Raw genomic sequence first — 144,179 nt, 5'->3', positions numbered from 1 at the left:
GTGCAGACATTGTGTTTGTCCAACCAACAGAGGCTGCACAGAAGCTGACACTTTTGATAGGAAGATCAAGAATCAGAATCAGAATCAGACCGCTGCTCAGTCTTGGGATTAAATCAGAGATGTGCGTTGATCTGGGTACCCAGTTTGTCTTACCGACTGAGAACACACAAACTACATAAAGACCAGACAGTGTGATGTGGTCCACAGCTGCCAAGGTTCTCATCATCCAGCTCACTGTTCACTAGGAGGAGGGAGTACCATTAGGCTCATGAATTCAAGCAGCTCAACTCTGATCCAGCAGCAGAGTGCAGAGAGGGAGACTGTGCTGCAATCATCCACTCCATAGAAGTTAGATGCAGGGGCTTTGTGTGGTCTGCAATCCAGCTTTTGGGTTGTCTGACTGGGAAAGCTGGAGAAGAGGCTTGAGGCTTGAAGAAGGCAATCAAAGAGCTGGTGGAGGAAGCAGAGATGGTGGTGGCCTCAGAGAGAGGATAGGAGTTGAGGTGTACCATCCCAATGAGAGCAGCTGCCGCTTGTTGGCTATGGCTGCCTTTTGCAGCAGCTCTCTTTTTTGTCCGTTTCCTGTAATTTTTTCGTCTCTTTTTCGTCATCTTTGTATTTGGAGTGGATCATTACTTTGTATGGTTCATTTGTTGGTCATGGACACCAAACTTTTTGTGTCTTCAGTGATATTTTTACTACTTTTTCTCCTGTGTTTGTCTGGAGATCCTACATGTAACCATGGCTGCATTGTTTACATGTGAACTCAGCTGTTTGCAGCCTGTAGCATGTCAATGCTAACTGGTGTAAGGCCTGATGTCTTCCCACAAGGTGAGGAGAAGAAGGTGAGGACGACGTGCTGGTTCTCAGGTGTGAGCTAAGAAGAGATGACATGGACCTGTCCTTCCATCCATCTTTATTGGGAACATAAGATCTCTCTCCAATGAGATGGACGAGCTAGCTGTGCTAACCCAGCAACAGATGGAATACCAGAGGGCAGAGTAGCATCATGCTATTCACAGACATGGCTAATGGAGCTAACATCAGACACCAACACCACATTGGAAGAGCTTCACCTGTTGAGAGCAGACAGGATCCAGGAGACAGAGACTGAACAGACTGCTGGAGAAGCTCAGTCCTGGACCCTGTGGAGGTGGAGGCTGGCTGAACTGGAGAATGATGGACAAGCTGTCATCATCTATTTTCTTATGGACCTTTTTGCACTTTCTATACACTTTCTTACTGTTGTTTTCTTGATTGCTGCTGTGACTTCAATTTTGTTGTACTTGTTACAATGACAATAAAGTTCTGTTCTGTTTTATCAGAATCTTTCTGATTTTGATTCTGATTCAGAATCGATTTGAGTATCCTTCACTTTTTGTACATTGTTTTTAATTTTATACAACCTACTGGTTTCAGAATTGATTTTGAGTCAATTCCACACATATCAGCAATAAAACTTCACAACACTGAACTTGAAGCTTGTAGTTCCATGTCCCTGACAAACCTTCAGGTTCTTTCAGAATTTGTCTGGTCGGACCTTGTGGGTTTTGTTTGAAATTCATGTTTCATGTTTGTGTTCCTCATCCAGGGCATCAGTGCTTTTTTGCACTAGATAAAGGAAAAATATTAGTTGTGATGTTCAATGTCTCCATAAGGTGAAACCCAACATGTGCTCCCTTTTCAATGGATTTGATGAGAGCACATGTCCACATTGGCAGAAATGAACCCAGGCCTGATCTCAGTTTTATAACAGAGAGCTGGGATTTTTTTTAGAAAAAGAGTCTGCCACTCTCTGTAATGACAGCACCAAACTCTACCACGTAGAGTGTTCAACCACATAACCTACAACAAAACCACAAAGGAAATGAGAAGCAGTTTGTAAAATTATTCAAAACAATGTTGGTCTAAAGCTTTTCTTCTTGTTCACAGCATACATGCACACACACACAAGCACACAAAATAACGCTTGCATCCTGTTCTCTACTTTTGCAGATTTTCCTGAAAACCAGTATCTAAAAAGTAACATCAGAAAGAGATGTTGATTGCTTCTGGGGGCTTTTCAATCATAATGTTTCTGTCAATGGCCACAAACAGATTACATGTTCACAGTCATTATGTCAACAGCTGTAAAGGCACCCCATGTACAGCAGCAGTAGCTGTCATCTCAGCCCTTTGCTGCACTTAGTTCCTCTCTTTCTCCTCTTTACACTTTCAAAGACAAAAAAGGTCTCCCAAAAATCTGTGAAAAGTTAATTAACATGAACATAGAACTTCTACAGTCTGTGTGCAACAGGCCAAACTGTACTCAACAATGCTTTTAAATGGCAGTTTATGAGTTAAAACAGGCCCCAGAGATCGTCCATCCCCCTTCTCAAGATGAGTTGCTGCAGGCAGATTTTCCATTACAGTCTAATACTGGTCTCTCTTCGCGTCTTTGCACAGATAATCTCATCTCCTTCAACTACCTTTAGCCCCTCAGGAAGCATCATCATCTTTGTGGTTTGTCAACCACGACCTTTCATTCTTGCTCTTTATTCCAATCTCTTCCTCCATTAAGCCAAATATATTCTCCACACTCTCACACCGTGGCCTCCTGCCTCCTCGCACTTAGTTGTTGCTAAAAGGTGCCTCTCTTGTGTTGAAATTACATCATACTCTCATTTGCTCACTGGCTGTTGTCATAGTTACGGCATATCAGGTATATAGTTGGGAAAATTTACAGAAGCCAGAGCTGTGAAGTCATACACAGCTAATCACAAGTATCCTGTTATTGGATAGAAAAAAAGTGCGTCCTGTTGCTGCACACGATAAATCAAGTTTCTCCCTAAGTGAGTCGTCACATCAGTGTTTCATGTTTCATAATCAACACTAATTTAACTGAGCTGAAACACTCACATCATTATTCTCTTGACTAGTTATTAATTATTATCATTCATAATGTTCTTATGAGTTGGGAGAAAAACACCAGTGTTTCTTGGACCACTCTGATCACTAACATCATAGAATACAAAATGAAAAACCAAAAATATTTCCCAAGATAGACATTTTTCATTCAATGTTGTCAAACACAGAAAAAGAGAACTCTTAAAAACTTTCAGAGAGACATTCAGCAACAACAGTCTCATTGTGTTAAAGGTGCTGTGAGGACTATTTATGGGCTTTTTCAAGTTAAAGACTCCATTTCCCAGGAGCACTTTCACCCAATGCCATCAGGACGTGATTCTCATAGATATGAATAAGTAGATCTGACAAGCCCTTTGAGCTGTGTGCATACAGCGAGGCTAAAGCTCAAGTATCAGAGCATTCCATGGTTGAGGGCATGTAAACTAAAACAAAAATGCCTGCACATTTTGCACCATGTACACCATGCTATGCAGTTGAAACAATGGGATTGGGAATGACCTTTGAGCAGTACTTGTTTTGAACAAATTATGTATTTTCTATGTACATGCAATGCCTCTAAATACCTGGAGTGTGACCGCTCCTCTTGACAGTCATTTAGAAAAAATAGCAGAGGTGTTTGAGGGCTGTGTTGGACCAAAACAACTAAACATAAGTCAAAATGTCCCTTAAGTTGAAGCAGTGATCTCTGTGTCTCATTGTGCTAGCCCTGATGAGATTGCCCTTCGTGTAAACAGACGCTTCACAATGACGTAGGTGGGCCATGAGTGTGTGTAATACCCGCTAAAGTCTCGTTCATATTGGAGTAATGTGACCGCTGGCCGTACTCTACAGCGGGGGAACAGCGCTGTGGGTGCAATCGGGCTTGGGCACAGCACAGTTTGGATTGCCGCATCCTGAATACTGGAAGCGGTGAGGTTGAGGTGCGGTTCTGCTCCTGAAACTCTGCTTTGAGCTCCACTTCACTTGCAAGAGCCACACATTAACCATAGACTGTATTAAACATGGACGTAGTCTCCCTGGCATCACCCATCTGTTTCTGAAATGAAAAATGAGGCACATCAGCTGAAGCGGCCGATACACTTCGTGTACAGCTATAGGCTGCCTGTCGGTCAAGTGACCTGAACTATACCTATGATTGGGTGAGCTCGAGATCTTAACATTCTCTGAACTGCCAAGTTAGAAAAAAATTCACCCCCCATTCACTGTGTGCCGATAGTAAAGTTAGTGATTCAGACAGGAGACGTTTTTTGAACCAGGCTGTAACTAGGTTAATTTATGCTTTGAAAAAGTCTTTTTTTGGCTTGGTGTGTATGTGACGTCCAGTGCTTCTGGAGCCAGTCTCAAGTGGACACTCGAGAAACAGCAGAATTTAGCACTTCCACATTGTCCCATATTCTTAGACCAGAGGTTGCGGCTTGGCATCAACATAGCATTTAAACAGTTTCTTAACGTAAACATGAATATGGTATCAAGAATTGTATGATGCAGGCATTGTGGGAGAGCTTAGGAAAGGAGTCCGTTGTTGCTCCCGGGCACTACAGACCCCCCAAAAACAGCGAGAGTGATTTTAAGCAATATGGTGCCTTTTTTTGATCTTTAAGATCAGAACGAATAATGTGGTGATACGCTTGGTAGGACCAACGACCCATAATTTGGGAAACGCATTCTGAAATACCACTACATGCGGCCTAAGGTTCCAGTTCTAAAGTACTACTAGTAGTCCTAGTCGAGGAGATACCTGAACTAGAAAGAACTTGATGGAGGTGTTGGTGTAACCAGAAGCGTGCTGCAACGTGACCAAATTCAGACAAGAAGAGAGGTTCCTCTGATGGGATCAGGGATTTCCTAGCTAGTTAGAAGTTTGAGAGTGTTGTGGAGGGATTTACAGGTTCTTGGATGCTAAAAGAAAAAATGAAGGCAGGGTAGTAGATTTGGTTTATTTTTGGTCTTTTAACAGAAAACAAGAGTATCTGAAGAGAAGAGAGACAAGTCTGAGATGCATGTTGGTGGGGGTTGAAGGAGAGGGCATAAATGAGTAATTCGGAGGAACTCAAAAGTGGATTCTATAGTTTGTGTGATGCAAAGACTGGTGTGACATGATCGAATGGTGTGGATACTGACGGCAAGAATAATGAATGTGAGAGGGAGGCATCAAGGCATTTGGACAGGCTTTTGGTGCAAGAGCCCCTTCGGTAGAGAGGTTATCCGATGGTGGTTGTGAGCTGGACCTAGGTTGCTGGTGAGGAGCTTGGAGACGATGCTAGAGCCGCTGGGATAAATGTTTAAGGTCTGGATTTTGGTATTCGGGTTGCGCATTGGTCATGAAACTGGTCATGGTAAAAAGGTCAAAGGGTGGGAAAGTAAGTTCTCTTGTAAGGTGGCCCGCACATCAGCCACTGTGCGACAGTGCAGTCCAACTACACTGACTTGATGCCAGAAAAACTCTACGCAAAGATTATCAAAGCTGCTTATTTTATTTTTAAAATACATTTACTTTTCAGATATACAGAGAAAATGATAAAACAAGATAGCTGCAGATAAATAATATGTTTTAATTTTGTGGCGCCTTAGATGAGGCTGAACATGCAGCTTTGGGGCCCCCTAGTGGCTTGGGGGCCTCGTGTTGAGAAATGGCTCTGCCGAGGAGACTGTAAGGCGACTCACTGGAGTAGGTCCCTTGATGTGTGGTCTTACTGTAGCTGCAAGAGGGGTCCCCAGCATGGATTGTTTGGCGTCTGACCTTGTATTTTCCCACAGTGTCCAAGCTACATTAATGTCCTCCTAGTCTCCGTAAGGATTTTCTGTGGACGTGGACAGAGCAAAGAAGTTCATGGAAACTGAGTGATTTCTTGTTTGTTTGGCATAGAGTTGCGTGTTATGGTGTACGAAGGGAGAGCAGAAAAATCAGAGAAATCTCATCTCAAAGGGAGTCTGATTGAATTGATTGTGTTAAAGTATATACTGTATTTCTAATAACAGTGAAACTTACTGCAGTTTATGAGGTAAATACATCTCACTTTCATATAAAATGATATGATTACTTTGGGGTTTCCTCCAGTTCACCTTCGCTTGACACTTTAATTTATACCAACTCCACCAATACTTTTTTTCTGGAAGAAGCTGAAAATTAAATTTCAACCTAGTATGGAAATAAGATGGTTTACCTTTTTCATCTGTTGCACGTTGTGCCCAGACCTTAGGTCTGTATAAACTCTTTTATTACAGTCTGAAGCCCTTAATGCAGTCACTCAGCCTCAGCTCTGTAGTCTCTTAAGTCACGTTTTATGACCCTGCGCACCCCTCCTGATGTTTTCGCTTCATTGCCTGTCTGATAAGAGTAAGGAAGAGTAAGAGTGATAGTCAAGGGGGGTGGAGGGGGTCGAGAGCTAGACAGGAAGACAAAGGTAGAAGGGAAGAAAGGGTAAAGGAAAAATAAGGAAGCAGGTGTGGGTGGACAGGCTTCGAAGAGGCGTGATGTGGAAGGAAGGAGAAATAACTCTCCAATTTTATTACCCGTATTATTCCTCCTGTGTGTCATAACTTTTTCAGTCTGTAAATTAAAGAGTGTGTATCATCACCTGGCTCCTCTGCTGCTGAGCTCTGATTTCTCTCTCGTGCTGTATAAGTTGATATCGCTCGGTTAGGTGCCTGAGTCAACAAAGGGTCACTATTAGCATGAATATGACTCTTTTGATTAGGGAGGATGGGCCCTGAGCTGCTCCCCTCTCCATTACCTGTCTAATTAAAGCTCTGATGATGAAGGAGAGCAGGGGAAATCTTATTATCTCTAAAAGCCTTAATGTCATTGTGGTGTGGAGCAGCAGCAGCAGCAGGCTGTGAGGATTAGAGCAGGATGATGTCCGCTTTAACCAAAATTATACCCCGAGTGATGAACAATAACAGAGCAGGAAAACTCAGGATAAAAATTAAGCTTTGAAACATACAACTGGTTGTACCTTTTTTTTTTGCACTTTATTTTTCTTTAGGGTCACTTAATCAAAATACGAATACCAAGTATCAGCCCTATCTTCAATTCCTTAATTTTCAATTCATCTCTAGGGTTTACAGAGAATGGACCCAAAAAGAGAAAATATCCAGTGAGCAGCAGTTCTGTGAGCCAAAATGTCTTGTTGATGCCAGAGGTCAGAGGAGAATGGACAGACTGGTTGGAGCTGATAGAAAGGCAACAGTAACTCAAATAATCACTGGTTACAGCCGAGGTCTGCAGAAGAGCATCTCTGAACACACAACACGTCCAACCTTGAGTCAGATGGGCTACAGCAGCAGAAGACCACACCGGGTGACCCTCCTGTCTGCTAAGAACAGGAAACTGAGGCGACAATTGACACAGCAACACCAAAACTGGACAATAGAAGATTGGAAAAACGTTACCTGATCTGATGAGTCTGGATTTCTGCTCCACATTCAGATGGTAGGGTCAGAATTTGGCGCCAACAACATGAAAGCATGGATCCATCCTGCCTTGTATCAATGGTTCAGGCTGCTGCTGCTGGTGTAATGGTGTGGGGGATATTTTCTTGGCTCACTTTGGGCCCCTTAGAACCAACTGAGCATGGTTTAAAGTCCACAGCCTACCTGAGTATTGTTGCTGACCATGTCCATCTCTTTATGAGCACAGTGTACCCATCTTCTGATGGCTACTTCCAGCAGGATAACGCTCCATGTCATAAAGCTGGAATCATCTCAGACTGCTTTCTTCAACATGACAATGAGTTCCCTGTACTCAAATGTCCTCCACAGTCCCCAGATCTCAATCCGATAGAGCACCTTTGGGATGTGGTGGAACGGGAGATTCTCATCATGGATGTTCAGCCGACAAATCTGCAGCAACTGTGTGATGCTATCATGTCGATATGGATCAAACTCTCTGAGGAATGTTTCCAGGACCTTGTTGAATCTATGCCACCAAGGATTAAGGGAGTTCTGAAGGCAAAAGGGGGTCCAACCCAAGCAGCAACCTCCGGTCTGAGAATATGAGACAGTGCTGAAGTGCTATAATCTGCAGTTTCTGGAGTGTTTGCTTGAGGCTGGCTCCGGAAGTAGCGGAAGTCACATCCAAAAAAAGCTGTTTTCAAAGCAGAAATTAACCTATTTACAGTCTGGTTCAAAAAACGTCTCCTGTCTTAGTCGCTAATTTTACTACCGGCTACTGTGCAGGGGATGATTTTTTTTCTAACACGGCCATTCAGATGATATTAAGATAGCGAGCTCCCCTAATAAGAGGCACAGCTGAGGGTCACGTGACAGCCGGTGCCCCATGGCTGTAGGCGAAGCCCTTGCCACTACCAATATGGCCGCTATATCTGGTGTGCTCCATTTTCCGTTTCAGAAACAGACGGATGACGTTGGCGAGACTACATCCATGTTAATACAGTCTATGGTTTAACCCTGTACTAGCAAGGTGTACCTAATAAAGTGGCCGGTGGGTGTACTCTCATGTTGAAAGAAAGGGGTAAGATAATACTTGAAAAAGCCATTTCATCTGGCATTATGTTGGCATTGATATTGGCTGATTGTGAAAGGCATGAAAATAAAGGGAAAGTAGCTTTACTGGACAAATATCCTATAAATATACAGTTTCTCAAAGTCTGCAAGAAAATCAAAAAGCAGCAAAAGCCTCTTCGTAGTGATAAATTTGTTTTTTATTCTTCATCTAACTTTTCAGACACTGACAGCTGCAGTGAAGCGGCTGTGCTCTGAGAGCAGTGGAGCTCATTAACGAGTGAAATCTGCTGCTCAGCTAAAACTGCAAATGAATTACCTGTTTCCACTGGATAATTCTGAACTCTTACTGCCCTCCAAAGAGAGGTTATTTCTTAGACTGGCACCACAAGAGATGAAGGGAGATGAAACAAATTTTGGAGAATTTTACAAAATAAAGCAAAAAGTAAGTAAGTGTAAAAACATTATAGTTCAAAAATACATTTTTTGTATGTATCTTGATTTGTTTTTCTTGACATCAGAGACTGGTGATCTATGATAGCTGCATTAATTTTCCCTCATAGGTTTGTAATGGTGCTGATAAGCAGCAGGACAGGAAACAGGGGCCTGTCTGATGCTCCTCTGCCAGGTAAACACAGTTAAGACCTCAGCCTCTGGCAAAGTTGGAGTGAGGATGATCTCTGGATTGATGTGGTACCTTTGTGGTCACTCTTGGATTACATTTCTCCCCACAGCGTCTCTGAGGTCTAGTTTTTAGCCTGTTTTGTCTCTAATGTCTGCCTCTGTAGACCTGGGCTCATTCGTACAGAGCTGTAGGCGTTTTTTATTGCAGCAGGGAGGTTCAGATGACAGCTGCAACCCTTTCTTAAACACTCGATGATTGTAAATGGCAAAAAGAGTTGCCTGAAGCTTAATAATTATTTAACATTTGTGAAACCAAGAGCACCTACTGTGTTGTACATTTATCACACATGAACTTGGTAACACTCTGTGCCGCCAGTCCAAACTAACAATGACACATTTTATTTGAGAACGGAGGACAATTAGATCACAGAGTATGCACAAAAAAGTAGCGTTAGCAGTTGTTAGTTGTTTCAGGAGTGCAGTAATGAAATGGAAAAGGAAATGTGTGCATTTCTGTAAAGACTCGCCATAAAGTCAAGTCACTACTACATATATCAATAAAAACTAAGTCTTTTCATTTGCTTCACACAAATTTTTGTCAGCAGCACTATACGTTAAGGTAGATAACACATTTTCAATGAAACTACAATGAAATTAAAAACTGTTGATGGTGCCTGTTACTGTAACATCTAGTTAGAAAATCGAGTTTAGGACAAACTAAGCTAATGCTCTTGCAGCTTTTTAGAGCATTAACATCTTTCTTGTTGTGATTTGGATGATGAGATTGATACACATTTCTCAACACTGAGCTCTTTTTTTATGTATGGAAGTCTCATTTTACCCTTCAGGTGATTAAAAAATATGGAGAATGAATGGTCCGTTAAAGCCAGATTATTTGCAGATGTGTGTCTAGAAGTGGAGTATGTATTGAACATACTCGATATCATGGGTGTGATGTATGAAATGACCATATCATAACCATCAAGTACAATTTTCATGTTTTAACATGTAATTCTCTCTAAAGTTTCCCTTCCTTTAATTTTTGCTGGTGCTCTTCTCACAGCAAGCAGCACAATCTCAGCACACTGAGATTGAAGCAACTTTTAAAATCAACTGAAGGGTCTGCTTGAACCGCTATACAGGGTTAAATTTAAAATTTACAAAGTGATTCAGAGGAGAAATCAGACAATCAAGATGTATATCATGTATCCTGACATAGCTTAAAAATATCAAGATTTTGGTTTTAGGCCATATTGTGCTGCCCTACTTAAGCCTGGGACAATAGTCAATAAATAAATTGACTGTACGATAAATGAAATATACTTAATAATTTTGCCAGCCTCACTACATATCTTGTGCGTGTGTGTTTGTTTTCCTTGACCTTGGCTTATAAAACAAGCTGGATGTCAAGAGTTACCTGGGCACATTTGTTCCTGGCAGAATGAACAGAGTGAACCTTCTTGTCAGTCATTAAAAATCTTTGTCTTGGGGGGGAGGGTGGGGCCCCTGGCATCAGGCTAACACAAACCAAGCGGCAACCTCCGGTCTGAGAATATGAGACAACGCTGAAGTGCTAAAATCTGCTGTTCGTCGAGTGTTCGCTTGAGGCTGTCTCTGGAAGTAGCGGAAGTCACATACACACCAAGCCAAAAAAAGCTGTTTTCAAAGCAGAAATTAACTTATTTACAGCCTGGTTCAAAAAACGTCTCCTGTCTGAGTCGCTAATTTTACTACCGGCACCCATTGTACGGGGGGTGAATTTTTTTCTAACTTGGCCGTTCAGAGGATATGAAGATCTCGAGCTCCCCCAGTAAGAAGCACAGCTGAGGGCGAAGCCCTTGCCACTACAATATGGCCGCTATAGCCGATGTGCTTCATTTTCCGCTTCAGAAACAGACGGGTGATGTCGGTGAGACTACATCCATGTTTTAGACAGTCTATGGCACAAACACACAGACGTGGTACAAATAAGGAGGGAAAAAGATGATTATAAAGTGAAACGCCACAGCCCCAGTGTAGAAATATTTCGGCTTCAAACCAAATGAGCACAGGGAAACCATCAACATGGATGAGCCAGTGTGCAGCAACAAAAAAAGGCAACACAACAAACTCACATGCCCACCTAAAATTCATCCACTCAACCCTATTACAATACAAGAATAAACATACAAATAAAAAATACTCATGAGAAATAAAAGTTAATTGCATTAGAAAGGGTGTACTGCATTATTATGATATTTTATTCTAGTGGTTGACTTGGTCTTAAAATAATGTCAATAACATTGTTTATTGTCAATAATTGTGGGACAATATATTATCAAGCAAAATTTGTTATTGACCCAGGCCTAGCCCTTCTATGAAGTCACTCACTGCAGGTGAAGGTGGGAGTAGGGGAGCTGGCGTTAGACTACAGTGCATGTTGGTCAATCATTATGTTTTAGATCAATGTTTCATATACTGACAGATCAAAATAGAGCTATGAAAACTTCTTCCTATATTTCTTTCTATCTTTACTTTTACAGAATATAGCACTGCTCTATTCAGGGCTCTAGATACAAAAATAAAGTTTGGGCTCATCCATCTCCCCCACTCATTACCGTACAATATGTAAATACCCCACCTGACACACTGATGTGAGCAGGTTACAGCCCTTCTGTTACGACCCTTTAATTCAGCACACACACACACACACACACACACACACACACACACACACACACACACACACACTTAAGTGGGGGCTCTTTTGCAGTGAACTGTCTCTCTGGGTAATTATACCCTAATATTCATCCATCTCTGTGATTATACCCTGAGCGGACACCCGGTGCCCTGCTGCTAAACACAGACACACTGAATAAGTGGATCAAATGTTTTCATTTCTCTGACAGAGTAGGGGTCATGAGTTCCTCGTCTTTTTATGCTTTTTATGAGGTGAGAAAGAAGAGATAGAACTGTTTTTCTTGTCTTGAAGTACTTGGGCCAAACAAGAAAACCTTTGTTCCACTTTTTTTTCGTCCAAGATTTAGAAACAGGAATTTTAGCAAAAGCTGTTGCATTTGAAACCAGTGTTTATAACAGAAATCTGCCTCTGGTTACATTAGTGCTTCACTGCACTGTGCACACATCACTCCTATTATCCTACTGTCTTTTTATTTTACTTTAACACATCAATACACTTATATCTCTGCACCTGTAACCTAGACACACATTAGAGGTACAGACTGTGTGATACAATTTTTGACTGATAGTTAAAGAGCTTTCAAAGGTGAATGTACAGGTTCACGCTTCCTTTATTTTTCCACTTTCAAAGTAAATATTGATTTATTTCAACACTGGTTTAAATGTGGAATGTGGGTAAACTTTTTTTTGTTCTTCATTCCCTGTGGCATACTTCTCTGTGGCACTCTGACATGGTTTCTGACTGATAATTTCACTGTAAGTTCTAGTAAGATGTATAATACTAATAGATATTTAATAACCATGCTCACTCTTATGATGCTCGAATGATTGGGAAACTCAGATGCTGATGGACAGGTAAAGAAACAATAAAACAAAAAATCATTTTACTGGTGAAGGCAGAGGGGCAGCAACAGACAGAGAGCACCATAAAAGACATGAGTGACATGAAATGTTTCTGCTGTGCCATCTGAGTCCAATTAGAAAACCATTATGGAATCTCTATTATGACACCACATCAAGCGTGAAGCTCTCTGGCTCTGACGGGGAAAAGTCACACCAGTCTGGAGCTCCTTCATTTCTTAATGCTCTCTATGATTTCCTCCTCCAGCTGTGGGCTCAAACAAAGGCCAAGAACAAAGGCTGTGTGTGGGCGCAACCTATTATCCTGAAGGATGACGTGCGGCCAAGAGTTGGCGTCCTACATGGAGGCTTTAAAGGCCGAGAAAAATAGCCCTGCTTCCCTTTCTTCTATTTATTTACACAGTAATCTTTACATTATTTCATATACTAACATTATATAAATAAACATGTTACAGTAATCAATACAACAGGTAAAAATACTCAGAGGAACACAAAGTACAGTGTTTTTGTCTGTGCTGTAACTTTTATCGACAGATACTGACCAAATGCCGATTACATTCATATATTTGTTGCTATTGTTCCATTGAGATCTTTGAAGTCTCATGGTCTATCGGTCCGAGGCTGGTGTTTGGGAGCCATTCGGATCCTGAGCACTCTACAAATACAAACCTTGACCCATGTACATATCTGTAGCTGTCCTGCTTTCTTTATCTTTTGTTGAAAAAAAAACACCTTAAACCACAGTTGATGAGACATAGAAAAATGATTTAAATTGGATATCTTTTTCAGTAATAATTTGTAAAGACTTTGGCTGAATATTTACAGTACACTCTGAAATGCAGTTTTATATGTTCAGTTATTGATTTATTTACTTTTAAGTTTTATCTCATTCACAGTATATTGCAGACAAAATTAATGTATAAACCAGTAATACATAATGGTCAGAAAACTAGAAGAGGATGGTGGGATTAAGTTTTAGTTGTTCAGGCCTGATGTCACAGTTATTGCTCACCACTTACCTAAACAGCTTATCTATGACAGTATGCTGTGGGTAGGAGTTTTGGTACTGATGAAAAATATTGTGTAAGGAAGGTTTCTGATGTCAAGGTGGAAAAAATATCTAAAAATACTACACATACTCAACAATGACCTTCATGACAGGCAGGGAAAAAAAACTATATGCCCAATACAAATTGGGCAATAGGTTATCAGCCCATTAAAGGGATTATTTTTCATCATGTTAAAGCACTTTTTTACCATTACTTTAAAAGCAACTAACAGAAGTTGTCCTTCATATATTACTAATTCAGAACTCAGTGGATGGTGGTGTTTGATCTGCTGTTACTAATAGAAAAGGCACAGCTGCATCAGACAAGAGTAAAATGGTATCATCTGTGTGGATTTGTATCAATGTTTCAACACAGCTGTAACTTCCAAATCACAAGCTGTGAGACTCGAGTTATCTTGTCATAACAAGGAAAAAACAACCTGGCGAGTCATCTGAAAAACTGCATCACTGGGGAAAAACTTGTAGCAGCAGCAGCAGCCATTTCAGCTTGCAGAAAACAGAGAGTGCCATACAACCAGTATTAAGAGAATACCAGAGACAAACCAGGTTTTGGGATTTGACATTAGTCACTTATTTTCTCAGTTTACCCACTTAAACTCACTTTACAGCTTTTCATTTACTTACCAGAAAACTACTTTCTGCTATGCACCTTTAACTGTGAAATACTTTTTTTCTCTCTTAACTCTCAAAAAAACAAGATGACCTCACACGAACACCCATCCTTTTAGGAACTTAAGTACACACCACACAAAACCAAAACCCAGACTCAGGCGCATAATCAAAAGCTGTGACTTTCCTTAGTTCAGGATCTCACTTGTTGCTAAATTGTTTGGAAGGACTGGATTGCTGTGATTTAGATAAATTTGCTTCACAAATGATCAGATCCTGCCAGATGATGCTGGTATATCTGCCAGCCTGTTGTTCAGTTTTCATTCACACCTTTTCTATAATGAGCACAATGTGAGCCACACGGTATCTGACGTTGGTGCTGATCTGAACACTTTCTGATCATTTACACCTGCATGAATGTCTTTTTTACTTTATCTGAATAACATGTCCTGAAACAGATGGCATGTCTTTGCAGCCAGACTAAAACCTATTAAAATAAAATTCAAACCCCCAAAGAATCAATTCTGCTTTTTGAGTCAATGAGAAACTTTAATACTAACCAGAGAACAGGAGAGATGTTACATAATCTGCTGGTGCAGGTTTCTCCAAATTGAGCTACTGCCCATGAACTTAAAAAACTGGTGCCTGTCGCTAAACTTTGTAGTAACAACAGAGAACCAGTACCAGCAGATCAGATGAGTCTGCAGTCTATATCGCTCACCAACCAGAGTCAACTGGATCTGAAAACCAGAAAAGCCAAACAGAAGTGTCCAAAGTGTTTTGAAGCTATTTTTTTCATTGCACTGTGACACAACCAGTGATCATTTACCATTCAAAACATTTTGTGTCAGCTGCAGAAGAAGACAAGGCTGAAATTTTTAACTCTACAGACATGACATTGAGTCACCCAGGTAATTTCAGGCATTTGGTGTGGTACTTAAAGAAAACTCAGATCTGAGGATGTCTAAATTCACATAATTCAACATATCTGTGACACATCCAAATAACTACTGATGGTGAAAAAACACCAGAGTGTTGTTCAGAACAAAATGGCATTTTCAAAGGTAAAGAAAAGTGCTGGCAATATTCTCAGGAGAGTGAACTCTTAACCCAAATGAGTGCTTGTAGTGAAGTCCCTGAAAACTGGCCGAATTTAACGGCAGACTCTACCCCAGTTAAAATATGGGATAAGTATTGGACGCATCAACTTTTTTCTCATTACATTTATTTCCAAAGCTGCAATTCAAACAAAATTTCTACTAGACATTGGTATTAACTTAAATAATCCACACATGAAAAGAAATCACAACGTTCAGGTCCATAAATAATGATTATGTGGAATTAAGTATGATAACACAGGAAAAAAGTATTGAACACACCATGGAAAGGCTGTATACTTTGGCAAGGAAATGCACCATACCATCTGAAATCTGTCAGTAATTATTACTTGAACTTCTAGTTAGTGCAAACCAACATCAGCTGGGCCAGAGCAAATTGATGGTCCTATGAAAAAGGTTGTTTTTTTTCCACCAAGCAGTTAAACACACCTTATGATGGGTAAAGGCAAAGAGCTCTCTGAAGATATTCTCAACCTGATTGTTGCTCAGCATCAGAATGGAACTGGTTACAGACTTATATCAAAGCACCTGAATATTCCAGTCAGCACCGTTGGGGCCATTATTCACAAGTGGAAGAAGCACCACCTTACCATCAACAGGCCACGCACAGGAGCTCCTTGCAAGATTTCTGACCAGGGAGTCAGGAAGACAGTCAGAAGAGTACTCAACGAGCCAAGGACCACCCTGAAAGTGCTCCAGAAAGACTTGGAGGCAGCAGGTACAGTTGTTACAGAGAAAACAAAAGGCAATGCACTCCACCGCCACAGCCTCTATGGACTCTCAGCCTGCAAGACTCCATTCCTCAAGAAAAGGCATGATGAAGCTGGTTTAAAATTTACTAAACAGCATCTTGACAAGCCTGTAGAATACTGGGAGAATGTTGTCTGGTCACATGAGACCAAAACTGAACTTTTCAGCTGTCATACTACATACAATGTTTGGAGGAGAAATGGCACTGCACATCACCCAAAAAACACTACACCAACAGTGAAGTTTGGAGGTGGAAGCATCATGGCATGGGGTTGTTTCTCATCTCATGGTATTGGCAAACTTCATATAATTGATGGAGCAATGAATGGAGCCATGCATGGGGAAATTCTTGATAAGAATCTGCTGCCATCCACCAGGATGATGAAGATGAGACGTGGCTGGACCTTCCAGCAGGACAACGATCCAAAGCACACGGCAAAGTTGACTCTCAAATGGTTTCAAAAAAAGAAAATCAATCTGTTAGAATGGCCTGGTCAATCACCTGACTTAATTACAATTGAACATTTTTGTTATCGTACTTAATTCCACATAATCATTCTTTGTGGACCTGAATGTTGTGATTTCTTTTCATGAGTGGATTATCTGAGTTGATACCAATGTCTGATAGAAATTTGGTTTGAATTGCATCTTTGGAAATAAATGTGATGAGAAAAAAGTTGATGCGTTCAATACTTATTTTACCCACCGTATAAAAAACCTAAAAGATTCCTTAACAATAGTTTCTTTCAGGAAACCTATATTTTTGACAATTTCTGGAAAATCCAAACCAATTCAGACAATCTCACTGACAATTAGACAATTAAACTTTACCATAATGATATGTCATAAAATCCTCCATTTGACCAGGTAGAAAGCCTCATTGAGATTAAAATCTATTTTACAAGAGTGACCTGGGCCAGACAGCACCATACAGTCAGTTACAGACTGTACATTTGCACACACTCACAATTTGCATTCGCCACAAACAAATAACAATAAAAATGCAACAAATCACACCAGCAGAGCATACAGCAGAACAATTAATACTATTCTAAAAAAAGGACATGTGTACAGAAACAAACATGTTGTTTCTAAAAAGCATATCAGCTTAGCTCCAAACTTTAATCTAACTAGCAAGTTCCCAAATTTCTAAGCAATAGGAATTTATGTGTCTAAGCACAACTCCACTGAAAAGAAAGCATTTAAGAATGAATAATAGTAAACCTTCCCAGGTTGAAACTTTTTGGGAAGATTACACTTTATTCAATCTTATTAAACATGATTGGAGAAAAGGTTGAAGGGATGTTAAATGTTTGGCCTACATGTGACAGTTGTCCCTGATAGAAAAATAGTAAGACTGCAGAAGAGAAAGGCTACAGAAATCATACTGCATACAGAAAGAACAAAATGTAAGCTGAACACTTGCACAACGATGAGCTCTCTGCTGCAGGCACAACGAGAGGAAACCCGATCTAATTAGGTAATCACACAAAACAAAACTCCCTGAGCATCAACACATGAAATATGTGTTGTGTGCTTTTGAGAGTTTAAGACTAATCAGCTGTTTTAAAAGAACATCAGCAACGTGGCACTAGTTTAATTGCAATAAATGCTCCAAATGAATGTGATGCAGTGTATCCAAAGAGGATACAAACTGCTTTTGTGAGAGCATAATTAAAAAGACTAGCAAAGGTCTGAGCACTAATTGGGATGGGAAAGTAAAACAATGAAGGGAAATTAAAATGTGAAAATGTCTCACAAATGGCTGCACAGTACACCTACATGTCAGTGTTCTCCTTTCACAATTTTATACACTCTTGAAAGAGAAGTATTAAGATTCAATATGCATCTTTGAAGACACAGAAATAGTAACCTGTGTCTAGGTGTTTCACAGAAGAGGTGTCATGTTCTCTCGAGCCTGTAATTGTGTAGACAGGCAGGCAAAGCAACTACTGAAGTGCTCTCATGGACAGCAAGTGTTATCTGCATTCTCCACATCCACCACTGAATGCCATAATTAACCCTATCACATATCAGGTGCCTGCGCTGTGTTCATTTGCGGAGATGTGTCACTTCTCCATACAGCTTTGCCAAATGCAGAGACACATCATGAAAAACTTCATAAATATTCTCAGTTTAATTTTAAAGGTCCCATATAATGCTCCTCTTCTGCAGTTTAATGTGGATCATTGATGTATTCATGAAATGGTAGTAACATGTTTTGGTCCAAAAAGCCAATAAATCAAGTACAGCAGCATTGTTTCCAGGCTCTCATAGCCCCTCTGTTCAGAACGCTCTGATTTAGTGGGCGTGACCTTTATATGTAAATGAGCCACCACTGATACCGCCCCGCTCTTCTGCTTCACTGAGAGCAGCGCCACGAGCTCCGAGTGCACAATGTTTAGAAAACAGCGAAGCTCGTTTACCGTAACATTACAGGCTAAGACAACAGGCTGACCGCAGCTAAAGTTAGCATCCTGAAGCTAACACAGAGACAGGGGGGACACTGAGGAAAAGTCTTACATCTGCTCCACAGCATTTAAAATACTCACATTTCCAGGGTCCAAGGTTTGTTGGTGGATGGTTGGTAATGCGCCTGGATTCAGGATCAGTCTATTTGCTGGCCCTCTGTTGTACTGTCCAAAGTTGGAAAAGCAGTCGGCCATGAAGTGACTAGCACACACATGCACAGTTTTACTGAGTGTAGCTGGCACATTTCCCTCATAAATGAACTCTAGCCACTTAGTCTTGTCTTCTTCCAAGATGGGAAGCTTATGCATGGAACTATGTGGCTGTTTACAGCCAAAAACAAAGCTGTGATGGCTCTTCAAATTTGGCATCCTCCTCCCCGGTGCTGAAGAGATTTCTCTCCAGCAGCAGTGAGGGGGTTCGGGGGTATGTGCTCCGGTGGATCAATCAGATCTTGCTCCTAATTGGTCAAAAAAGGGAATCCCTGACGTTGGCAAACCCCTAAAATCCGAAACAGCCCGCTTTAGGTCAGGATTTAACATTCACAAGCACTACTAAGTACAGGTTTTGTCATTAAACATCACATTTTGTAGGCTGGGTGGAAAGCCAAAGACCCACAAATTTCACTAAAAGACTTAAAAAAGTTTTTTTTTGCTTAATATTATCTGTCTCACAGAGGGAACAACCAAGACAGTCTGGATTCAAACCACATTTGAAAAAAGTCAGATACACTTTACTTGTTAAATTAATGAACACACCCGATTCAAGTTGTATCTCAGAAGCTCAGGCGAGTTGGGCCTGATCACTTCTTGGATGGGATACCACATGGGAATAACATGTGCTGTGAGCCTTTTTGGAGTGTTTTTTTATACTAGTGTATTATAAGCCTTAAAACAAATGGAGTCACACACTTTGTATAATGTTTGAACCAAACTTTATTTAACCTGATTAAATACAATTGGACCAAGTTACACTGCCAAATGAGACATTTACAGCATGAAGTGTGAAAATCAGTCAGTTCAGTGGATGTTAGCTTGATTCTGTACAATTGAGAGTCTGCATTGGTGTGAGAGCACTGCAAAGAACAGGTCCATTTGCCATCAGTCATTCATGAACAGGTTTACATTTTTCACCATTTCCAGCTCTTTCTGTTCAGAGCATCCACTTTATGTGTGATCACACCTGGAACATGACTCAAATGTCATTAAAAAAGTGGTGGAAACTGAAACTGACCCCAAAATCTTGAAAAGAGTGCTGACCCTAGACATAAATAGAAAAATTATATCATCATGATTCTGCAACTGAAACTAAAAATCATTACAACAGAGATTAACCTGAAGAAGAAACTTGTTGAAAAAGTAATGCCTTACTCAGAAATCACAAAAATGGTCCTGGAAAGACTGGAAAAGTGGTACTGTTGCAAAAAGTGTAGTTTAATGTTCTTTAAAAGCGCTACCTGCTGTGGTTTGTCCTCTTTGCTGTTAGAAAAATGTGGCGTGCTGAAGTGGGCAGTAAGGCAGCGACTAAATAAAGCAGCATTTTTCAGAAGAAGCTGTGTAAAATACACAAGAGTGCTTCAAAGGCACAGGGTAACCAGTTGTTTTGGATGGACTCGAACCAAGATGTTACCTGGATGCTTGTGTGTAGAATTAATCACTGACAGCAGTCAAACATTTTGTGTCATATCAAGTAGACAGCGTCAGGGTCGTACATATGATATTTAATCCATGACAGTTTGAATCTGCCTTTTTGTCTCGGTTAACATTTATTTTTGGAAGCTATGTGCCTTTAATGTTGTGACTCCTTCACTAGTGCAGATTCTTTCACCACAGGAAAAAAGTGGTCACTAAATAGTACAAAACCCCCAAACCTTCATATTGCTAAAACAGTGAAGTCTAAAAAAAAAACTGCAGAAGAAAACAAGATGACTAAAAGTTAAATTGTGGAAAGATTTGTAAACAACTATTACCCAAACTTAAGTCCAATGTGGAAGTATGCAAGATCTGTGTAATAAGACAAACTGTGGAGACTGTGAAAAGTGCCAAAGGAAAAAAAAAAACATACACAAGAAGAAGAAAGGAGAAGAACAATGCACCACCATAAGAGTGGCATATAACAACAGAATCCATGTTTGAGACAAATATATTTGACCTGTTTTAATTTTAGAGTTTGATCCATGCTCTATCTGGTTAAATGAAGGAGGCTGGGTTTGTGAGTGTAAGAGTAGCCTGTCAGTAGAGGGAGCTCTTAATCTTTTGTCCTCACAGTCCATGAACATGTATAGCCCCCTTTTAAATATTCAGCTAAATAAAACAGATTAATTTAACTACAGATAAATGATTTCCTTATATTATTTTATATGCCAAGGACAAAACTTGCAATGTAATAAAGTGAAACCTTTTTGTCCCATGGGGCACAGTTATGGACAGAAATAGAAAGTGACTAAAGGAGCTTTTTATCTTTCAGAGCTTCATGTACAGATGTGCGCTTTTAGGATTTAATTTTTTCTTGGGCCTTCATCCCATTCTGCAAATGATGATAACATAATGATTTGGGTTCACTCAGAACTGTTTATTGTATTCAAGCCTTCTCTTCTTCAGCTTTGTTTCCTGCTGTAAAGTATACAGAGCTCTCATGGAGGGGTGTGATGGGTTCAGGCTGCAACACCGCGGGACCACAGCCGCCTTCAGCGCTTAATGACCTGCCTGTGCGGCAGAGATTTAGAGACTAAAGTAGAGCCACAACAGGGAACCGGCTGTTGCAATTCATCTTCATTTTAATTGGGAACATTTTGTGTTGCTTCTCTTCTCCACATTAATAAACCAAAGCCCTGCAGCAGTTCCTCAAAAACTCATTAATGCACAAGATGCAGTCTGAAGCAGGTGCTGCTCAGTACAGAACACAACATAGAAGATACTTAATAATACTGTTTGTTCTTTTCTCTACTGTCATCATTTTCCCACTCATATCATTTTATACATTTACAGTGGGGAATATAAGTATTGAATGCGTCTATTTTTTTCTCATCACATTTATTTCCAAAGGTGCAATTCAAACAAAATTTCTACCAGACATTGGTATTAACTCAAATAATCCACACATGAAAAGAAATCACAACATTTAGGTCCATAAATAATGACTATGTGGAATTGAGTACGATAACACAGAAAAAAAGTATTGAACACACTAACTGAGACTCATCTAATACTTAGTGGAGAAGCCTTTGTTTGCAATGACAGCTTCCAGACACTTCTTGTATGTTTTAACTAATCGCCCACACTGCTCAGGTGTGACTTTCTGATTTTCTGTATTTTGAAACCATTTGAGAGTCAACTTTGCCCTGTGCTTTGGATCGTTGTCCTGCTGGAAGGTCCAGCCACGTCTCATCTTCATCATCCTGGTGGATGGCAGCAGATTCATATCAAGAATTTCCCCATACATGGCTCCATTCATTGCTCCGTCAATTATATGAAGTTTGCCAATACCATGAGATGAGAAACAACCCCATGCCATGATGCTTCCTCCTCCAAACCTCACTGTTGGTGTAGAGTTTTTTTGGGTGATGTGCAGTGCCATTTCTCCCCCAAACATGGTATGTAGTATGACAGCCGAAAAGTTCAATTTTGGTCTAATCTGACCAGACAACATTCTCCCAGTATTCTACAGGCTTGTCAAGATGCTGTTTAGCAAACTTTAAACCAGCTTCAACATGCCTTTTCTTGAGGAATGGCCATGGCGACGGAGTGCATTGCCTACTGTTTTCTCTTTAACAACTGTACCTGCTGCCTTCAAGTCTTTCTGGAGCACTTTCAGGGTGGTCCTTGGCTCGTTGAGTACTCTTCTGACTGTCTTTCTGACTCCCTGGTCAGAAATCTTGCAAGGAGCTCCTGTGTGTGGCCTGTTGATGGTAACGTGGTGCTTCTTCCACTTGTGAATAATGGCCCCATCGGTGCTGACTGGAATATTCAGGTGCTTTGATATAAGTCTGTAACCAGTTCCATTCTGATGCTGAGCAACAATCAGGTTGTGAATGTCTTCAGAGAGCTCTTTGTCTTCACCCATCATGAGGTGTGTCGTAATTAACTGCTTGGTGAAAAAACAACCTTTTTTATAGGACCATCAATTTGCTCTGGCCCAGCTGATGTTGGTTTGCACTAACTAGAAGTTCAAGTAATAATTACAGACAGATTTCAGATGGTATGGTGCATTTCCTTGCCAAAGTATACAGCCTTTCCATGGTGTGTTCAATACTTTTTTCCTGTGTTATTGTACTTAATTCCACATAATCATTATTTATGGACCTGAATGTTGTGATTTCTTTTCATGTGTGGATAATCTGAGTTAATACCAATGTCTGGTGGAAATTTTGTTTGAATTGCATCTTTGGAAATAAATTTAATGAGAAAAAAGTTCAATACTTATTTTTCCCACTGTAAGTTATTATCCCTCTAATAGTTCTAGTATTATTTTTTGAGTTGTGTTCATTGGGCTTGCTCTTAATTCGTTGTTTTGTTTTTTTTTTCATCTCTGCTCCAACACTCACAAACTTGGGAGAAAATTTGGAGGAGTTCTCGATGTAGACCTTTGCAGACGGCCTCTTGCCTCTTCAAACTTGAGAAATGTGAGTCAGAGAAGACACAGCGAGGAGAGAATCTGGCTACAAAGGGGCCAGCTGCCTCTACAAATGCTGTAGCTGTTTTTGGAAACCTAAGAGGTGATTCATGCTGGCGAATTGATTCATTTCTCTGGCTGATAAGCACCTTCTTTCTCTTCTTGCCAATATGCTGCAATAGCTTTAAAGAGACTCATAGAAAAAAAGATGTCCACAAAGTCAGAGTGGGTACATAATGACAGAAAATCTTACTGATGCAGTCCAATTCAACATCACAAAGTACGGCTTTGACAATCACCATGCAGTTAAATTTTCCCCTTTCTGGGCTTTGAAAGCCTCACTGTGCTGCATGACTCTGTATGGATTTTATTGATGTTCCATGGGTGTTTCTGTTGTTGCATCTATTTTTATCCTTTAATCTTGACAGGCTATTGTTGTGTTTGCAGCTGAGGTAGAATCTGCCTGTATATCTCTATACAGTAATTCTGATAAGTGCCCAGCAGGTGTGTTTTCTTGCTTTGAGGAACACTGGTGGAAATGGAAAAAAGCTTGGACCAGCTCTTATCAGCGTCAGACAGTCCATAGCAATAAACTGGGCTGCAAAACAGGTTTTGAAAATAGCCCAACGGCTAACCTCTGCTTCACATCTTGGCTCAGGAGATCACACGAACTGCTGGATCCCTTCACCCTCACTCTACACCTCAGGGAGCCCAACACATGTAAGACCTGCAGCAGCGGTGGAATCTGAGGGAGTCTCCGTGTGTGGGTTTGTCGTTTTAGACTTACATAAGCTAATCCCTCATTATCAACAAAGGCCACTGTGGTTTGTCTCCCCACCGGCTGTCAAATACTCTCATCTTCTTCCTCACAGACAATATTTTAGGAGGCACACACACAGAGTCACAGAGGAATCAATCATTCTAAATGCCAGCCATGCAATATTAGGTCCTTCTCTGGACGTCAGTCTGTTCTCTGGGCCTATTCAGAGGTTTCACGTCCATCATGGTGTCTCTTTTTATAAGCAGGGTCAAAACATATCCCTGCTTGTTTTGAGCATAAAACAAGACAAGATTGTGCAGAAACAGACAAACTTTCACACTCTCTTCAAAGCGGTTGCAGAGGTCTTCTTATCCTGGAAGCACTGCAACAACTAGAGGAGTTCATGTGTGTCCTGTGGATGGAAAACTGAGAAAGAGCTGAGCGTAGGATTTGTTTTTTCAACTGCATGAATCACAAAGTGAGAGACAATGATCCCAGAATGGAAACGTCGGTGTAAGCCCTGGGGATATTTGGCTATTAGAAACTGCCCAAATCTTAAATAAGTGTGGTCTTTTGTTCCATCCTTCCATCTTCTGCCACTTATCCGGGGGCAGCAGCCTAAGCAGGGAAGCCCAGACTGCCTTCCCCCTAGCTACTTCGTACAGCTCTTTACGGGGGATCCCGAGACGTTCCCGGGCCAGCCGAAAGATGTAGTCTCCCCAGCATGTCCTGGGTCTGCCCCGGGGTCTCCTCCTGGTGGGACGTGCCCTGAACACCTCACCAGGGAGGCGTCCGGGAGGCATCCTCATCAAATGCCCGAGCCACCTCATCTGGCTCCTCTCAACGCGGAGGAGCAGCAGCTCTACTCCGAGCTCCTCCCGGATAGCCAAGCTTCTCACCCTATCTCGAAGGGAGAGCCCGGCCACCCTACGGAGGAAGCTCATTTCGGCCACTTGTACCTGCAATCTTGTTCTTTTGGTCACTACCCAAAGCTCATGACCATAGGTGAGAGTGGGAACAAAGATCGACCGGTAAACAGAGAGCTTTGCATTTCGGCTCAGCTCCCTCTTCACCACGACAGACCTGTGCAGAGTCCGCATTACTGCAGACGCTGCACCGATCCGCCTGTCGATCTCTCGCTCCATCCTTCCCTCACCCATGAACAAGACCCCGAGATATTAAACTCCTCCACTTGGGGCAGGATCTCGTCCCCGACCCAGAGAGGGCACTTCACCCTTTTCCAGCTGAGGACCACAGACCCAGATTTGGAGGTGCTGATTCTCATCCCAGCTGCTTCACACTTGGCTGCAAACTGATCCAGAGAGAGTTGAAGGTCATGGCTTGATGAAGCCAACAGGACAACATCACCTGCAAAAAGCAGTGATCCAATCCTGAGGTCACCAAACCGGACCCCCTCGACACCCTGGCTGCACCTAGAAATTCTGTCCATAAAAGTTTTGACCAGAATCAGGGACAAAGGGCAGCCCTGGCGGAGTCCAACCTTCACTGGAAACGAGTCCGACTCACTGCCGGCAATGTGGACAAAGCTCTGGCACCGGTCGTACAGGGAACAGACGGCTCTTAACAAGCAGCCTGACACCCCATACTCCTGGAGAACCCCCCACATGACTCCCCGAGGGACACGGTCGAATGCGTTCTCCAAGTCCACAAAACACATGTGGACAGGTTGGGAAAACTCCCATGCACCTTGAAGACCCTGCTGAGGTTATAGAGCTGGTCCACAGTTCCACGGCCAGGATGGAAACTACATTGCGCCTCCTGAATTTTAAGGTTAAACTATCCTTTCGGACCCTCTTCTCCAGCACCCCCAAATAGACCTTACCAGGGAGGCTGAGGAGTGTGATCCCCCTGTAGTTGGAACACACCCTCCAGTCCCCCTTCTTAAAAAGAGGGACCACCATCCCGGTCTGCCAATCTAGAGGCACTGCCCCCCACCTGATGTTGCAAAGTCGTGTCAGACCCACAACACCCAGGGCCTTAAGGAACTCTGGGCAGATCTCATCCACCCCTGAGGCTGGTCTTTTTTTCTTTTTTTTTTAAAGGGGGGATTCAAAATTGCACGTTTTTGACAGGTAACTAACACTATTACTGTATGGTAATAGCTCTTCATAGTTTAAACAGATACAGACCTAAAGAGTGGAGAATGACATCAGGAAGAGACCATGGATAAGAACAAAATGTGGACTACAGTTTTAAGGACTAATGCCTCTTCTTCATCCTCTCAGTCTAACATAACGGTAGCACTGAATCCAGAGAATGTGTGAAAACAAATAGAGTGATGTTTATATAATATTATTAATTTCCAGAGAGAACAGACTGTGAGAGCTACTATTAAAGGAGAGATGCAAACCCTGAATATAACAGCTGAGTCGAATAAATTTTTTCCTCTGTGAGATGTTGAGTGTGTGGAACAATTAGGGTGATTTGTTTTCTTATGTCTGTTATTTGCTTGGTTTTTAATGTTGGTGTAAGTCAGATGTGGCATTGAGAGTACAAGGTGTTGATGCTGTCACACAAGACATCTACATGGCAGGCAGAGCCGTGAGACTGAAAGAGGGACTGTCGAGATGTTTTCATTGTCTGTCTGGGAGGCATACATACATAAACACACACACAGCACACAACACACACCACTTGAGAATGTCAAGTCATCTGGGAGAAGGATAGGATCACGCTCAACTTAATGCGCTGTGCTGCCTTCACAGGTTCTACCGACCAGTGTGTGTGTGTATGGGTATGTGTGTGTGTTGATTCACGTTATTTTTCTATCCAGACAGTATGTTATCTTTAAAAAAGTGTGTTATGTGGCATTAAGAGACTGTGCTGTAAGACCCTGAGCTGGATACTGAGGTGTCACTCCAGCCTTCTTTGATGTATAATAACAGACAGTTCAGAAATCAAAATTTCTGATTAGTTTTTGTGGCATAGTATCAAGCAGATTTTCCTCTTGTTCTGCAATGAAATGTTTGCTCAGATTTATGTAATCATTTGTTGCCAATGGGAGCTGAGAACTTAAAGGTGTAGTCAGTGATCGTCTAATCTGCACTGTTTGTCAAAATCGCCGTCTCTAACCTTGCAAAGCAGACAGACCTGCCTGATTCAGTTTCTGAACTCCTGCAGGTCCATCTTGTCGGGCTCCAAAGACCAACGATTTCACTCGGCTAAATTCTGACTGGCCCAATCAGGGAAGAGAGGCAGGAGCTGTGGGAGCAGATGTGACGTCAGCAGACTTTGGTACTTGTCAGCGTTCCTTTGATTCTTAAGTTAAATTTATAAAAACGGAAGCTGTCGTCTAACGCCTTTTTCACAGCTGTTTCTCGTGATTCAGTAGTTGTTCATCTATTGTTTCTTAAATGCATCACATAACAGTAACAGCCGTCGGGCATTCATCTTATTGTCTAATCTGCCAAAATGTCCTGTTGTTGTGATGTTATCAATTATGGCAGTTGAGTTGTGGCTACTGTTGTCTGACGAGTCAGGGTTATCAAAGAACCACAAAACCCAAACAATAGTAGCGAGGTAAAGATAGAAATACCTTTAAAACAGCTGGAGCCGGTGAGTGTTGCAGTGAAATCTCCTGAGGACAGTGTCCTCCCACTCCGTCGAACATCTGTGGGTCAAGTCTCTTTCAAAGGCAAGCTCAACAACCTGGGCCTTTCTATTGTGGAGCATCGCACGTCTTTGATCAGAAAATATTTATATATCTAAATATCATAATATCTTTTGCTATAATACTACTAAAACTCGCCACACTACTGCTACTTTCAAAACAATAAATACGGCTTCGCGTATTAAAGCGAACTGACCCTCGAGTGTTCGCTGGTCCGGCCTCTGCCATGTTGGTCAGCTACGGGGTTTCTATGGTTGTTTCCATGATGATGCACGTCCATCATCTTTCGGGCGTGGAGCCAGGGGTGGGGTTTGAAGGGAGAGGCGGGGCTTAATTCACTTGTTTTCTCCCAGACCGCTGACTACACCTTTAACAGCAGATGTCGTTCCTCCTGCTTTTGTTGTTCACATGGACTGTTTCTCCTGAATACACCAGAGACTGCTCAACTGCACTTGGTCAATACATCTTGTAGTGTGTCCCAAATCGCATACTTCCATACTGTGTACTCAAAATTTTCAAATTGAGTGTACTAAGCATACTACATACTCACTGGCTTAGTGCGCAAATTTTGAGGGTGTAGTGCTGTCCCAAATCGCATACTGCCGAGCGCCGTACTTACCGGGAATGATGACATGATGTCGACCTCTTCTTCTTCTACGTCTAATTGTGACCAGCTTCCAGCGCGTTTCCGCCAAACACCGCCACTATTTGCCAGCAAATTTTCAAAGCCTTTTCAGTAGTATATTAAACACAGCTAATAACACGATCAGGGGTGGAGAGTTTATCAATGGGGGTCGGTGCAGCTGACTGAAGCTACCAAGAGAGCTACGCTGGGCACTGCGGCAGTTAAAATACATCCACAAATTAAATGTCTGAGTGGTGCTTCTGGTCATGTATTCACTGTGCAGGGTCTAACCCGCTTGTTATTATATTTACCTGGTTCACCGGGTAATGCTAGGGCCCCGGTAACTGTTAGCCCAACGAGCTTTAGCATTTGAGATAGCTGTTAGCTCAACTAGCATTAGCATAGCCCAGTGTTTCTCAATCCTGGTCCTGGGGACCCCCTGCCCTGCATGTTTTAGATGTTACCTCACTCCAGCACACCTGGTTCAAATGAATGGCTCGTTATCAGGCTCGAGCAGAGCTTGATGATGAGCTGATCATTTGAATCAGGTGTGTTGGTGTCGGGTAACATCTAAAACATGCAGGGCAGGGGGTCCCCAGGACCAGATTTGAGAAACACTGGCATAGCCTATCATTCGCAGAACAAAACAAACAAAAACAAGTTACACCACATACACAACGTCAACAGCTGATGGTGCTTGGTGGAAACAACACGTGTAAAAAACAACATCAATAAGTTACATTTATACATTGCTGCCAGAGGATGAAATGAGTGCGTTAAGTGTCCACAGCTGCATACTCAAAATCCGGGCCGATTTGAGTACATCATCCTGGTACTTTTGCATACTCATTTCTCGCATACTATGCATACTGTTTTTCATTTTGACGCAGTATACTCAAAATTTTGAGTATTTGAGTATGGAAGTATGCGATTTGGGACGCACTATTGGACTTTTCTGACTAGTAGCTGTCACAGTGTTGTGGATTCCAGCACCAAGAAAACCATCTGACAGACGTACTGGCGTCTGCCATTAGGATGGAGGAGCAAGACAAATATTACACAGTAAACAATAACACAGACTTAGTGGTCTATGGAAATGAATGCGGAGTGAAGAAGTCCCACGTGTCGATCCTGGGCGCATCCTGCTCTGTTTTATTTACAAACCGGGAGTCGCAGTCGAGCGTGTGATTTCAGCCTGCGAGATTAAATTTGTCTTGGTGACAGTCTGACAGTGCCGTGAAAAGAAAACACGCACAGACACACAAAAAGACACTCTAGCCATTATGACAGGAAAGATAAACAAAATCAATCATGGGACTGAAAGTTTTTAACGTTTTTTAATTTTAACTAAAAAAAAACAAAAACAGAGCTATAAACCCACTTCCTCCACCAGAGTCTACACATAACCACTCACTGTCAACGAGAGAGAGGAGCATTCCCAGTGCAGAGAAGAAGCTCACAAACAAACTCACTCTCCAGACACAGGTATGTGCTGATGGTAAACAAACTTAAAAAAAACAAATACAGCAGTAAAAAAAACGCAATCAGTAGTATGTGAATGTACAGAAAAACAATCATTTAGTGTTAGATCATTAAATTCAACAATATAACAACCACAAGCTGGGAAGATATCACAAACACTTTATATACAGTTAACAAAACAGCAGCTGAAAAACTCATAACAATCACATTGTGAGCTAAAATAAGCTTCCTATTAAGGTCAGTTAATTTAATGAATTCATCATTTTCCACTTAACACACATTTAACACTCAATGACGCACAAGGGGGTCAACCTCACACGTCTAATCAATATGAAAACTTCCCCTTTCCACACATAATGACACAAGTAGGACACACAGAGAGTTAATGCTGCCATCTCTCATTAACATTCTCTCCTCTTTGCTCAGCACATCATCACTGGGATATTTTCTTACAGTTAATGATTTATACTCTGCAAATCGAGCTGTTTGCGAGTCTCACTTCCTTCACTTGTGACCTTTAAAACTTGCCAATCCCCAAATGTATTATTTCCCTCAAATGTATAGTATTGATCTAAAAGGACTGTATTTATTGCACTGAGCCGACGGGAAATTAAAGCGCTGGTTGTAAATAACAGCACAGAATCTTTTAAACCACATCAATGCGTCAGCTCCAAGGTTTAATGAAGACTTATAAAATGAGCTTTCTAAATACCTCAAATTTGTAAAGAGGCTGCTGCTGCTGGCCTAATGTTGTTTATGAAATCAGCTTTGTGCTACAGGTAAGAAGAGGCACATATTACTTCTGACATTTTGATAAGTAAACATTCAAACAGGTCAAACAAACTTATTGGTGGTGGCAGACTTAGAGATAAAACTATCACTGTGCGTTCACACCAAAAGAGGCAAAGGAGGCAAAAGCGGAAAGCAAGCTTGAGAAAGCGGACAGCGGCCAAAGTGGCAAAATATTTGGCCCCTCGTCACATGACTGATGTCAAAGTAAACTCACGCTTGTCATTTAAAGGAGCCACACAGCGGACATCTTCACAGAGACAGCTGCTTGCTGTTGTTCAACTCTTGTTTAAAGCATAGTGTGAACATAATGTAAAATTACCATCTAATCAGTCACGAGTGGAGCACGTGAAAACCATGTCACCAGCGTCCGTTCAGATCCTGGCGCACAGTCCGGTAAAAAACCATCCATGGAAGGATCCAGAAGGATCCAGCAGGAGACTGTTTGATAGAAAAAGTAATCTGCACCCCCTGTCGTAAACCTCGTTGCTGAAAAAAGTTAGTCTGGAGCCCTGGTGTCATCTCATTCAGATGAAGCAAGAAATGCTTGCATGCTAGGCTAGGCTACGTCTTTGCCACAGACTACACTTCACTTTGCTATTTGCTGCTATTATGGCACATTTTTTTGTAACTCACCAGAACAACCTACCACCTTCGATCACAGGCAACATTTTTTATTGTTGTTGTTGGTCGCGGTAGCCAAAAAGGCGGACATTTGAAAAGAATAGGATGAGCCCAAACACATTTATGAACTTTTCTGTATCCATGTCGGAACTAGGAACTGAAGTTACATGCGTTGTTCTTTAGGGCCCGCTTGGTCAAAGGACATCTCTACTCTGATTGGTTACCACTGTTTGCCACTGAACTGCTTCATAGCTTGTTACCATAATGTTGCCTGAGACTCAACTTCTCATCTGGTGCCACTTTTGGCCGCTTAAGCCGCTCAGGACTCTTTAGCCACTCAGGACCCCGGGCTCTCATTGAAAATGGATTAACTTCTGACATTTTTGACGCTTTTGCTTCTTTTGGTGTGAACGCACAGGTATGTCATCGCTGTTTATAGCAAACTGGTTTGCAGTTTATTCGGTCTCTCAACAAAATATCAAATGCACCTGAGTAAATGCTCTGCCATTATCTAAAGCTAGACCCCGGTTTGTTTTGGAACTTCTGATTTTTTTTTTAATAATAAAGAAGAAAATCATTTTCGGTGAGCTGATTATTGCTCTGAATGGCAACACTCTGTAGAATGGATAGAGACTACATATCCATCCATCCAGCAACAGGAGTAGTAATGTTATACAATATTAAAAAAAAGGTGAGATAGTTTCAGTTCAAGTGTTTTGCACACAAAATCTCCAAACTTGTTGTTTATCATTAAAGCACCTGTATGGAAGGTCTGGATTTCATGTGTTGCATGATAATAGCACTTCAGCAAGAAACTCCCACTGCTCTGCTGCTTTAATGTGCAATTTTAATACCTCTCAAAGAATTTTCTCTGAAATTAATTTGTAAGGGAGACAAATAAATCTAGGAATAAAAATGCCTCTGCCTTTATCTTTGCAAAATTCATCATCAGCAGCGAAAAATATCCTTTGGTAGAACAATGTGGAAGCAGAAACGTCAGGGTTTCTTTGTGATCAAAATGGATCATACGTGAGAAACACTGCCCGTGTGAGATAACTGCTATAAAATGATCTCTCTGTGGAGTCATTAAACGAGAAGAGATGATCTCATGTCTCATAGAGAAGCTGCATTATGTTTTGACTCATTCATTTCCATCTTAATAAGAAACAAATGATGTGTTAACTGTGTGGGAGGATTCACTGTGTCTGACTGTAGTTGCTCAGCTTCAACCAGGCCTCCAGAGTGAGTGTGACAGGGCGGTACACCCAAGCATGACCCCGTGTCCACTTGAGAAAGTCATTACTCCGTTAACGGCAGCACAGCACTTCAGTCACTCAGTCTTGTTTCTCCTCCAACATCGTGTTTTCCACTCCAAGGGAAGAGGAGGTCAGAGGGCGGCAGTGATGGTGGAAAAGGTGAGAGTTGAGTACAAACGTATCCTTTTTCCTCCACCTGCTTCATTTGTAAGATCTAGTGAAAGAAGGGAAAGATGAGGAGAAGGGGGAAGCATGAAGGACGGCTGGATTGTCAGCTGGCATTTCAGGTGGAATAGGAGCAATATTTGGCCTTCATCAGAGCTTTACTCATACCATCAAATAGTCCAAAAGATGCCAGAGCTGATACTTTCCTCTTGTTTTTCACCTCTGAAGATAAGTTCAGATTACTCCGTAGTCCCTGAGAGACTTCAGCAGAACTGTGTCCTTGACATCATTGAACACCCTGCGGATGTTGTTGGTGTCTGTGGCGCAGGTGAAGTGTGGGTACAGAGTCTTCCACTCTTCCCGCTTGTCCCGATTGAGGGCCTGCTGCTCGTACAGTTTGCGGATATATTTCTGTGCGTCCTCTGGGTCTCTCTTATTACCTGTGACAGATAAGGAGGACATGTGCGATGGGTGAGGACAAACAAAGTGGAAGGAGATTGGTTTGAGTTAGGGTTGGAGCCACAAAGAACCATCAAAGAAAATGAATTAGCAAAAATCTTGATCATAGTTTTGTTTTTAAAGTGAAAACACCTCATGATCCTTTGCTCTCTAAAGTCACATAACAATGTTTATTTCTGGGGGTGGACTGCCAAAACAAGCTCCCTACAGATGTAAGTTTGTGCTTTACACAAATGTTACGAGCATATGATGATAAGATGATAAAGATAGCTTACTGCTTATGACTGCGAAAGTGAAGTACATAAAGGGATTGCAGATACCAATCCTACTTCATTTTCAAATCATCAAAACACCAACACATGAGGATAAAATAACAGAGTCCAATTTATCATGACTGCATAAAACTGCCCATGACTACCATAAAACCAGAGTCATGTCAATGTCATTTAGCTGTTGGAAGCCTGGAAGGCTAACATTTGTTTTTTGTTTGGTCCAAGGTTCCTGTAACTGATGAAAGACGGAGCAGGGGCCTATATCATGAAGCAGGATTAATGTCTTAGAGAGGTAACTCCAGGGTTAACCCTGGTTTATCGATAGCACAAAGCTGGTTCATTTCTGATCAGGATGGATCACCACGGTGACTTACTCTGAACGGCTAACCTGCTCCAGAGCAGAGTAAGTTGGAGGTTAAATCTGACCCTATAAAACGTCCCGCCCACTGGCCAATCAGCTTCTCTGAAACAATGAACCGTCCTTTGCTTTCAAACCCAGAAGACAGAGGCGCAAAACGTGTATAACAAACATTGAGATGCGAGAGGTTGTTCCGGTACCAACCTGACCCACTGCATCTACCTGATGACGTGCTTTATCAGAGGTACCAGTTTATCTACCTCTATAGGGTAGACTCATAGACTGTATAAAACGTGGACGTAGTCTCGCCAACATCACCCGTCTGTTTCTGAAATGGAAAATGAAGCACATCGGCTGTAGCGGCCATATTGGTAGTGGCAAGGGCTTCGCATACAGCCATAGGGCGCCTGTTGGTCACGTGACCCTCAGCTGTGCCTCTAATTGGGCTAGCTCGTGATCTTAATATCCTTTGAACGGCCGAGTTAGAAAAAAATTCACCCCCCGTACAGTGGGAGCGGATAGTAAAAGTAGCGACTCAGACAGGAGACGTTTTTTGAACCAGGCTATAAATAGGTTAATTTCTGCTTTGAAAACGGCTTTTTTGGTTTGGTGTGTGTGTGACTTCCAGTGCGTCTGGAGCCAGCCTCAAGCAGACACACGAGAAACGACAGATTTTCGCACTTCCGCACTGTCTCATATTCTTAAACCAGAGGTTGCTGCTTGGGTAGACTACAACCCCCGCAGGAGCGGTGTTATCACCGTCCTGCAGGTATTAAACTAGGAAGGGATAATCAAAGAAATCAAACTTCATTTCTATTGCTCCTTTCATACAAATGCAAAGTGCTTACCAAAATAAAAAGGATGTAACGCTGAAGCAGCACAATATTCTATTATGTTATTCCAACACTTCATACATTGTGTTTAGGGGATTTCTTTCTTTAAAGAGGGGCAGTGTATTTTAGTCAAGCTGATTTGTGAATTGTTAACTTGGGTCCAACCAACTTACCAGGAGCAACAATGTTTTTGTACGTTATTATAAAAACTGTTATTTTTTAAAATAAATTTTATATTAAATGATTTGGCCCATGCTCTTTTTACTCCAGAGGGATTACGTCTGGGTAATGAGATGATAATTGTAATACACGCTATTCATCTGCACAATACATTGCTTAATTAGATTCATGAGTGTGATCAGTCTCAGATTGAGCCATTGATCAGTCTGCTATGTGTTGCCTCGCATTTCGCCTGGGATTGGCAGCCGCCGTGATGTTTCCTTTTCCGTTACTCGGGCTCTTTCCTTTTCATATTTAATCATGATCAGACTTTGTTCCTCACAGGAGAAATGGGGCTCTCTGCCACTCTGCTTCTCCGTGTTTGTTGCGCTCACGATTGGTCGGCTGCCTCTGAGCCCTCCCTTCATACGTGTGCGTTCATGGCTCTTAATGAGACAAACCTGGGATAAGTTACCGTGTTGATAACTCGTGCTATCGATTATCCTAATTTCCGCCGTTGGGATTAGTCAACCGTGGATAGATGTGAGTTACCCATAGTAAGTTAATCGCGCTTGGTGCTATAGGCCCCAGGTTGTGTGTTACATTAAACTGGACATAGTACTAGGTATAAACATACATTGTTAGTGTGCATTCAGTGTTAAGCTATTCTGGGGAACCTGACAGAGCCAGTATGAAACATGCGCCCATGTGATTGGCAGAGGCTGGTCTTCTTCTGTCTTGGGGAGCTAGAGTGAACATGTGTGCAGTTTGACAAAGCCGCTGTGCTACTGGATGTGTTCATTTCTGTTTTTTTTTTGTTATTTTTTGGGCTTTCATGCCTTTAATCAGATAGTAGAGAGGATAGTGGATAGAGCAGGAAACAGGGAAAGAGTGGGGAGTGACATGCAGGAAAGAGGCCACCTGTGCGAGGGCAAACCTCATGGAGCACGACCTTAACCACTAGGCCATCTGCACTCCAGGATGTGTTCATTATTTCTGACTGGAGGATAACATCTGCATCCATTGATGTGTGTCCAAAGACAGTAATATGAGTAAAAACTGAAATATTTGTGAATGGCCAGAAAATACAAAAATGGACTAATCAACCAGAAATGTTGAAGACCTGCAGCAGCACCCCTACAGACCACTTGTTGAAGACCTCTGATTTAGACAATCATTTAATCTTTATGGTAATGTATAAAAATAAATAATTTAACCAAGAAAGGGTGAGGTTAAACAGGACAGTTTTTTTAGTTTGAGAAAGTTTTTCATTCATTTCGCATTTTTTAACTTAGCACATAAAGTAAGGCTGTTTGTGTTTAGTAGATTATATCTTTGTTGTAATAAAGTGTCTTGACAACAAATCTTATACCGATGGAAAAAAATAGTTTTGAGTCCAATCACAGAGCGCTTATTAGAAACAACTGCAGCTCTTTAGTGAGGCCTCTGTAGCTGTTCAATGCCACGAAGCAGCACAACAGCATTAGCAGCAAATAGCAGCCAGGGTGGAAACTCTACTGAGTTGTCGTTAAGGTTAAATTGACATTGAAGAGCCTGACCCTATGTGAGTCATTATTTTACCCTGCTAATGCTAATGGTAAAACACAAACACACGCAAACACACACAAAGGCAAACACACAGGTAATTGCTCGCAGTCACTAACTGCCACCCTGCATACAAATACAGACACAGACACACACACACACACACACACACACACACACACACACACACACACACACACACACACACACACACACACACCCCTGGAGGTTTGTGGGGGTTGCAGGGCTTACGGGAAGCAAAAGTATCTCTCTGTGGTTGCCATGGGTAACAGGAGGAGAGGGAGGTGATGAAGGGTTGTGGGGGTTTGCAGGAGGTGAGGACTGTTAGGGTAATGCTCTGCAGCCTTTCACACCAGCAGAGCTGCAGCAGCCACATCATTAAGCACAGCAAGTACCTGGAAGTGACTCATTTGCACGTGTGTGTGTGTGTGTGTGTGTGTGTGTGTGTGTGTGTGTGTGTGTGTGTGTGTGTGTGTGTGTGTGTGTGTGTGTGTAGTCTGACGAAAGATGTATAAATGAAGCTATCAGCTTCAGCTATTATGAACACCAGCTTTGCAGATGCCAAGAGAGGAAAGGAGAAGAGCGCTCTCACAGAGTCATGAACACACTGACACTGGAGTCATTTTTCAGCTACTTTTTCAAAATAATACATCTCTTCTGCCTGGTCAGGAGGATGTGAATAGATGCTGTAGAAGCTGTACGCAGAAATCACATTTGACAGAAAAAAAGGAGCTTATGATCGTCTATGCTGTGATGAAAAAACACATCTGTGGACAACAGGCTAAAACCTAGAGCTGACCAGACCCCTCCACCAACTCCTCCTTAGATACTGTGAGAGTTTCTCACAGCCAACATTTGCACCTCTACTTTGAGCATCAATAAAGATGAACATGATGAACAAAATGTTGTATTTATTTTTTAAATAAAAAATAAAATTATTCAGACAACAAAATAATAAGTAAGAGTTGGCAGTGTGACCAATGGCTCTGCGAGGCATTAGCATAAAAAATGCTAACAGAAACAGTGCTAAAATGATAGTTTCTTAGATTAAAAACATCATTCCATTTATGAGCTGTTTTGATGCTTACCTACAAAGTGAGGAGAAACGTATGGCTATTCAGAGTAACTGGGCTTTTATTGTATTTTTTTAATTCAGGAAAATAAACTGTACAAAGAGTCTAAATTCCCAAAAGTCTGAAGTTCACAACTTGATTAATTTCACAAGAAGAAACACTTAACCTGGCAAATACTGAGTTTCACAACTCGAATATCAGAACATTAATCTTTCACCTGTGGTTTTACTGACTGAAGAATTTCACAACTAATGGAGTTAGTCCCAAGCTGCACCCTCCTGCCACGAGGAATGACGCCAGTGCAGAAATGCTAAAAACTGAAATTCCTCGAGTGTCTGCTTGAAGCTGGCTCTGGAGAAACCAAAAACCACAAACACACACTTTCAAAAAAATTCACTCATGACCTGAATCTCCCCTCGGGGATAAATAAAGTATTTTCTATTTCTATTTCTATTTCTATTTCATACAGCAAAAACCGTCGCGCTTGCAGTATGGTACCATAAAAATGGTATGGTCTACATACATAGCTCTTATCACTCAGTTTGTCATAAGATATTAAGATTATGAGTTATTATTATTATTATTATTATTATTATTTTTTTTTTAATAAATTCTTTTTATTCTCCATTTGGGTACATTTTCTCACTTGTTTTTTTTTTGGTGCTGTTTGGATTCATGTATTTTGTTTTTTGTTAAGGGAGACATTGATGACGGGTGGATGGATGAGCAAGTGGGATCCTGTGTTATTAATTTTGTGCAGCTGCCTAAAGTGATGTCTGTCACCATGTCCTGTTCTTTTTTTTCTTTTCCTTCCTTTTTTAATGTACCTGTCAACATGTGTGCCTCTCTGGGAACAAACCAGCACACCTGACCTGAATTTACCTGATAATTCCTACTTACAGCTGTACTAGACAACATAATAAAAAAGATTTGAAATGAAGATTGTGAGTTTCGCACAATGAGATGCCCAGCTGACTTCTGATCAACAGGTGGGCACAATGTAGCCGTTAGTGATGATGCTCAAACCTCTCCTCAACTCTACCTGTTTATCTCACACTTGCTCACTGCTTGTCTGAAGTTGGGCTGTGTTCAGCATTTCTAGTTTGGTGACCACTGGCTTCAAAACTTTACATCAGAAAAAGATGGGTGATGTCAAAGAGACCATGTCCATGCATCACACAATAGATTAATAAATCCTAACTCCAAACAGAGCGATCCATATCTTACCAGTGAAGCTGGGAAAGTATTTCTGCAGGTCAGAGTTTTGTATTTTGTCCGCCAGGATATCAGTCTTGTTGAGGAAGAGGATGATGGAGGTGTTGAGGAACCATGGAGAGTGGATGGTGGTGTAGAACAGAGCTAGACTCTCCTGCATCCGGTTCTGGAAAAAGAAACAGAGTCAAATACCCGAGTCTTAGCTTTTCAGCTCAGTACAGAAGAAAGATACTGTTGGTGATAAAGGGATTACAAAATGAGATTTTGGGGATGACTGAGACTTGAAGAGAGATAAACACTCATTTTCAGGGCTGTGAGACAGATTAAGATGACTGAGGATGAGGCGGTGTTTTCACGACGGGAGGAGGAGAGGGGGGAGTGTACGGGGGTCTGGAGCACACGGGCCACGCTGGAGGTTAATGAATGTGTTGGCAGACTCAAAAGTGGCTGAGAGAGATAAGGGGCTTAGTGACAGGGTGAAAAGGAGGCGGAGGAGAAGCGAGGGAGGGGGTAATCTTGTGCAAGAGTGAAACCTGCTGGTGAACAAATGAAATGAAAGCAATAGCAACAAAAGGTGAGAAAGACAGAAGGATATTTGTGAATGATGAAAAGTAAACAGTATCTTTACTTTATGAAACCATTTCTATTTATATGTAACTGGCTCGGTACTCAACTATAAATATTCAACAGCTAATGGTTTAAATTAAGATGGTTGTGCCAGAATCCAAATTACTGAAGTGTTTCTCATATGATTTAAGATACAGAAATGTTCAACTCCTGAGAGTATTATTAATTTTACTCCAAACACTTGGTTGAGACGTCTTTTTCTTGAGTTATTGCATCAATGTGGCATGGCATGAAGCCTGTAACATTACTTAGGTGTATTACAAGGTTTGGGTGTTTTGTTATCTTCCTCCTGACAAATATCCCAAAGAGTCCTAGTGAGGTTCAGGTCAGGCATGTTGGCTGGCTAGTTGAGCATTCTAATGTTCTGGTTGGACAGCCATTTGGTGGTAGTTTTGGCACTGTGGACACTCTTCTTAAAATACTTTAAATGCTGTGATCATCCATGTTGCTTGTACACCTTAGTCACACATTTCCCTCCTGTCAACTTTGCGTTGACGTCAACAGATATTCAGTGCAGCACTCTGGACAGCCAACCATTTCAATGATGACCTTTGAAACCTCCATGAGGGTGTTCGGAATTGTCTGTCGAGCCAGCAGTCCCCCTGTGATCAACTTGATCAAGAGATACACAGTGTTTGGAGCACATATAGCCTAGCTGTCTAGGTTGTGCTCCATTAGGTTTGCCTTAGCATGGATGGCCAAGGGTCGAATCCAGTCTGTGGTCTTTTTCCTGCATGTCATTCCCTATTCTTGCCCTGTTTCCTGCTGCATGTACTGTTCTCTCTGGTTAAAAGCATAAAAGCCTACAAAAATGACTTAAAAAAGAGAAATACACAGTATTTGTTCTTTTTGATTATAGTTGAAAACTATTTATTCAAACTCTAAATCAAATATTTTAAATTATGTTGTTTCATTTTCATTTTATTTTTGTCTGAGGGCCATGATTACCTGGATTCAAGTATAAAAATGTGTGGGACATTTTACTTTACTACTCTACTACTAGAACACAGAGCTAATTGTGGTAATCCTTATGTTTTTGCCTGTGTGGAGTCTCTCCAGGAGACTTTGTATGGTTCATTTGTTGGTCATGGACACCAAACTTTTTGTGGCTTCAGTGATATTTTTACTACTTTTTCTCCTGTGTTTGTCTGGAGATCCTACATGTAACCATGGCTGCTTGTTTACATGTGAAATCAGCTGTTAGCAGCCTGTAGCATGTCAATGCTAACTGGTGCAAGGCCTGATGTCTTCCCACAAGGTGAGGAGGTGAGGTGAGGATGACGTGCTGGTTCTCAGGTGTGAGCTAAGAAGTGACGACATGGACCTGTCCTTCCATCCATGGTTTTTGGGAACGTAAGATCTATCTCCAATAAGATGGACGAGCTAGCTGTGCTAACCCAGCAACAGAGGGAATACCAGAGGGCAGAGTAGCATCAAGCTATTCGCAGACATGGCTAATGGAGCAAACACCAGACACCAATGCCACATTGGAAAAGCTTCACCTGCTGTGAGCAGACAGGATCCAGGAGACAGAGACTGAACAGACTGCTGAAGAGGCTCAGTCCTGGACCCTGTGGAGGTGGAGGCTGGCTGAACTGGAGAATGATGGACAAGCTGTCATCATCTAATTTCTTATGGACCTTTTTGCACTTTCTATACACTTTCTTACTTTTGTTTTCTTGGTTGCTGCTGTGACTTCAATTTTGTTGTACTTGTTACAATGACAATAAAGTTCCTTTCTATTCTTTACTATTCTATGCACTTGCTCTCTCCGGCACCTGAGACTCCTTCACCTTCACCCCTGTTTCCCATGACCCTCATTAGTGGACTGCACTTTAGCTCTGAGGAGAGAGGATGGCAACTGAACTGAGGACACATTTTATACAAACTAAACCATTGATAAGCTCTAAGACGGTTTGTAAAACCATTTGTATTGCCAGAGTATTCCATGGTGCGTCAGCTGACTTGCCAGTGGTTCTTGTTAGCTGTGTGATTGTTCTTCGACTAACTACTGCTGTCCTCCCTTTTCCTTCAGTGCCTCCACAAGCCTTCCGCATCACCACCCAACCTCTGCCACACTGCCTCGCTCGCTCCCTCTCAAAACACTCACATGCCTCCAGCTTGAGCTCCCCCCCTCTGCCTCTGTTACCCACTAAGGTCTGGTAATACAACTGTTTTTACAAACTGTCTTAGAGCTTATCAAAGGTTTAGTTTGTATAAAATGTGTCCTCAGTTCAGTTACCATCCACTGGCACCCTTGAGGTTTAAGTGCTAACTTTCAAGAATTGGTTCAAGTTGAAAAGTCACTGTTCAAACTCCCCTTACACCGGATCCTTAGTTTACAAAGCAGACAAAGAGAAAAACATCAAAAAATACAAAAACTACTCGACTTACGATAGTTTCTCTTTCCTCCAGGACCTGATCATACTCGCTGAGGGAGGCCAAGAAAACCAGGGAAGTGACATTTTCAAAGCAGTGAATCCACTTCCGACGTTCCGACTTCTGACCGCCAACATCTACAATCCTACGAGAGACACCGAGCAGAGGAAGAAGGAAAAGTGAAAAAAAAGAGGTAATTATATGTATGTATGTATCTATTTATGTTCCTGACAACACAGCATTGCTCAGGAATAACAAATGGTTCATTGACTGCCAAACAATAACAGATAACTATTCATGGCATTGTGGGAGTTGAGTTCACACAGGTGAGACACGATTGCATTGCAAAAACAAAAGCTTCAGATTTAATGTGTTAAATTGCAACCTACACACTGTTCTCACATTCAAGTTCTCTCACACAGCTGGTAATAAGTTAAGGCTGCTTGTTCAGTAAGTAGACTCAGACTTACTTTTCTAATGTAACTTGCTTTAACACAGAAAGAAAACCCTCCTACTGCAGATTGAGACTATGACAGAAAATTATTTTACACTAAATGAAAGAGCTGATTGAAAATCAGCCCCAGATGTTTCATTCTAAGTCAAGATAAAAACCTAAACTATAATAAAAAAGAGCAAGACTTGCTTGAAATACAATCAAAACCACTTTTTTTTTCAAGAAGTTGATATAAAACTTGTTTCTAGTTTGTGTTTTGATTCTGAGCTAAGCTGTGTGATTTAACAGCAGTTGTCGTGTTATTTGGGAACACACTGTTCATTCTGAATAAATGTGGATTTAAACAACAGATGTTCATAATAAACCCACAGAGTAAAACCTCACTTCCTGCCAGGGGCTTTGAGAAAACATGAGAAATCTGATCCCTAAAGTGTCTCCACAGGTGAGAGCAAACAAAGCCTCTGTGAGGGTCAGCGGTATGTTTTTCACAGTGCAGTGTGAGTAATGCTGGTGGTACACTCATCCCTCTGTTCAGAGCACCACCAACGCCAATGACGAGCGCTCACCTTAGTGTGATGTTCTTTACACTGAAGGAGTAATCATGGATGCCCGTTGTGGGGAATCGAACTCGCAGCACGTCTTGCTCTGTGGGGATGTACTCTGGGGCAGAGATCCGGTCCAGATTACTCATGTAGCTACGAAGGGAAAGAAGAAAAAGAAAATTTTGTAATGTAACTTTTTTCACATACAGTTGGATCTATCTACAACACATTTTAATGACACAAAATATGCGTTCAAAAAGGAGTGATTAAAAACTCAAGACAGGAGTGGAGTTGGTACATGTCAGCCTGTGTAATGGCTCTGGCTTTACGGCTCATGTTGATACAAGCTGTCATTAGCTAATGTTGACTGGCTGTCTCTTATCGTGCACACACAGTGATGATAGAGCTGCTGGGTAAACACCGCACAGAGCAGCAATAGAAAAGAAAGAAAACAAAGACAGGCTGGGGCAAGTCTTTGTTCCGAGACATAAACGGCTGTGACTTTCTACATCTGTTCTCTGCTGAGTCTTTTCACGTTGGTTTCACTTTAATAAAGATGATTCACAGCTCACATCTCACTGCTGTCCTCAAATACTCTTTGATCACCTGGTGGTTTCAACATGGCTGAATAACAGCAAGTTACAGAGCGGACTGTGGAGAAGCAGCCCCCTCCAGTGGACTCAGGATGAAATACAAAATGTGAGACGGTTTTGATTACAGCAATAACAAACAGAGATGTGGGGACATATTTATCAGGTAAATGTTAAATACACATGTAAAAGGAAGGGAGATATCACGACATTGTAAGCACCACAGTTTCATTTCAAATGATGATATCCTTAGAAAACGAAATGCCTTACGTAACAGGACAAAAAACTTTTTTTCTTTAATATAAACATGAAAATACTCCAGCCTTCCTTACATTTTCTTTATTAATCTTCAGTCAGTAGAGGCTTTAAAGGGCTTGTCTAGATATTTTTTTATTGTGCACTTCAGTAAGTTTTAGAACAAAGGTCAGGTATGACATAAATGAACAATACTATAATACGTCACCACATGTCCTGCTGGGATATATTAGCCTGGTGGTGGGAATTTCCAAAAGCATTTCTTGTCCAGTTTTTAATTAGTAATCAATCAAAGCTTAATAAAAGAATAAGTGTTTGTTACAGCTGCGGTAAAAAAAAGAATACAAACTCTGTTCGCACTTTTACAAAACTTGTGATGTCCTGTCTTGCAAAGTACCTAAAGCCTTACATTCCTGTATTGTGATATCAGCTTTAGCAGCTTGGCAAAGTGACAGTGTTTTATCATCTGATAAATTCCTTGACAGAGGGCGTGGCACTATGTAGCTGGAATAAAACTACTCACTACTCTGTGGAGTCCAGGAGCTGGTACTCGCAGCGGCGGCCATAACAGACCCGGATCCCTGAATCCGCCCAGAGGCGGCGGATTGCGTCGACGTATCCTCGGTCCAGTGTTGTGATCTGCACAGTGTTTACATCCTGCAGCCACTTGGCATAGACCTGAAGACAGAGGGAGGCAGTTTAAAAGGTTGTTTCATTATGACACTCTGGTGTTCAGAAATAAAAACTCATTGAACCAAAGTGAGGAAATCTTTTAAGGTCGTCTTGGAAATCCTCTCACATCTGGCTGACTCAAGGGTTGTGAGTGTTTATGATGGCACTAACAGCCCTTATTTTTAGACTGCAGCATGCTGTGTGTGTTTCTGCACCGGTGCATTTGATGTCTCTTGTTTTATGTGGGAATAATCCCACAAGCCTGCATACCTGTATCAATGTATGTTTGTGTATGAGTGCTCATTTGAGATCAGACCAGTGGAGATGCGGGCTTACCTCGTTCTCAGGGTTGGAGTAAGGGATTTTGAGTGTGCTCATGGCTCCTGTCATGGCCTTCATGGCTGTGAAGATGTTCTGAAAGATGCATTTGGCAAAAGCTCTTCTTTCCTCTTCTGAGAAGCCTCGTCCATGAATAATCCTCATCTGACGGATGAAGGTGGTTTTGCCACTCTCCCCAGTTCCTAAGACAAAAGAAAGTGAAATCAAAGTTACTAAATTCATTAGCCCAGGGCAGGCTCTCTAGATACATGATCGTAAGGGTGAGCACTGCATTTCAATTGACTTTAACTTAAATTTTGGGCTCCACTAGTTGAACAGCTTGAGGTTAAAAATGTTATAAGATCCAGCTGGGGGTGATGAACACACAAACAGTGATTCTATGGTGCCTGCCTAATACGCACTTTAGCCTCTTTCAACTTTTTGTTTTGGATGTCAGATGTAAATCTGCACTGCTTTTTGTTCAGACTCACTGATCTGTTCAGGAAAGTTTTGTCAGTCAAAGCCAGACAGATGTTTCCAGGACAAAATCTTCAACCAATGCTTGCACTACCTGCTCAGCATTGATGGATGGACAGATGCCATTAGTAGGAGTAGCAGCTTTGTGTGATTTCACATCACACAAGCAGGCTCTATATGTACTCAAATGTACTATCATACACATTATCCTCATTTATCCCCCAGTGGATATCTTTCAGAATATATAACTTTCAGCAACACGTTCATTTTTTAATATATCATTTAAAAAATGTGAAATGTGTATAAGCATCACACTATTCGTGGTCAAAGTTTAAGGTTGAGGCACAGCTTTAAAAGTAAGTCTTGTATTACAATTTCTTTGATGCAGTTGCAGATTTAAGTTGCAAACCTCAAAACCACATCGGAGGAACACTGTTGTTAATCTGTCCATGTTTTGCTCTTCTCACAACTCCTCAGTCTGACCTAGTTGCTGAGGAGAACTGGTTTACTTGACAGACATGTCACCATTCCTCAGAGTTTGTTTTCATCATTCCACACAGCAAAAGAGGAAGTTAAATGGGGCAATAATTCAATATTATCTCGTCCTCTCCATACAAACGCAGGGTTTCCAGCAGGACCATTATGCTGAGTAGTGTTTTTAACCCCGAACACTGTGATGGATTTTGTATGTATGTATCTGGTGTGTAGCTTAAAAGACATGTTCTTCTTTAACACAGAGCACAAGTAAAGTTGAGTTTCAGAATCAGAAATACTCAATTGATTCCTAAAGGGAAATTACATTTCCAGATGTGTTTAACTTTTTTTACAATGTGGGTATTGGTGGTTTCTGTTAAGACTTGGCGTCCTAAAAATCAATCAAATCACAGTGGGAAAAATGACAGAACAAAAAAACGCCAGGATGTTGGGACTTAGAGTAAACACAGTCAGTTAAATGCTGCCTGTCAAAAAGCAAAAAAATAAAAAAAATAAAAAAACACTTTGGATCGTTACTGAGTTCCTAGTAATTGACAAGCCAAGAAAGTTTTAGCTGGTTATAGCTTTCAAATGTGACAATCGAGCTCCTCTTCCTGTGTTCTAACTGTTAATTGAACCTCTTTGGTTTGTGAACTGTTTAAGCAAAGTGATCGATTTATTTCACTAACAAGAAGTTGTGTTCAGATGTGTCAAAGTCAGTCTCTGTTGGGCTGCAGCTATAATTTATTGCTTGCTTTTCTTGTAACAGACAGGTATTTAATTTAATACCACTAATAAATGCCAGCAAGGGAGCCAGTCTTTACAAATGAGAGGACAAAATTATGTCATTACATCCTTGACTGGATTTGTATTTGAACATATTTTTCTGGTTTATTCACCTTACATCTCAAGTAGGAATATCAACTGTTCATCCTATAATTAAGCCTAATTGCCAATATGTATTCTGTATTCCTTACAACTTCAATGAGTCTCTTTCATTAAGGGGAAGTGATCAAACCAGCTGCTCGGTATGCCTGGTGTCACAGTGGTTTTCAGGTATTACCAATCTCAATCCAGCTCATTCCTCACATACTCACTCAGTGACACATGCTTTACATAGTTTTCTCTCCTCGCCGTAGGCCACCAAACAGGCCTGACAGTTTTAAAATGTATGAAGTGTTCTTCTCAGAACTCATTGTAAACCAAAGTCACTGTTTTACTTATTCAAAATGCATTTGGCACTGCAGTGCCATTATTAGTATAACAGAGAAGTGAACAGCTGTGCGGGATACTTTGTGTGTGTATGTGTGTGTGCAGACACCAACCCAGCAGGAGGATTTTAATTTCCCTTGTCTCCTTCTTCTTCTGCTGCTTGAGAATCCTCCTGATTTCTTTGTCCACAGCGATGGACTTCTTCTCCTCCTCGGACAGACAGCACATACAGGTGCGCCGACACACCTGCCAGCAGCCCGCCATGGCCACAGAATCTCTAAAATGACACTGATAATGAATAAGCAGCTGTTATCAGCCGATAAGCACTGACAATAAACTTATTATTAAGTTGCCCACTGTCAACATAATCCCCATTTATATTAGCTTTGGTTTATCCGACCTGTCACATATTGGTCCCCATGGCGTGCAAAACGACAGACATTTCAACGGGATTTCATTTATTTACAGTGCAGGAGCTCAGCTGGTTTCACTATATTTCCCCTGATTTTTTTAATAACGTAGGCTGCTGTGACAATTTAAAAAAAGTTTAACGGGAGCTTGAAAGTTACACAGAAACTCCTTACCTCAATGCAGACCGTCACACTCTCTAAAAGCCAGCACTGATTTCACCCAGTGGTCCATTTCCAGCCGTGTCCCCTTTCCTCCGTACCTGCGGCTAACAGCTAGTAGCTCCAGTCGCTGTAGTGTACAAACAGCGTCATTAGCCCACTGACACGGAGTGGAAACACTTGTTTTATTATTACTATTTTTCTCGGCTCAGACGAAACAACCTGCAGCTCGGGAAAGTCCGCCGCGCCTATAGAGGAATGTGCAGTCTCTGAGGTCCGCTGAAAACTCTCTGGAAGAAGAATGCGCTCAGGGCGACGCCGCGGCAAGACAGCGGCTCCGGAGCGCAGCAGCGCCGGAAGTGAGATGACTCTGAGCAGAAAATAAGAGCACGCTTTTGCTCTAATTTACATGGAAATGTTTATACACTGCCAATGATTTTCATTAGTACCGATGTGTGTCACGTTAAAATATCTTCACAATTTAAAAAATCAAATCAAATCAAATCTAAAATAATAAGAAGTACATATACTTACAAGTTATGCTGTTGGCTTAAAGCAAGAAGGCAGATAAATTTATATAAGCACACTGTTTGGTTTATCAAAAATGATATCACTAAAAACAGTATAGACACATACAATAAAACAGAAATGCAGTTATTATCCTTTGATTTCACTGCATTTATTGTACCATAACTATTCCTAAGGTCTTTTTTTTCATTTATTTATCTATTTATTTATTTATTTATTTATTTATTTATTTATTTATTTTATACAGAAATGATCACATTCACTCCATCTACGTTTCATGGGATTTTGTGGGAAATACATAAAAACATCTGTACAATTTTTTGAATGCTTGTCTTTCAAATATCGGTTCATTTTACAGTTTTTGTTCGTTTTTCTTTTCTTCTTTTTTCCTTTTTTTAAAGATGCAAATCTCATTGTTGCCATGAAATATATTAATATCATACCATATGGGTGAACGAGACACATAGGATCTTAGAGGTTAAGTTATGCAAGAAAGTAACTTTTGTTCAATATAAAAAAAATAAATAAATTAAAAAAAAAAAAAAAAAAAAATCAATTCCCCTCTACAATAAGGTCAATGACCATAAATGACACCACTGTTTCTTTTAAGGTGCAGCATATTTGTCTTAGTCCATATATTATAGCATAAAATTAGTTGCCAGCCTGAAGCTTGTGATTCATTGTTGATGTTAACCACTCCTAGGGATTAGCTTGTTTACTTTGAAATAATTTGCCATAGTCATATGTCTGTGGTTATGTATGGTGTTAACAGGCAGGACAGCAGACATAATGCAAGTGCAGACTTAATCCTACATGTGTTGACAGTATTAAGCCTTTATTTAGACCTTTTGAGCTAACTCTGATATTTGATGCTGACATGACTTCTCCAGTATGTCCCACTCTGACACTTAGCTTAACAGCACACTTAATCTTTCAGTAATCTTACTGTTATGTAGATGTGTCCCTGTTTTAGAAAATGGCACAGTTAACCTATCAGTTACACAGTAAAGGCAAAGGCCTCAAATCAGACTTTGTACAGAGTTTTCAAATAGTTAGCAATATTTTCACATATCTGGCCTGTTATGTTAATGCTTTTTAAAGCGGTGTATACATACATGAGTGGCACAAGAGTGGGTGTGTATGTGAATTTAAAGTGGAGAAATACACCTGTTAAAAAGCATAGCAGTGTTAATACGACCAGAAAGTATCACACTGAGCTTGGATACTTCACAATACAGACACTCATCAACCCCTATTTATGTTCTGTTATAGGCCCTGAGACTCATTCTAACTTTTCTCTGCTTTCACAGTCCAGATACTTCTGTAGGCATGTTGAATGTTTCACACACACTTTTGGTGGAAATGATAATAGTATTAATTTGAAAGGCTGTGACCGGAAGTGTGTACCATTTAGTTCCATTTAAATTGCCAACTGTATGAATGAGTGCGTATAAAGTTTCGGCTACTGCACAGGCTCTTATGCTTCATGTTTCAGCTGAGCCGGAGTGAAATCATGGACAGACGGAAATTTGTCTTTGTTATTATTGAAGATAAGCGGAAACTTCAAACTTCACGATGGTTAATTTGTGTCCTTTGAGTATCTCTGAAAAACTACAACATGGCATGGTCGCATGGTGTTTTAAAAATGTCTTAATAGCCTTTAACATATCAGAACCACACCATAGCTCTATAAAACAGTCCATATCTCATGACTCATCACAGCAAACAGATGGAAACTATCTGAAGACATTTTACAGGATTGTCAGAGGGTATTTTTTCAGAGTGCTTCAGGTTATGAATCACTGTGTTTTCAAAGCTCAGATGAAGTGTATAAACAGGTTATTTAGTAACTCCTCTCCCACTCTTTGGATGTCAATCTTTTGTCTCAGCCAGCAGAACCGGTCTGTCCAGGTTGGTCCAGCCTTTCACAGTCTCTGATATTGAGATCAGTGGAACTCCCAGTTACCATGGTAGTAAGGTGAAAGAGGTGTGTGTGTGTGTGTGTGTGTGTGTGTGTGTGTGTGTGTGTGTGTGTGTGTGTGTGTGTGTGTGTGTGTGTGTGTGTGTGTGTGTGTGTGTGTGTGTGTGTGTGTGTGTGTGGTTTGAAAAAGATATATAAATGACCATCAGCTTTTGTCAACAAGGCTCATTCACACTTTTCGTCTGTTTGGGGGATCAGTATTCAAACAGTTCACAGAATAAAATGGTACAGAAATCAGATATGATTACATTATTGTGATTAAACACATGCTCCATTATCACATATGTGATTAACAAAACAAGACTTTGTTAAGAAACACAGAGACAGAGCCAAAGTCTGAATGGAGGGGATTCTTGCACAGCTTGTGTGGGTGTGGGCTGACTGTAACAGGAGTGTACCTGCCTCATCTTTCCAGTTACAGGAAGTTACTGTTTAGTATTGTTCATGTGATGGTGAAAGTAAATCTTCCTTGAAATAAAACAAAGACAAATGGTGAAGTTATTACTGCTTGTTATGTCATGGATGAATCCTTGCTAAAGAGAGCGGCAGGTAGGTGAGACTTTGTCCCCTGTCACAGGCTGCTGTGTGAAACAGATGATGATCAATGATTAATCTGACTACAGCCATCACACACTGGATTACACACACACATTACATCTGACTACAGCCATCACATCACAAACACACTCACTACTACTACCACACACATACACTGAACCAGTTAGATAAAAGACAAAGCTGTTCCCTCCATATTTTAGTTTTCAAGTGATGGTCTGACTGCCTCTTTTAATTAAACTCACATTCCACTTTATTTTGACTTGTCTTAAGTCTTAAAGTCTTTTGGAGCTGAATTCTGGCACCACTTTGATTTGGCTCATTGTTGTACAAGGGAGAGCAGCAGAAGGTTGGTGTACAACTGAAAATACCTCAGAGGATGTTACGTTGTGATTAAGATTTTTTTTAGGTTTCAGGTTTGCACAAACCAGTGTAAAGGTTAAGATATGGAGCCAGTATTTTGAGTCAGTGAAACCCACAAAACAAGTGTGTAGCCTGCACTAAGAGGCTGATTACAGGCATTTCGTGGTGCTTAGACAAATTAAAGTTAAGATTTTAACAATTTAGATATTTTTATGCCACTTATCCCAAATATAATAACTTTACAGCACTGTTTCATTTAAACTCCATACGATCTGCAGAGTCCCTTTCTACTTTTAAGAGGTCTGGAGACACATCTGTTCGGGGAACTCTTGGGCACTTAATGTGACCCTTCTCCTCTTTATCCTCAGGGGTAGAATGAGTCAGAAAGTCTCAGACCAAGCCCGAGTGAATATTTAGCACTGATCATTGTTAAAGGTTGAATTATATTGTCACAGTGATTAATTGTGTCTATGTCTATAAGAAAAAAAAAAAATTAAAAAAATCTTGCACTTAATGGCAGCACCTGCAGCCAAATAACAAAGCAGTTTGTCGCACTAATTAAGGTTTTTCCTTCAGTCAAAATTCATGCGTGCTAATTCTTGTGACAAGAGAAAAGAAACAAAAATGATAAGAGAGAAAAAAAACCCAAAGTAATAAGTAATGGAGTCCAACAAACTTATATATGGCCTCAGAATGCCAATGTATACATTTTCTGTACAGTCTGATTAGCACAATAGTAAGATCCAGAGAGATGTGGGGAGGTCACTCCAGGGAAGTTTCCACACTGCAGCCCCAATTTCTTCTGACTTTGTTCAAGCATAAAGGAACAAAAAAAGTTTTAGGGACAAATACTACTAGTGCCGTTTTACATTATGAACGGTGGCTATGAAAGTAAAAAAACAACAACAAACAAACAAACAAAAAAAAAAAACATATAAAGAAATAGAATATAATCTTAAAGATCAAGGATAAAAAAGGATAAATGAACTGTTTTAATTTGACAGACTCATGTCGCTCTGCAGTTTTAGGAGGCTGTAGTTTCAGAACTCGTGTTGTGAGACACTAATGTTTGAAACAGCGTCCTCTAGTGGTGGAATCGATGACAGAGCATCAGTATTCTGCAGGAAAACGGGGTCATTTGCCCATACCTCTGAAACTTTTTCCCACCAGACATCTATGAATCTCACTCCTAACTGTTTTAAAATCTTGGCCCCAGACAAACCTTATATTGTTAAACTGTCATATTCAGTTTGATTTTCCATCGATCTGGTCACACAAGTGTTCCTCATAATGGTTTTATACGCTGTAATCTTCATTAACCTGTTGTTATATTGTTATTTAACTCACTCCTGAAGTCACTGTTAGTTTTTTGGAAGACACCTTTAAATAGAAAAATAAATTGTTGAATGATATCATAACCACTTTAAAGTAAATAAACAAGGTTTAGTGTACTGATATGTTTAATTCTCTAAAACATCATTCTTTGCTATTTGAGCCTAAAGAGCAAAGAATAAATGGCCAGATCGCTTTAGTTCGCATTTTAAAGGCATTTAAAGAACATCAAAAAGTCAGTAGTGTGCAGAAAAACATGACCAACAAAAAATCAGGAGATGATTCAAAAGATCTAATAAGTTGCCATTGTGACTTCCTAGTTGGCTTTGCATGCCCAATTATGCAATAGTGACAAAATCTGAAGTTATTGTGTATTTCTTTTTTTTTCCCATTATTTCTTATCATTTTTGATGAACCTCAAAAAGAAAAAACAATCATGGGAAGAAAAATTTTGTCCTGCAGAGGGAGACAGAAATCCTGTTACTTGGAAAGGCCAGAGTTGGGTTTCTGAAAAATCCATTCCTTTTATTTGTCAGAAACCATTTTTACTTGATGTATTGGAAATGTATGGCAGATTGAAATACTAACATAAAAAATATATTCCAATTAACAAAATATTATATATTGTATTAGGTTTAAGTTTTTATATGTTGTTGAATCTCTTGGACCAATTATTTAGAGTTAAACATTAATATATGCCCTTAGATTAGGTGAAGTGCAAAGTTAGCTATTTGACCTCTAAAATTTGAGGCATATTAATGTTAAAGTACTTCATATGGTGCAAAATGTTAAATCAAAATTTACTCCATTACAGCAGGTACATCAAGGAATATTCTGCCCATCGACCCCCCATAAATAAAAATGATAAATTAAATCAAAGTTTACTGCTTAGTTTTGTGCCTAGTTTATAAAGACATTTAGTAGCTATTGTTAAGACTTATCTATTTGCTCTGGATCTGGGCAGTATTGGAGCACATCCTCATCAGGAAGACGCATTGTCTCACTTCCCTAACAGAAAAGACACAGTTTTCCAACACCAATGGACAACCATCTACAGTTATCAGCACTCGCACAGAGGATCTAAGGTAAGGTTGTGATGCTGTGTATTTGTCACTGGGGGGCAAAGAAAGTGTATTATTTATGACATGACAGACTAGTACAGGGTGCACAGGATGAGGACTAATAGAGCTGTCACATCCTTTGTCCCTCATAGTATTCAGCTGCCTGACAAGCTCTGATACACAGTCTGAACTTGGCATGCTGCACTCCAATGCACTTGATACTCATTTCTCATAATGCTTTAATGATGTTATTTGTAATGTTTTCTGTTAATAATTTATCATCAAGTCTTTAATGGTCATTTGTGTCTTTGTTACTTGTGGTGCAAAGCTAGGTGCAGTAAAGGTTTTACTTATTCTTTAAACAGACCTGACTGTGAGGCCATTATCATGTGACTGATATTTGAAATGAGTTTCTGTTACAAACAATACACTATTCCATTCAATGGATCCTGTATCTTATGTGTCACATTAAAGTAAATATAGTATGTTGTATATTCCCAGGGTTACAAACAAAAGACACAATACCAATACCACAGTTCATAACAAAGAGGAGGGAAGGCACTTCAAATATTTACAGTATCCAAGTTGATGCTATGTTTTGTTTGTTGACAACCAGATCTTTTTGTGAGAAGGCCAGGGCTGATGTTGTGTTAGATAAATACACTCTTGAACCTTTCACTTATTGCTGATTTTACTTTGACTCAGGTAACTTTATTGATTCCAATAAGGACGTTTCATTTATTGCTTACTACAATATTTAAAACACATCCATGTGTATGCTGCTTGTCAAGCACCAGATATGTAGAAAAGACTTGAGGGTAAGTGAAGGACATTAACAAGTTATGATGAGATCAAAAAAATTTTGGAGGAGGAGTAATAAGAGATTTTGAGTAGTTTTCCTCAAAGGCACATAGTGACAGCAGGCTGCTGGCATTACAGAAAACTCAGCACAAAAGACGTGAACATGCCCTTTGGACATGGGAAAGAAAAACATTGGCCTCTGGCAGAGGAAAAACTCATATCATATCACCTGTGTCTAAAGTTGTTCCAAAAAGAAACCACCAAATAAAGGGCACATAAACCTCAACTATTAAGATTTACAGGTTTCATTAGCAACATAAATAAGTGGATTTAGGACTGATCGTCTGAGCCTGTTCGAGGCAGCTGTACAAATCCACAGCAGTTACAAACAGCTGTAACAGTCAGGTTGAACACACACTGTGAGGATGTGTTGGTTTCTGACAGATGGGCGTTGCCGTCTAGCGAAATGTCAGTTGCTTTGGCAGACACGCCTCCGAAAGGAAGACTTCCACTCAACCAAGCATGAGAAGTTAACCATCCGTTAAAGACCCGCCTTCAACGCCCACAAGCCCCCTGTCCATTCGCGTAGTCTGTGTCAATCAAGCATATCCCAATCGACGTCAGTGGTAGCAGCACATCGGGGCTAAGGAGTGGGTGACGAAGAGCAATCAGCACCACCAGGAAAAAATATCAGGAGCAGAAAATGCACGGACTGTGAGGAACCATTTAGCTGTCACTTGGACATTTTCCTTTTTTCTTATGGTGGTGCATATGTGCTCATTTTAGAAATTATAGTTTAAAAACAATGAAGATGCTCTGTCAAGCCAAGCTTTCTGGTTTTTAGCCAGTTCGCTGCAATTCCAAGGATGCTAGCCGAGCTAACGTAGCTAGCTCACAATTAGCTTGCCCATTTTGCTCCACTGGTCAGTGGGAGCCTCTGCTTGCAAGGAATAATTGCTTTTCGAGAAATTATCAAGCTGCGTTTTCTTCAGACGTTAAACGGGTCCTCGGTCGTCGAGTTTTAGGGATATTGGACCAGCTTGTTGTTCCTTCAGTGGATGGACAGTTCGACGGGCGCTCATCGTCACTGCGCGGGCGTACAGTGCTGGTTTCGGGGCGGCTAAGCGTGCACTCGGCCGGGCAACCAGCGGAGGGATTGTACAAATGTGGCAGTGGCAGCCAGTAGTGTCCCACTGTCTCTGGGACCGAGATTGGTAGTTTGTGATAAAAATGCAATGAGCGTCAAATTTTCATGCTTGTGAAGAAGGGATTTTCACATTGGAAATACATCAACTTGTCACATTAGCAGCATTTAGCGCATAAGCTACATAGCAACATAGCGTTTCCGAAATTATTTTGAGTATTATCAAGAGAGTGCATCAATTAAAATGTTCATTTACACCACGGGCTGTCATGAAAGATGTTTGCAGACATGATGCATTACATTTTGTCTGTGCTCAGCTGTCGCTCGCTGTAGGACTTGCACAAGACTTTGACTGGACTGTCAAATATTCAACACCCAGCAACAGTCTTCACATCCACCGAGAAGGCCAGATCCTACACGAAGCAGCGAGTCCATCGATCTCAGTTACGTGGATATCACTGTTTGAAAACGGCCTGTCTAATTTCTTTGATACTTTGTGAGAGGTGTAGCCCGAGGCCCCTTGTCAGACGGGCTTTTCAGCTCATGCGGTGATGACTTTAGACTCCATGATGGCTTGTTGCCTGAGTGAGGAGGCGAAGGAGTCCAAACGCATCAACGCTGAGATCGAGAAACAACTCCGGCGAGACAAGAGGGATGCAAGGAGAGAGCTGAAGCTACTGCTGCTGGGTAAGTTGGTATCCTCTCGAAGAAGTCGTTACATACTGTCTCCCCTTGGCTGCAGACATGCTCAGTATTTCTACATCTGACACACACACAAACCACAGAATGCTAAAGCTCTGGCTCGTCTATGTTGTAGAAGTTTGTCATGCAAAACACTATAACCACCGTTGCACAGTAACCTGCTTCCCACAGGATTTGTCTGCAATGTGATATGCAAAGCACAAATCAGATAGGGTTGGGATTGTGTGGCCAGTTTCATGGGAGCGTAGATCACAGCTTGTGTCACAGTTATACCTGATGACTCTCTAGAAACACTTTAACAACCAGCTGTCAATACTCAGTAGCCGAAAATACTCTCCCCCAGAACTGTAGTCTGATCTAACTGTTAAAAAGGCTGAAATGGTGAATGAGAGTTGGTTTTGATTAAGTCTGTTACATGGCAGAGAGGGAGTATTCTCCTGGTGTCTGATCCAGAAAAGACTTCACTGAGGTGGTGCTCTCTGGGAAATAAGTTCTCCAGAGAAGAGACGGTCAGGTACACATGGGCTTAGATTCATGTTTTAATAGAGAAAGGTGACCCTCAACTTGCACTTTTTGGATTCTAACTTAAATGATTTGAAAGAGATGATTTCACCTGTAAAGGTAAAATGTGTGCTGACTGCTTTAACTTTTAATGTCTGGCTTGTTTTGCTTTTCTTTATTTAAGATGTGTTATTTTACCCCCTTTCTTTAAATTTAGTATTTGTTCACATTCTAATGTCAATGTCTTTTCATAAATCTTGAAAATCTTTCGTGTAATTTAGAGATCGACTGATGTGTTCTTTTTTTTCAGGACTGATACTGATTATTAGTAAACATGGAGGCTGCTAACAGATATTTGAACCCAATCATCATTTACAGTAGAAGTGAAAATACTGTTTTCTCAATTTGGAATGATACAAACTCCAACACTTAGCTTGGTTTAAATGCCTTTAGAGCTGAAACGATTCCTCGAATGATTCAAGGTACTCGAATACAAAAATTACTCGAGTAATTTCTCTGCCTCGAGGAATCATTTAATTTTAAAAAAGATCAAAGAGTGGTATTTCAAATAGAGCTGAGGCCATATTAAGAGAGTTTTCAGACCCCTCAAGCTACCTCTTATACAAAATAGCAACTAGCAACAAATCTAGCTTCTTTTCTGGAGTTTGGAGACTAATGGGTCATTCTACGAAACGGGTTCCATTTGGGTCCCCAACATTTGATGAGATGTACAAGGCACAAAAAATGTGTTAAAGTGTTTTTACAAATTTTGGAGCTACCAAAGCAAGTGCTCATATTGACATGCTGTATCAGAAAATTATGTTTCTTAAAGAGAAAATTTTTCATTTGAAAAAGAACTGCTCTTTAACTAAACAAAAATGTATTTTATCCAAGTACTCGATTAATCGATGGGATTTTCAGTAGAATACTCGAATACTAAAATATTTGACAGCTGCAGCCCTAAATGCCTTTAGGCATGTTTATTTAACAGCTCCTAGGCTCAGCAAAATGTCTTAAAAAGTTGAATGAAAACTTGAAAGAATAAATACCTCCCTTAAGTTTTCTACAGTAAGTGGAGTTTTCCAAAAAATGGCTCTGCCTGTCACCAGTCAGGTGGTAGGCTACTATTGGTGGCACAATCCTAGAGACAGAGTAGTGACTGCAGACAGAGAGGCACAGCTGCATCAGAGCCAAAATAACACAGATTCAAACTGATTTATTATCGGCCATCGGATTGAGAAAAGGGCTCAATCCGATGCATGAAAATGCCAAATATCGGCATCTATACTCAGCTTGGCAGATAATCAGTCTATGCCTAGTAATCTAAAAAAAAAAAAAACACAAAAGAAGGAAACCCATCAGGGTGTTGTTTGATAATCTAAATATCATTTTCAATCACTACTACAAGTTTGGTGTCGGTTTGCAGCAGAAGAGCAGGCAGTCAGTCTGGGCCTGTACACAAGCTTCAACCTGTGTGTGGTTTGTTGTCTCATGTGACTGAATTACTGCTTTACAGCTTGTTAGATGCACTCAGTCATAGCTTGGACAAACTGAAACAATGAAAGGGAAACGCTCATTCTTTCATCTGTGCTTTCTGAGTCATAGTATTGCTGTCAGAACATTGAGGGGTTGTAATTGATTTATGTTTGTAGTTAAGTTGAGTTTGTTTTATTAATATGGGATAATCATCAGGAGCGGATCTAAAGGACCTGGAAAGATGTGGCACAGGAAAAACAAAAGCTGCCATTTCTGTACAAGACTGCATACGCACAGCCAAGTAAGCTGTCGTCCCAACCTTCTCTTCACCAGCATCACCATAATCTTGCTCTGTTTCATTTTATAAATCAGTTTGTAGGTTCCTTGAACCGTAACTAGCCAGGCCACACTCTCCATAAACGGACCTTTAACACCAGTTATAGATGTACTTAAAGCAGTTGGGTTACCTTTGAAGGTTCTAATGAATCCAAACAGATGTTAAAAAGTTGTAGCTCCATCTCTCAGAGATGCAACTTCATTGTTTTAAACTGAAGCTAATGAAGTGAGTCAGTGAGAGCGAGCAGAAATTTGACAGAGTAAGAGCTTCTCATGGTTGTCACATGCAGTCACCAGCTGATACTTGTAAAATACAGACGAGGTCTTGTGTTTACAAGATCTGTTTTGACATTTGACCAGTCATTGATTCAATCGACTGAATGTACACTGAGTTTTATAACTAAGGTTGGACGTGGTGGGGGACTGAAAATGTAGAGAGAGAAAAATCAGATGGAGTGGCTCAAACTTTGGAGTGTTAAGTTGAATGTCCAACATGCTGTCTCATTGAACGCCTTAACATCACTGACATGCTCCGTGATAAGCAAGCTCTGCTCAAACTACTGCTGTTTCAACAGCTGTCACTTGTCCCCTCTTGAGTCACTTTTTTGCATGTGCAACTTTCAGCTGTGATGGTGGGGATACAATTGACTTGTTCCTCAGCAATTCAGCACATGAAAACAATGTTGCATTCACCCACCGCATGAAAAACACTGTATACTGTAACTGACAAGTTAAAGACATTGACATCTATTTTTGACATCAATTTGAAGACACATTTGACAGGAAAACTGAACCAACTGAACCGCACACAGAAAATCAGGACTTCACAACCCTATTCTGTGTGAAAGTCCATGAAAAATCTGTTCAGAAATCCTTAAAGGGGATGCATCTTGCTGATCTGTGATTTAATACTTACGTATAAAATAATAAAGTTGAAAACAAGACCTTTCACCCCCTGAATTTTCAAAAAATGAGATATTGTATTTTTTCTGATATCCTAGAACGAGATTTGTTGCCTCTGAAAATAGGTCATTGACACTTGGCTTCGAGATTTCAACCTTCATGACGACACGAGGATCCTCTCTTTTTATTGGAGTAATCTGATAAAGCAGCTCCTCCTCTGTAATGTCAGTTAGTCACACAACCGCCACCGAGGGATACACCCATACACCCACCAAGAGCCCTACTAGCTCTGGCTAACTTGACTGAGTGCTAACATAGTGAGGAACTGACTGTGGAGGCGATCTTTAGACGACACTTTCAGCATGATGGATAAAACAGACAGAGAAAAGTGAAGGAGCAGGATGGAGCCCTGTTATAGAAATAGTTTATTGGTGAAGTCTGCCTATATTTCCACGTAGTATAAACTATACATGTTACAGTACCGGTTTGACTCACCACACTGAAGCGACCTGAGATGATCTGTGTCGGGGTGGATTTTCTTCCTCCTGAGCTGCAGAACCGTCCGGGTCTGACTCGGGGTCCAATACAAAAGGACGTATCCTACACTCTGCCATTTTATTAGTGCTATCAATGCCTTACGGTGAAGTTTTTGCTAACAGCAAACTCGCTCAGTCTGTTCCATTCAATGTGCTGATTTTGTAAATCCTGCCATGCTGCAAAAACCGCCCCCTGGCTCTACCCCCTCCGCCCCTCTGATAGAACTGACCAATCAGAGCACAAAGGGCTGTGACGTTGCGAGGTTACTGGAGGTCATTCTCTAAACGGAGCGTTTCAACGAGATCTTCAGAATGGCCTAAAATGAGGATATTGAGAACGCTATTGTGGGGCAATGAAGGAACTAAATGACTTGTACTGAGAGCAGAAATGCTTTACAGGCATCCTAGTCTGGCATAGTGAAAAGGAGAAACAAGCATGATATGTCCCCTTTAAAGGACTCTCCACGTGTACAGCACACCTCACTGGTGCATATGTCCATCAGGTACGTGCAGCTTTCAGGTTAAAGCTCTAATGCAGCTCCGCTGTTATTACCTCTTTGTACTTTTACATCGAGCCAGCAACAGCATAAAATCGGTGCCTCAGTGTGTGATTTCACATCATGTCACGACACAGCGGAAGCACCAGAACTACACACACAGCAGGAGCATCACATACACACACCCAGACATGCACACACACTGAGTGCTGTTCCGCCCCGGCTGCTCTGCTGGTTCACTGGGATCCCTTCTCTCGCCTGTCACGTCTCTTTCACGACCCCCAGTTGCTGGCACAGCGGTGGGGCGGCTGTGTCCCACCATCATGACTCTGAGACATTCATGTTGAAGGCGAGAGATTACAGCGGCGTAAATAAAACGCCTTGAAAATAACAAGGATGAAGTTCAGCAACACAGTGAAGTTGGTACTATTCCTTCTTCTCTGTACGTAATAATAAAAGGAGCTACTCCATTGATGGTTAATGCTGTGGATTCTGCAGACTGTTCTAGCAAACACAAAGCACGCTGTTTCTTTTTAGGGGTTTGACTCATAGTGCAAACAGCACAGCGTGCCCCTGTAGTGAAAACTTAGAGCACTGCAAAATGTGATCATTCTGATCTGATGTGCACTATCACTACATGTGTCTAGAATTCACATGTTTTTCTTTGCAATAATGACAGAAAAACACCTAATCAACATCACTGAGGGATTTTCATTTGTCTGCCTGTGATTGTTAGTGGTTATGTTCATTTGCAGTTTGAATCAATCAATAAATGAATAAATCATCTGTATCAAAATGATGTGCTCTTGCGGTAGGAAATATTCAGATTGAGTAAGTTTGCAGTCGATAAGGAGTACACAGGCTGTGGGATGTTTAAAACTCCCCACAGTTGCAGCTATTTGTCAGCTTTCCTCAGTGGTGATAACTTCTACATGATGGAGATGAAGGCTGAGGAAGTGCCAGGGTCAGAGGAAGGCTCAGTCACCAGCTCTGTAGCTGATGAAAGTAATTAAATATGTGCAGAAGGAGCCCGGGGACCTGCTGTACTGGCACCAACTGTCTTCAGTTTGTCGTTGGTATGCAGAATGAGTAATTTTATCATAACAAGGACATAACTACACATCATCTGTACTTAAAGCTGTTCTCACAGCTATTTCAAATGAGGTGTTTTTCTGCTTCACTGGTACCTTTCTGCCAGATTTGGCACAAAGACTGACTTTTTCTAGTTTTGGTTGATGGCTTGGTTCACTGTTAAACTCTTAAACTGGCAAACTTTTTTTCCAGGCAGACCAGCTGCCACCATCTCTTCCTTAAAGTGATACTCTGGGATGGAACAAGTTGGGTCCTATCACAAGGTTTAGGGCAGAAATTACCCCTACAGCAGTGTTTTAGTGCAGCAGAAGCCCAGGGCGCGCGCACCAAAGACCCCCTCCCTGCTCCTCTGCCGGTTTCCTCTGCACTCAGACGGGGCCAATTTTTACTTGTGCAAAAAACACAAATAAACGGACTCCCATCAAAAAAAATCTGATATTGGTCTGCATTCACGCTTTATTTAGAGAATTTTCAGCGTGTTACTTTCATACAAAAACACCGCTAAATAAGGCTCTAGTTCTCATCGTGTCATAAAACGGCGCTACCTCCGCTGCAGAGCCACAGCTGGCTATGAGAGGCGCGCCGCTTAGTGTATCAGTCTGTGCGCACGGCTTGTCAGATTTAAACAAACGCAGGTAGTCTGCCAGGACGAAGAGACACGATGAGAACTAGAGCCTTATTCAGCTGTGTTTTTGTGTGAAAGTAACGCGCATGGGTCAGTATGGTAAAATTTAAGGCATTTTGTTGTCCCGTGTACAGTTTCTGCAGTCAGTTGATGGTTTGGAGTGCCATGTCATGTCCATGTGCCTGTTCATCGTGTTTTCTGATGTTTAGAGTGAACACAGCTGATCAGCAGGATAGAATTTAGCTCTTCATTCTTCCTTCTGTTGTCTAGTGTGGATATCAATAACTGGTTCAATTAGAAATGGTTCGATCCATTGACATCATTAGCCTTTATACTTTACAATTCCATTGTTGGTTCTTGACACTACGCCGGAGTGCCGGACCTTATATTGACGTCACATTCATCAGTCAGCAGCAGAATTTCCAGGGCAAAGACAGAGAGATCAAAGCAATCAAAAGCTGGGCTTCACTTTACCAAAAAGTAAGGATGCACCGATCCAACTTTTCTGGCTTCGATACCAATACCTGGGCTTTGGGTATCGATTGATACCAACACTGATCCGATACCAAGGTTATAATAGCCTTGGATTTGTCATTATAGTTTAGTTTTAGTTAGTTTTGACCTTTTATTTTCCATTACAGTTTAGTTTAAATTAGTTTTAGAGCAGGCATTCTAGTTTTTATTTAGTTTTGATTTTTGCAACAAGGCTTAGTTTTAGTTTACTTTTAGTTTACTTTTAGTTTTTTCATACCTTATTAACCAGGTGCAGGATTCAAAAAGGTCAGAGTAAATATTTTGTCATACTGTTTATTTTCAAGTTCATCATAGTGCTCACTGCTCAGTCAATGCTGATACTGAACTGTTGGCTGCTGCCTTAAACACATTAAAATAATATAAACTTAGTGTAAAAAATAGAAACATAAATTATGTAAAAACAATGTTGACATAAATTACATAAAAATAATATAAACATAAATTATAAAAAACAGTATAATATGAGCTTTAATAGATAAAAACTTGGACTCTGTAACAATTAAACTATTACAGATGCCCTGATTCATTGCTCCACTACGTTTCGTCGCAGCACAGAGCACAGCCAGTCAGTGCAGTAAACAAGCACGTCCCAGTACGTCGCTATGATGGTGCTGTACGGCACTGACAACTGCTGAAAACTGTCGTAAAAATGGTTGGGAAAATGTGTCAGATTAATTTAAATCCTAAAGGCTATTAATATAGTCAAAAACTATAACTAAGGGAATTTTTGTCTATCATTTTAGTTAGTTTCAGTTAGTTTTGTGAACACAAGATACAGTTTTAGTTTACTTATCATTTTTGTTTTCTTTTCTAGTTTCTATTGGTTTGAGTTAACTGCAATGTATTTTAAATTATAGTTTTTGTTTTTAGTTACGTTTTAGCTAACTATTATAACCTTGTCCGATACCAGTGTTAAATAATAACCTGCATGCCGTATTGTGGGATTAGACTGTAATGGTTTATGTAAATGAAAAAACATGAGTATATAGAGTCACTGAAGTTAATATTTATTTAAACTATAAAATATTGAAATGCTTACCAGAAATTTGGTAAAAACCATTCTTCAGAATGTGCAGAAATTAGTATTCAGTTTTAATATTTTTTACCCTGTAGACTGGTAATTCAGCAAAAAAACAAAGAAAGTGCATCAGAGGTAACATTTTTAATCGAGTCTCCATGAGCGCCCGTAAAAAGAAAAGGAAGAAAGTTGGTTGCCTGGATCAGCACCATGGATCGGCTTCTTCCCACCTATACCTGATATCAGGATCAGCATCGGTGCATCCCTACCAAAAAAGACACTAACAATGCATTGTGTGTGGATCTGGATAACAAGAGTTTCACTTTTTGAATTAAACTGAATAAACTCCTGATACATGAACTCATGCAGGAACTTTTTCATGACATTCTGTTTCATTGAGAGGCACCTCTGTTAGTTGCCATAGCATCACTGGGAGTTAATTATTGATACAGATGAGAATGTTGTTACTCCCCAAATCAACAATAATACTGATCAAACAAAAAACAACAACAGTACATTCAAAGTTTTCTCTTTTGCCAGCACTTTTGTTCAGGAGCCAGGCCATCTGAGGAACGATCGGTTGCCCAGGTCAGAGAGTTAGTTTGATGCGATCAAGCTTATTCAGGGAAGTCCTCAGAAAGAAAGAATAACCATCTTCTTTTGGCAATTTATCATACAATGTCCCCTGTGTTGTGTCCTGCTCTTCAACAGCAGACACCTGTCCTCTAACAGCTTCTTAAGAAGAACAGCTCAGATCTTTGCACCAAGCAGTGGTTGTGAGTCTGAGTCAAATCTTGGACAGAAGAGCACTTTCTTTCCACCTGAGTCCCCAGGCAGTGCAGGATATTTACCTGAACTTAGAGTTGAAAGTCAGGATACTGTATGTAGACACACACACAAACTCTCACTGAGCACACACTTCATCTGTCATTGTGCACACTGTCAAACAGGTTGGTAGTTTCTGGGTTAGTGAGTGTTTGTTTTTTGGCAACACCCAAGGATGTCTCATGCGCAGAGCCTACCTACGCCTATTATAGTTTCTCACAGTAAGTCAAGCAGATAAGCCCTGTGTTCACCATATTTATTTGTATCCCTGTTAGCTGCTGCCAAGGTAACAACTGTCTGATATGGCAGGGTTTTTTGAAATAAAAACTACACACTGTGAAGGCTAACAAAACACCCCCTTCCACACACACACGGGGTGAAATGACCTGAACAACACTTGTGAGATTGTGTGACATAGTGGGCTGTCAAAGGACTACTCTGTGGTATCCCAATGACTCCACTGCCCAAGATACACTTGGCAGATGCCTTTCTGCGTCCACACTCCCACAGCTGTGCGTGTAACAGCCCAGACTGACTCTCAGCCAGGGTTCAGGATGCTAATCATCAATCATCACCCACCTGAGCTTATTTCTAAGAAACCTTAAATTGCCATACCTGAAACTCCAATGTGACTCCTCCGACTTACTGCCTGGAGGGTTAGCTAAACACACATTGATTTAAATGAATTAAAATAAAAGTCAATCCTTCATTAAAGTCACAAACATTCAGCTTCACTTATGTGTCTCAAGGCTTACATGAGTCTTGATGGTTGTCCATGTTTTTATTGAAGTAAGCATCAGGTGACTGCTGAAACAATGACTTCACTAGTTCGACTGCTGTTACTTACTGAGCCATTTTATGGCTTTGACATTCAAACTGTTTTTTTTTTTAACATAAAGTTTTGACACCTCGTTTAAAACACAGGCTGTTCCTCAGTTTGGACTCATTGTTGAGAATAATGTCCTCATGGTTTGGCCTTCTAGTCCTCCTCCTCTGCCTACATCACAATTACTTTTTGTGGTTTTTGGTCAGTTTGAGAAACTGTTTTTAAACTGAGCTGTTTACCATGCGGTTGCTCCTGCAATGACTCAGCGGAAACAAAAAAAGTCCAGTGTTTTAGCCCATGAGCTGCTGCAAGTTGACTTGAGTGATGTTTTATAAAGGAAGCTCCCAAACTTTGTGGTGGTTATGGTGATTTGTTCCACTCTGTGGTGGCATCACATGACCACTAAATTGTGGTCACTGGGACATATTCACGATTCTGGGTGTGTTGAACTGTGAGAATAAAATGAACACAAGGAGAAAGTCCTCTAACCTTGAATATAAAGGAATGTCTGCTTTTCTCAGACCGTTACTGACTAATTTAAGAAGATTTTTGGACCACCTTTAAGCCTCATTGGTATTCCATCCTATTCAGACGTTGACATGCAGCCCTAAGCGTCAGTAACTCGCAAATGAGAATAGAGTTTCACAGTGTGGTTTGAAGGCAGGACAGGTAGGTGTTTGTAGTTGTGCACTGTTTGCCTTGCAGCTCTGTTGGTTGAGCAAACTGATGTAGACACACCCTGAGTTTTAGCAGTTATATGGCAGTCAGGCTTATGAAAGACTGCCCAGTTCTTCTCATGTCATTGCCCGTCTCACTGGATGTTACTGACTCATTAAAAAACTTTATGTACAGAGAAAAGTTGGTGGCCTCATGGGGTTGAAGTGGCATAACTCCATGTTTCAGTACTTATCAGCATGTGAGGGTATTCCTATGGCAACCTAACAAGGTCCGGATACCTATGAGGACAAAAAGCTTCTTTGTATATTTACACAGCAACACATCAGCACAGGGCATGTTCCCAGACAAACCCTGGACCTGGGAGGAGGAAGTTAAGTTGAAGGCAGATCACAATAAGTTAAGAGATTGCAAACCAAGAAAACTTTGTCCTGTGGGAATGGTAATGTTCCAGTACATGAGGCATTTTGATTAAATGGGAACAAAAAACAAGTAGGACAATTAAACTGACATCGAAGTCCTGTAGAGGGAAAAACATGCCAGGAATTTTTGAAGCTTGCATTCTGACTCAGTGGACTCACTCTTGTTCTTTTCCTAAGCAGGGATTGATATGTGCTCCTCCACTCAGATAAACTTAAAAGGTATAAAAACAGCTCTGTTTGTTCAGAGCAACCTTGAGGTAAAACCATTAAAAAATTACATGTTAACGCCAGGACATGGATGTGAGTCTCAAGAATGTTCGTCAGGTGTGTTTGCTTTCCATTTTACTATCAAACTGGAGGTTTTCTTCTACAAAGTTGGTGACAAAGCCCAAAGCTTGGTGAGGTTGTAGTTGGTAGATGAGCACTGGTATGACATAATGAGGACTCTAACAATACACGTCACCAACATATCGAGAGTATCAGGCTGTGAGTAACACTAAACAGATAATCTGCTCACCTTCAGGACACTCAACTCAAACTCAGCTACAAACTTAGTCCACAAAGTTTCCAAAGAGTAATCTTTAAGACAAGGAGTGTTAGAAAGAAGATCCAGTCAACATTCATTTGCTTCCTGAACATGTGCTTGTCTTGGCAAGAATCACGTGTCATGTCCTTACGACAGTAAGTGAACAGGGTTTTTACCCTTAAGGCCAAATGCAACATGTAAGTGACTTATGAAATATGATTCACAGAAATGCACTTGGAGGGAATGACGTGTATGTTTCAGGATTTTTTAATACACATAGAGGGAGTGGAAAGTTTGTTTGATTTTTTATTTCTTTTTACAACCAGCTTTACGACAGCTAAGGTGGATAACACCACCTGAAAAAAGCCTAAAAGCTGTGTCCAGTCTGAAGAAGGACAAACATGCATATGCGGCTTCTGTCCTTACGTTTTAAAACGTTTAACGTTTTAAAAAATGTTTGTGCTCTCTACTTGTTTATTTAATCCCCCCCCCCCCCCCCCCCCCCGTGATTTTGTTTCTGCAGTTTGTGTCTTTACATATAACCAGTGAAAGGAGAATGGATGAATGGATAGTGACACAGGAAATGGATATGAAACTTTTTACTTACTGCTTGTTTTTATTAGACAGTTCATACTAAAATTTGTCAATATTTTAAAATTATTTTTTATGATCAGGTCTGTTCTCCAACAGTTTCTTTTTTTTCTGGAAACTATAACTCAGATTAGTCCACTAATAAAACAGCAGTAAGAGGTCTTATAAAAAGGTCAGACTAACCAGAACGCTTTTTTTCTTGAAGTATCTGTTGACTATTTCAGTGTGTGAACGTAGTGAGTCACATGAAGCCAGGTGATGAGTTAAATGAATGAGTCAAGAAATGTGAAGAATGCAGGTGCTTCATGGGGTTTAAAAATGAAAACAGTGTTAATAATAGAATAAAGCCTAACAGTTTAATTCTCCTGTGATGTCTTTGACTTACATATTAGACTGGACCTTTAAGGAGCGAGCAAATGAAGGAGCTTATTTTGGTCAAACATTATTTGAATGATTTCCAGACACTTGAACAACCTACTCTAAGGAGCTTTAAACCTGTTTGTGGTTGAGCCTGAGGTGGTTTTACACCTCACCGAGACACTTTTTGTTTAATTTGGCATCTATTTCTTTGTTTGAGTTCCTCCTCTCTTCACTGACTCACACACTGGTTCCATTCTCCACTGCACTTATCAGTTCCCAGACCCTGTTAATGCGTTGATATTTCAATTTTTTTGAAAGGCTTGTCACAATTTTGAAGTAGTAAGCTAAGACAAAGTAAATTATTTCAATTGCTCAGTATTTGAACCCATGTACATTGATGTTTTAAATTCATTATAAGCTTACTGTCAATCAGTTCAATGGAAAGCGTTCAGTCTCTCCAAGCTTGTGAAAATAAACCTGAAAACTTCCTGATTTTAAGTAAGTTACTAGAGATGTAAGAGATCTATTTGCCAAAGTTTGTCAGAATAAACTTTTTTTTGTTAAGTCTTCTTAAATATGTTCCTCAGAGTTCCCTTGGTCCAAAAGTGGGGCTGAACAGTTGCTGGGTTTCAGTAGACACAGCTTCCTGTTTGATGTGCCTGGGGAAGTTTTAAGGAATCATTTACTCAGAGCGCCTCTCTCTTCCCCCCTGTGACACTTAACACCTTTTCCCTCTTTGTCACGTCAAACTCTGTTTAGTTTTTTTTCTCTTTTAAAGACCAGACCTCATATTAATATTCAAGTTGTCCAGTCATGTCCGTCACTGTCCTCCAGCCGGCCTGACACAATGAAATGGATCTAATGAACTATGGTTTGTGTAGTTTGTGAGTTAATGGTTATGTAGCAGAATGACTGATACCCCAGTGTGTTCATGATGAGGGCAGAGTGACATGGTCCTGCACCGCTCAAATGGTCATGGCTCTGTGAGTGTTGGGCGTCTTGACACCTTGCACTCAGCTTTGCTGTGCGAGGATTTATACATTACTGAATGTCTCCTAGGCTGAATGGGCTTCAACACCATGTTGTTTGAAAACTTTCTATTGTTGTGTTTATCGTGTAGAAATAATTAGTGCCTGACATGACTTTTGGCTTTTGTTACTTTTTTTTCCTTTGTGACACATCAACTGAAAACTAGGGATGTCCTGATGCGACACACTGATCGGTATGGGCGCCTGATATGGTTATTCTTGGAGAATAGCATCAGATTCCATTACATGATTGGGACTGATCCAGTTTTGACGTGTTTTTAACACCATCACGCTTTACAGCTGCTGTAAATCAAACCACGTTGCAAACATTTCTGTGCGGGACCACTTCCCTTTAGAAAGCAATAATAGCAAAGGGTGTGCCCAAAAGTTTTATACTATATGGCAACCTTTTTTTGACATATATAGAAAAAATAGATGACACTAACATTTGAAATTTATAAAATAGATCCCATATTGTAAATAATTTATAGCCCATGTAATTAAGTTGACTTTTTATTTATTTGTTTTTATACATATTTTTTTATTTCTATTTCTATTTCCTTTTATCATTTTCTGAATACTTCCATATTATCTTGACTGTTATTGTATTTATTTTCCTTTTATTCATCTATTTAATTTATTTTTTGACTATTATCTAAAATTTCTTTTATATTTCTAAGTACAAGAGTAACTCTTTATAAGATCATTATTTAATTATCTAATGGTACAGTAATACTGTTGTAGGGATGGGGCTCTGTTGAGCACAAAGGGGGGAAGGGGGGAAATAGGGTTGTATTGTGTTCATGTAATTCCATCTGTATACTCCTATGTATGATTTGAATATGTCAATAAAAATACTTTGAGCAAAAAAAAGAAAGCAATGATAGCAAAACAGCATCTTGAAACATTTGTACAGTGAGTGTTTCTCGAGGAGGTACCAACAGGGCTCTTTTTAACACAAGTATGATTTGTCACTTACAACAACCAACTGAGTACTGGATTTATCAAAGAAAGGTATTGGTATCTGATCGGTATTAGCTAAACATACTCTATATTCCTTTATTTCAAAAGTAGAAAATTAAATTTCAGGTCAGTGTGGCACAATCCTGGCCTCATCTACGCCCATGAGGCAAAGTAATCGAGCACAGATTCACTGAAATCCTCTTTGTGTCCACTTCCAACATTTTTTCAGTTCTGTTTTCTTTTGACATTGCCATTTTTGGCCTTCAAGACTTCAGTACAGGTAACTGAGGCAGTGGAGCTCTGTGCAACTTTTCTGGAAGTTAACGTCCAAAAGAAGCCAACATGCATGAAAACAGTAAAACTTGTCAAAACAAGGGTCTGTGGGTAAATGTTGTCAAATTGGTTTCCCATGTGTCACTAAGATTAGCAGCGCTAGCATGAGTCTTGAGCCACCCAAATCTGGGATGCTGGTTTTGCTTAGCATTAAATCTTCATCTACACACGATGTGGACAGAACAGAATCTCTAAAGTAGGCAGCCTGAGTTTGATTTCAGCCTTTGGGACTTTGCCACATCGTTCCCTGCATTTTCTCTTTTACCAACTTTCCTACCCCATCTGCTTTTCTGTCCTTTTAACAAAGGCAGAAAAGCTCAAAAAGGAGCATGAGAAAAATACGCCTAACTCTGCCATGGTAATTGATCTGTGATCTGTGCCTGTGAAGATGTGGGTTGTAGAGTATTCTACACATACGGCTTTAGCTGTTACCTGGAGCCACTGCCCATGCCAGTGGTGGGTGGCTGTGTTACAGCTTCGACACAACATCCTGCAGGACTTCAGCCAGTACTATTGTACTATGAGAAAATCTTTATAAACTTTGTATCCACGCTGTGCAGAGAGGTTTTCTCTGACTTCTGCTTACATGCTTGCATCAAGTTGACTTGTATCACTGATTTTTAATAGCTGTATAACTATTCCACAGTTGCAACCTTGTCTAGTGAGGACCATGTCTTTAGCAATAAAGTGACAGAGGTAAATAAATCCTGCAACCTGGATTGTTAGTGTCAGTTCAGGTCAGTGAGAGAGGCTGGGTGGGTTGAAGTGGACCAGAGCTTAACATGAGAAAAAGAAACGTTTAAACTTTTTTCAGTGCAATAGAAACTTACTGATATGATTGATTTTTCCCTCACTTATGTCTAGTTTGAACAGAAATGACTATATCTTGAAAACTTGTTTCATACCAAGCTAGATATTTTTCAAACCATGTTTAACCAAATGCACATGGACTTTTTTAAGAGCAGACTCTGTCCATTGAAACTTAAACATTAATAGGCTATAACACCTAAACTAAATACAGATATTTTCAGTTGTTCAGATAGAGAACTCTTATTTCCTGTATAGATGTTTTTTCTCCCAGCCCCACAGATTCTGATAGACAGCTGAAGTACTCGATATTCAGCGGGGAAATACACGCTGATGAGATCCCAACGAGAACGTCCGTTATTTGCTTTCATAACTTTGAAATTCCCACAGGCTGAGAGTCCGGGAGCGGCTGAAGACATTGTGGGATTAAAAAATGCTCACTGAAGTTGCATGTTAAACTGAGGCTCTGTGGAGGACTAGTGGAGCTGATCGGCTGGTGTGTTTTCTGCCATGTATTTATGAGTCCAGTACAGGCGTTGCCATGGGAACTAGCATTACCCCTCAGGAGTAGCTCCAGCGAATGTACAGCGGCTTGTCCGTGAGAAATGCTTCTGCTGGGTTTTCCAGTTCAGCGGGGGAACAATGGGATCTGTTGAATTAAGCTGATCATGCCTGTGAGACATGCAGCGCCACTCTGGTTGTGTGCATATGGAGAATCCAAACACACATGAGCAGACATGAACACCATTAACAAAATCAACTACCTTTAATTCTGTGCTCGTCACTTTAAACTTGCAACTCAGACAAAAGAGGAGGAAAGCAGCCTCAGTCCTCCGTCCTGTTCAGCTCTTTAGTCAATGAGAAAGTGAGCTCTCCACAGTGCTTCGTCTTGACAATTGCTATTTCTGTCCCTCTCTCAAAGACGTACTCTGTCTGAAGGGGAAACTCCGATGTTGCCTGACCTGCTTTCCACAGTGAAAGATCCTGTCTGGTTAGAGGGGAGGCAGCGCTTAGGGCAACTTGCTCACTGTACACTCAACTGAGCTCTTCAGTCAGCAGTAGTCAAACTTGACTCTCGTCATCCTTGGAAAGACGTCTCATTTCTGTCTTGGGAATACCAGCTGTACTTCACAACACAAGCACATTCCTCTTTCTAACCGACCTCTAAAGCTGCTCATCCTGTGAACTCAGCTCAAACCATTACTTAGAAATACTTGTACACCATCCCTGCCAGATCAGTTCTGTAATACTTTACATTTTCACCAGGGATGCACGGTATTGGATTTTTGCCGATATCCGATATGCCGATATATCGAAACCCCTTTTGGCCGATACCGATACTGATAATCACAAGTTTGTTTGTTTTTTTCACTGTAAAGAAAGCTAAGTCTATCCTGTACTGGAATTTATATGTTACTCTAATTGTGACGGTCTTATTTATTTAAGAAACACACATAAAACAAGAGAAAAAACATTTGATTTTACCATAAATAAGAAATGTATTATTTTTTCAAACTCAAGACATTCAGTATTGAAATACAGAAAAATTATTTCTTTAGATCACATGAACTTTAAATGTACAATGCATTTTTAAACATAACCAAGTTGCATTTGATTATTTTAGAGCTACTGTAACAACCTGGTGACAGACACAGAGCTCTGCAGTGCAAATAAATGAAGTGCTACATTTTATTTAAGGACCTTATTTTTCAGATGGAAAATAATAATAATCCTAACTGAATAGCACCTTATCGGCTGTGCATATCGGCAGAAATTTTCATATCTGCCGATACCGATAAACATGTTTTTAAGATTTTATCAGCCGATACCGATATTGTGCCGATAATATCGTGCATCCCTAATTTTCACCAGAAAAGCAAAAGTTTTGTGGCATAATAAACCTTCTAAAGTGTCATGTTTACCCATGCCATGTTAAATGCAAATCTGTAACCAGTGCACACGGAAGTTCCTCCCATTGTTAAAATTAAAGCATCATGAACAAGTTTTCTATTGCTGAATTTATAACCAAAGTAACACTTAGTTGTAGCAGCAGCCTCTGAGAACAGAAGAACAGAGACAGGAGTAAAAGTTGAGACCAGAGAGGATGTCCAGCTGATACTGCAGTGACTCAGACTTGAATGTTGGGAGAAGTGAGATGAAGAGATGAATGGTGTAGAGCTTGAGCAGTGTTGCAGAGGGAGAAGATTCAACAGTGGAAGAGAAGAGGATTACTCAGAACAGATAACTCTAAAGGCACGATGACGAGGTTGAGTTTGGGTTCAAGCATTACCTGTGTGACTTTCAGTGTTTCTCGAACGCAGCATACAAACCTAAACAGACTGATTCTGAAGTCTTCTGAAAATACAGTAGAAGATGTCTTCTAAAATCTTTTTAAGGTACACAGCCTGCTTTGACGGCTCTCGTGGAGATGTGAGGGTGTGTACCTGCATGTGTGTGAGCAAGTTTCCTTGCCTGTGACAAAGTTTCTGGATTCGTGTGTGCACATGCCTGGTCACTGATACAAAATTGGAAGAGTGAACTTGGTTTACCCGGCTCTTTGTTGAGCTGAGGTAAGCCGTGCAGCCCTCATGTGGTAACTCTGCTTGCCCAGGCTGTCAGTGTAGAAACCACCGCCACAACAATGATTACATTCCAGTGTTACATTAGGAACTTCCACACACTCAAACCAAGATGACAAGGGACAACATGCAGGCCACATTTACACTCAGAAACTTTTGTCTTCATTTATTATAGATCCTCATCGTAGGAAGGACGCTTACAGTTACTCTAAAGGCCGTGCTGTGCTTTCCACGCAAACATGACGTGTGGAAATGGGAAGCATGAAAGAACGCATGGGGCTTTCATGCTTTTTAACACCCCGCACTGCGTCCTTTGGTGTTTTTTCCCAAACTGCAGGGGGCGGTTTATCATAACTGTACGTCTACCAGAGCACTAAACAAAAGTCAAAGAAGTTTGCCTTTTGTTTACAACATAACAAATCTGTCCCAGAGATGTTTCCAGGTTCTTTTAACTAGGGGTGCACTGATCACACTTTTCTGACCGATCACGGATCTTTAAAAAGCCCGACCTGCCGATACCGATTTTTACTTTTTATTATTTATAACTGACAGCATATACCTTCAATGTTCCAATCTTATTTTATTGAAAACCGTTAAGCAATACCTGTGAAACAATAAAACTTGACATTTTAACTTAAACAACCAATAATGTGTCCTGAGTTTTAGGTCTCAGAGCAAAAAGCAACAAAGGCTATCAGACCTTCCCAGAGGTATATGAGATCAGTTTCATATGTAAGGATGGGCTGTTCTCTGATTTCCGTTGTCTGATCACTGATCCCCCAAAATTAAGGAAATCGGCACTGATCGATTGCATGTCTACTTTTAACCCATTTCTCTTCTCTACGGAGATTTTCATGCCATGAATTATTTACCACTGGGTAATCTCAGTGATCTCTGTAAGGATGGGCAAGTACCGATACCAGATATTGGGCCACTACCAGCCTTTTTTCAAGGTATTGGTACTGGTGAAGGCTGCAGATTCCAGCAGCAGATACTCTAGGCAAGAAAATCTTATGTCAAGCAAGTCCTCCTCGCCACTAGCTGCTGCTAAATGCTGCGGTTTAAACATCACATCAAATTTGCGCCAGGTCCTGTTCGGATAACATGAATGAACCAGGGAGAGTTAACAGTTGAACTGCTTTATTTTGCAGTGCAGTTCACATTAAAAAAATACTTAAGCGTTGACAGTTTTAAGTTTTATTTTGCACTTTTTATGTATATTATATAAATTATTATATGTATATTATTTTTCAATATTTATCAAAAAAATTCTAAACTCATAGTTGTTTGTGTTTTATTTGGCCTTAATGGCAGAGTGCTGTCTTTGATCAAAATGATCTGTCACTGTACTAGTAGTATTAGTACTCTGTATTGGTGAGTACTCAAGAGGGAGTACTCGTACTGTTTTTTGAGACAGAAGTTTCAGCTGGAGGTTACAAGCTGATTAAGACATAATAAATATTGCACGTAAAGTAAAGCAATTTGTGTTGTCATTGGCAACAGCTGAGTAAGCTGTTTGGCATTGGCAGAGAAGATTCGGCAAATTATTCACAAACACAAACTCCACTCTACTGCTCATCTTACAAATGCTCATTCCTCCTTTTTTTGTTTTGCTCATTCCTCATTAATGTGACACTGTTTGAAACAGGCTTTCTAACGGTATAAGACTTTTTGCCAAGAAGCATTTTTTATTTACTATTTTACTTTTTGTGCAGATGTAGTAATTGATATATCACCCAGTTTTGTTGATATCATAAACAACATGCTCCTAACAGGTTAAGTTCAGGATTTGTCACAAGCGCTACGTCATGCTACATCAATCTGAAGTTTGAGTGTCAACATTTCGATCCTCAAGTCAGGCTGACAGTACATCGCTGTATTTGTAGCACTCTTAGTTAGCACAGTTGTATGATTATTTCTTGAAGCAGAATCACAAGATGTCAGAAAGGAAGATGCTCTGGGCGACTTCAGGATTTGCCGTTTCATGTAAATGTTTCAAATACAGTCATGGAGCCTGCAGTGTTACAAACAGAGACTGAGTTGGCATTGAGGTCCTGACCACTGCCTGTGGGCGTGATAGTGCTCATTCCTCCAGCACCATGTGTAGCAGTGCCAGGGTGTAGGTGGACAGACGAGGTCAGCCTGGTGCAATGCCTGTCTTGTTGGTGACCACAAAAATTCAAGTTACAGAAAAAGCAAATCTTTATTGTCTGAACTCTGAAATCTTCTTAGTCAGTACCCATGATTCTTTTCATCTAGCACTCACACACTATCCTGTAGAGTGTGTTTCAAGTTGATTTTTCAGAAAAGGGTAGATGAAGTACTGTTAATCTTTTTATCTTTTGCGATACTGACCCAGTTTTATCACGTACGACACCTTCACAAAAAGCTGTTTGTTTTAACTATTGTTTACCTCATTTAGCAGGTTTCCCTATACACCCTCAATTTCCCATCATGTACTTTTCAATAATATTTTGTCCCTGGATCATGAGGAAGGTAGTCAGGGAGCTGATGTGGATGTTCATTCCACATTAACTCTGTCTGTAACCCTTACTCAGTTAGTAACTTCCTGTGTCCTCTTGTTTTCAGGCACTGGAGAGAGCGGCAAGAGCACCTTCATCAAACAGATGAGAATAATTCACGGCTCAGGCTACACAGATGAGGACAAGAAGGGCTTCACCAAACTGGTCTACCAGAACATCTTCACCTCAATGCAGGCCATGATCCGTGCAACTGAGACCCTTAAGATCCCATACAAGTACGAACAGAACAAGGTGAGCCTGATTGTTCACACCACACTCATTTCCATACACAGACAGATGCACTTAGGGGGACGGTTTTGGGATGAGTGCCAGACCTTAGGACACCTGAGAGGTACGTGATAGAAGCCAGCGTCTGTTTTGAGTCACAGGTTTTGAGACTACTGATGCGAGTGCAACAGTTGTGTAATGTCTTTTGTAGGGCTGCACGATATACCATTCCATACCATACCAGCTTTATTTATAGAGCACTGGCCAAAAACCAATATCTCAATATATGTAGTTTATATTTTGATACACGATATATATCTTGATATTCTAATTTCTCCCCTAAATAACTATTTTAATGTTAAATCCAACCATTTGGTGCATAAAATGACATCAGTTCAATGATTCAAGCAGATCTTTTTGCTGGACTTTTAAAATTTTAATGCAAAAAGGAGAAAATATTAATCTGGTAAAGTTTAGCAATCCTTTTTATATTCAACCAAACTTTAAGTAGTTACATATTTTTCGTTCCAGTAATATGATTCATTCAGATGTGGGGGTCCCGACGTCTAAAAACAATTAGGTTGCTGTTTGTGATTGCGATACAGTCATTTTATATATCTCACATGCAAAAACTCGTGAGACATCAAGTATATTCAATATATCCCCCAGCCCTAATTGAGAGAGATTTGTGTAAAAACTCATGGGCTCATGGGCTACTACTTGACAAAGCATGTGTTTGGACACAGATCTACAAGTCTGAAAATAAAACAAATGAGGAGGTGTGAGCTTAGAAAGGAGTGGGATACAGCCATATGGTACATTAATGTGCTTGATTGCTCAGTTCAACACCTCAGTCTTTTAGATCTCAGGAAAACCTTGTTCAAAATAACTAAAAACTCAAACTTACATAAATATGCGAAGTAGAATTTACTGTACTTCAAGATTGAACTCTAACTTCTGTCACAGCAAGAACTACACAAACTAAAGACTGAAATTTAGAGGAATGATTTTCCTTGAGAAAGTCTCTGGGAATCCATCCATCTCCTTCAAGCGCACACATTTTTATTCACATGTCCCATTCTGCCTCCTCAGGAACCTGAGTGACATGTTGTTGTTAGAAGTTTGCTCTTGTGCTTTGTGGTTTTGTTCTCACAGAATAACGCCCAGGTGGTGCGTGAGGTGGATGTGGAGAAGATTTCATCGTTCGATCAGCCATACATCGGTGCGATTAAGATGCTGTGGACTGACCCTGGCATCCAGGAGGCCTACGATCGCAGGAGAGAATATCAACTCTCTGACTCGACCAAATAGTACGTCTCTGAAATATTACTCTACTACAGTTTGTTATTATTATGTAGTATTTAGTTTGTGAGCTGTAAATGTAGAGAAGAAATACTGTTGCACTATGACATCTTGGATAACTTAGCCAGGGTTGGTACCAGTAAAAGACATTTCTGGAAGTTATTTTTCATTCATTGTGTAAAGAAACAAATAAAAACTAATCTTTGTTTGATTAGAATAGAAAACAGATCAACTGTCAGGAAGACGGGACAGTTCTGATATCTGCAAAAGTCCCAGCAAAACCAAATAATGGATTTCATACTGCAGCGGTGACAACTTTTAAAGATTTAGTTAGACATCACTGAACCTAATAGGTCAGACAGGATGTTAACCAGGCTGTAAGAAAGTGATGTTCACAAAAAATCGGCCACCAAGTAACAGAAATGTGTGCATTTCAAACTACAATCGGCTAAACTTCAATTGCATTGTTGTGTAATTTAATTCAATATGTGTAGTATTATTTCTCAGCAGTACTTTAACAAATTTTTGAGCAGTCTTCGACCTGAGTTCACTGTATCTCACAGTGTGTGGAAAGAGGGTTTAAGCAGGTAGAGGTGAAAGTGGACAGGTAACAAATGACTGCTAATAATATCAGGGCTAATTCTAACCTCTTTTTATCTCTTTTTAGTCTCATTCAGCTCCTTTAAAAAGTTGAGGACTCCAAAAAAAGTCAACTAATGCACAGGGTGACTCTGTGATTTTATTATTCAAGGTTCTACTGAGTTCATTTGAAATAAGTTTCATGATTGGTTGTGCTATAAATGTTAAAGTTTTATTTTGTGTCTTTCATGTGAACATATTTAAAAACTAGATGTCGATGTACATGTTGTGTTTGGTGGTTTGCCTTTATATCACGTGTCCCCTCCCCTTCCACAGTTACCTTAGTGATTTAGAACGAATTTCAACGACTGGGTACGTGCCCACTCAGCAGGATGTGCTGCGGGTCCGAGTGCCCACCACCGGCATCATTGAGTACCCTTTTGACCTGGAGAATATTATCTTCAGGTACTGGTGTCAGTGCTGCTGCCGATGTCACTGGTTGGCTTGCTCCGCAACAGTTAGTCAACCAGTTGGAAACCGCCGATGCCACTGTCTGCATCTGCTCTGTTCTGCACAGTGGGGCCCACCACTTTCACACCTCCATGATGGTACACTCTCAAAGACTGACGAGAATTGGCCCAGTCCTCCTGTCATGAATAGGGTGTCACTTTAACTGGCTGTTGCAGTTAGCCTCTTCAGGGCTTAATGTCTTTTTGGTGTCAAGTTAAAGAGTCCATACTTCGATTTAACGCTACACTTAGCATGTTAAGTTTATATATGACCAGAAGTCATGTGTCTTTGGGAGCTACCATCAAGGATGAAGCACACTTTCTAATAGAGACTTTGTGGGTAGAGGTGCATCTTAAATCCTTATACCTCTTGGGAATGGCTTCCTGTGATCACATCTGGACTGATCCACTTGCTTTTGGGGTGTGTGTGCTGTATCTGCTGTTATGCTTTATCTTCTCTTTCCTCCCTCTCTCTGTCCTATGTCATTCTTCTTGTTTCTAGCTATCTAAGTGATCTGGATCGTATTGCTGAATCGTCCTATCTGCCAACCCAACAGGATGTGCTTAGGGTTCGAATCCCAACCACTGGGATAATAGAGTACCCTTTCGACTTGCAAAGCATCATTTTCAGGTAGAAGAAGAACCATATGGCTTTTACTAACTCAATTTTAATGACCCCCCTCAGTGATCTGTTTTCAGCCTAAAAATCTAAACAGCCATCTTAAGTATCAGATTAAAATCCTATTTCATGCATAACATCTTTCATGTCCCTGTTTTGTCTAAATATGTCCTCATCCTTTCTGTTATCTTCAGTTCATTTCTGTGACACAAAAATGCCTTAATCAAAGTAATAAAATCTGCAACTCTTTCATAATTAAGTATTTTTTGGAAGTTCGGATGTTTAAGATTTCAGTCCTAGTTGATTTGGGGACACCCACTGTTACCATGGTAACAGCAAGTGCAGTTTAATTCAACAGCAAACACAGGAAACCAAAGAGTGAGTGTGTTTTCGCTGCAACCAAACAAACTCATGTTTTCAAAATGAAGCCAGTCAAGAAAATGTGAGTTATTTGTTGTGCTTTTACGAGCTGTGATATTATGTCAAGCAGTGCAATGAGAGAATAATTCACTAGGACTAAGTCACAGAAACTGGTTGTCCTTTTATAAGAAGAATGTCTCATAGCTCTTCATCTGAAACCTCACTATTTCTGCCCCCACACCCCATTTCTTTGGTTTTCTCTTTTCTGGCCTTTGAATGCATCTTGTGCAAGCCTTATATATGAAGCTGTTTTTATAAAAAGTTTTGAATGCATTGGAAACTGACTCTAAAAGGCAGAGAATTTATGTAATAGGGCCTGCTGGTTTATTATTCCTGGAGACTGGTCTTGGCAGAGGGACAGTCTTGGAACCCGCCACCAATACGTTGAGCAGCTTCCCTTCCTCCTCCTCATGCAAAAAAACAACAACAAAAAAACAGGAGATGAGGAGCCAGAGATGGATCCAGGAAACAAGAGCGATTACAGAAGAGTGCAAATCGATAGGATGCCATCATGTCAGCACCCTCCTACGCTTGGCAGAGCTAGAAATAACTCTGCTTGCAATGAGGTTGTACTGAAGAGGTTCCCAGCAGCCCTGCTGCAGCTTTCTGATAGGCTCCTCTCTGTTTGGTTGTGCTGCTGGCAGTGAATCACTGCATGCTCTCAATGACATCAGTTCTGTGTTAAGAGACCAAAAATACAAACATGAATTGCTGATAATTGAGAGGTATCGGGTTTTATTGGAAGGATGATTATTGAGGGTCTGTTATTCGGTGGTTTATGATGATGCTTTGTCATGTGTTTGTGATTTAAAGATGGAGGACCCTTGAAGGGAAGAAGTTCTGCAGCCTAAAAGTCATGTATAGACACAGCCCTATGTGGGATCATTGTTGTAGCTCCAACAAGGAATCCTTTCATAGACAAACATCTCCATTAGGTTTGGTTTCTTCCCTCTTATTAGTTTTGAAGTCACAGAAAATGTAATTTATCTTGGCTTATTCAGCATAGGCAAGTTCATTCCACAAAGTAGGACACTGACCCTGCTTAAAATAAATAAATAAAATGACACTTTAACTGCTGAAATTAAAAATAGACACTTGTCTGATGTGGAGTTGTAGTTTAAGATCCTCCTTTTCTCGTTGGTGTCCCTTAGCCCACTGGACCCATTTTTTAACTTTGTGGTTGTGTCCAAGAGTCGCTGTCTAGCTTTGAATGATAGTCAGTATTTAGTGAAACTGCTTTTCTAAAGTTTGGGAGCCCCTGATCGAGAAGCAGGGAATTTTTCAGCCAAGTGTAACTTCCTTTGCTACCTTCATATTTCAAGATGTTAATATGAGAATAAACCTAAACCTATCGACTGTAATTGGCATTCCTACATTTCATCCTATCGCAAAAAATTGAAACGAAAATACAGCCCTTGATGGGAGCTAACATATTGCGCCGACATGTTTCGAGCACATAAATCAGCGTGATAAGAACCAAATGCTATGACAAAAAGAGTTTGAGAAATTTATTTCATCTGTTCATCTGTTTTAAAGAAGGAGGCAGGTTTTATGACCAGTACTATGAGGAATCTTTACCAAGATTCAGAAAACTCAACTGAACTCGTTTGTCTTGTCTGAGTTTTCTCGCATCCTTCATTAATTTTTACTCTAACCACTGAAATCTTTTATTTTCCTATTTTTTAATTTGATTTCCTCTGTCCTCTCCTTTTATCCATTTCTCCTCTCACATGCCTCATAGTAGCACCTGTAAAGCCACTTTTATAAACACCTCCTGCATGAGCTCTTATGCGTCTACTTTTCAGAGAAGGATGGCATTGTTTGCTCACGTGCACACACTTTGTGGGGATTTTTGTCTTGGTTTACTGTGGGGAACTTTTTCTTTGTTCTTTCTTGAATTGACTTTGCACAGTCTTGAGTCATATTTCTTTTATGAATAGTCTGGGTGATAAAGGCTGGATGCATGAATTACATATTAACATTCAAGATGTTATTTTGAATTAGTATAAACAGGCCACACCGGCTTCACCTCGAGAAATGTTTACATTTTCAACTCTTTCTGCAGATTTAAGTATAACTAGATAATTAGATGACACTTAACAACATGAATGTGGCTTAACTTTTACTTATTAAATATAATCATATTTTTATCCTGAAGTGACCCTCGACTTGTCTGTAATTGGCCAATCGGGGTCTTCTCTGTTTGTTAATCATAAAACATTTAAATTTAGAGCAGTACTTGAATAGTTTGTTTGATTTGTACCTGCGTTTTCTGATTATATGTGGTTTAAGTTAAATAATTCAGCCACACATGATAATAATGAAAGTCAAAATATGATTGAAAAACATGCTCTTCTATAATTTCTGAGGTTGAACAGTGAAGATAAACAGTCTCAGAGTAAAAGGTTTTCAGTGGTGTCTAATCCTCTATGCTTTCTTCTGCTCTCTGTTTGGTGGCCCTCAATCTGATCTTCCAATCAGAATGGTGGACGTGGGAGGTCAGAGGTCAGAGAGGAGGAAGTGGATCCACTGCTTTGAGAACGTCACATCCATTATGTTTCTGGTGGCACTCAGCGAGTATGACCAAGTCCTGGTGGAGTCTGACAACGAGGTGAGATGTAGATGCACAAAAGATGTGATTTCACAACAGTTGATCTTTCTTATCAACACTGAGAAAACCAGTCTGAATGATTGGAAGTAATTTGCAAGGACATATTCAAGATTAAAACTGCACTGCTCATCATATTTCATAGATAATGGATCAATAATGTGTGTGTTTATCATCTGTTTTCTCAGTAAACAACTCAAGAGAGTTATGACCAAAGTCAGCAATTTCCAGTAACTTCCTTGAGGTTTTTGGCTGTTTGCTTTTTTATTTCATCCTGCAGCTGTATCAAGGCTCATTTTCACCTTTCTTTACATCACTCTAAGTATCAGCAGAAGCAGGCAGCTGTTCTCTGCATGAAAGTTTACATTAACATGCTGCACCAAATGCTACCGCCCACTCAGCTCAAAAGGACAAACAGACAAAGTTTTGGCCAAACTAAAGAACATGGAGGAAAACGTAGCTGCTCACACAGAAAAATGTTTGTTGAAGAACTAGTGATGATCAGAAAGGCTTAAAGGAAAACATATATTGAGTTTGAATTGCTCAGTTGGCCACAAACACAACTGCTTATTGAAGCTAAGGTTGGTCCTTGTTTGCTAGATGTGGGGATGAAGAACTGTATGCCGACAGTTGCACAATAACAACCCTCTCAGCTGATTATACAAAGTTGTGTTCTTACCCTGAGGCAGCTCTATGTGACGTAAGGGTAAGGGCGATGCAGCTAGTGACACAAACATGAGATCTTTGGAAGGCCGGACTGTCTCATTTCAGTTAACACAGGCTAAGAATGAGGCTGTCTTTGCTGCTTGTGTCCTTTCAACAAGTAAGTAGTGAAGTGTAGAGAGCAAGACAGGCTGTTTCGTCCTGATGGAAGAATTTTAATTTCTTTCCAAGAAGTTAAAGTGGTTTTTTTTTTTTTGAAGATCTAATTTTTTCATAATTTATCTAAAAACCAAACCTTCGAAAATGAATAATTCTATATGCATTGGATGTGAAATGAAATATTTCAACCTTATTTTGTCAGACTGTGATGATTTTGGTTCATAGCTCATAAAAATCAGAAATCCAGTATCTCAACTATTAGACCATTCCAAATACAGAAACGCCCAACTTTAGAAAAGTATGTGTTTTGAATTACACAGAGCACAGGTCAGATGAGTTGGCTGACCAGTCAATTACAGTAACAGTTAGGGGTGTGAAAAAAAAGAAAATGGATTTATTGGGGTTTTTTGTTTGACAATATCAAAATTGGGATTCTCTGTCAAAATTTTTTTTTTTTTTCAAATTCATATTTTTCACATCAGCCTTTGTTTATAAACTCGATTGGAAAAAAATTACCCCTTGTCTCCAGCAGAGGATGAAATGTTTATCTCTGATTCACATGATGTGCATTTTATGGGAAAATATGGCTCCTGATAAAGTCTGTAGACGTTATCATCATTTAACTGTTTCCTATGGTCTGGGATTTAAAAAAGCAAATTAAAAATCACAAAAATTGTAAATATCAAAGAATTGCAATTTAAATGGAATCAGCACCCCAAATATCATAGAACTAAATTGTGAGAATAGTATATCGCCCCAGCCCTAGTAACAGTGTAGTCTCAGCAAACCATTTGGTAGTAGTTTTGGCACTGTAGGTAGGAGCTAAGTTCTGCTGGAAAAGGAAGACACATCTGATGTCTCTGGTTCAGGAGTGGCTTGATATGAGGAATACCACAGTTGTAGCCTATTTCCTAAAGGTGGTCTGGCATCTTGACAACTCTCTCAAGGCTCATGTCATCCCTGTCGCTTGTGCACATTATTCTGCTGCACTTCTCCCTTCCAGTTAGTATTCCATTAATAAGCTTGAAAACAGCACTCTTTAAACAGCTTGCCTTTTCAGCGATGACCTTCTGTGGTTTACCCTCCTTTGTGGGATTGTTTTCTGGAAAACTGTCAAGTCAGCAGTCTTCCCTGTGATTGTGGTTGCAAGTTCTGAACTAGGCTGAGAGATGCACAATATTTATTCTGTTTTAAGTAACCTGAAAAAAGTTTAAAAACAACATTTTAGAGATGCCTGTATAATGTTTTGAGCTTTTTTCCATTAGCCTTGAAATCAGAATTAAAAACTCTTGTAAAATGTAGGTTTAGATGTTTATAGGTCTAGAAAATATTTATGTTTCACTATTGAACTTTCACAGGATATTCACATTTTTCTAACATGAGCCCATAGATGTTATTAAGGGAACCATCTGATCTCTCTCACACACACATGGATTAATCTTTTACAACAAGCCCACAAAGATCTTACCTTTACCAGATAGACGGTGTTTCCTTTTTCCATGTCCTGGGCTTAGACTCTATTCAAAGAGAAATATGGCCAATAAAACGAATGTGATCAGCCGCTGCGTGCCCTCTGCTCCCTCCTGACAACAAACCCTTTCTCTGACCTTGTCATATGACTACCAGTTTTCATAAACCAGGCCCAGCTGCCAGCTTAGCTCACTGTTGACCGTGAAGCTTCAGTGATGTACGGCAGATGTAGTTCACCACAGTCAATGTTTGTCCAACAGCAGTTTCTTAGCTGCACACACACAGCATTCTGCGCGTTATCTTGAGCTGGCCTGCTCAAATGTGAGGCCTTATTAAACACACAAAGACGGGAACATGTTTCATTCATGTGTGTTGCTGTTTATTTACTTTTCCTGCCTGTAATGTGTACATGGTCTCAGGTGGTCGGGGACAATAGACGATTTTGATGCCGTTACCCACCTATGTTTTGAAACGGTTGACAGCTGAAGGAAGATTGGGTAGCTTTCAGCCATCACAGTCCACTGATATAATCCTGTTGTGCTGACAAGCTCTAAACTGAGACTTTGGCCCTTCAGACCAGATCCTGACCTCATTGTTTTCAAACCTCTGTGATTTCATCGCTGTCATCTGGCAAGGATTATATTATGACTTTCTAAGAATAAACTGTGGCAGTGATGCTGGCTGAGAGTTTGGATCAGAAAGAGGAAGAAGAGATGTTTGACGGCAGGTCTTGCTTTGACAGTTTACATCAGTGGGTTTCCAAGTCCACCTGTTCTACTTTTGTGTGCGCAAGGCAGTTTTCTGGATTAATCTGAATCATCAGTAGGGCTGAACGATTTTGGAAAATAATCTAATTGCTATTTTTTTGGGCCAATATTGCGATTGCGATTTAGCATGCAATTTTTAGGGGGGATGTGTGTCTTCTACAAATTTTCACTTAACACAAGCAATAAACCGTTCTGTTATATGACCAACACCACAAAGGATATTGTCAACAGAGAAACAAGTCTTTCCTGTAGGCCAGGCCTGCATGTTATGATGAATTGAGATGAATTGACATGAATAAAGTATCTCTAAGTATTACAATCCCAGTAGAATTTTAACTGATTGATTTAACTTCAAGCCTTGAAGACGTGTAATAAAATTATAATTAATTTCATTAAATAAAATCAGAGAAAGGAACGAAACACTGCAGAACAAGAGGCCAGGTATGAACAATAATCTGACAATCTGTCTCTAAATAAAGCGCAGAACTGTAAATAAAAACCAAGTTTTGGCTCAACCACTGAAATATATATTCTTGTGGATTGTACTTTTTAAATGCACTTTAAAACTTTGTTTTGTTTTGTTTTTTAAATTGCAGCCTTTGCGATTTGAAAATTGCATTGTATTACATTGCGATGTTGATTTAAATTGGATTAATTGTTCAGCCCTGATCATCAGTTATTACATTACCTTTTGTTCACAAAATGCTGCATTAAAACTTTCACGCAACGATTAGAAGCTTAATGTGGCACTACTGTTATCATTTAACACCAAAGCATAAACCTCCAGCCACCTGTGACTCTGAACCAAATAAGGTAGAAGAATGAATGAGAGCCAAAGCATCAAGAATAGTGCAGGTTGTAAATATTATGCTTATATCACAGCACTATTATTTAACAAAAATACTCTGATATGATTACCTTTTTTATGAAAATTTGTGCCTTAAATGCTTGTGGTGATTAATAAATCATGTCACTTTATGTTTTGTCAGTCTGACTTCAAAGTTATGATGCTGTTGATATGGTAACTTGTACAGGTATATGAGAGCAACTTTCTTCCTACTGTTGCAGAAATGGTGCAGAATTTTAATGGATAAGATGTTTTTTCTTTCAAGTTTAAACTCTATATTTTAGCCAACATATCATTAATCCCTGTTTCCCTTGCTAACTACTCATTAAGTCTGTTTCATTTGGGCATACAATGCCCAAATATAACATTACAATTACTTTAAAAAATGGTTGCTCTGGCTAGATTGAGCTCGGGCTTATGGGGAAAAAAGGGTTAGATTTAGATAAGGGTTAAATTTTTATGTCCTGATTGTTTGTTGTTTGTTGGTTTTGTAGAATCGTATGGAGGAGAGTAAAGCCCTGTTCAGGACCATCATCACATATCCCTGGTTTCAAAACTCCTCTGTCATCCTCTTCCTCAACAAGAAGGACCTGCTAGAAGAGAAGATCATGTACTCTCACCTGGTGGATTATTTCCCCGAGTTTGATGGTGATTTCACGTCTTTTTTGTGTACTTCACTGAAAATTGAAACCACAACATCATCTATTAAAGTCACCACACTGTGAAGTGGTTGTGCAGTGCAGGACTGTGTTTTGACCACAAATGATCCATACTGGTGGGCCTCATCAGTGTTAACCATCATTTGTGATTGTACAGTGACACCCTCTGGTGACAGTGTGGTACTACATTGAAAGTGATAATTGATTAGACCTGGCAGATCTCAGCCTGCTTGGTTTATGTCTCTATAAAAAAAACAACCGTTAGTACCTTAAATCACACTTAGATTTAGAATGACGACAACAACAGCTGGATTGGAAAAAAATTACGAATAAAGACAGCCATGGTTAAATGATTCTCAAACTATTCTGGTCAAAGCTTGATTATTGTATTTTTTCTTCTCTCAGGGCCTCAGCGGGATGCCCAGGCAGGTCGCGAGTTCATCTTGAAGATGTTTGTGGACCTGAACCCAGACAGTGATAAAATCATCTACTCCCATTTCACATGCGCCACCGACACAGAGAACATCCGCTTTGTATTCGCGGCCGTCAAGGACACCATCCTGCAGCTCAACCTCAAAGAGTACAATCTGGTGTGAAGAGAAAAATAAAAAGAGCAAAGGAGAGAGTGATAGAGTGAGCAAGAAGGAGACCTGCAGCCCTAAACACACAGAGCAAATCCTGCTTCTACACTCACACACATGCATGAAACATGGAGGCGCTCAGATCATCTAACAAGACCAACACTATCCATGCTGAGTCCCTGCTGTCCACTCTGCTCCTCGGTTATCACTTTGCTCATTTTCAAATATCTTTTGTGGTCTGAATATCTGCTCCTCTAGCATAAAACACACTTAAATATGAACACACTCCTTCCATTTGTACCCCTCTCTTTGGAGTTGTGGTCCGTTCCTCTTGGTTCCTTCCCAGCCTCAGGAATGGATTGTATATTTTCTTTCTGTACACTACATTATCACCACTGCTTATGTGTTTGAGGTGGGTCGAGGGCATCTTCTGTGTAGACTAAACTTTCATGGACAAAGTGCTCTCTTCTCTTCTTCTTATTTAACCCATGCATGTTAAACACTACAACATGAGGGCATGAGGCCAGGCTCATGATCCTGGACTCCTGGACTCTGCTCATGTACGAAGGCTAACTAATAAGAATGATATGAAAAAGTTATCAGGCTGTGTTGGGATGCAGTGAAATACTTGGCCCCCCTGGGTCTTGAATTGTGTATTTGATTCTTTTCATTATTTTGTTCATCTTGCCCCAAATCAGAGCACAGTTGCTCTGTTGAATGTAAATACAGTTTTGATGCTGCTCACACAAAGTGAGGGCTACACAGAGAGGACTACGAGTTCTCTGTAGACTTTAAATATTTTCTTCTCTTGTCGGTTATAACATTTTTTCTCTTTTTCTCTAATTAAAATTCAAGGGGTGAAATGCTCTGGAAAGTCAAGTTTTTACACTGCCCCTTGGTTCTAAGTGTTAGCGTACATTATTATACACAACGTTACAGATACTGACATATTGTATATCACTCAGTTTGTTTTTTATCTCATTGCCAAATCAAAACCACCATCTTTGTTTCTGTAATTATAACTGCATTGCCAATATCCTTTTCATCTCCTAAGTGGCACAGATATTAACTCACTTTAAAAACTGGTCTTGCCAAAATGAAGTGCAAGTTTTCTCTTGTATTGGATCATTCAGACGTAGATGGTGTAACAGCTCGCTCTGTGTGACGTTTGTTCATGTCACCCTGCATCTGAATCACACGTGTGTTGGTACTGTGATCTATTTTCTTTGTTTGCTTTTGATGGTGAGAGTAATCTTCCTGTGCACAATGTTCGAATGATGACACCAGATGAGTACAGTGCAATAGTCGGTTGCAATTGCAGCAAAGCTTTTGTGCTGCCAGTTAGCTTAAGTCACGAGTTGGTCTTTATAATGATAATGGCTTCTCTCTGTAATCAATTTTGTTTTGCCATTCTATTTGGCCAACATTTGATAAACTGTAATGAGCAGCGAGAGAGTAAATAGTTCTTTTTTATGTATGTCTAATTTATCAATCAGATCTACGTATTGTTGATACAGTAAATGAGACTTCCTCCCTAGTTTCAGCTCAACGTTTTCCAACTGAGGAGACAGGAGGAGATTTTATACTGCTGTAAAATATCAAAACTATTTTATGGACAAGTGTTTTATCTTTATAACGATACTTCATATACTTAGTTGTGCGGTTCTGTTTTGAAATGCTTGACAATGGAAGGTGCAGTTTCCTTGTCAGGTTTGTGCTTTATGCAAATAGGAAAACGAAAACAGACAAAAAACTTAGTGGTTGAATATTTACTGTTCACGGATGCTTGCTTTTTTTGTAATTTTTGAGGATATGTGTTGGCTATTGGTACCAATCCCATATCGTGTCTCTTGCCTGATAGTTGTTTAAATATTCCATTAAGCTGAAAGTTAATAGATGGCTATTTTTGTCTTCACGATGTAATTCAGGTAAGTTTTTTTCATAACTTTTTCATCACAAGGGCTACTTCTAGCAGCTTTGGTAGAAATGAAAGGTCTCTATAAACAGCATAGAGCAAAAGGTGCAATTAATGAGGAGGGGGGTTTGAATCAGAGTGTGTTGACATCCTTGTTGGAGTGATGGTTGCAGGTTCAGGGAGGAATGCAGTAGTCCACAGATGCAGCCTACATGACTTGTGTCCTCGAGTCTGACGGTTGTTTGTTTCCCTGTTGAGTTTCTTTTTGTCTTTAGAGGAGTAGAATGGCTCATGTCAGAAGAAGTGAGGTTCACTAGAACAACCTCCCATACATTTTCTGCCAACTTCCCTGACCCTGATATTTTCCTGTATGTGGCTGTACACGTTTGGCTTATCCTCTCATTTGTAGTGTTTTCATGTTGGGCTTCTACTTTGTTGGAGTCTTAAAAGGACATTAGGATCAGACTAAACTTTAGAGAAATTATGGAATCTGGTTTGGCTTAATTCATTTATTTTTTTGCTCAAGGGCTAAAAGTCAAATTTTATGTTTCAGACTTATTCATAGGCTTTCTCTGGAGCAGTTTGTCCCAGGTATATGGAGGTGTTTTACACCAACTCCTTCCCAGATTTACAATAGTGCATGCCACAATGAGGCAAACTTTAGAGTCTAAGAAAGCTTCTGTGTTTAGGTATGTAGATGAATAGTGTAGCATCAGACTGTAATTTAGTTTCAAAGGTATTTCAGTACCTGCTTCACAATTGCTGTAATTTTGTGTTTTTAGGGTTTCAGGATGTTCTCCATCACTCCGAACTTCGGCTTTTAATAGCAGGTGTGTGGGCTCACTGTCTGTGAAGTGACGTCCTCAGGGACCACTGCTGGTGTGAAGCTTTACATTTTGAAACCTTTGTCACATTAGGGTTTCAGTCTGGTATATTTCATTAAGCAGCAGAGCCAACATGAAAAACCTGACATGACTACACTACCAATGATTTGAATTTAAAGTTGGGCTGAGTTGCTAATTTACCGTCCTTTACACTGACTTTTACAGAATTTGTATGTATTACTCATAGAGTACATTTTGAAAGTGTTTTTTCTCAGATAATCCAGGACACAACATAGTGCCAAACAAAACTGATCAGACAGAAAATATATAAACACTAAACAATTTCTCTTTTCTTCTCTGAAGTTTGTGTTCACCCTCAGTATTAATGTATTTATTGAAAGACTTGCCAAGTGAAGGTACTTAAATGGATATTTTAATATTTTGATGGTTATTATAACAAGTGAATGAATTAACCTATCTGCTGTGTGTTTAGTCATCCCCCACTCTCTTTTTTTCCTCCTCACTTCTCTGGACTGTGTATTCCCTCTGCTGGTTTACGGCACTGAAACTGCACCACTGCAATGGGCCTGCATTCATGCAAACTTAGATGTCTGTTCAAACGCACTCGTTGGTACTCTGAAGTGCGAGTGTGTGTGTGTGTGTGTGTGTGTGTGTGTGTGTGTGTGTGTGTGTGTGTGTGTGTGTGTGTGTGTGTGTGTGTGTGTGTGTGTGTGTGTGTGTGTGTGTGTGTGTGTGTGTGTGTGTGTGTGTGTGTGTGTGTGTGTGGGCACACTTTTGATGGCTATTGCTTATGCTTGAGATCCATTCTGATTAGAGGGATGGACATTCAGTGATATTAAAAAGCTATCTTTGCATCTTTTCTTTTTCTTTTGTAAGGTTGAAACACCTTAACACGTGTATTTAGGACCACTTAAGACTTTTTTAAAGAGTTAAAATAAACTTTGTGTAGTGGTGTACAAATTGAAAGTAATGTATTTTTGCTTTGATTTTTTTCTTCTTTCTTTTTTTAAGTATACCAAATGTAAATTATGTACAATGAGTGTGCCAATCCCCTTTCTTTGTAAAGCCAGATTCTTAACAAGTGCCAATGTTGTGAAAATCAGAGGGCCTGTGAATTTCATGGTCCACTTTTTGAAACAAATAAACACTCAAGTATGTGATTAACTAATGAAAAAAGGACAATTTTATTCTATATTTAAGATCAATGATGAACTGCTGTTTTTAAAGGTAAATGTCATTTTAATTGCATGTGTTTGTAAGGTTGGGCAGGGAGTGGGTGGGTGAGATACTGTATTCATGCAACGCCCTCATGAAAAGGGTCCTATGGTCGATTATTGATTTACAGTATATTAGCCATATTTCTCTTTTGTATGTTTCATTTCAACCACTGTTGCCTGAACCTCATTCAAACATGAAAATGATTTTCATAGCCTTCTCCTTTAAATGTTTTAAATTGGAATAAAATATGTTCCTATACTCTAATGGCATCCTTTGGAGTCTTTTCTTTCATTTGGAACTTAAAAATATGCCTCCTTCAAAGGCGTATGCGCTTATGCTGATCCTAAGTTATGATACTGGTCCAGGGTGTTCCTTGATTACCAAAAGCTTTGTAAGTTTTCCGCACCGGTAATTTCGTTAATTTGGCATAATATAGAAGACAACAATCTAGCAAGAAGAACAGATCTTTTGATTTGAACAACCTGAAAGAGAAGTGCAATTTTTTCCTTTACTATCAAAACAACTGCAGTCCCAGTTGCTGTTTCACAGATATTTACAGATAAATCAGAAAGGTGACAAGTATATAAAAACAACTAATACAGTAAATCTGTAGCCTCTAGGATTAGAAACAGGTTATGCTCAAACTTAAGTTGCTTAACAATGGTACTGAAACTGTGACTGTTTTATTATTCATGGGGTAGATAGATCAAGGTAAACACATCATTCGAAATCATTTCTGTATTATAAATTAGTTGACTCAGTAACACTGTCAATCACTCAAACAGCTAATGCATTTATCAAATTCTACAGGAGACTGGTGTAAATTGTTAGAGACTTTTCTGATCTCCCACCAGACATGCACAGTAAATTTACATTTTGGAATATGTGTTTCATCTACACACTGTATATTACCTCTCCCCATCTGTATTTATGAGAAGTAAAATTAACTACATAAAAAATAAACACATCTTGTAGCTGAGTATTATTTTTTTTTCCATTTGTTAGTCATTTAGAGGCACCACCACTGATATTAGTCTGTTTCATTGTGAGTTATGAACTAAACCAAAATAGCCTAACAGGTGTGCATGCGTAAATGCAGAATACCTTTAAAGTGACTGAAACAGACAAAATTCACACCTGCCAACACAGAGAACTTTTGTTTATTTAAAATAAAATAAAACTGAGTTTTGATTTGACAAGCAAGTAAAGGATTTTAATTTGAAATTTTTGTTTCTGTTTGGCATTTTCTATTAAATCCTGCTATACTGCTATACTGAAAAAGAATGATTATACTCTCTCATAAGAGCTGACACTTAAAGGCACAGAACTACCTCAGTGGCTCATCACCTGCTCATTGACACAGTTACTTTCCTGTGTTTGTGGGGCTCAGCGAGGACCCGTCCACAGGAGGCGCTGCTTGCTCAGACATCAGCCGGCTGATGGGGTAGATCTGCGGGCTGTAGATATGCGCTGTACCGCTCATCTATCCGCTCTGCTTCTGTGTTGGGCGGACAGCTCAGCAGCAGCGTCGCGCCTACCTACCAGCTCCAGGAATGGACAGACTTTGTAGCTTCACCACGACTACTGACAAATCCTCTGTTCCTCTAAAGACTCATCCGTTCAAGAGACACACGTTCAGAGTTTAACCCGAGCTCGGGATTGTTTTAATCTGAAGTTGATTAACCGTCTGCTCGAGCGTCAACACAGATTTGCTGCTCTTTTTTTCCACTCGCGAGACTTATTTGCAGCCGTTGGATGAAGCGGGATTCAACTTAAACGAACCCGCAGACATTTTGTAATTTCTGAGGTTTAGATCATTTTTCAACTCTGACTTTTTCTCCAGTGTCGGTGCAGCTGGGTGAAGAAAGCGAACTTAAAGCTTTGTTGGAACAACAGAAGACGAGGGGAGAAAGCGTTTACCTGTCGCCTGCTTCCTCCATCCAAACAGCGCTGTGTACATAACGTTATTAATTTACATCCGTTGAGCTCGCATCGCTGCCGCTCTTGCGTTAAAGCGGAAAGCTTGCTACAGCGATGGATCATTTTGACTGACAGCTTTTGAAGAATTAGCTAGCTTAGCCAGTGAGGAACCAGCGCTGGTATTGGTTTCCTGCTCACAGACAGTAAACACAGGACTCGGACTGGTACAGCTGAATGTTCTTCTATCAACCAGACAAGACACCGACTCTTTTAGTTACCCCGCTAACGGCTGCTAAGTGCATTACTCATATCCAGATAAATCTTTTAGGAGGCTCGCTAGCCACAGTTAGCACGGCACCCTGCTAACGCTGGACAGCTCCTGTTTGAGGCAGGGCTAGCTTTGGACAAAGGACCAACGCAAAGGAAAAATATAAACACAGGACACTCAGTTGGTCGTGTTTGGGAAGGACAGCACCAAACAAGGAATTGACATGATGTTTCCACAATCAAGACACTCAGTAAGTGAACTGTAATTCGACATTTCTTTAAAATATTTGGTACTTCCTTTACAGCACGGACCAAGTGATTTTACCATGCATGTTAGTTGGTGAGAAAATTAGACATGCAACTTGTTTTTGACTGCGTGATGTCGTTTAAACAGGGATAACATAAGAAACAGTCTATTGAACTGCAGTGCCTGTAAGTGCTGCAGAAGGTATGGTTTATGGATAGAGATTTTAAGTGAATAAAAAAATTTAAATATCCTGCATTACTTTAAACTCAAACTTTTCTAGCTAAAGACATTCAGCCACTCTCAATCAAAGCATTCAAATGAATACATAATTTGAGCCATATCGACTTATAGCTTTATACCACTCGAGTTTCAAGTTACTGCTTCTCCAAAATGCAAATAAGAGCCTAATTTTGTGTAACTGTCAACAGCTGTCCAGTTGTAAGAAAGTAGCAGTGTTGTTATTATTTCCATAGTATGGAGCTTAAAACCAATCCTAATCTCTGTACACTATAATGTGCAGGTGGGTGTGTTTTACGACTGGAAAAAGCACACATCTCCTCCGTTCCCCTAAATCTCAAGTTTCCATGGTAACAGAAACTCAGTCCAGGGCATGCATTCATCAGTAATGAGCGCTTTCAGCCCATTGGTCAAACATTTATGTTAAGTGACTGGGGTTCCTGTCACTTCCTGTGCGCTCCAATTAATATAAGAAGCATCGTAATTTGCTTTTTGTGGCTCAATGAAAAACCTGCATGAAACTCAAATTTGGTGACAGCCTGTATTTTTGCATTACATATGGCAGCAAAAACACCTGATGTTGCCAGGGTCTGTGCCCTTTGTGTCTTCCTGGCGATGTCTTCACATTTTTTTCGTCTACCTTTGAGATGGAGAAATTGTGTGCTGAAGCTTAGAACCTGGGTACGTGCGTGTGTGTCTTTCTTCTCTTTTTTGTGACATGAATGCTTTGCCCTTTGGCACTCAGTCTGTGTGGAAGCCTGATTGTGCCTGCGCTGTGATGCTGCAGCTGCTGATGTGAGCCAGCCGGTGTGTGTTAGCAGACAAGAGAGCAGGATGAGAGAATTTGTGAACCTCCAGCCCCAGCCTGGCTTGTTAGATGAGTAAAATCCTATAAGGTGATGTGTTACTGAGTTCAACCTAAGACTGGGGATCAAAAACTGTTTTTTTAAAGAGCACTTTCCAACTGCATTCGTTCCTTATCCTGTTGGAAGTCTTTGATAAATTGTCTTCTAGAGCTGTTTCCCTTGCACACTGTCGCCCAAATCATTTTCAGAGCTCTGACCCTGAAATTTCCTGAGGGGACTGTTCTACATGTCCTTTCCCAGTCTAAGGTCTTCCTGTTATCCAACACTTCTGTTCTGATGTACTGATATAACTCTCCATATATATCTCTCTTAACTTTCTCATTATATTTGTCCCCCCAAGCAGATGTGTTTTTTTCTTGACTGCAATACATTAATAGTATGTATTAACAAAATGACTGATAAATCAACTTATTGAAGAAGAGAAGCAAGTTTTAGGTAGTCTTACTGCTTTTTGAGTTTTTTTTTCATTCTGCTCTGTTCTTTTGAACCGTGCTTCATAGAATGCAAACACATATCCAGACGCCTTGGGGAAAAATTAAAGTCGAGTATCATAACAATGTCCCCTCAGTCTGAAAAAGTAGATGGAGAGTTGTGTTGTGATAGATGAGATTATGTTCTGTGAGCTTTATTTGATCAAGGATGATGGTGAATGAAGGTACACCTCTCCTTGAAATTGTTTATAAAAGTTTTAATACAGAAAACCGTAACATACCCACATTAATGTAACAGTAAACACATTTTTTTATAATAATAAAACACTAGCCATATGATATCATTGTCATCATCCACGCCTACCTGCTTGGGGTGTATTTTCCAAAAGATTTGCATCTTGCAAACTCACTCCCATAGTACTTCTAAAACTATCCTAGAAGACTTGTAGGAACTTTTCAGGGTAAAGAACAAGTCTCAAGTTAGATGAGCTTATCAAGCCATGTGTTGAGTGGAAAGACAGAACACACAGTAAAGATTTAAAACACTTCAGGGATCCCAGTTTTGCAATCTATAAATCTACAGCACAGATAAACTGTTATATGGTTTCATTCTTTAACACTTACGCTTTGAACAAATGGGCACATACATCGCAAAATATAGGAAATTATCTAATTAATGTAAAGTTTTGGATCAGTTTTCTGGCGCGGCCATATTTTAAGAGGGGCGGGCTTTGAGTTTCCAGACTGACAGCTATAGAGCCCCTGTCAGTCACGTGAGCTCTGCCATGCCGCTGAGCAAACTCACAATCTTAATATCTTCTAAACTGCAGATTTAGAAAAATATTATTTCATTTATTTCTGCTGTGAAAACAGCTTTTTTGGCTTGGTGTATTTGACTTCTGGTACTTTCAGAGCTAGACTCAAGCAGAAACTCAAGAAACAGCAGGTTTTAGCATTTCTGCATGTTCTCATATTTTTAGACTAGAGGTTGCCGGTTGGTTTCAACATAACGAAAGAAAACCATGCGCATGAGCAAAAACAAAGAAGGAGGCTCTGGTGAGCACACACACAATGTGTTAGAGTCAGCAACACAAACATAGCTCGGTAGCTTAACATTGTTGGCATTATTCCTCTAACTTGTGCATAGCTTTTTGACTGGAAATGTAATGTGCATATCTGGAAGAAAAAACACCTTTTGGGCCATTATTTGGTTTAAACCACCCTCCCTCCTGTAGTTGAAGTGGGAAGCAGTCACCTCCTGATGGGGTGAGAACTCAGTCACCTTTGCCAAGGTGAGAGCATCTGGGCTACTCTGCTCCTTCCTGGCTGGCAGCCTGCATGCCTGCCTGATAAGAGGTTATTTTTCTAATCCAATTGAGAACCCTTATGCTTCTTGATTGGAGTATTAAGACCCAACACACAGGATTAAAAAATGGGGTTTGGGAATTTAGCATGTCTCTTTGCCAGTGCTGCAGCTGCTTTAGCCTTTACAGCAGTCTTAGCAAGCACTTTCCGTCCCACCGACAATTACAACAGTGCACTTCCCCCAGCCCAGTACTGTGGCTTTAAATGTAAACATACAGTACACACACACACACACACACACACACACACACACACACACACACACACACACGGTCTCTTTTCAAATCCTCTGTCTCCTGAGTCTCTGCTTCTGTTGTCGTGAGGGCCCAGGGATGGAAGGAACGTGTGACACCCGTATAGATATGAGTGTCAAAGATAAGGAGCGGGAGGATGGGAGAGTAACAGCAGCACTGCCTCGTAATGACAGATGATGAATCTCTCAGACTGACTCAGTTACTACTGAAACAGCCTCTCGGTTGTGTCCCTGTGTTCATTCTGTAGCACTGTCTAGAATCTACACTGGCCAGCGTTTTAACAAAGCATTTCCACAGTAGACAGCCACAATCAAAGACTCTTGGGTAATGTGTCACACTTGAAGCTGCAAATGGTTCAAAGAGGAAGCCATGCTGGTATTTGAAAGAGACCTTTTGGTAGTAAACTGTGTCATTGTGAAACAGAGCAATACATTATACCCCACTCAGCAAGTGGTTGGTATTGTTAGCTAGCTCACTTTTCAGTATGATACTTACAATGTTTTCTTTTTTGAAGCTGGAAATTCAATAGAGGAAACTCATACATTTATGATGTCAGTCATAAAACTACTGCAATGACTTCTTTCTCACAGAGCATTTATTCTAATAAATTGTCAACAGTAATGATAAATTGCTGACTTTTTTCTTGTATAACTTTAGTATCGTATATTTAAAACTTCATTCAAGATATCTTTGACTTTATTTCTCAATGTGGCCCTTAATCTTATATCAAGATATGGTTATGTTACAATGTGATTTGATATGAAATTATTCAACATAATATATCAAGATATAATACAATACTAGTGTTTCCCCTATCATTATATTAGGGGGGCAGCACCCCCACACTCTCTGTTGCACCAAAATCACAAAAAAATTGGTATCAGGTTACCTTTACTACAGAACAGATCTATACCTTGTTCTTCTAAACAAACTTGAAATCCTCATGTTATTTATCTTATTCACAACAATAATCACAACAATAAACCCTGCACACTATGGTTGAAACAGTTACAGGAAATTCAGTTCTGTACTTAATATGATCATTCACCAGTGACTCTGTGCTTTGTTTGTTATTATGGTGCACATGTTACAATGCAAAAATCTTGTGAGTCCTGCAGGAAAAAACTTTTGCTTGATAGATGTGTCTGGGTTTAAGACTCTATATAAATCAGTATCAGCAAAAGTTCCCCATTTCCCCCTTTGTGCGTTGTTTTTACTTTAGAATTCATCCTGATCAGTTTTAGAGAAGGTGGAATGCTGATTGGTGCCAGGCTTGTGTTGTGATTTCACTAGCACACATTACACACCAAGGGTGGGAGAAAAAAAAACAATGTACGATATATCAGGATTTTTTTGTTTCCATTATTAAAATGGTGAGTCTTTATCAAAAGATCTTTTTTTTCAAATTCATATTCTTCATTTTAGTCTTTGTTTTTAAACTGGATTGGAAAAAAGTTACCACTTTTCTCAAGCAGAGGGTGAAATGTTTTTCTCAGACTCACATGATGTGCATTTTATATGTGACAATTTGGCTCCTGATATAGTCTATAAACATTATCAGCATTTAACTTTTTCACATGGTCTGGTGTTTAAAAAGCAAACTTAAAATCGCAAAAATTGTAAATACAGAAAAAATAGAATTAAATTGGATCGGCACCCCCAAAATGGTACAATTTGTCGCATAAACCTAAAAGCTTGTTAGCTTTCACACCTCACTGTTACTGTGCCTCTGTGCAGGGGCGTGTCCAGATTTTCAGACTAGGGTGGCACAATGAGGGCAGTGACAAAGGTAGGGGTAGCCAGGTAACATCTACAGGTAAAGTGTTGTATGGATGTTATATTTCATTGTATGATTTTAGTATAAAAATGTTTTGTAAGTAAATATGCATTGATCAAAAGATAAACCTCTAAAGTTCAACAAGGACAACTTCATTGTGTAGGGGTAGTGGCAACAACGAATTTGATGAAAAAAAAAATTGCTGTGTGAGCAAAGTTTCTCAATGGATTACTTGATTCATTGCTATAATCATTTGATAGATACACACAGTCACTTGCAGACACACACCCCAAAAAACAAAACTTTAAACTTGGTAAAACACTGCAGTAATGTGTGACAGTATATCACAGGTAGCATTATGAAATGAAAGAACAGGATGGAACAGAATGTAGTACACTCCAAAATGATAGAAAATAGTAATATCCTCACATAATTCAACAACTCACTGCTAATTGATCAATCGTAAGACAGTCATGTAATGATACATCATAATATCTGGTTAAAAGAAAAGTGAAACATGCCCCTTTAAGGTACAATTAAGATCTGATGTTAATAATCTCACACAACTGTGATGAGTTGTGTGGCTGAGTCAAAGTGGAAGAGAAATCTGTTTTTAGAGCTGTAGCACCAGTTTGAGACAGATGCAATAAGTGTATTCCATTAATTAGTAAGACATTACCACATTCATCCCAATTTTGAAAACTATTCAAAAATATTTGATTGAAAAATCACAGTTTTTATTATGTGTGGAATAATTTAATTGTTCACATTTAGAGCTTGGTTTTAAAGAGATTTGCGTCTCTTTTCAAAGTCAATGTGCACATTTTAATCCAACGACACAGGTTACAAGCACAGTTCATTGGTTTTAGAGGGAAAAGCCTTATTTGATAGTGGCAGAGTGCCTGACCCAGTTGATAGCGTTTGCCATATTGTTTGGGTGTTGATTAATCCTAATGCAGCTTCAACAAAGCTGGCTGTGGCGTGAAAGTGGAGCAACAGAAAGGCACAGTGCCAAAGCTGGAGAGACGAGCAAGTAACATGGAGGCAAAACCTCCCAAGTCTCCTGTTCCCAATGCTCAACTGAAGACATGGCCACAGGTTACACACACACACACACACACACACACACACACTCCCACACTCCCTCCTCCCTCTGCTTGTCTCCCTTTATCATGCGTTTCCTCTCAGATCTGATGTAGTGGTGGGAGGGTCAGGGGCAGAGGGTGCACAGGCATTATTAAGCCCACTTGAATTAACAGGACAGCCCCCAGCCTTTCCTCTAAAGCCTCCAGCTGGGGGGAGCTTAATCCCCATGGTCCCCTGTCTCGCCCATTAAACAAACTCCCACCCCCACTCCTGCTTTGTTGCTCTGTTGCACACACACTTCCACGTGTTTGTGTGGCTGTGTGTGGGGGGCACTGGACATTAAAGCACACACACACACACACATGCACACAGGAGTGCACGCGTACTGCATAGAACACTGACATACACTTTATTCTTCTATGATAATTATGACTCCAGTTCATGCATAGAAATAAAGGATTTTTCTTTTTCATCCATGCAGTACAAACAACAAGTACACACAGAGAGACACACACATGCACACAACACATTCTTAACAACCTCAAGGGTCTTACCTGCTTTTTGTATCCGGGGAACAAATTGAATGTGGGGCTTGACACATGCAGGGCAGCAGATGTCTGGGTCCTTAAGGTTAGGCCAGCTGATTAGCATGACAAACAGAGCCCCCACCCCCCACCCCACATGAGGCCCTGCTTCTGAGTGGCTGAGTCGAGGCCACGGGTCACAGGTGATGTTGATTTTTGTGAAGGGCCATAGTGGATGATTGTCAAAATGCTTTGGTGGGTTTAAAAGGAGGGGAGGAAACTGGTACAACCCTTCTGTTCTTGAACACACACATTGACCTTGAGCCAAGCAGAGAATGGGAATACGCTTTCAAACATTCTGACTTGTACCCTTTTTGGACTGAAGACTTGTGCACCCTGGGAAGCACACTTTCCGTTTTTTTTTTTTTTTTTTTTTTTTTACCGTTGTGGCAGAAAAGAAACAACAGAAAACATACCAGGGATAAATCCCATACACATCCCCAGCTGGACATAAGCCAGGAACAATGTGGATTATGGTCTGCATCCTAACCTCTAAATTCCCTAAGCCAATCCACATTTTAAACAAACGTTAACACAGCTATGACAGTATGAGCAAGAGAAATTACAATTCATTTATCCTTTTTGAGAGATCCTACAAAAGCATTTGGGTCGTCCACCAATTTGGTGCGACTCAAATTTCTCTTGCAAAAACATTTTTTTTGAATTTCCCAGTAAATACACAATGGCAACAGTTAATACACCAACCATAATGTGAGGAAAACACTAAGAAATAATTTTCAAGCATTGTAGTTATGTAGATAATCCAATTTAGCTGTGGAAAGTGGGCAGATCTGTTTCTGTGTGAATGTCTTTTGAAAACAGGAATGTTGGTGTTTGTTGGAATTGCATGTGTCATATCATCACTGTTAGACGAAAAGCTGTATGTTTAAAACATGGTGGTAGTTTCAGAGGCATTGAAGTGGCATCTGGAAGCCCAACTGCCTTTCAAGAAATATTGACTCAACATAACCTTTGGTTGAGAGTTGGTGTTTTGGCAGTTTTTTAAGCCCGTTTCCAACAAGTGGTCTGGTTTCGATCAGTACAGTTCGGTACGGGTTGGATCATTTAGCCTGGTTCTGTTTGTGTTTCCACAGCCAACAGTGCCCCCTCTTGTTTGGCAGCGTGTAAGCCAGATGCCAATAGCCACATCAGTTACATAACAGCGTGACGCCATAACAGCGCGACACGGTGCACCCTGCTAATAAATCCAACAAAGAAGAAAAAGTGACACTGTAAACAAAGAGCAATGATGGAAGACATCCAGCATTCCTTCTTCTCTGTGATTTCCATTTGGCTCTTTGTTAAAAAGCACAATCAAGCTTTGTTTCAGAGAAGGCTGTGTGCCGCAAGGGGGAATACAGCTGCTGTTGCACAGTAAGTGACAACTTTTTTTTGACCAATCAACGGTCGGCAGTGTAGGGATGGGTACCGAATTAGGTACTTTTATTGGTACCGACCGAATTCTGTCAAAAGTACCGGGTATCAATTCATGTAAAACCAAAAGGTACCATGTTTAGGTACCTAAATGCATCCTTGTGACTGTGAGGGAGTGGAAGAGTAGGTGCTTTTCCATGCTGGACATGAACACAGCATTGCAAGGTTATATATTGAAGAATAAATTTGTTAAATTGATTTTTTTTATATTTCATTATCAAACAAATTGATATTTTTTCCACAAAAAAGTACCGAAAATTGGTACTGGTCAGTACCGGAATCGATTGCCAGGTACCGGGCATCGGTACCGTATCGTTTCAAATGTGAAAGGTACCCATCCCTACTGCAGTGTTTTAGCCCCACTTTCTGGGATTGGAATGGATGGGTTTAGTCTGGCACCCCAACTGAAGGGTCCCAAAAAGTGGGGCCATTGGTCTTGGTTATTTGGGGATCTGTCCCGGGATTATTCAGTGGAAATGCCCCAAAATGCTTGGTGGAAACAGGGCTTTATGCTGCTTTCCATTTGTACTCAGGACTGGGAAGTCGGGATTGCGAGTGACATCATCTCCCGAGTTGGGCGTTCCAGTTGCCAAGTCGGAAAAACTTGCCTGTATCTGCCTTGCCTATATCTGTATATAAACATCAAATAATATATATATGGCTTATTTATTGTGACAAACACTAGCCAGAAATCCTGAAATTAAAAAAAGAGCTTTATTACTGTTTACTCCTAAACTCAGAATTTCCTTCTGGGAACTCAGGGGTGGTGTGGTTGCTCAAACTTACAAGTCGGAAATTCTGACCTCTGGGGGTGTTTTGGCTGGGCTTTTCCACCCGGAACTCGGAAATTTTGACTTCCAAGTACAAATGGAACGCAGCAAACAACTATATGCCATCCAGTTAGTCAGCTCAGCTAGCCCCCTTTACTATTACTAGGTTATTATTTAGGTTATTACTCAATCCCTGTATAGTGTTTATGTATGATTTATTTCTGCTTCAAAATCGAGCATTTAACATTAGGCGTGGTGATTCCTTGGCTTTTCCACCCAGCTTCTTGTGCACACTGTTGGATTTGCTTGTTTTTTCTGCACTTTAGTATTGTCTTCACTTTCCGCACTAGGGAGCAGCTTGATTTTATATTGTATTCATCCAGCACTATAACACGATGCTAAAAAGTTTGACTCATTGCATCAATCAGGTTAAAACTAGACTGTAAGCCTCACTTCTTATGTAACATAGTGGGATGATGGGATTTAGGACCCATTTTTTCTTTCATTTATTCACCTCAAACTGGCCGAGGCAATCTGTGCTTGCACTACAGTTGTTGTGCGAGGCTGTGACCGGGGGGTCTATAGACCAATCTATGGTATCGGACATGTAAATAGTACCAACCTTTAAGCCAGGGTATCAGATCACAGAGTAATGGATCTAAAAGTCAAGATCACAAAGTAAATTTGATTTCAAATTTGATGCCAAATATAGAATTTTTTTGGTATTGAGGTTTATCATAGTTAAAAGTATTCTATACATTTTTGTTGTGTTCCTGTGACTCATTCAGCAGCTTTTCAAAACGGTAGAGAAGCTGTCATGCATTTCTGAAATGTAATTGGTTGTTAACAAAGCAAAGATAATTAAGTGAAGTGTTTGCACTCAGATTTCTCAGCTTTGATTCATACTGGCCCTGAGCTGCTGTAAATGAGAAATCTATATTCTTTAAAGAGCTATGAAGAGCCAAATACAGATGAAAACATCTGTATTTGGTGCAAAAGATCCTCAAGAGTGGTTACATGAGTTAGAATTCAGCTAAAGCAAACAGCTACAGTCCCAGACACACACTCACACATACACAGACTGCCTGCACCATCCCTCTGGGGCCCAAGGCGTACAGCAGAGCAGCCTCTGGCTTGATGGAAATACTGAGTCAAGTTGACAAAAAACATGTCACCACTCTTTGCATGATGCACTGCCCTGCTGGGCCAATCAGTCACAGAACTTTCAGCGCATGATAATTTGTGGTAGATTAGAGTGTGGACTTGCAGGAAATGTAGAATCCAAATATCAACACAGCATAAACCAACAGTGACTTATTCATTAGGCACATGCAGGAAAGCAGAGAAGACTGCTTATTGAGTGGCTCGTCACAGTTTGGTTATTTTCAGTTCTTCATCATAACCACGCTGTCAGTTTTACACATCATAGAGTCTGTGTCAGTGTGACTTTAGTGTGAAATTGATATTAGATTTATCTTTACCTCTTTTATAGTTTGCCTCTTTGCGTAACATAAAATACTGCATCAGCTAAGCCATGATGACAGTGTCAAACAACAGATGCTAACAGAGAGGTTTAAGTATGGATCTTGTCTGCACAAGCTTTTTGAACTCCCTGTGTGGTGGTCCTCTGCACTGTTTATGGATATGCATCTGCTAAAAAGCTCTATGCATGTCCATAGTTGTGTGTGTGTGTGTGTGTGTGTGTGTGTGTGTGTGTGTGTGTGTGTGTGTGTGTGTGTGTGTGTGTGTGTGTGTGTGTGTGTAATAAATGGTGTTATGGCTGAATGAGTGAAATGGAGTCTGTGTTTGTTTAAATCCATGTTGGCACATGGAGTCGCAAGCTCATAGGTTCGTGGTGTGTGTGTGTGTGTGTGTGTTTGTTTTTGTGTGGGAGTTTGAGGTGGGGGGTGTAGAGCGGCTGCATCAGTATTCAGCAGTGGCTTCCAACGAGGAGTGTGTGGGAGGTGGGAAAGAGGGAGGGTGGGCGGCAGTAGGCAGGGCAGCCTTTCCTCAGAGCAGAACGGTGCGATGGGTTGGAACAAAGCGGCTCGACGGGGGGCTGCTTGATTGGCCCGGCCTAACCCGGACCCCCATAGACCTGCCAATACGCAATGCTCTGCACCAGCTCAGACAAGAGAATTAGCTGCTCTGTTTGTGTGCCTAAGAGCAGAAAAGCCCGCACTGGAACAGTATGTCGCCTCATGTCCACCAAATTCTCATTCAGACGGCATGAGGATTCACAGCACGGCAATGAAAACCTCCCTCGCTCAGTCTGCTTGTGCAGGAGGGGGAGTCTGTGAGGACAAAAGTGCCCCATGAGACAGGGCTGGCCTCTCTTGTGTTGTATTCAGAATACTTGTTGGCAGGTATTGTCACCACCCTGCTGTGAGGTCGGTGCCCTGCTAGTCCTGAGTGCAGCCAGAGCAGCCCTTATTATACAGGCTTGATATTTGCAACAGTACACCCAGTCGATTGTTCTTCACCAAATCTGTTTTTTTAAGATCTATACAACTTGGGGTTGTATATGTTTTTCTGTTTTTTTCTTTCTAAGAGTTCTCTGTAAAGCCTTCATGAAGCACATTTTTCTTCAAGGGTTTCTTGACGTAGTAAGACTTCACATTCCTTTGTGAAGATGCTTTATGAGCTGAAGGTTACTTTTGCCCTTTCACAATGAGATTCTGTCCCAGCGTTGTGACTATGCTCAGCTGTCATTACGCCTTTGTACTTTTTACCTTCAACCCTCGACGGTGTACTGTTGTTGTTCAAGAGTGGAATTCTTCATTACATTACGGTGTTTAGGGAGCACTAGAAAAACATACTCTCAGACACACAGCGTTGTTCCTGAACCAATGCTCAAAACTATTTCAAATATTCTTATATTGGATGAAAATAAAAAGGGACTGAAAAAATGTTGTTTTTCACTATTTGGACAATAACACGTATTGAACTGTTGCTGCTATACCATGGTGTCAAATTAGGATAGTTTGAGGCCCCGTTTACGCAACAACGTTTCATCTGAAAACGCTGAGACGCAGTGAAAATAATCTGTGTTTACACGAAAACACAGAGAGACTGAAAACGTTGTTGTAAGCATGCCAGGCCTGCAGGTGGTGCTATAACTGTCTTGGCCAGAGACAGCTTTTGGGAGATCTCTACCGAAGTAGAGTTAAGCTGATCATCTGGTGTATTGGGGAATACTAAGTTAAAAAGTGGAGCAACAGATGTATGAAGACAGGCCGCAGATACAGCAGATTGAGCAGCGCAATCTCAACATGGTAGTTCGTGACGATCCTAACAACGTTACTGTTGTCCTGTTGTATGCGCTCGCGCAAAGCAGAGTGTGATGTCATCGTTTCCACTGAAAACGCCGGCTTACTGTTTACACGGCAACAGTGTCGGCAGCGTTTCAGAAAAATCCCATAAAAATCCCATCATAAGCAAGTTGGATAATGGTGTGGATATCAGTTGTTTATAAAGTGGTTTTTAAATAGATATTCAGTCTAAATGTTTCCAAGACTTGCTGGAATTTCAAGACCCCAAAAAACTAGAAAGGATAGATGAGTGACTCATTAAGAGCAACTCAAAATTAAAAGGCTTGTACTGAGGTCATGGGGGAAAATCTTTAACGTTTTAACATTTTTAACTCCTGACCTGTGCAGGTTTTAAGTGTTGCCTCCTCCATCAAGCAGATGAAACTTAGGTTCCCTGGTGTCAGCCTCATGCCTGCACTCAGGCTTTCTGCTTTCATTGTCCACTTATTTGTTGCGAACTTTGGGACTAATCTTCCTTTCCTGCCTCCCCGTCTTCCCCCCTTCTCCGGCTGTTGTGAGTAATAACCTTGGTTTTACAAGCAGGCATCAATCATCCACACAACCGCACCGGGTGTAATCTTAAAGCCCCCCTTCTGCGAGGCTGGCTTTAATCTCGGCCATGGTCTCCAAACCCACAGCCCTGTCGGCCTCGCCACTTTCCCCACTCTTGACAAATTGCCCATTTCCCTTGGCTTTGCAATCTCTGCACTATTTTGCTGTGTATGTGTGAACATGTGTGTCGCTCCTCCACCTTGTGTCTGCTATGTTTGAGTGCATGCCTTTGTGTGTGTGTGTTTGTGGTTAAAGTCTGCTGCATTTTTGTGCAAGTGTGTTTGCAGGGCACAGGGCCTTAAGTGGTGTGTTTGTGTGTGTTTGTATTGCGTGCTTGGCTGGCAATGCACAGGGGGGGTCAAGATAGTTCTGCAGAGCAGTGAGGGGGGGCGAGCCATGCCAAGCCTATGTTAGCAAGGGCACTTCACTCGAAGTGATAAAAGTAGAATAATCCCCTTTAAAGCGTCTTAACGAGGTCAAATCTGTTGGGTTGCAAGGGGGAGGCGTGTGTGTGTGTGTGTTTATGTGTGTGTGTGTTGTGGGGATAACGCTGCAGAAATGGGGGTAAGCCTTGGCTTGGTTCGTGAGAGATAATAATCAAAATCAAATTCCTGGCCCAAACAGGATTAGGCTCTCCCTGTGCTCTAAAGCTCCTGTCCAGAGTGGCTGAAGACACAATCCTATTCCTCAGCCTCTGGCGCACACACACACACACACACACATAAACACACACACACACACTAAGCAGTTAGCGGCAAGGCTCGCTTGGCCCAGACAGAGCTGGCCAGGGTGAGCTTGGACCCCGGCCAGTTAGCCCTGTCCCTCTCTCAGATCACTGGGCACATATGCTTTAGTCCAAACACTAATCTGGGATATTTAGATGGAATTGTTTGGTTGGAGCTATTCTTAGATGGAGGATGTGATCTCGTTTGGTGCTGGTGTATTATCAAAAGGCTTAAGCCCTCGACGTCTGGCTCAGCAAATCATATCAGGATGGATTTTTGCTGAGAAGTTTGCCTACATGTTAAACACATCTTGCATGGGTTGCTCTCCCTCAACATTTGCCCAAAATGATCCTCTTCAGTATGTCCAAGGCCTTAGGTGAAAGCTTCTGTTTATGAGGATATACCTGGGTTTCCGTTATCCAGTAATTACCGGACTTTGACTGGTAAAATCTGCCAAAGTCCGACATATTTCAACTCCACCGGTCAAAATGTCTGGTGAGAAATATTCCCTCTTATCTTTTATGGATAGGCCTGGTCTATGTGGAACATTTTTTTTTTTTCAGGCTGTACTAAACTTGTAGCACGGGTTTCATTTACTCCGACAAAGCGCGCAGAACAACAACAATACAGCGGGAGACACATGTCAAAACAGGTGAAACTTAAAGACTTTTTTACTAAACAAAATAGCTCAGAGGAGAAAGATGGTGGTGAGGCTGAAATCCCAAATGATGTCTTGCCTCCTGCCATGAAGAAAAGGAAAATTCGGTTGTTTCGGACCGAATGGAAGCTCCTGCTGTGCAATATTAATTTTAGTTAACCAATTGAGTCAGTTGATGGCACTCGTTTTATTTGATACAGCCTATGCTTTAAAGTAAAGTTTTATAAATTGACATGCTTTGATATTATTCTTATATGCACGTGGTATCATTGTAAGTCTGCCCCTTAACGTAAACGTGAGGATCCACGCAAACTTAATGGCATGACCTTAAAAGCACCAAATTAGTTGCCTTAACGAATTTTGTTAGTAAATAATGTGAAGACTTGTAAAATATAACTTCCATGAGGCTATTCACTCATGCAGTGACAGATCACCCTATAGAGCCCAAATGTCATAGTCACTGTCGGGACGCGGATCCTAACTGTCATTATTCAGGAGCTGTCTGCGGGACTCCTCTGTTTGACTCCTCATTACCCATTGACGCACAGCGCAGGGTTTTATAATCAGTTTTTGGAATCAGTCCACTCAGGTTGTTACACAACTTTACTTTGAAGATAGAACAAATGTTTCTAGGACCAAATTATTAATGTTTTTAAATCGCTTTGTCATGTATAGCGACAAAGATTACATAGATCGAAAATACACCCCCACTTAATAACAGGAATAGAGTTTTTTTACAGGCTTTGCAGGTGAGGTCCTGATCTTTGGGCATATCTTTGAATAAATTTCCCTACCACTATGTTGAAATTTAGTCCGCACGAAATTTGACAGGCAGGGCGGGGCCCTTTGAAAAGTATCCACACCCCCCCAGCATCGCGGAAGCTGCGGGGGCATACTTTGCAGCATTTAAGCTCAATAAATTCAGATAATATTTGACCGGGAAATCAAACGCTTGTTCGGTAAATTGAAAACCAGCCAGTCACGGTGCCATTTTTTTAAAGCGCAAACCCTGGTATATACATGTCCTTGAAACACTGTCATCTCCCACTACAAGGTTGTATGTGCAGTAAAACACCACGTTAAGCACTTGCTTTAAGCCATTTTTTGGAACACACTCCACTCTCACATCCAGCTTTTAATTTAGCACAACAGTTCCTAATCTTGTCAATAAATAAACAAACAAGAAAAGAGTATTTGCGCTCTGCAGCAAAGCTTTTTTCCCTGCAATTGTGTTATCTTTGAATAATAATAATGTGTATGCGTCAGTCCACTGCACCCAAACTGGGAAATGGTGATTGTGTGGTGGGCAGAGGAGCTGGATGGCTCAAACGGCATCCTTGGGACTAGTTGCTATGGAGCAAACAGACAGCTTGGCGTTGAGAAATAGGCCAACTGCTCGTCAGCGTAGATCTACTGCATTCATTTAAAAAGTGGGAGTGAGATAACATCCAGTCATTAGTGAGCGATTACAATGCCAAGGCACTATCCCTGCCCCCAACACATACGCACACACACACATATATACCACACACAAACACCCACAACTGAGATGTAAACAGTCAGGCAGTGCTCCAGGAAATACAATCCCCACGCTGCTTCTCCCCTCAGGCAGGATTTACACTGAGGAGGATGTTTTCCCATGTACCCTGCTGTTATTCTCTATCTGTGTATGGCATTTATGGAAGTGTGTGCGTGTGTGTGTGTGTGTGTGTGTGTGCTCTGCTGCATACATGTACTGTATTCATGTATTGTTGGTGTGTCTAATCACTGTAGTGTGGTCTCTGTGTGAGGAGCCCCCCCTTTAATCTTCATCCCTTCCTCTATCCCCTTTGTCGACTGATCTATGGAGCAAAAACAGCCTGAGCCTGATTCTTATTTAAAACAGACATTATGGTTCACAGTAGATTTCACATGGATTGGACCAGATGATGAGGCCAGGAAGGGTGTGTGTGTGTGTATGTGTATGGGTGTGTGTGTGCAGGGGTTGACGATGAGTGGGCTCAGGGTTGGTTGGTTGGTAGGTTGGTGGGTGGGTGGGGGCGCACTGGGGGAGGGGCAGCAATTTCCTGAAACGATGAATCCCATTTATTCGCTGAAGACTGTCTCAATTGCCTCACCAGCGCACAAAGCTTTTTAATGCTTTAATTACGTCTCAAAGGAGCAGGGCAGAATCAAATTAGAGATTGTCCTACATTTAGGTGCTGTGTGTGTGTGTGTGTGTGTCTGTGTCTGTGTGTGCGTGTGTGCACTATGCAAATTTGTCAGGAGAAGGAGAGTGTGTGTGGGCTGTTGTATCCTTGTGTATGATTCATGGCAGAGAATATTTGTTCCTCTAGCAGCCAAGCATCATACATAGAAGCTTATCACACACCCCACAAACACACACACACACACACGCACGCACAAACACAAAATCTGTCCCACACACCTTTTCAACGTTAAGGTTCTCTGCTTTGCTCTAACACACTTATCTGTCCGTGTCACATTTACACTGTCCATGCTATCCCTCTGTAATACTAACAAAAGCACACACACACACACACACACACACACACACACACACACACACACACACACACACACACACACACACACACACACACACACACACACACACACACGCAAACATTAGCCTGGCCTCTCTCCTTCACAAACACAATTTCACTCACAGCGTGTAGGTAGCTTTTTTTTGTCACAGCAGATGGCAAGTGTCACATTATTACGGCAGTATTTCATTAACATTATGGGCATCCATCTGTTGTGGGCTCTCGGGCCCCCATAGAGCACCTTGTTTTGGTCACTGATGGAGAGAGAGATAATAAACATTGTTAGCAGTGTGTGCTGTACTGGGCAGGGAAAGGCCCTCATGGTTTAGTTGTGTTGTGGAAAAAAAAAGCACAGGGCAGCGATGGGACAGGCATCTTTAACAGTCCTGTATTTAATGAAGAACCTCAGATTTACTGCAGGAATGTTGCTTATTTCCTATTTCGCTCATGTAGAAAGGAAGAAATAATAGAGTGGTGGTAAAGTCAATCTGTAGTATGAGCTGGACTTTAAAGCCATGTTTCCATCAAGACCAGTTCAGTTAGTCTCCGTACGGCGCGCATTTTGTGGCATTTCCACTGACTTATCCCCGGACAGATCCCCAAATAACTGAGACAAGCTGTCCCACTTTTTGGGACCCTTTTGTATGGGTGCCACACTGAACCGATCTGCTCTCAGAAGGTGGAGCTACACACTGCAGACTGTTGATTGGTAGAAACGTCACTTACCCTGACAGCGGCTGCATTTCTCCTGGCAGCACACAGTCTTCTCTGAAACAAAGCTTGATTGCACTTTGTATCAAAGAGCTACATGCCAATCACAGAGAGGACGAAATGCTGGATGTCTTCCATCTATGCTTTTTGTTTACTGTGTCACGTTTTTCTTCTTTGTTGGGTTTATTAGCTGGGTACACCGTGCCGTGCTCAAGCACGATTCACTTCCTCTGCTTTGGCACGCTTTAGAAAGGTAGGCTTCGGCACGTTTTACTTCATGCATGAGCACAAGATGCAGACAGCGCATGTGATCCATGACGTACGATCACAGCGAGCACAGCTCTTAGTCATTTTAAACAAAGCGGGGGTGTTTTGCCACACCGGACGCGAATTCGCAAAGGCGAGTGTGAAGATTACATACAAAGTCAATGCAAAGACGTGTTTGGACATAGATTCACCCTGGGCGGTGGTCGGACGCGTTCGGCGCGGCGCATAAGGAGCGTCCAGCGCGTTTGGGGCATCAAACGCCTGTACACTCAAGTTGAAAATATTGAACTTTCGATGCAAATTCGCGTGACGCTGTGCTGTGGCAGCCAATCAGCAATGACATTCCCCCCGAGGTCATTGATTAGATGACGTGTGCTGCTCCAACCACCTGCTGCAGCCCTTACCCGCCAAAAGACAGAGGAGAGGTTGATTTGTGCGGTGTGTCATCATCCAGAGTTATATGATCCGACTGCCAGTGTGGCTGCGCCCTAAGAACCTGAAGGCTGTATTATACTTGGAATTAGCATGAGAGTACACATGTGGCTTTTATACCTTTTAACACTCTTTGCGGCATCTGTTCCCAAACTCCAGGGGGCAGTGTATCCCAAACGCATGTCTACCAGTTCCTCTCCTCTGCCAAGTTTGGCAGCAATTTTACACCAAGAATTGCTCACCACACAGTTATCATGGTGATCTCTACATAATGAATCATATGAATGCCAGTATCTTTGTACTTTGAACACTAGTAGCTGTGGTTTGTCTGCGTGTCTCCACTAGGAAGTTAGAAAATTTCAGAGGTGCGCGATGTGGAAATTTTCTACTTAAAAAGGATCGCGGTATGGGGTTGAGGCTGCTAAAATGACATCATTCATCTGCAAGAAGTCGTGTGGACCTCATGGACACGTCAAGCATAAACCGTCAAACTTAAGTTGTGAATTTCTTCTGCCTTAACAGCTATACATGCCTCAGAAATGTACAAGGTTGATATATTTTTACCTACACACTCCTTGATAATCCTGGAAATTTTTAGGATCTCTGCCCTAAAATTTTCCAAAGTTGTTTGTTCACACATTGTTCCTCATAGCCCAAATTCACATCCACACACATTGATGATGACGTAGACTGCTATGTAAATCAATCAGTATTCATTCCCATTCATACACCACTTGCACAGCCCCCAGAAGAGCTTTAAGGGTTAAGGGTCTTTCTTGCCCAGAATATTTCAGCACTCAGACAGCAGGATTTGGGATCAAACCCCTGACTGTATAAATATAATCACATGTGGTGAATTTTCTCACATTAGCTCCCTGAGTTTTGCTAATATTACAGTAAAGAGGTGGCTGGAAGAGTTCTGGAAAAAGTCAGAGTGACAATTTTGACTTTTTTTGTTTACACTTGCAGCCCGACCTGAAGATATGTAAAGATTTAGTGCATGTGTGAAAACAACTTGTACTTTAGAAACACTGTCCATCATACATCCAAACACAACATGCACATCCTCTGTCAAGTTATTTAGACAAAGTTGCCAAGTCTCAGTAGCCTTCAACTTCTCTTATTTGGCCTGAAAAGAAAAATGCTGAATTTTAAAATTTAAAGGTAATATATTTAACGCCAATATCAGCTTTACATTTCTCGTGTCTCTGTATTGGTGGATGTACTCTTGTAGCAATTGTCTGTTCTCAATTTCTTTGTTTCTTGTGTTTAGAAAATGTCTGTTTCTTGCTGTCTTTTGTCTTTGTCCTATTTTGCCAGTCTTTAGTGTATACCCCATGGAGCAGGATGTCCCACCTGGGGCTGTTGACCGACTGAAACTTTGGTGTTTTAAACGTTTGCATACTGCGCTACACAGTGAAGAAATCAGATCTAGGCCAACAGCTATACCCTCAGGCACAGTAGCTAACCTGTGGGCACACACACACACACACACACACACACACAGACTCATAGAGCCAAGCTGTTGTTTGCTGACTTTGGTCGGACCACAGTGGCTGGAGAGAAAATGGAAAAGGTTGTTTTTGGTTACAGTTGGAACCTGTGTCTCTGAGCAGCGGTTTGTGTAGATCCAGGTTTCTGCATGTTCTATGATAGCGTCAGCGCTTCTCGTGACATTGAAACGAGTGTTGGCAGGGGTCAGTCTACTCTGACCTGTTCTGTCTTTCTTACTCAGTCTTCATGCTTCTGTTATCACCAGTGCCAATTAATGCATGATTTCAAGGGTTTACATGTTTTATAGGAGTTGTCCCAAAATCATGAATCATGTTCTATCACAGAGAGGCCTACTGAGCCATAAAATAAAAGTAATTCTTTATAGGGACATGTGAGTCTGTTTCTAAAAACGGAAGTGATTGTTGTTAGTTGGTCTCTGGCCATGCCTCCGTGACTCTGGAGCAGCCTGTTTATAGTTAAAAGTAAAACTGAGCCTCATACCGTGGGGAGCAGGCTACAAAGCGACAGGTCATTCCTAACAGCAGCGGGCTAGCTTCCCGTAAGTGCTGCAATCAGATTTCTGATGGTTTTTTACGCCCGCTCAATCATAGTGGGAAAATGTCGATCCCTCTTCCCACCTGACCCATTATGCAGCCTGCTGAGAAATAATGAGATTTTGTCCCTATTTGGGTTTGATGCTTGCTGTGCTCTAACACACAACCAGGCCGTCTGTGGCTGCCTGGGGAATGTAGTGTGGGCAGAATTACAATGAGGGCTAATAGCAGAATCCAGGCTATTTGAGAGAACGATGATGTAGCTTCCTGTACGGGGCCCAGACCGAGGCTTTATGACTTCACACGGGTGGAATTCAGAGCTCTGTTTTATCCAGAATGCTTTTTATTAAACATTAAGAGTACGGTAGTGCAAATTACTGAATGAACGACTAATTCTGACAAGGGAAGAGCTTTTTAAGCCAAAATACTGTTCAATAGTCCTAGCCTTCTTCCACTTGCAAACACATACAGTATAGGGTGAACAATGATAAATAAAACTGGTGTTGCAATGTTTTTACCTTACCATGAAGTGAAAAGAGGAGTTTCTTTTTTTAAAGGAGCATTCTGCTGAGTATTGACCTGGAAGGACAAATCTGTGAAGAGTTCTTATTTTAAAAACTAACTTTGAAATTCTGTAGCTGTGAACTGATTTATTTTTCCATTTGTGACACTAAACAGTTCATACCTGGATGTAATGTATCTTTGTTTGTTCTCTTCATCAAAGGTTACATTTATGCAGGTAGTTTACCTCTTGACCTTTTTACCTCCGCCAAGGACGTTATGTTTGAAAGTTTGCCCGTTTGTCTGTGAACAACTTAGCTCAAAAAGTTACAAACCGATCTTCATGAAATTTTCTGGAAATTTTCAAAATGAGATAAGGAAGAAGTGATTATATTTTGGAAGTGATCTGGATCACCATCTGGATCCAGGATTTTTTTATAAATATTCGGTTTGCTTTGCAAGACAAAGACAAAGTCCCCATAATTTCTGACGGATGTAAAAGTATAAGTTAGATCCTGGCAATACTCAAGATACCAAGATACGAAATACGAGATATGTACTGGGTCATCATAATTTTTTCAACACTGTCAGGTATCTGTTCAGTGAGATAATTTTAGAAGCTCTTTAGCTATAGATAAACTGTTTCACCAAATCAAAGGAATCAGCAACAACTCAACCAGTTGCCCTACAGTAATATTAATTTCTTTAACCATGACAGCCTGCTCAGAATTTCTCAGCAAGATAACCCTGTTGTGCATACACAGAGTTTTGTGTCTGGCATGTGGCAATTTCTTCAAAATGTTGTTGGACTGCCATATTGAAACCTGTTTTCTTCTCCTTTCTCTCAACCTGATCTCTGTCTTTGTAAACCTGCTTCTCACATTTTTCTCTTTGGTGTGTTTTCTCTTTGACAGGCTTCATCGCAGCAGCTGAAATTTACAACCTCTGACTCCTGCGACAGGATCAAGGATGAATTCCAGTTCCTCCAAGCACAATACCACAGGTGCGAACCAACGCGCGCAACATGCAGACAGACACACAAATGTGCACAGATACAAAGAAGAAGCAGCTGAATACCACCGGCTGATTACTGCAGCTCTTTGAAATAAGGAAAATATCTTCAGGCTTAACGTGTATGTCTTAGTGCTTTCTTATTAAACGAAGTAGGAGCTATGTTGTGAAACAGCAGTGTCACAGCAAGGTAGCTCCAAGAACCTGAAACCTCATATTTGGCTAGAGAAAGTGGATGGCCTTTAAATTAATTTCACATGTACAAGTTTTAGAATTGTATTCAGAATTTTGGGACTCGATGAACTTCTCTGTAGTCAGCTGTTAAAAACAGAAACTTCTTCCAGTGTCCTGTTGTTCCTTGACTCTGCCGTCACTCTGCACGCTGAGGAATCACTGTTTCTTCGCTCATGCTGAAATCAATCTTGTTTATCCTGGGATATTGATCTTCCTTTACAGCTTAAATACTGCTACAGTGCCAGAAGTCTGAGGCACTTCCAGAGTACATGGTCCGACCTGTGCGGATCTGTTTGATAGCAGTTATAAAGAGAGGGGACGCCACAGGGTCTGCATCTCAGAACGAGATCCTCTCTTTGTGAAAGTGGAGTCTTTGAAGCCTGCCTTCCTTCCTGAGGAGGTTGGTTTGTTACTCTGTACCTGCTCTCCTAGAACCTTCCAGAGGCTTTCCTCTGCTGCAAACAGAGTCGGGTGAAGGCAGATGAAAGCCCTGCAAATTGTGGGCAGACTCCCTGCTCTGGTCTGATCATTCTTGTTTGTGGAGGAATCTGAAGCAGCCATAACACCCTGCACGTCTCCTTCCCCGCCTTTGGTTTTTGTAATTCCCATAACGGTGAGCAGCACCGTTTAACCCTCTTCAGAGAGCCAGGGCGCAGTTGAAAGAAAACCTTTTTTGTGTGAGCGTACAGAACATGCATACAGTGTCTATTGACTCTAGAGGCTTTGTAGCTCGCTGCTGCTGCGCTGTGCTTGTCTGTTGCTGAAGTCTTTAAAAGGCAAATGTACCACAGGCGCTCCCCTGGGTACAGTAGTGAGCATTGTAACTGTCGCTGTCTTCCTCTTCCCGCCTCCCTCCTCCTCCTCTCCCACCTCTTCTCCCCTCCCCTCGCTCACATGCATAAATAGATCAGGGAATACATAAATCAAAATAAAGATGACAGCAGGAGCGATTTAGAGACGGAAGATTCGGCAATAAAACTCCATCAAAGTGTCGTTTGAGAGCAGCGGTGCAAGCCCGGGGGCTGCTGAGCACCAATCAGAGGAGGCGCAAAGCCAATCCCAGGTAGGCTGGCAGCAGGGAGGCCTGTCGTCATGACAACCCACCACACTACCTACCTACGCATGTACATGGGGATAGCAGGAAGGGTTCTATGTAGGAGGGAAGGGGAGCGTTTTGGATAAGTGGAGGCTGCTCATACACAAATAGGATTGGAGGCAGAAAGAAACTACTCACCCCCAACGAAGAAGAATCCCCCACCCCCCATGACTGCTGAGCAGGTTTGATATCTGTTCCATGTCAAGGTAGATACAACTATGATCATTCTGTAAGGTGGACTGCACAGGACTCTGCATTTAGAACTCAAATTTTTACCAAAATGGTTTGATGTGAAGTCTTTCAGTGGTTACCAGTTGGTTAGATTTTTTGACTTATTAATCCTTTTTTGGATTATTTGCTCACCTACTTGGTGTTTTAGTTTCAGTATGCAACAAGAATTTTAAATCAGTAGAGAATTAAATTAATACATTATGACAGGCAGTTAGCTACAACAAAAGTAGCCTCTTGAAATAATTGATTTTTATTGGTCAAAATGTCATAACTGTTGCTGACAAGTTCCACCAGATCCACTAAGACAATAGAGCTGATAGAACTTTGATCCCAGCTGTTAGCTTCCCCTTGTGCTGCTCCGTCCTGTTCCAGCCAGAAACTGTACAATAAATAAACATAGCCTCCTTGACGTCGCCCGTCTGTTTCTGTAATGGAGTTATGAAGCAATTCATAGAAAGGAGCCATATTGAAAATGGGACAGGTTTTAAGCCAACAGCTATAGGGTGCCTGCCTCTCAACAATTGAGCTGTGCAATTTGGTAAGCTCATTATTTGAACTTCTTCTAAACTGCAGAGTAAGAAAAGTAGTCGTGCAGACTCCTACTTTCATTTTGATTTATTCATTTTCAGAGAGCGGTACAAGCATGACGAGAAGTTAAGGCTGATTTATGCTTGACGCCTCCGTGGGGTAGCGCAGCTATGTGCGGATGAATGACGTACGTGAGTTTCACACCTATGCCCCCTCGCACAGTCCCTTTCACACTCCAAAATTTCTAACCTGCCGGATGGAGATGCGCGGACAAGATGAAGGAAGAATGGGATCTACTAGTAGTCGAAGTGCAGAAATACAGGCATCAGTATGACTCTTCACACTGAGATCACCATGATAACCGAGTAATTTGTGGCGTGAAATTGTGGCCAATCTCGGCAGAGAAAAGAAATCGGTTAACATAATTTGGAAAAATCTCCAGGACAGATGTGTTATGATGTAAACAAAGGCAAACTTCTTCGACTCTTGCTTAGTAGTCTGGTAGACATATGTTTGTGATACACTGCCCCCTGCAGTTTGGAAACAGACACCAACGGACGCTGTGCGGGGTGTTGAAAAGCATAAACGCTTCACGCGTTCTCTCGTGCGGATCTTGTGCGTCCGATTTCCACGTGTCACGATTGCACAGAAAGCATACCACAGCCTTTAGGCACCAAAATAAATGTACGACTTTGTAGGAGAGGTAAGAGAGCTAAATTGTGACACAGTCGCATATGATCACAGTTAACCCTGGACATCTAGAGTGATTCCAGACAACTGGATGATACAGAGACAACAGTTTTAGGTTTTTAGAGATGTGGGTGGAGGTTTTCAAAAGAACCAGGTTTCAATCCCCATCTTTAGTTTTAATGCAATAATAAGCACCAGCAGTCAACCCTAGAATCCCCTACTAGTACAAGTGCTGTTTAAATTGTAGGAAAGGCACATTACTGTGAGTATGCTGACATTATTCTCCCAGTGTAACACTGCGTTCAGTCTGCCAGTTAAGACTAACAGCAATGAAGATTCAGCTGGCGCTGTAATCGAGCTGTCATTCCTGCAGACAGCCGACAAAGAACATCCCAGCATAAATATACACACACCATCAAACAGGTTTCCGACTTATCCTAAATCTGAAACTATCCACCGTGTGCCTGTGCATATCTTTATTTGATCTGAGCCTTATCCAGTCCTCACATCGGATGATGCCTCCTGAGACGACAAGATGTAACTGGCTGCTTCAATCAAACGCAGGGAGGGGAGCTCTCTTTCTTTTTTTCATCCTCTCTGTCTTTTCCATTCGACTATCAGGGTGACTTGTTGACGCGGCCTCCTTTGTCCTGTCGCCTCGCGTGACATCAACACTGACATGATTTCGGCTAATAGCTGTCTCACAGACTGGGTCACGGGAAAAGCTCCAACGCTATATTTAGATTTTTCACTGCACTGCCTCCTCTGATTTAGAAGGCAGACATTTTGGTGCATATCTGAAGTTCAGGGATGACTTCAACGCCTTCCTGTCAGTCAACACCTTGTCTGACTCTTCCACTGACTACCAAAAGGTGAACATGATGGCTGCTGCAGTGATGATGATAAAGATGGTAATAGGAGCAGAGATGATGACAATGGAAATGCCGTGGATGATGATGATGAAGGTTGGAGGCACTGATGAGGGCTGGAGTGAGGGTGAAAGTGATGACAGTGCCGTCGGTGAAAGTGGAGGTAATGATGATGAAGGGGGAAGAAGTCACATGGTGTCAGCACTTTAGAAAAAGGACTGTCAGGCTGTCTAACAAGATCTGACTCAATGCTCTTTTCTCTTCTTCTTCTTCTTCTTCTTCTTCTTCTTCTTCTTCTCTTTTCTTCCTCTTCTTCTTCTTCTTCTTCTTCTCCTCATTCTTCCCTCTCCTTCTCTTTCTTTCTCTCTCTTCACAGTTTGAAGCTTGAGTGTGACAAGTTGGCCAGTGAGAAGTCAGAGATGCAGCGCCATTATATCATGGTGAGTGAAGCTGTTTATCTGTGACCAGTGTTTTCTTTTTTAAATTCCTTTTGGTTGCCTAAAACAACACACTGTAAGAAAATTATAATTAACAGTTGTGGTTTTTTCTCGCTTCCTTTCCTTGTTCCCCTTCAACAACTACTGTCTGTCAGTAGCACAGTGGCTTTCTGTTGTCCCTTTTTTTGTTCTCATTTGTAAAATTTCTCTTAAAGGTAATTCTGGTGCATTACAACTTGGATCTAAAAAAAGTTTGGCCATCTGTTCAATGGACTCAAAATGTTGTACACAACAAAAAAATGCTGACGTCTAGAAGCGCAGCTTCAAAACTCAACATCTGACCATCTGGGTAGGAAATGCAAGCTGTTCATTAGTACGAGTTGTTTGAAGTGAAACCAAAGTGTTAACAAATTGGGATGACAATCTCGGAATTATATCTTCAATCAAAGCCAACTCATCGTGAATTAAAACAAATAAAACACTTGTTAGGCTCAGTGGTTTTAAACAAAAACTGGCCTTGTCGTCATCTGAACAAGTTAAAAACAGAGACCACATTCAAGGGAACATATCAGATTTCTTGCAGAAACAAAAAGTGTTTAATAAAGTTGTTGTGTTCCACACCTACTGAGGAAATAAAATTTTATCAACATTAAAGTACCAGTACTCAGGTATCTCTGGGTATCATTAAAGAGTGTAGCTTAGACGGATCATATGATTGGCAGGTGTAGCATCTGCAGTAATGTGGATGTTGTACTGCACCACACTGTCATGGTGAAGAGGGAGCTGAGCCTCCAGGCAAAGCTTTTGATTTAGCAGTCAGTCAATGTCCCAACCTTCGCCTTTGGTCATGAGCTCCGAGTAGAAACCAAGAGACTGAGATCACTGATACAAGAGGCTAAAGAGAGTGGGCTCAGCCTGAGAGGAAGGGTAACAAGTTCTGACAACTGGGGCGAAGCTTCAAGTAGAGCTGCGACTCCTTTGGATTGAAAAAAGCCAGTTGAGGCATTACATTTGGACGCCTTTTGGCCGGCTCCCTCTGGAGGTTTTCTGGGCATGTCCAACTGGAAGAAGACCCCAGGGTAGACCAAGAGCCCACTGGAGGGATTGTAAATGCTCTCTGTCCTGGGAGTGCCTTGAAAACCCCAATTGAGGGGCTAGAAAAATTGCTTGGGTGAGGGATGTCTCAGTCAACTTGTTAGTTTGCTGCCACTTCAACCTGGCTCTGCTGAAGGATCGATGGCTGGATTTAACTAACAAATGAAAATGCAATTGGGAAAAGACAGATGCCACCAGGGATGGGTGCTAAATTAGGTACTTTTACAGGTACTGACTGAATTCTGTCAAAAGTACTGGGTACTGATTCACGTAAAATCAAAAGATACCATGTTAGGTACCTAAATGCATCCTTGTGACTGTGAGGGAGTGGAAGAGTAGGTGATTTTCCATACTGGACATGAACACAGCATTGCAAGGATATACTAAGGAATAAATGTGTTAAATTGAAAAAAATGTATATTTTGTTATTTCACAAATTCATATTTTTGACCACATATACACAAAAAGTTCCAAAAATTGGTACCATTGAGTAAGGATACAAATTTCCAGGTACCGGGCATCTGTACCGTATAGGGCTGCACGATATTGGAAAAAACTGAGATTGCGATTTTTTAGGGGGTTGCGATATATTGCAGTATTTATTGCGATATTAAAAAAATAATAATTTTCACCAGATGACTTGAATAGCTCTGTTTGGGAAGAATTTGGTTGACTCATAATGACACCATTGTATTCCTGTAATACCGTTAAATCCAGGCTAAGGGGGTTTATCTGTGAATGATGAAGATTGCTGTATATGAAAGTGATCCAGGAGGCCATGTCTCTGTACAAAATAGAATAGGTTTCAATTTCAGTTGCTTTTTTTCCATTTCTCCAATAAATGGGGGAAATGCGATAGTCACATCACATGCGCGATGTGACTATTGCGCATGTGCATATTGCGATGGCGATGTTCAAACGATATATTGTGCAGGCCTAGTACCCTATCATTTTAAATGTGAGAGGTACCCATCCCTAGATGCCACTCGCTTTAACACAAAGTCTTGGAGTCAGCAAGCTCTCAAAAGTCTCCCTTAAAAGCAGACGTTCTGGTTGGAGGGATGGGCAAACAAAGCCTTGGGTTGTTCTGTTGAAGCATGACTGGGGGTCTCCATCTTCCGTGCTGTCAGTCAACATCTCTTGTTAACATAAATGTGATGATTTCTGACACTTAATCATTAAGTTTTCTCATCAAACCTTAGCAACAATTTACTCAGCAGGAAACGGTTATTTGAGGCTCAAATTGATGTTTCATAAGGAGTAAGGGTGCCACTGTATGAAGTGAATTTGAGTCGTTAATTGCAATGTTGTTTGGTTTAACAAACTAGGAGGCACACCTTTATCTATTGTATCCACACAGCGGGGAGAAATACTTGAAAGAACTAAATAAGGCATAAGAACAGGCATTTAAAATGTGTGAATTGGTTCAGAACAGTTGCAGACGGTATTAACAATTGTGATGTAAAGCTGCCCACCCGGCAATTTAGAGCTGAGAAACCATGAGTGAGACTGTTTGAAACTGTCCTTGTTAATCTCTTTGTTTCTAAAGGAAATACTCTATATGTGTTATTCCTCTCTGCACTTTCATTTCCTCCCTGTCCAACCCATCTCTCTCCCTCTCTCCACACATACACACTCACACACACACAGACGCCCGCTCTCTGCTCCACCTCAGGGCTAATCTCATTGTTGCTGGCCGTGGCTGTGTAGCCGTCTGATGTTTTGCCTCTAATTGATCCTCTGACTGGCTTTAATCTCATCTAATCTGTGCCGCCGCACTGCTCTCCCCACCATCAGCCAGCCAGCAGGCACACACAAACACACGCACTCGCATACACGTTCTCTCTGTTTGTTTCAGGCTGGTGTGAGTGCCTACACACACACACACACACACACACACACACAACCATTCAGTCACTGGCTGGCAGATGTACACACACACAAAATCACACACTGTGACAAATAAGCAAAACATGTAAAAGGATACAGTAGAAAAAGATGAAACAAATATAAAACAGGCTATTATATTCATTTTACTTTCATTTACTTGTGTATTAATTACCTCAAATGATCCAGAATACACAAGCTTCCTTCATTACCAGAGTTCTGGTATTTCTTTGATGGTCGGGTAAATGTCCAAAAGCATGTGTGTTAGCCTCCAGGCTTCTTTTATCATCAGAAAGAAAAGAGCAGTTGATGAAGAGTTCTCATTAGTGTCTGGTATTTGTAGCACACTACTGCACCCTGCACCTGTTTTTTTCTTTTTTCAACAGTGCTCCCTTTCTCGACTACTAATCAGGAGTGTTTCTTTATATTCTTTGCTTTGTTTCCTGTCCAGAAATGAGCAGTCATGTTCTGACACTAAAAGAAACGTAAAGCCATCGTATGATGTAAAGTCTTCCTAGTAGAGCTGAAACGATTCCTCGAAGGATTCGAGGTACTCGATTACAAAAATTACTTGAGTAATTTTCTCCGCCTCGAGGAATCGTTTAATTTTTAAAAAGATCAAAAAGTGGTATTTCAAATAGAGCCGAGGCCATATTAAGAGAGTTTTCAGACCCCTCAAGCTACCTCTTATACAAAACATATAGCAACAAATCTAGCTTCTTTTCTGGAGTTTGGAGACTAATGGGTCATTCTACGAAACGGGTGCCATTTGGGTCTGCAACATTTGATGAGATGTACAAGGCACAAAAAATGTGTCAAAATGTGTTTACAAATTTTGGAGCTACCAAAGCAAGTGCTCTTATTGACATGCTGTATCAGAAAATAAAGAGAAAAAAATTCATTTGAAAAATAACTGCTCTTTAAATAAACAAAAAATGTATTTTATCCGATTAATCGATGGAATTTTCAGTAGAATACTCGAATACTAAAATATTCGGTAGTTGCAGCCCTACTTCCCAGAGATTTCTTGGATAATGTTTTTGCATGTGATGCCACAATGTACACTCGCCCACCCCTTTATGGTTGGGAGATGATAGTCACTGGATGCTGGGGCTAAATGAATACTCTTGTCCACCAATTCCCAGTGGTAAACTGTAATATACGCAGTCAACCATGATTATCTTACGTTGTGCTGTGGGGTTTCCTGTCTTCTCATAGCTAGGGCAGCACAAAGGATTGCGTATAGATAAGATTGAGCATTTTTATTGTAAAAGTCATGGTTTTTCAAACACTCTCTTATGAAAGTGAACAGTGGGACTTGCAGCTTAAAATGCTGCTCCTGCAGTCCTCACAGCTGCTAAAACTCTCAACTAAATCTGGAGTATAGTGTTATTTTTCTGTCAATAATAGGCCGGTTCAGACAAAGCTTTTTCAAAATCTGTCAGAGCACAAAGTGTAAAAAAAAGAAGTGATGGGCAACTTCTGAATAAAGGTGTTGTGGTTGTCTTTATGAGAGTGACTACAAGCTGCTTTTGTGACCAGTTCAGTTGCAAGGTTCAGTGAAGGCAAAGTGACCATACTGACACTACTCATTATAAACACAAAGACAATGTCCTGTGCATTTCATTCATTCCATTCATTTTGTTTGCTCTTTTAGTATTTCTTTTGGTTGTGATTCTTAAGCAAATGAGTGTAAACCAGCATTCTCTTTGTTTATGATTAAATAGTTAATTGCCTCTCGACGAAGCATCACACTTTCATATTTCCATCTGGAATAAAAATGGATTTCCTCAACTGAAACCCTCAAATTTATCACAAATGATGCGGTGTAATACAACTATCATGCAATATGGCTCCCTTTTCACTCACTCACTCGTACACATGCATGCACACACTCATTTTTTCTTATACATGCAGTTCTCATGCACACACACACGCACACACACGCACACACACACTCTCTGCACCTACTGTACATGCACAGGCTTTCAATTGCACTTCCACTCTGTCAGTGGCAGGCCCAGCCTTGTATTTCCCCCACACACTCGCAGATGCCCCCCCAACACACACACACACACACACACACACACACACACACACACACACACACACGCACACACACGCACACTTCTCTAATAGCATATCAGGTTGCCCCACTCTCCCAGCCAGCGGCGGCACCTCCATTTCCCCAGTGCTGTAATTACTTTAGGGAGCTTCTGCAGCTACAGAAAAAGGTGTGTGTGTGTGTGTGTGTGTGTGTGTGTGTGTGTGTGTGTGTGTGTGTGTGTGTGTGTGTGTGTGTGTGTGTGTGTGTGTGTGTGTGTGTTGTGTGTGTGTGTGTGTGTGTGTGTGTGTGTGTGTGTGTGTGTGTGTGTGTGCGCACTTTCTTTCACTTGCAAGACACTGCCAGTATGTGCTCGTACAGAAAACAATGATGTGTGCATGCAAGTGCAACAAAGCAAGAGACGTGTGTGTGTGTGTGTGTGTGTGTGTGTGTGTGTGTGTGTGTGTGTGTGTGTGTGTGTGTGTGTGTGTGTGTGTGTGTGTGTGAGAGTGTGAGAGTGTGCGTGTGTGTGTGTGTGTGTGTGTGTGTGTGCATGCACACGCATGCATTTCTGTGAGGGTTCTGTGTGTTGTTTGTTTTCCAGTGACAGAGCCAGTCCCCCTGCAGACAGAGTGGGTGATTAACAGGGTTGACGCCTAGAGGGTGGCCCTCTCATTAACACTGAACACACACACACACACACACACACACACACACACACACACACACACACACACACACACACACACACACACACACACACACACACACACACACACACACACAAACAACAGAGGCTCTTTCTACTGTCTCTCCTTTTCTGTCTGCTCCTTTTACTCTTTGTAACAGTACTTCCTCTTCTCTTTGTGTGCATCATGCCGTCGTGTTAGTGGTGGAAATTTGTTGGTTGATCTAGGATCTTGGGAGTCATTAGGATGTTGGACATGTGTCGTGCTGGGTGAAGGTCCTTTCAGCAGCCCTTTTTTCAAATCAGGAAATCAACCTGGGATTTTATTACTTAAAATTTTTGCTTCATATGCTCCCAATATTCCAGTGTGCCAAAACAAAGGTCTCTCCTGCTGATCCAGTGAAGAGCTCTGTAAAATGCAACCAATTTTTTTTTGTCATCTGAGACATCATAGTGTTTTTTTTAAAACACCAATTAAGACACACCATGTTGTATTAAATAACAGCTCTGCACAATAATTAAACCATTCTGATCCAAATGTCTGACTCACACTCCCAGAGTCGTATAGTTGAATGTGTGCAGAGAGAATCACTGATTCCTGTGTTTTTGAATCTTTTTCTTTGTCTCCCCTTTGCTCCCTTTCCAGTACTACGAGATGTCCTACGGGCTCAATATTGAGATGCACAAACAGGTGAGTTAACCTCTCCTTCAGAAAAAAAAAACTCCTCTGATCTCATTTCAAATTAGACTGGGTTGACAAGACTTATATTGTAGCAAATGACGATGCAATATATTCACCTGATCCTTTTAGGGTGAGGTCACAAAAAAGTAATGGTTTGGTTTTGACAACAAGCAGGATTTCTGCAGGTCTTTGTAAGCCTTCCTTTCCTTACCCACACAACTCACTATTAGTTTTGCACCAAGCAATGTTCTCTTCAATGTGCTATGAAAAAGGAGATACTAAAAAAAGCTGTTAATATTTTTTGTTACAACTGGGAGAGTACGCCCAGTGGTCACACTACTCCAATATGAACCAGACTTTAGCGGGTATCAGACTCGCGCACGGTCCACCTATGTTATCGTGAAGCATCTGTTTACATGAAGTGTGATCTCATCAGAGTCAGCACAATGAGACACAGAGAGCACTGCTACAACTTAAGAGACATTTTGACTTATAGTAAGTCGTTTTCGCCCAAAACACCCCTCTAACACCCCTGCTTTGTTTAAATTGATTGTCGAGAGATGCGCTCGCGGTGATCATACGTCAAGGATCACACGCGCTGTCCACATGCTTGTGCTGGTGCATGAAGTAAACCGTGCTGAAGCCCACCTCTCCAAAGCGTGCCAAAGCAAGAAAGCGAATGGTGCTTGAGCACGGGACAGTTGCGGTCACACTGGCCATTCAAAACGTGCTTTAGGGCTGAAGCGTGCTTTGGCAAGGCACGGTTGGCCAGTGTGACCGCGTCCTTAATTGGCCCCTGTTTTAAAACTCTGTATCAGAAACAAATGGGTGAAGTTATGGATGCTACATCAGTTTGATACACAGTCTATGCTATTGACCAATCAGAATGAAGTATTTAGCCCCAACAGTTTTATAATCATAAATGAAACACCAGAACTGATCAGTTCTGGACTGTTAACAGTAACATAGAAAAGTCAGAGCTGCTAGTTTTTACTCCGTGAGTGGACAAAGGCGTAAGGTCTTTCTGTCCTTCATCCTGGTCCCTCATCACTCTTGGTTGTTATTCCTGCTCATGATTCACTGAGGGAGCACTTCATGGCCTCCAAAACCTTGGAGGTGTTCCAGCTGTCAGTCAGTTATCATCATCTATGCACACACACGCACAAATAAAAAAATGCTTTTTCCTGCTGAACCTTGAGCATTCAAAGTAACTCCTTTCGCTTTGTTACTCTGTTGATGCAGTCACAGCTGTGCATTCCCAACCTCATTCCACTGCTGCACACCTGCAGCTCACTGATTGTCAGGTGTGAATTGCAGAGATAATCTCCCATCACTTTGGGAGTGTTGAGAGACATTTGAATGATGCCACCTGAGGCTGTGTTCAAAATCCAGGCGCACGGTGGGGCTTCATTTTTCAGCTGTTGTAATATCAGTTATAGCTCACTCTGTGCTCCGTGAACTAGAGCGGGAAAGTAAAGTCTTTCAACACTGACGTTGCAATATTGGAGCATGATCACATTGACTGAAGTTTAACAACTCAACTCAAACAGGTCAAAATATGATTTTTTTTTAATTAGGTGTGGTCCATTAAATAATTTTGCCAGACTTTATATTGTCCCACAATTATTGTTTATAAACAATATTCTTGACAATATTATTTTGAGACCAAATTAACCACTAATGTAATGATAATATATTATCATAATGTAATAAACCCTTTTCAAATGCAACTGCAACTTTAACCGGTGACTTTCAGAGTCACCAGTTAACAGGGTCACACTTTACTCTGTAACACTAACAACGTCTGCGTATGTGTAATTAAATGTATATTCTTTATCCAACCTCAGTTAACAAGGTTTGACTGCAAACAAAATCCAGATTTGACTTTGTTTATTTAATGAAAAAGTTGGTTTGGGACTGAGGTCTGACCAAACATGGACTCAATAGTAAATAATGAGTGAACCTATAAATTATGATTAACAGAAACAGATTTTATGACCAAAGTAAAATTTGGGAATATTATGAAACAATGTTTACATCCTGGTCTGTCACAGTCTGATGTGTCCACGGATAATGCAGTCATGAGCATCGAGTGAGAGTTGTGTTTTCTCTCTGGGTACACACTAGAGGTCTCTCTGCTAAAAACGTCTGTCCACCTAATATCTGTCCACTTGCTGATCTCTTCTGTCCACTCACTGCTATTTCACAAACCTTGGGGCATTTTGCCGTCCGTCAAAGTGATGACATTAAGTTAAAAAATGTGTTTTTTGGTGGTTAACTCCTCCACATCAGTTGACAAACCATTATACTCCGCAGTGCTTCTGCACCCAAGTTGCGCACGCATCCGCCGTTGTTGATAAACAAATAATCCCTCTATAAGATCCTTTATTTGACAGCAAAATAATGTTTAATGTTTTGATAGCTGCAACCAACCTGGATGTCATTGCTTCAACCAAACATTTGAACCCAGCACAGCTGTGCAGTCAGATTCAGCCAGCCATTTTGAAAAAGGAAAAGAAAGAGTCAGCTGTCGTTCAGGCAGGAGAGGGACAGGGAGGGAGAGAGATATCCATACATCAGTTAGTGTGGCTGAAGCTGGGGGAGTAATTTATGCTCAGCCTGTAGGAGGGAGAGAGCGATGGGCCTCTAAAGGGCCGGCCCTTATCAGTGACCTCGTCTGGCGCTGCCTGTCCACACACACACGCATAAACCCACACACAATCTCACGCTGTCTTATGATTGACGGTGCTCACTGACAGTCATATTGGGAGAAGTGAGAATGCTTTGACAAATAGACGCGCACACACACACACACACACACACACACACACACACACACACACACACACACACACACACACACACACACACACACACACACACACACACTCACACACTCACACACACAAAAACACATACAAACACACACAGAAGTAGCAGCTTCTATGATTTAAAGACTTTCACATGTATTCACCAACACAAAGTCTGAGATTGGGGAAACACTGCATCGCCAAACACACACACATACACACACACACACACACACACACACACACACACACACACACACACACACACACACACACACACACACACACACATATACACACACAAGGATACACAAGGGATACACAGATGCTGAGCCATATGTGTGCCACTCATCTGAACCCTTCCCTTTATCTGACAGGGATGAAATTTACAGCCACGATTGCAGTTTAGTGTATGAGTGGGTGTGTGTTTTATTTCATTTTTGTGTGTCCCTGTGTGTGTGTGTGTGTGTATGATGCTTATGCACTTTCCTCTCAGGGGAATGCAATTCTTTGTGTTAGAGCATGCATGTTTGTGTGTGTGTGAATCAAGACAGCCCACGGAACCATTTGTGCACGTGTCCCCAACTATCAGCCCATATGTTTAAATATTGTGTTTCTGTCAGCAGCACGTATTTGTAAGCCTGTGAGTGTATCCAGTGTGTGTGTGTGTTTTCTTTGTGCACTGCGAGTGGGTGCGGAGAGTCGCTAGTTCTATTAGAGAGTTGAAATTGAAGGGGATGTGTGGAAACGAGTGTCGAGGAGCATTCATGTCTAGGCCCATTGTGCAGTGCCAGTCCCCCTTCCTCCTCCTCCTCCTCCTCCTCCCCACCTCTGTCTCTGTTTCCCTCTCTATCCTTTCTTTCTTTCTGTCTCTCTTCTCTCACCCTCACACATTCAATTGCTCCCTCTTGATCACTCTGTCCTCCTCAGTTCAAAAACTGCCTCTCCACTGTGTCTGTTGGCTCTCTGCTCTCTCCTCTTTCTCCTTCTGTTTTCTCTGTTTTGTCTTTGTGAGTAGAAGCAAGGTTGAGCCGTTCTTTGTACTGGGAGTACATTGAGGAAGTTTTATTGTAGCAGGCTTCTCTTTGTCTTTCTCTTGTCCTCACTCCTACAATTAGAATTAGTGCATTCCTCATTATATGACTTTTATGTATGCGTGTTTCTGGCTTTGAGTACAGTGTAGGTGCTCTTTTTGTGTGTCTAAATAATACATATGTTCTTTTTCAAGCATTCCTCTAAACTTAAACTTAACAGAACAGTCAGTCCTCAGTGGGTTCAACAGATTGATCTGCAACATTTGAAAAAGACTTTCTAAGCCTCATAGTAGTGAGCGTTGGCTGCTTTTTTGTCTATTATGGAAGAAAATGGTGGCTTTCTTTTCACCTCGTGTGGCAGTTTTTGCAGATCAATGTACATCCTTACCCATTTGCGCTTAGTCTTTTAACCTCTTAAGACCCAGCGTCCATATATGTGGGCATTTCTGCCCTTCAGACCCATGGTCGATCATTTTTTTAAACTTTGACTGATTAGCCACATTTAGTGACACTGCCCACATCATCTTTTGGTGAAATCACAACATTACAGCCATTTTAGTGAAAAAAACAAAGAATAGAATAGAATAGAATAGAATAGAATAGAACCTTATTTTCATTGTAACAAGTACAACAAAATTGAAGTCACAGCAGCAATCAAGAAATCAAAAGTAAGAAAGTGTATAGAAAGTGCAAAAAGCTCCATAAGAAAATAGATGATGACAGCTTGTCCATCATTCTACAGTTCAGCCAGCCTCCACCTCCACAGGGTCCAGGACTGAGCTTCTTCAGTCATGCTCCATCTCTGTCTCCTGGATCCTGTCTGCTCACAGCAGGTGAAGCTCTTCCAATGTGGCGTTGGTGTCTGATGTCAGCTCTGTTAGCCATGTCTGTGAATAGCATGATGCTACTCTGCCCTCTGGTATTCCCTCTGTTGCTGGGTTAGCATGGCTAGCTCGTCCATCTTATTGGAGATAGATCTTACGTTCCCAATAACGATGGATGGAAGGACAGGTCCATGTCGTCACTTCTTAGTTCACACCTGACAACCTGCACATCGTCCTCACCTCCTTCTCCTCACCTTGTGGGAAGACATCAGGCCTTACACCAGGTAGCATTGACATGCTACAGGCTGCTAACAGCTGAGTTCACATGTCAACAATGCAGCCATGGTTACATGTAGGATCCCCAGACAAACAGGAGAAAAAGTAGTAAAAATATCACTGAAGCCACAAAAAGTTTAGTGTCCATGACCAACAAATGAGCCATACAAAGTAATGACCCACTCCAAATACAAAGATTACGAAAAAGAGACGAAAAAAAATTACAAGAAACGGACAAAGAAGAGAGAGCTGCTGCAAAAGGCAGCAATAGCCAACAGGGCAGCGCCTTGCAACATTAAGTAAACATTAATAATACATACAATATTTAAGTAAAATAAGACTTATAACAAACTACTAATAGAGAACTCTTAACACAAATAATCAAACTTACCGTACAAAGACTAAGTTTACTAATTATACTTATTAGGTCTTACTTATCCCAAACAGCAAGGTGAATTAAATTTTGGGTTTTAAGAGGTCAAAAAAGCCCCAAAAATGAGCCTAAGAAATTAAAAGTACTGGTTAAACCTCTACATCGATAGGTACTTGAAATGTACTTGATAGTTTTCTACTATGCATCTCAGATTTAGTGATGGTAGCAATCTGTTACTGTCCTTTTTTCATTTATAAGTGGAGGAAAGACGGTGTGTTTATTTTTAGTGTTTTCAGTCTTTTTTTAGCGTTCATAAAAACAAAGCTCAAGTATCATGTCCTGTTGTGCTTCTGGCAGGACGCAGAAACACAAGACTCTCACTCAGGGACAAAAGCAGGACACCCTGAGGAAGTCTGTGAAATGTTAGGTTTGTTTAGGCTGCTGTCCATGCTTCCTTAAAGCACATTTTAAATCAACTCGAACACATTTTTGTCCGTTTTCTCAATTTTTTCCCCTCTGATTTCAACTGGGAAAAGATGCAAAAACGTCTCCAAGAGCAAAAGATTCTGCAGATTCTTCATGTATGTGTCTGGTCCCTGTAATGTAAGTTTTATTTGCACAGTTAAAATGCTCTTTCCGTCAAGTGTTTGTTCTGGTTGTAAAAAAAAAAAAGCTAGAAAGAAGCAGAGTGAAATGTAAAGGCACGACAAAAGGGAGAAAACAGCGTTTGGATAGAAAAAAGCCGAGGGAGAGACACTGAGAGGAGGATAATAGAGAGTGCAGATAAAGGAGGAGACAGAAGCTGGGTTTGAAAAAAGACGGCATAAAGGGCACTGAAAAGAGGAAGAGCCGTAGTTAGCATGGAGCGAGTCCCGCAGAGACATTTTAGAGAGACATTTTAGAGATGTCAGGGAGTGTGTGTGTGTAATGATGAGCAGATAGGAGTGAAGCGCTTGATGGGTAGCTGTGCTCTGCATGCCTAATGACTGTTAGAGGGCCCCACGCTCCTCATCGTGCCACGAATTACACTCTAACACAATTACTGCTGCTTTGCATATCTCAGACGGATTGGATGATTACCAACCAAATGTGATAATAGACCTGTATGTGAGAAAGATAGGGAAGCGATGAGGAAGAGGAAAAAGTGTGTGTGCATGTGTGTGTGTGTGTGTGTGCGCGTGTGCCTGTGTGTGTGTGCGCATGCTTGCGTGGGTGATTGGTATCCTGTGTGTGTAAATGTGTGTTCGGTTATAAATGCGTCCAAAAGTTTTGATGAGTATTAAGTAGAAGAAACTTGATTAATGAAGGGACTAAAGGGAGTTTGATATTTCTGATGTGTGAGTGGGTGAGGTGAGATATGTGTGCCTGTGCCCGTGCGTGTGCGTGTGTGTGTGTTTGGGAAGGTCATTGTAGACGTTTCTCATACCAATGAACGAGTGCATGAATCACTCTTTTTCTGGTCCAGCGTATACGGTGTGATCTCAGGTCTGTACTTGACCAGATTTATGAGTCATTCAACTTGTTTTGGAGTTGGGATGAGTGTCAGCCTTGCTGTCTCCAGGAAGCTGATCGCCGCCCAATCAGCTGTTTCTGACAATAAAATAAATTTTTGCATGTCAGAAATGTACACACTCTTGCGTACAAATTATGTGACATGAGCCTAAACTAAACAACTTAGTAAAAGTGGGTGCGGCTTCGAATCCACTGAAATATACCCCACAAAGCAGCACAAATAGTTTTCACACTGGATTCCTTTTATTATTAATGATTCCTAAAGTAAGTCTTACCTCCACCAAAAGCATCCTACACAGTTATAAACACATTTCCAGTCCTGTTGCTGTGGGGTTAGCAGGGTTATCCTCTTGTATTCACAGTAATAGACATTTCATTGTTGTTGCCAAAATCAATCTTCTTTTCCTTTGTTTGGTTGGTTGTATTTTCTTTCTCTTTTTAAGCGCACAGACCCAAACAGGCTGATCAGTGAGCAGCAGGTTGAGGAACACGTGTTGTTTCTGCTAAATGCTGCTCAACACGTGGCCTTATCACACCACAGTAGTGAAGCTACTAATGACCCCATCTGCAAGAGTGTGACGCCTTACTGAGGCTAACGTTTACATGACCTTTCATCTGAAAACAATAAAACGCAGTGGACGCTGACACCTTTAGGGACTGAAAACGCTGTAGTAAGCATGCCAGGCCTGTAGTTGGCCCCATAACTGTTTTGTCCAGAAGCCGCTTTTGGATGATCTCCACTGAAGTAGAGTTGAGCCGATCAGCTGGTGTATTGGGGAATACTAAGAGCAGAAGTGGAGCAAAAGATGCACATTTTGTATAAAGACAGACAGCAGATTCACCAGATTGAGTAGCACAAGCACAACATAGTAGTTTGCAACGATCATAACAACAGTACTGTTGTCCTGTTGTATACGCTCGCACAAAGCGGGTCGCGACATCAGCGTTTCCACCGAAAACGCCGGATTACTGTTTACATGACATCAGTGTCAGAAAAATACCACTATGAAGGCCATTTTCAAAAGTTTGCATTTTAGACCAGCTGAAACGTTGTTTCCATGTAAACACGATGCTGCATGCAACAAATCATTGCATTTCACTCTAAAACCGTTGTCCTGTAAACAGCCCCTGAGTTTGCAATACACTTGTGACAAGAATTTCATGTGCCCAACTTGAAAGAAAATAACAGCGATCCCTTTCAAAGAGAGGGTATTGTGCTTTTTAAGCCTTTGTATTGTCCCTTTGGTACTTTCTAGCTTTAAATGATTCATAGTTAAAGAAAATTACTTTTATTCTCAAATGGGCATTTACCCCTATTTCAGCCTCTGTCTGCAGTGCTTTGTTTTGATTACCGTCTCTTTAAGGGCACAGTGACATGTGCCATCTGTACTGTGCCCATTTGTAAACAATAGTGGGCTGTGTCGGATCAGAACAACTCAGCATAAGCCAAAAAGTATCTCAAGTTGTAGCAATCAGTACATTCACACACAGCTTCAAAAATCAGACTTTGAGCTTAATCAGAGTGAGATCAGACTATTGTATGCATGTAAACAGCTAAGTCAGACCAAGAACAGACTGAGCATTCCCCGATTAACATACCTACACAATGTGATTGCTACCGGGCTGTGGTTGGATTTGGCAGGACTTAGGAGGTCTCCAACACAACATGCACATATATATAGCTGCAGCACATATATATGCACATATACCATGGCACATATATATATATAAAAACATAAAGAGCTACAGCTTCATCCACCTTGGCCTAGTTTGATACAGCAGTGCTGCTGTAAATCAGTTGTTTCTTCTGACAATGAAAATTGTAGCGAAATGTTTCAAAATGCTTTTTTTTTTTTTTGCTGTTCCTCTACAGGCTGAGATTGTCAAGAGATTGAACGGGATCTGTGCACAAGTTCTCCCCTACCTGTCTCAGGAGGTAAGCACACACACACACACACACACACACACACACACACACACACACACTGACACGAAGACGTCACTAACCCTCTGACCCCCGGACCTATTCCTTACATCCTGGAATGAGATCATGCTCATTCCCGCCTCATTACCTCTCCACCTCTGTGACCCCTCACTCAGCATCCCTCCTCCACTTCTTCCCCCTCCACCTCTGTCCTCAGTTCATCATCACGCCTGTCCTTTTCCACCTCACTTTCACTTTATTCCCCCTCCCCCAGTCCCTCTTGCCATATTTAATCTGTCCAGTGTTTCCTCCCCCCTCTTTTTGACCTCCTCCACAAATCCTCTCCTTCCCTTTATCCCTCCCTTCTCCTTCACCACTCTTCGATCCTACTTCTCGTTTCCTTTATGTGTGTGTGTGTGTGTGTGTGTGTGTGTGTGTGTGTGTGTGTGTGTGTGTGTGTGTGTGTGTGTGTCAGAGTAATAAATGGTAGTGTGATTCAGATAAGCCATGCTCTTATCTGCCCACCAGGGCGTCGACCTCCACCCATTACAGCACACCAGCCAACCATCCATTCACCGGTGTCACACAAAGCTTTTGAGTGTGTGTGTGTGTGTTTGTGTGTGTGTGTGTGTGTGTGTGTGTGTGTGTGTGTGTGTGTGTGTGTGTGTGTCTGTCTGTCTGTGTGTGTCTGTGTATGACTGGATGAATAGATGAATAGCCAGAGGGAGGGCTGCATCACCACTGAGCGTTGTCAGGTCTCTGTTGGGACTATTGATATTGATCTAACCTCTCCACCTCTCTCTCCCCCAAACTCTCCTCCCCTTGTTTCTGTCTTGCTTTCATTATCCCTCTTATTTTGCTTTCCTTGACTTCACTCCCTCCCCCTACCTCGCCCTTCCTCTGTCCGTCTGCAGCACCAGCAGCAGGTCCTGGCAGCCATAGAGAGGGCCAAGCAGGTCACTCCCCCAGAGATGAACTCCATTATAAGGGTATGATTCATCTTCTGATCGCTAAAGTGCAATTATTGATAATCATCATTAATTCTATTGTGTTGTTTAACTGCTTTTCTTGGGTGTTTGTGTAATTTTTTAAACATCTGTACAGTGAAATTAGTTTAAAAAAATCAAGTGTAGCGTGGTGTTATCATCATTATTTATATGTTAATCGAGTATTGGATACAGTCCTCAGGGGTGTTTGTCCAAACAATTCACAACAGAATTAAAGGTTTCTGTAACAGGGTGTCCGCGGGGTCTTGAAAAGTATTAAAAGTTGATAAATCAATTTTGGGAAAATTAAGGCCCTTAAAAAGTATTAAAACGTCCTAATTGTGGTTTTATGAGGCATTAAGTTTCATAGGTATTCAAGCTTTGACCCAAAAAATATCCATGTATTTTTATTTTCCTCCCTGCAACTGTCCCCTGATTGGGGCTCTCAACATTTAGCCGATAAAATAGAATAGAGTAGAATAGAGTTACTATATTGATCCCAAACTGGAAAATTGTTGTGTTAACAGCAGAAATCGATGAAGTCAGTAGAAAAATACAAAAATTAAAAAGAACAAAATAAAAAAAAATACATAAAGACTCTAGTTACAATAAAATACAACAATAAGGATTGTGAGCGGTATAAACACCAACTATAAATTAACGTCATTTCTAATTTCATAAAGAGAAATTAGATACAACATTAAAGCAAATCACACAATCTCCGGTACATGTCTTAAATATTTAAAAATGATTAAATCATTTCTCATTTTCTTCAGCAAGTTGGCCTTGAATAACTGCCGTTTCTTGTTGTGGGAGTGTCGATAAACCTGCCTTTGATTTTATTTGTTCTTTCAAGCTTTATTCTTCCTTAGCTTACATCATTTCTGTAAAAATTAAACTACAACTGTTAAAAAGTGGATGCCAACAACAACTGAAAGTTGCGATAAAGTCTTAAAACTTTTTTAAAGGTTTTTGTAAAAGTCTTAAAAAGGTATTGAAATTAACCTCAGGATTTTAGCATATACCCTGTGTCCTTTATATTAGATTTATAATGTTATTTTAAGTATGACCAGAATGGAGGAGTGATTGCAATTCAGAATTGCAAATGATTAACCCAGTTATCAAAGTTGTAAAGACTCTGATGTAAAGGATAATTAAAATGGTATGATCTAAGATCCACCTGGACACAATACTGAAAGTAAGCAATTTAGAAGGCCTATCTTGCTTTCTTATATACTGAAGCAAAGCATTTCTGGCATTAGCTAACTAGCCACAATCTCACTATCATTTTTTCCACTGATCCTTTTACTTGAGATTTGTGCTGCGTTCCATTTGTACTCAGAAGTTGGAACATCCGAGTTTCAAGTGGGAACACCCCCCAAGGTCAGAATATCCGACTTGTAAGTCCCACACCACCACCTGGGTTCAAGACAGAAAATTCCAAGTTCAGGGGTATAGAGTGATTAAGCACCCACCGTAAATATAATAGTATTTTCCGACTTGGCAACTGGAACACAGAACTTTTAGAAGACGTCAATCCCACTCCCGACTTCCCAGTTCTGAGTACAGATGAAACGCAGCATTACTGTTAATTACATGAGCCACTCCATCATTTTCAGACGGGTGTAGTGTCAGCTAGTTGCACCATTTCATCACTGGGATGCATGATTCAGAGAGGCGCCCTGCCTTTGTGTCGTTTGCTTAACGTACTAAAAATTTTGGTCTAAACACGGCCTGTTTATAGGATGACACTTATCTCTCCATTATTCTACTCTTATCATCCTCCTAATTTCATATACACTTCATCAGCATGTCTCATAAATCTAACAGACAAAAACTACTATAGCAAACTTGAGCTGTTACATTCAAGTGTTAAAAGTTGGTACATCTTATTGATTTTTTTATGCTTCATTATGGACCATGTCTGTCCTATGTACAGCAAGTTTCCATTTTTGTCTTCTTTGCTCCTGCTTGTTTTCCTGGGAAGGCATACATTGAAAACTGCATCTGTTATAAATAAGTTATGTGCACTGCAGAGTTTCCAATTCTTACAGAGCACGTTTAATATTTTTTTCTTTAATCTATGATACGTACATTGCATCAATCCTTAATTGTCTGATCTGTTAGAAATGTGCTGCAGGGGTTAATTATTAAACATAGTTGGTGATAAATTATAGCTCTTCACGTTTCAGAGGAATTACTTTTTCCCCACTGACTGTTTTTATCAACTAATGAAGTGATTTTTGTGCCACTTTCTCCCTGCTGTGTCTAAGTCCTGTGTGGTTGTTTTTCATGCAGCAGCAGCTTCAGGCTCACCAGCTGTCTCAGCTCCAGGGTCTGGCCCTGCCCATGACCCCTCTGCCACTGGGCCTGAGCCAGCCGGCCCTCCCTGCCGTCACCACCTCCTCCGGTCTCTTCTCCCTCTCCTCCCTGCTGGCCTCTCAAGCCCAGCTGGCCAAGGAGGAGAAAGCATCACGCGACGGAGTAGACAGCCACCGCGAGGAGGACGGAGACAAGTCTGATTAGATGCCGTTCCCATTCAGCTCTGTTTTTACTCAGAGGCTTGAATCCCAAGATCTGATTCTCCTTTTTGCCTCCAGCCTCTCCCCCTGGTCCCCCCTGGTCTCCCCCCTCTCTGGCTGAAGCCAACATGGGCTTCAATACTTTCACTACAGCTCCAGCTACAAATCCCAAATCCAACTCCTGTTACTGGGAGAGATTTGACACCTGCTCCCCATGTCAAACTCATCCAGATCTTGTCATATCTAATATACTTGGTTTTTGTGTCAATATCTCACCCAGCAGGATGACTTAATTTCTTATTTCTAATGTTTCTTGTGTCTTTTTTAGGCACTGCTTTTTGTGTGTGGTTAAGCTTCAGTTTTTTGTTTATCTTTTTCGATTGGCACTTCTTATTGATTCTTATCCTTCCTTCCTTCCTTCCTGTTGCTTCCTCCCTCTGTTCTTATTCTAGCAAACTTTCTTTGTTTTTTCTTTCACCCTCTGAATCACTCTCAAGTCTCTGTGACACAGCTACACCTTAGCTTGCCAAACATTAGACATGGGGATTCCTGGGCAGGATGAAGAACTTCACACAGACATAAAACAGAAATAGTACAACTTAGTTTCCCTCCAGTGAACACAAGTGTGGAAATGTTTTACAGTGCAGATTACATTGCTTCATTTGGAGACTCATGTTGACTTCAAGTTTGAAAAGTGGTTTGTTATGAATCGGAGGAGCAGTAAATTTGCACCATCATGTCCTGGCCAAGGCAGACTGAGTTCTCTGAATCTCCACACACACCTCCAAAGTCACAAACGCCACATTAGACGAAGTAACAGCATAATAAGAAGGCCTCTCCACTCAACAAAATAGAGATTTTGTATATAATCCTAAATGTATCCATGGAAAGACACCACAGGAAAAGCACCTTCTGAGAACAAGCTTCATGCTGAGAGCTGTCAGACAAGATAACTAACCCACCAAAGTCAGTAATCCCCATCCTCACCTGACCCCGCGAGGTACATCAGATAAATCCGCCCCGGCACTGTCACCGACAGGCAACATTTTCATCAGCCACTAAATGAGCAGAGCTGCCACTTGACTCCTGCTTCCTCCCACTACCCTTTTCATCTTTTAATGTGCGCTGATACGAGAGCAGGCACAGAGGGGAGAGAGTGTGCATGTTGTGTCTGGACAGCAGAGGGCAGTGTGTGTCCTCACTGAGTCACAGGCTGTGTCACAAGAGGAAAGGAGTTTTTGTCCTCTCTGTGAGCACAAAGTTAGAATACAGTGACTAGACTGGATAGATGTCTTCTACATGTGGTCAGATGATCCAGTATTTGAGGAAAAATTAGTTTTAGATTTAACCCCCCAACAACAAACACAAGGATCTAACAAACTGCAGTCAGCACCCATTACACAGATGAAGCACAAGCCTCCTTAACTACTGCTATGAGTTAAACCTCCCCTCAGATACACAGATTCTCCTCACCTGCTCCGCTTTTTTCATTTACTTATCCAGGTTCTGCGTCTCACGCTGAGCATAATGTCACCTCAAACTCTGGCAGCCCAATTTTTAAAACCTGTGTTGTGTTATTGCAGCTTCCCAGGATTGATCTCAAGCAGAAACGCGTTGCAGGCTAATGCCTCTTTTAATTACTTGGGGTTTAATTACTCAATGATGAACTTTGGCTGACGTGAGGCATCCTTGTTCGTTTGGCTTTCAGCGAATCCGATAAATCAGAGCTTCCCCGGTTTCCCAGTCTGGGAAAGCTCTGATTTCCCAGTACTAATTACCACTCAAAGTGTGAGAAAGATGTCAGACAAGCACAGTTTATTTTCACCCACAGAGTTTCAAGGAGAGGCCTGATCAGGCCAGCGTTAGCGGAAACGTGTGCAGACTTGTGTTGAAGGTGCAATAGCAGACTTAATGGCCCTTTTAAAGACCTCTTTCTCGGTATTAAAAATAACATCAGTGTTTCCTACTCATAGATGCCTAGACGGGCTGCTCAAGTATTTTTCCAATCCATTTCTGCATTCTTCTCTTCTACCTGTTTGAGATCATTGTCTGTAGTCAGTGACCCCACATGATCTCCCCTCACCTGCAGTGCCTGACACATGCTCTGCAGGTGATCAGAGGAAAAGATCCAACAGTACCTCCTTCTTCTTAAAGCATTTACTAAAGTGCAGCATCTCACATTAAGTCTCTATCTTTTGACTGTTTTATTGCAGCCAAAGTCATACGGCACCATCTAATTTCTGACTGTCAGGATGTCTGATGTCACTAACAAGTCTCATCTATACACAGAACACCTGTTGTGACATCGGGAAAACATTTCTAAACTTAAATTGTGTGATTTGGACGACCTTATAATAACATCAGACACAGAAAGGAGAGAAGGTCAGAGGTGGGGCAGAACACGCCACAGTGTGTATATGTAGAGGAAAGTTGTCAGCACAGTGTGTGTGTGTGAGGTTAGGGGATAACAGAACTGAGGGAACTTTAGGGGACCTTGTTGGGCAACAAAGCACAAATGAGATTAAAACCAACAATATGATAATAAACGAAAGAAGTTAAGGCATGTAAAACGTAGTGTCCTTCTGTGGGAGCTTGTTAACACTGAGCTTGTTTTGCGAGGGTTGACACTAGGTATAGATGATTGTTTCAGTGCATCTTTTATTTCATAAAGAGAGCCTTTGATTTATGCCAAACCCTTAACACACATACACCCTTACTTAGCCTATGTCTCTCTGCAGCACTTGGAGAATGATTTGACGTGCAAAGGTTCCTTTCAGCAACACAACAGACCTTTATTTTGAAGAATATATAATGAAGTCTTCAAATTGACTCCTTAAAGGCCCCTCTTGTTATGCATGTATGTGAATACACTACACAGATGTGTACAAACAGCTGTACAGGTTTTGGTGTTGGCTGATTGACAGAGATTGACCATGTTTCTGTTCTTTCAGTAGCTAAAGCTAACATGCTACTCAGCTTGTGAATTGAGCTCGCAGCACATTGTCCTCCCATCTAGCCACACACTGTATGTATCTAGCTACATACTGTGCTTGTTGTAGTGATATGCAGAGCGTGTAGAGAAAGGTTAACACACACACACACACTCATCTACACACGCATTAGTGCATGTCTGCAGGAGAACCGAGATTGATTTCTTTCTGGTGGAGACTTTTTTTAATGTTTAGTCCAAACTTTCTGTGATCAATGCACTTGTTTAATGTTTTGTTTTTTCATTATTATTTCTCTGCTTTGTTTGAAGTATTAATCAATATGAGCTAGAATGAGAATTACAAAGCCGACGTTATAAACATACAAATTAAATTCTATGTATTTGTTTAAGTAGTTGGAGGTATTCGCCTTCATATACAGTTATACATAGAAAGCTTTACATGTAAATAGCTGCATCTTCTCGTCTGTCCTGGATGATTCTTGTGCTATTGTGTTACAAAACTGATGTGACACCAGGGGGGGAACTGCAGTACATTGACCTTTGACCCTTTGACCCTTTTCCTCTCCTTAATTCCAGTTTGTCCCCTCCTATATCTGCCTCCCTTATTTGCCCCCATAGCGTGAAGCATTGTAAGCGTTTTGAGCTTTGTAAAGGTCTTTTTTTAAATACTTATTTTGTGCATAATGTAAAACCTGAAAGTGTGTACTTTGGAAAAAAAATGTTTTGTGTCTGAAATCATAGCTCCATTGAAAAAAAAAGAAACTATTAAAAAAAGGTACATTTACTATAAATAATATGAAATGTTCTGCAGTAAGGAAGGACTTCTGGTGCCTTACAAATAAAGTCAATCAAATCATAAGAAACTCTCTCACACTTCTGTGACTCTTTGTACATCTGTGTGTAGATTTGACAACAGATTAGCACTACACTTCATTTATAAAACAGAAAAAGGTTCATGGATGATTTTTATATCTTTATTTTTAAAGTTAATGGTGGTAGGTAGAGTAGGAAACTGGGAGGGAGTGTGGGGAGTGAGAATCAGTGAAGGGCAAGACTGCATAACTTTGGTCACCTGTGTGCCAACAGAAAAGTCAAAGTCACAAAGTACCCCTATTTGTGGGCCTCTTTCTTAACATTATTCAATTGTTAACCCAGGTTCAAGGCCAGATTTTCAATGTATCTAGAAAAGGAGTCAGAGAGGTATACCGCTGACTTTAGATATGGAGTCCAGACCCAGGTGAACCTTGCAAGACTGAGGAACACAGGTGGAGGCTCTTTCAAGCTGTAAAAGAACCGGTCCAGTTCCACAACACTAATTTAAAGGGAGGATTTCAGACCACTGAATAAGTCATTGTGATCCAGTGGATAAAAGGCTGAGTCAAGGCCAAAGAGTATCCGCAAAGTGTGCTAGCCAGAACCAGCTGCAGGTAAAAAATCAATAGACCTTGATCAGAGTCATCTCAGTGATATGTTGGCAAAAAAACCAGAGTGAAAATTTTTGAAGATCTAATACATAAAAAAAAATCAGCTGAGTTTACTTAACTTTTTCTAAGCTCTCGAGGACTCGTTTTCTTTTAGACCTGCATATGCTAACACCAGGACCTTTCAAGTGAATGTGGCTTATATTAAGTCGTACAGACATTTTTACCACTAAAAAGAAAACAATATTTGGTTTTGAGTTGCACTGCATATTTATAATGCTGACTAAAAGAAACTTTCCATCAATCAAGAAAAGGTGGACCAAGCAAGCTGAGGTGGGCCTTAAGTCACCTGGCAAACAGCTACAACAAACTGACTTTTCTTTAAGCTATGTCTCTGATTTTTGAAACATAACTCTTAGCCTAAATGTCATTTAGTGCTTTTAAGAAATTCATCAAACCCTAAAAATGTGTTTTGAGCCAGGCTGCGACTCAACTATGGGTTTTACTATGGGCTTCAATGGAGATTTCTCTCCTTTTGCAGTCATCCTCAAGTGGACGCTTGAAGAACTGCAGTTTGCATTTTCAAATAACAGGATTTGTTTTCCAACATTGCAGGATTCCACTTAGAAATGCTTTAAAAGGGTTGTGATTTCTCTTTGAAAAAAAGGTAGGCATACACAACTAAACACTTTTCACAGCCCTGGGCAGAAGAGTAGTAGGTCTGGATTAATTAAAGCTCCTACGTTGTTTTGGTTTTGGCAGCCCCTGTGGACAGAGCAGTACCTTCCTTTAATACCTCAAGAAAAAATAACCAGTATTCATTTCAGTTCGGGTCATAAAAACTCATCACTAGAGTGTAATTTTTCTAAATATTTACACCATAAACATGCACTCTCATGATGATGAGAGACATATCAAGGCTGACATTAACCATGAAAACACTGCTGTCTCTTGGAACCAGACATGGATCTGTTCCCACCTGAGAGAGTCCCCATTCTTACATCTTTAATAATCCATCAGGATCTGAGACCTCCTGCCTGCCCAAGGGCTTCCTGTAGTTCACAGCAGATCCAGCAGGAGGAAGTGTTGATTTACGTTTAACCAGCAGAAGTGAAGCCAGAAGGTAATTGCTTTGAGATATTCTCACGTACGCCTCAGTGTTTGTGTGTCACTTCTGACGGGGGAGCTTCCTGTTTCTTCAATGTGTGATGATGAAGGTTTATCTATTCATCACTGCATGTACCCAGAACTGATGTGACATTTCTGAGACAGGATCATGGCCTTTATGGCACCTGCACATAATCCTCATTTAGATGCTCTGTCTATTACATCTAGACAAATAATACACACACACACACACACACACACACACACACACACACACACACACACACACACTGTCGCAGTCAGATACACACATGCAGTGGTGGATGTCAGCTTGAATGTGAATAGCATCCTTTTTCTCCACACTTCCTCTCCTGTCTCTTCTTCACTTTCTTCTGCCTCCCTCCTCTAGTTTTTCTTTCCCCTGTGTCCATGCAGACGGTTGAGTGTGTGTGTTTGTTTGCGTGCGTGTATTTGTGTGAGTTAAGAGATAAAAAAGAGAAAGAGGAGACCTTCTGAAACCTCAGAGTTCCTGTGGTTACAGCCCTCCTTCCTCTCTTCCTCCCTTCCTCCTTTCCCCTCTCTCCCTACAGACGTCTCTGGATCTGACACTTGAATAAATATGAAAGTGCCCTCTTTTTTTTCTCTCCACTCTCTCTGTCTAAGGATTCACACACTTCTCACAAGCAGCGGCGCAGACGGAGCAGAGGGGAGGATGTCTCTCATCCAGTCTTTTTCTGTCAAACACATTAAAGTCTGTGGGAAAAATAAAACACAGAATCACACTCAAGCTCTTTGATTAGTAATACCTAAAAGGATTGGGCTATCTGTTTTTTGTTTTAATAAATTGCATAACATTAATTAAACCACTTGTGATATTTATTACTTGATATAGCTTATTTTCTGGGACATAGACTACTGTTCTTGACATACAAAAACACATCAATAAGAGATACTGTTAAGTCAAACGCACTTACTGCACCATGCTACTTTAGAATTTGACTCTAGCTCCAAATTTCAACCTAAGCTATTTCTGTATGAGCAGCATTTGACAACAGAGCAGTGCCTACATTTAAAGGAAACGACTTTTTCTATGACCATGACCTTCCATCAGAGATTCAGATCTTCAACATCT

The 144,179-nt window shown here is 40.9% G+C and overlaps 3 protein-coding genes across 5 annotated transcripts; 2 read left to right on the top strand and 1 right to left on the bottom strand.

Annotated features, from left to right (window-relative positions):
- Window positions 1-32,050: 32,050 nt before the first annotated feature.
- LOC141788692 (guanine nucleotide-binding protein subunit alpha-14-like) lies at window positions 32,051-47,127 on the bottom strand. Its single transcript, XM_074667686.1, has 8 exons — window positions 47,012-47,127; window positions 46,541-46,704; window positions 44,283-44,467; window positions 43,798-43,952; window positions 42,454-42,582; window positions 41,449-41,578; window positions 38,440-38,593; window positions 32,051-32,932 (listed from the first exon to the last, which is right to left on the bottom strand). The coding sequence occupies exons 2-8, from the start codon at window positions 46,689-46,691 to the stop codon at window positions 32,727-32,729; spliced, it is 1,110 nt and encodes a 369-aa protein (XP_074523787.1). The 5' UTR covers window positions 46,692-46,704; window positions 47,012-47,127; the 3' UTR covers window positions 32,051-32,726.
- A 7,117-nt stretch (window positions 47,128-54,244) lies between these two features.
- On the top strand, window positions 54,245-91,038 carry LOC141789689 (guanine nucleotide-binding protein G(q) subunit alpha). Of its 2 annotated transcripts, none has more exons than XM_074669243.1 (7): window positions 54,245-55,448; window positions 75,506-75,690; window positions 76,822-76,976; window positions 77,884-78,012; window positions 81,577-81,706; window positions 86,104-86,257; window positions 86,674-91,038. In XM_074669243.1, exons 1-7 carry the CDS (start codon window positions 55,313-55,315, stop codon window positions 86,862-86,864), a joined length of 1,080 nt encoding a protein of 359 aa, XP_074525344.1. In that variant the 5' UTR covers window positions 54,245-55,312; the 3' UTR covers window positions 86,865-91,038. The 2 variants fall into 2 exon arrangements, with proteins under 2 accessions (XP_074525344.1, XP_074525343.1); XM_074669242.1 differs by lacking the exon at window positions 77,884-78,012 and adding an exon at window positions 78,559-78,687 and having other exon boundaries at window positions 54,249-55,448; window positions 86,674-91,037.
- A 1,298-nt stretch (window positions 91,039-92,336) lies between these two features.
- On the top strand, window positions 92,337-141,359 carry tle5 (TLE family member 5, transcriptional modulator). Of its 2 annotated transcripts, none has more exons than XM_074668187.1 (7): window positions 92,337-93,265; window positions 114,731-114,819; window positions 118,852-118,915; window positions 125,273-125,317; window positions 134,011-134,073; window positions 134,976-135,050; window positions 137,349-141,359. In XM_074668187.1, exons 1-7 carry the CDS (start codon window positions 93,239-93,241, stop codon window positions 137,571-137,573), a joined length of 588 nt encoding a protein of 195 aa, XP_074524288.1. In that variant the 5' UTR covers window positions 92,337-93,238; the 3' UTR covers window positions 137,574-141,359. The 2 variants fall into 2 exon arrangements, with proteins under 2 accessions (XP_074524288.1, XP_074524287.1); XM_074668186.1 differs by having other exon boundaries at window positions 92,341-93,265; window positions 137,346-141,359.
- The last annotated feature ends 2,820 nt before the right edge of the window (window positions 141,360-144,179 follow it).

Source organism: Halichoeres trimaculatus, unplaced genomic scaffold (assembly GCF_033239565.1).
Source record: "Halichoeres trimaculatus isolate MK-OKI-2021-1 unplaced genomic scaffold, fHalTri1.1 fHalTri1_scaffold_4, whole genome shotgun sequence".
In the NCBI taxonomy this organism is placed as follows: domain Eukaryota; kingdom Metazoa; phylum Chordata; class Actinopteri; order Labriformes; family Labridae; genus Halichoeres; species Halichoeres trimaculatus.
The sequence above is the reverse complement of the archived record's forward strand: the minus strand, read 5'-3'. Positions and strand labels throughout refer to the sequence as shown.

What these genes read in the sequence shown, in the direction of transcription:
- LOC141788692 (XM_074667686.1), bottom strand. Translation starts at nt 46,691, where the DNA reads ATGGCGGGCTGCTGGCAGGTGTGTCGGCGCACCTGTATGTGCTGTCTG. An exon ending in GTAAAGAACATCACACTAAG is followed by an intron (nt 41,579 to 42,453) that starts GTGAGCGCTCGT and finishes TGTCTCTCGTAG; the next exon opens with GATTGTAGATGTTGGCGGTC. An exon ending in ATACTTTCCCAGCTTCACTG is followed by an intron (nt 32,933 to 38,439) that starts GTAAGATATGGA and finishes TATCTGTCACAG; the next exon opens with GTAATAAGAGAGACCCAGAG.
- LOC141789689 (XM_074669243.1), top strand. Translation starts at nt 55,313, where the DNA reads ATGACTTTAGACTCCATGATGGCTTGTTGCCTGAGTGAGGAGGCGAAG. An exon ending in GCTGAAGCTACTGCTGCTGG is followed by an intron (nt 55,449 to 75,505) that starts GTAAGTTGGTAT and finishes TCTTGTTTTCAG; the next exon opens with GCACTGGAGAGAGCGGCAAG. An exon ending in TGGTGGAGTCTGACAACGAG is followed by an intron (nt 81,707 to 86,103) that starts GTGAGATGTAGA and finishes TTGGTTTTGTAG; the next exon opens with AATCGTATGGAGGAGAGTAA.
- tle5 (XM_074668186.1), top strand. Translation starts at nt 93,239, where the DNA reads ATGATGTTTCCACAATCAAGACACTCA. An exon ending in CTCCAAGCACAATACCACAG is followed by an intron (nt 114,820 to 118,851) that starts GTGCGAACCAAC and finishes CTCTCTTCACAG; the next exon opens with TTTGAAGCTTGAGTGTGACA. An exon ending in AGATGAACTCCATTATAAGG is followed by an intron (nt 135,051 to 137,345) that starts GTATGATTCATC and finishes TTTTTCATGCAG; the next exon opens with CAGCAGCTTCAGGCTCACCA.